Source organism: Canis lupus, chromosome 7, assembly GCF_003254725.2.
Source record: "Canis lupus dingo isolate Sandy chromosome 7, ASM325472v2, whole genome shotgun sequence".
NCBI classification, from domain to species: domain Eukaryota; kingdom Metazoa; phylum Chordata; class Mammalia; order Carnivora; family Canidae; genus Canis; species Canis lupus.
The window spans coordinates 48,591,061-48,735,239 of record NC_064249.1 but is presented as its reverse complement, the minus strand read 5'-3'; the positions used below and the strand labels follow the sequence as shown (position 1 = coordinate 48,735,239).

Here is a 144,179-nt window from a genome sequence, read left to right as displayed (position 1 = left end):
TAAAGTGAGGTAACAAAGGATAAAGGAAACTAAACAGCTAGTAAATTGAGTAATTAGAACCAGGACCTGTGCCTTTGACTTTGATTGACTACTCTTCTACAAAGCCAGATGTTCTTCCTTCAGGATATCTCTCAGACGCTTCCCTTTATTCCTGTTTCTTCCACATAACCTTGATTTTGACCCCTGATATTCTTTCTTAGGTTATAGCAATTTTCTACTCAATGGTTACTCTGCCTCTATTTCTCCTTATTGCATACCTGTGTGCCCCTGCAAGATTACATAGTCCCTACATCACCTCCGATTCTCTTCCCTGTGATCTGAGTCCTGCAGACATTTCTAGTTTTTGCTTGTTTTGTTTGTTTAAAGTAGGCTCCATGCCCAACGTGGAGCCCAGTGCAGGGCTTGAACCCACAACCCTGAGATCAAGACCTGAGCTGAGATCATGAGTCAGACGTTCAACCAACTAGGCCACCCAGGCATCCCCAGATATTTCTAGTTTTAACTCTTATTCTTTCCTTCAATCTAATTCTAGGGTTTATCTGTTACTGAATCACAGCATAGCTATGCTTAATAGTACAGCAATGGGTACTTTGCAGTGGGGTGCTGCTGTAACAAACACATGAAATGTTTCCCACTGACACAGGAACCAAGCAATGAGAGACAATAAAACTGATGTAAGAGGTTGGAAAGATTGCTGTGCATGTATGCACTGAAAGAAGTACTAAAGTTCTTAGCAGAACTGCTGCCTGCTACATAGCTAGGAAGGCAGACCACATGCCTAATGAGCTTATTGCACTAGAGGAAGAGGTTGGAAAACTTTAAGTCAATAGTGTATGCTGGAAAGGTGATTTGTTTCTAGTCTAGTGGGTTGGCCATAGAAGTGATGACACCACCGCCAGGTCTACACATGAAATCCACTCTATGCAATCCTGCAGCGCTCTCTCCCTCCACAGGGACCTTGGAAGCCTTATGTAGAAGTTGGCAAAATCTTGAGATGGAAAGAGCTTAGGCCCCAACAAGTGATGGAAGATCTGTCTCCAAGTAAAGCTGCCAGGACCTGAATTGGACTCAAATGAAAGGTAAATAACTGGTGACTGTATTAAACCCTGAGATGCTGCAGTTTGTTCTGATACCAAAGCATGTCCTAGGGCATCCTGTTTGAGAGCCCACTGCCTACATCTTCTATTCCAGCACCAAGCAGAGTGCTATGGATAGAGCTAAATGTTCAGTGCTTCTTCAATTAAATAGAAACAAAAGCTCGTATTATAAACTGATTTTAATGAATCAAAAGTATACAGTCATTAATGGATACTCGTGCACAATAACTACATAATATAAGAAATAAACATCAAGGAAGAAAATGGTGATTATGTTTAATATCTCAAAATAATTATTCTTAACAGCTATGAGTCATACTATTCAATTATAACAAAGTGAACAGAAAACAATAATTAGTTGAGACATTTTCAGAAAATACTCATCATAATCCCCCAAATTGTTTTTATTTATGTAAATCATTAAGTAAATGGGTGAAATTTACAAGCTGCACTCTTTATAACATATTTATTATTTTCTTAGTTAATACAATAAAAATATCCTAGTGGTGATATATTCCCTTAAAGGGGCAGAAAATATTAGTCAACAATTTCAGCAAATAGCTCAGAGCATGGGAATTCAGGCTTGTTGGAGTGTGTGACATCCACAGTACTCAAGACTGTGTTCACAAAACCACTTCTTCAATGACTCTGGTTTGTGGTGTCTGCTTCTGGTGGCCCTATCCTGCTGCATCAGTCAAGGTGAGTTCCCTAAACATGACGAAACCTGACACAGTGACATATAACAAGCCAGCAGATACTACAGTTCACAAACGATTAGAATGACTTTCAGAGACACAGCCTTTCCTACCCTACTAGCCTCCACAACTGCCAGTTTGGTCTCAGCACAATGAACGTATCAGCCTCCTCTGAGTCCCATGGCTGGGAACTCAAGGATCTATTGTAGTAAACCCAACCTAACTCATTCCAGTTCACTATCATTTAATATCCTTCCACTCCTACACTCTGAGTGCCTTTTTCTCGTTCTACCCATACCCCAATGTCTGGTTCATTAATAACCATGTAATGAGATAATGGCTTTTAGTCATTAGGGATCTTTCCAGCTTCTCTTCAAGTTTTGCTGCTCCACTTCCCACACTTCTTGCTAGAGTCCACCCTCGCCTTGCTTCCACTCAACCCAGCTCTCCAATGTACCTTTCCTCTGATCAGTACTGCAGCTCTCCCTGCACTGAGCTGTCTGATACCAGCCTGGGCTCCACAACACTGGCTCTGCCTCTGTCCAGACCTCCATTTCATCCCCTAACATTAGAACTCTTCCCAGGCACACACCTGCACCTCACACTAGCTTCTTCTGGATATAGTTAAAGCACATCCTTAAAACGTGGACTGGCAAAGCTAGTCAAGAACATTAAAACTGATGGGTATACTCTTGGGCTGTCCTTCTCACTGTCCCAAAGCATGGTCACTATGGTATACAGAGTCTCTGATGCTCACCTAAGACACTCATGTTTGACCAAACTCAGGAAACCATAACTTTAAAAACCTTTCCTGTATGACCCCCACATAACCCCCAACCCCAACTCCTGTCCCACAAGAGACTTGGTGGATCTCATGCAAATGCCATGAAATAGATCACAAGGCAGAAACTATCCCAAGATTGACTACTGGTAATATTAACATACACATGAATATTGGCATAGAGATAATGAATGATGGTATGCCAATTGCAATGTGAAGCATTATTTATTTCAAGAACTATAGGGGATAAAGAAGTAACTGTTTTCCAGAATTTCTGGGAAAATATCTCCATGAACAGTGGGGCATCTTGAGTTTGGGCAATTTGCCTAAGGAATTAGTGTCAATGGGAATACATTCCTAAAACTTCAAGATGGTCTCAGGTATGTTTAATTGTGTTTCCCACCTGTAAAAAGTTTTAAAGCACTTACCTCTTTTATATTTATAAATCATATCTATATACTATTGTATGAATGTATCACATATGTTATAAAAAAAACCTTCGAGGGATCTCTGGGTGGCGCAGCGGTTTGGCGCCTGCCTTTGGCCCAGGGCGCTATCCTGGAAACCCGGGATCGAGTCCCACGTTGGGCTCCCGGTGCATGGAGCCTGCTTCTCCCTCTGCCTGTGTCTCTGCCTCTCTCTCTCTCTCTCTCTGTGTGACTATCATAAATAAATAAAAATTAAAAAAAAATAAATAAAAATAAAAATAAAAAAAACCTTCGATACAAAATTTAAAAGATGAGATGGGAGAGAGACAAAAAGAAGGAAAAACTAAATAAGCTCTCATATTTTCCCCACTCCCAGTGAACTGTCTTATATACTCCCTGATGAACAGGAATATCATTTTGGTGATGGCTATTCCAACAAAAGTACAGTGAGCCATAAATGCGACATTAAAAGAGTCAGTGATATGATCAACATCATTCAGCAAGGAACAGACACAGGTGGACAGGACTTTAAAATCCTATTTCTAAATTCCTGCTTTCAGCTCAGAGTACAAGTTTTATCTGCAGCTGGAACATGCCTATTTGTCTCCCTTCTATTGATAGAAATTGTACTATATGTGTTATGGATGCCATGGGTAAATCTCTCACCATCTCATCATAAAGAAACCTATGGGATATTCAACATTTCCCAGTCATCTTTGTTGCCTGGTTCTTTTGCCCAGATTTCCAATTTGGATTGTTTCCTTGGGGATTCATGTATCCCATTCTTTGCAAGACTTCTTTCTTGTACATCCATCTACTGGATCCTTCTATGGGAGATGTGAAGATGCTGGTGGGGAAAGAGGATCCAGATGCCTTGGCATTTTTGTTTCCATATAACAGGCACCCACTAAAACCAGCTAAAGGGCATCGTGAGCTGTCCTTGACTCTCCAGAGCACAAATAGCATTTATCTCTGGGCAGCGGGCAGCTCCAACGCGGGTTTTTGTCAACCTGTCAATTTTTTTTTTCTTAAACAGAAAGCAGAGTTCAGTAAATAAAGATAAATGATTGTGCTCCTTCTCTGCAGACCCTGGAGCTAAACTGAACAGGCCTCTTATGGTTTGGCCCTGCTTCATTGACTGTTCAGACAGCCCAGTAATACGACAGATGTACCCAGCCGTTCCCTCTTCCCCGCTGTCCATTAGATTATGTTCATTTTGTCTGAGATGCCATTAGAAGTCTCAAGGTCAAAGAAGTCACAGGGAAGAAAAGAGGATGACTAATTTTTCCTGCAGTCCTTCATTGCCCAAAGAGCCTCCAGACAGGTGGGCTCTTGCTTTGTGAGGGGCACAAATGGTGGGGAGGGGGCTCCATGCAATTTACTTGAAATAAAATGCAGGTGTGCAATTAACTCAGACACTTCTGGCAACCAGCACAGCCCAGCACTGGAAGTTTTATTTCAATCAGGAGAGAATACCATTTGGGATATTCTTCCTAAATGACAAATGAATGATTTGCCTGCAACAACATGTTAAGGAAGAGCCTAGGGAGCAGAGAGAGCTTACATTTCTTTCTCTCTTTCTTTTTAAGAAATAAAGGTAATTTTGTTTTGGGGTCCCAAACAGTGTTTCCCTTGGGATTTCTTGAAGCTATCATGCAAATAGGGAATTTGTCCATGCTTAGCAACTGTGATTATGCACGTAATGTTCCTTGAATTTATATAGTGTTACTCCTGAGCTCAAAGCACTTAACGCACATGGCCACATCATTAACACTTAGAATCATAGAATGTGAAACCTGGAAAAGACTAAGAATCACCTGCTTCAATTCCTCCACAGACAGAAAAACAGGCAGTGCCATCATATGGGGTCCTTTACTTGCTTCATCCATATAAGGGAGATTATCTTTCTAAACAATGGCAGGGGGTACATTTTCTTCATCTCTAAAAGTCCCCACAGCATCTAACATAAGCCTGGATACAAGAGAAACACAGACGAGTCATACCATTGACTGATAGAATTATAGAGTCAATAGTTGAAAACTAAAAGACCACATAATCTCTCTCAAATTCCAGGAGTTCTGCCCAAATATTCAGAAAGGGAACGTACAAAGAGGAAATTACACGGAGGGCTGCAGGTCCCATCACTATTTCAACCAAATCCACTCTCACTTAAGTTTTAAATATTTTGCAAGATTATATGATACAATATTATTGTTTGAAGAAAAGTTCTCCACTTGTTTAAAAAAAAAAAACTTAAAGAAATCCTCATATAGCATCTCAGAGAGAGTATCATCTAACTTTCCCTTGATAAAGTATGGGAAAAACAACAGAATTTAAATCCCATTCCATAACACCTTGCTGAGTTGGGGCTATATGAGGCAAAGGAAAAGTGTAAAAAAAAAAATGTACAGTCATCATATGCATGTTTCTGATGCTTTTTCCTATCCAACTGCATTCAGCAAGTATGTATTGAGCATCTTGTGACTACCACTGCAGTAGAATGAAGGTTGTGTGGAATACCAGAAAATAAACTCCTTATGAGCTTTGAATGTATTGGGGCAGAGAACATTTTTTACATATGTAAATAACTACACATTTAAGAATATAAGCACCAATGTGCATAGTTCAAAACATAAGAGAATAAACAAAAGATAAATTAGGTCAAAAGAGGGGAAAGTGGAAGTGTGTTTTACTTAGGATCTTAGATACCATTTCTTTATCTGATGGGTAAGCAGGGTATGAAATAACATGATATGCTCAAGATTACTCAACCTAGAAGAAACACAACTGATGGCTGCTCCTCACATCTCCTTGCCTCCAGTTTAGTGTCCTTTTGTAGACTGTGCTGTCTTCTTTAGACTGAAGAACTAGACTAAGAAGAAAGCAAGGTTTAAACCAGGAAGGGAGACAGGAGGGTTCTTTCAGTGAAGGAGGAACAGAGGCAGGGCTCAGTGGGCCACAGTCAACTCGCCTAGTAAAGGAAGTTAGATCATCACAGAAAACTACATTTGGTAGTCAAGTCTAATCTCTCTGGAAGGCACTGTTCAAAATTCTGTGGGTGTATCCCCCCCAAAAAAGTGATGTAGTTTCTGCCTCAAGGAACCCTCTTTATTGTAAGGGGATAAGAAATATTCACAGACGTCTATAATTCAAACTAAGGTGAGGGCCATACTAGAGGGGCAATCAGTGCTTGGCAGACTGAGAGTAACTACATACTAATGACTGTCAAATCGCATCCAGATTTAGCTTCTGCATTTCAGACTCATACATCCAGCTGCCTACTCGCATATCCACCTAGATGTCTTATGCTCTCCTGAACTTCAAAAGTCCCAAAATGAACTCATCACTGCCTCCTCCTTCCTACATTTCCACCCCCAATCCTCCTTTCAAGTTCCTTGTCTCAGTCACACACCTCAGTAGCCCATGTTAATCAGGTGAAATACCACTCCACCCCACCCCATCTCTACTATTACTTAAGCCAGAAACCCAGGAGTCAGCCTTGACCCTTCTCTCTCCTTCACTTTAAAAATATTTATTTATTTATTTATTTATTTATTTATTTATTTATTTATTATTTATTTATTTATGAGAGAGAGAGAGAGAGAGAGAGAGAATGACCAAGGGCTGGGGATGGTTGGTGGGGGGGAGAGGGATGAGGGGAAAGAAACTCAAGCAGACACTCTGCACTGAGCATAGAGCCTAATGCAGGGCTGAATCCCACAACCCTGGGATCATGACCTAAGCCAAAACTAAGAATCAGAGGCTCAACTGACAAAGTCATCCAGGCACCCCTCTCCTTCCCTTCTTATATGCTATCAACTCCTGGTGGTTTTGTCCCTGAAATAGCTCTAAATATTGTCTATTTTTCCCTAGACTCACTGCCAGTAGTGAGTCTTATCTTAGTCTAAGATGTCATTATCTCTTGAACCTGAACTGTGGTTTCCCTGCTTCCTAGCTTTTCCCCTCCAATCCAAGATGCACATTTGAAGCTAAATGATCATCTTAAATTCACATCTAATTGTATCCTTCCTCTTACCACTACTCTTAGGAATTAAGCACAAAACTGCTTAACATGTTATAAAGTTTTCCCTATTCCCCCTCACTCATCTCCCCAACCTCATTTCCCATGAACTTCCTACCCTCTTATACTCTCCCATCTTAATTTTCCATTAATAGGCTCTGCTGGATTCCTTGATATTGTCCTTATTGTCATATTTTATTCCCTTTGCTCATGTTGTTTCCCTGTTTGAATCCCTGTTGTATCCTCCCACACAAAAACACACAGCCACATGCACATAGACAATAAAGACACATGCACACTTCACATAGTTGGCTGCAATTCATTTTCACAGCTCAGTTCCAATTTCACTTACTCCAAAATTTCCCTGGCCTAGACTAAGTTCAGACCTTGTCTCCATAGCATCTTATTTGCTCAGACACTGTTTCCATAGCATCTTACTGCTCTATCATAATATGCACACCATGTAGAAATTTTTTTAAATGTCTATCTTCCTTGTAGAACTGTAAAGTCTGACAAGTGCCCTGCTTCATCCTTAGTGCTTAGAACAACAAATACACATAGTGCTTAATAAATACTGAATGAATGAATGATTACTCTGTGATATACGGAGCATTTAATCTCAGGTAAGCAAGTCTCCAAAGGTTTAAAGGAGGACACTCTTTAAGTGAAAATTAGGTATATTAGAAACAATTTAAAAGGTTCTTATCCCAGCAGGCTGGTGCTATGCCTGGATCAGACCACAGCTGAGATTGTCATTTTACTGAGCATTAAATTCATTCACAAATGTTAATGGGTCTGAAAAAAAAAATAATTACAATGGTAACAAATTAGGGGCCTGTTACACTAACTAACTTTTCTCTATTAACACAGAATTTACTTTGAAGAGCAGAAAGAGCCAAGTGAGCAGATTTCATAATTGCAGAACTTTATTTTCACTTTGCTCTAACTTTCCCAGTGAAACAGAACATAAAGAAAGCCTTTTGCAAATGGATAATTACACACTACATCTCAGGATTATGAGATACTGTGTAACCTTTTCTCCTCCTTTTCTAATGTGACTGAGCACCATCATTGAGCTATTCTTGCCCTTATGGGAAAAAGAAGCACTTCAAGTCACTCTTCATATCTAATAGCATGATTTCATGTTTATTAACATATACCCATAAAATGTATAATTTTTCAGCACCTGAAGGGACCATACGGATCAGCTAACCCAAACTTCTATTTAAAAAGCTGAAACTAAGGTCAAGAAAAGTTAAATGATTCCTTCTAACACAAAAATTCTGGAATAAGAAACTTCTATCAAATGAAAAGTAATGGCTGCCTTTTTGGAAAAGCAAAGTGGAGGGTCATCCTTAGATATAGGAAAAGAAGATGGAATGGAAACAGATGTCAAATTAAAGGTAAGTCAAAATTTGATTCACAGGTCTGTTTGCTTAGCTCAGATGGTTTAAGATAAATTATTTATTTGACATTTATCCCCTGCACATATAAGACAGTAAAATATTATAAGGTTAGGAGCACAGAATACTGAATCACACGGACTTACCTCCAAACCAAAATGAATCCCACTTCAACCACTTACAGTCTTTCTTTGATGGATGTTCCAGTTGTTCATCACATGAAGTTTCACCTATACATTATATTTGGCTAACTCTGGCAACTCTCTCTATTGTCATAATCAAAATGTCCAGAATTAATTACATGTGTGGGCAAATTCCCAGAAATCTCTGTAATAATGATCTTTCAGATGGTTTCTCCCTCTCTTACTTAAGTGTTAGGACAAATTTGATCAACTTCAAATTTTTAGATTTGATTAACTTCAAATTTTTAGATTTTTAACACCTAAGTGTTAAGACAAAACTTTATTGACTTCAAATTTTTAGATTGAAGGCCTGTCTTTCAGTCCTTCAATTTTTATCTGTGTGACGCCTATCTGCATGCCTATTGTGGATAACCCTACAGTTCCATCAGTTGTTTGGAGTAACAAAGACCAAGTAACAGGTTGAGTGCATCTCATCTTTTTAATACATTGTATTTGACTTTCTCCATTTGAGAAATCTTCCATAGTCAAGTACATTAGTTTGTTTTTTCTTATTAAACACAAAAACTTTTTAAAAAAAATAAATTTATTTTTTATTGGTGTTCAATTTACCAACATACAGAATAACACCCAGTGCTCATCCCGTCAAGTGCCCTCCTCAGTGCCCGTCACCCATTCACCGCCACCCGCCACTCTCCTCCCCTTCCACCACCCCTAGTTCGTTTCCCAGAGTTAGGAGTCTTTATGTTCTGTCTCCCTTTCTGATATTTCCCACACATTTCTTCTCCCTTCCCTTATATTCCCTCTCACTATTATTTATATTCCCCAAATGAATGAGAACATATAATGTTTGTCCTTCTCCGATTGACTTATTTCACTCAGCATTAATACCCTCCAGTTCCATCCACGTTGAAGCAAATGATGGGTATTCATCGTTTCTAATGGCTGAGTAATATTCCATTGTATACATAAATCACATCTTCTTTATCCATTCATCTTTCGATGGACACCGAGGCTCCTTCCACAGTTTAGCTATTGTGGACACTGCTGCTAGAAACATCGGGGTGCAGGTGTCCCGGTGTTTCATTGCATCTGTATCTTTGGGGTAAATCCCAAACACAAAAACTTAAATCCCTTAAAAAGAATCAAAGTATCAGAAGACCCACCAGTAGAATTTAAGGAACAAAAGATTCGTAAGATGTCTTATTCCCTAAGAAAGCAACATTTTTATCTTCACATATAAGAATTCAACTTTGAAAACCTTTGATAAATTCACCAAAACAACTCTTGTTAAAGTCAATGATGACCTTTAGTTGTAAAATCCAATGATTAAACTTTAAGTTTTCATGTGGCCTCTGCCAGTGGCAGTATTTGACATAACTAATTACTCCCTCTTCCTTGAAGTACTTCCTTCTTTTGGCCTTTGGGTCACTGTTCTCATTTAATCTCCTAGACTCCTGCTTCTCAAGAGTCCTTTTCTACTTTCTCCTCATTTTACCAAACTCTAAATGCTGGGCTGCACCAGGGGTAAAGTTTAGATATTTCCTTTATATACACACATATATCCAAGCTTGAGGCTTTAAATGTTATCTATGTTCTATTAGCTCTCAACCCAGACCTCTTCTCTAAAATGCTTTCAACATTACCTACTGGGTGTCTGACAGGCATTAGACTTTAACCTGTATAAATTAATACTCCTGGTTTTAAACCTGCTTCTCCTGCTGCCTTCTCCATCTTTATAAACTGTAGTTCTATTTTCCCATGTGTTCAGGTCTAACATCTTGATTTTTCTGTTTAACTCAAAACTTACTTCTAACCCCAAAATAAATTCCATTGGCTCTACTTTCAAAATCAAAACAGAGTATAACCATCTTTCTACCACCGACACTTAGTACAAGCTACCATCATTTCTTAGCAAAAACAATGCAATAGCTTTTTAATTGGTCTCCCTATTTTTTGTACAGAAATTTGAATAATTATTTTACAACGTAAGTCTGGAGCACAATGCTTTTCTACTCAAGTTCTTCCACTTTCCACTTCACTGGTGTAGGAGGCAAGTCCTCCCAGGGCCTACTGGGTTCTATATAACTGAGATTTCACTACATCACTGGACACATCTCCTAACTTCTATTTATTTTTTACTGTGTTCTAGCCATACTAGTTTTTCTACTATTTTCCAAATGTGCTAAGTCATTTCTGTCTTTAAACCTTTTTCTCTTGTTACTTCCCTGGCTAAGACTCTGCTCCCAGATATATAAATGATTTGCCCCTTCTTTCCTTCATTTCTTCACTTATCTCCCCAAAATAATATCTCCCTAATCTGGCTTCTTCCTATGCTCATTTTTCTGCTACATTTATCTCCATTGCATTTGTCATCATCTTATTTGCTGTCTATTTACTTTTATTATCTATCTTTCCCCACCAACTCCACCAGATGGTATGTTCTATATAAGCAGGAAATTTATTTTGTTTGTTGCTAATTCTCAATACCTAAAATAGTACCTGGCACATAGTAAGTGTGCAATAAAAACTGTCATGTTTGAATGAATGAATAAATGAACATTAATTGTATTAAATAAGTCTTAATTTGAGCCTAAAAAGAACATGGCTTTTTTTTTTTTTACTGTAAATGCTGCAAAGAGCCACGAAAATTGGGGCTCAAATTATTAGTCAAGATATCAGTCATGCAAAAAAAAAAAAAAAAAAAAAAAGATCAGAGGTGCCTGGGTGGCTTAGTCAGTTAAGTATCTGACTCTTGATCATAGCTCAGGTCTTTATCTCAGTTCAAGCCTTCATGCCCAGTGTGGCTTAAAAACAACAAAACAAACAAAAATAGGTTATCAGTGGTATAATTTGAGAACTGGACAAGTTCTCCTGCCCAAGAACCCTTAAGTTGAATGGCATTGAGGCTTAAATTTCATCTCTAAATATTAAAAAACCCAGGTAAAAAACCATGTCACTCATAGAGTCACTTATAAAAAAATTAAAAAGCCATCTAGTTATGGTCTGAAAGAAATCTTTAACATTTCCTGTAAACATGACTTTAGCAAAAAAGAAAAGAAAAGAAAAGAAAAGAAAAGAAAGAAAGAAAGAAAGAAAGAAAGAAAGAAAGAAAGAAAGAAAGAAAGAAAGAAAAGTACTGTTTTTCCTACACCGATGTGTAAAGACAAGTCATGATCTTTGTGAATATGATAATTATGTGAGATAATTGTCTTCACCATCATTCCAAGGGAAAAGTGATGGTCCTGGTTAATTCTGCATATTGTTTTTATCTTTGAAATGCCTGTATTTTTTCCTTAGTTTAGTGAGCCAGTTCTGAAGTCTGGCTCTCTCTGCAAAAATACTTCCTCTCCTCTGAGGCATCTTATGACTACACATAGGTGACTGATGGAATCATCATCAATTACTCCTCTGAATCCCTTAGCACTCTTGCCAGTAATATACAATTAGCAGTGCTAATTTTAATAACCAATGATATTCTCTCTGATAGCATTTATTATAATTTCATGTATTTTCATCATAGTGATTAGCACATTGCCCTTCTCATACTACCTACACAATACATATTTGTTAATTTATACACTATGATAATCATTTAAAAGATCCAGGTTTGAAAGTTAAAGGAACTCTGTTCATACAGGGTGTGCTGCTTATTAGCTGGAAAATCTTAGGCAGCTTAATCTCTCTACACTGAGAATTTCTCATTATCATTGAGATAATGATGTCTATCTCCATTCACAAGACTGCAGTGAGAAATATAAGAGGTCATTCAAGTGAAGCTCCTAGCACTACACCTTGTACATTATAGATATCTCTGCAGTTGGTTGAATCCAAGTTAATCTCTCCAGTGATTGCAGCCTCTCGAGCCTGAATTCTCAACCCTGGCCATGTTGAAGAACCTCTGAATAAATTTTATAAAGCCCTGATCCTCTGGCCTCACCCAAGACTAATTAGATTCTGAGAAAATAATGTGATCATAGGTAACTTTTCAAATGTGCCCAGGTGATTCTGACATACAAACAAGGGTGAGAACTACATGCTGAAGTCAATCTGCCTACGTTCACATCCCAGCTCCACCACTTAATTGTCATGTGACTTTGGTCAAATAAATGAATCCCTCTAGGTTTTATCCTCCAAATCTGCAAAATGGGATTAATAATGGTACTTTCTTCCCAGAGTTGGTATGAGGATTAAAAGAGACAATTCATAGAAAGTGCTTAAAATACTACCTGGTACACACTTTTCAGCTCAATAAGTGAAAGCTAACATTATTAATAAAAATGATCTCTTTTCATTCCTCTCAAGGACAGAGACTACAGTGTGTTCATTTCTCATTACAAAGTGAGATAATATAACTAATGCATGTTCCATTTGTGATTATAGGCCAGTTAGGGCCTTCTTCTGGGTATGCTACAATGCATAACCCTATAGAATAGAATCTCAGTGTAAACCATTATCTACTCACAGCTCAAAGATCATCAACTGGGAACTACTTAGGGTAAGACATTCACCTGGGAAATAAATGAGAAGAGAACTATCACAAAGAGAAATGAGATATCATGCAAGCTCACAAAGTTGTCCTTGAATGGCCTTAGTGGGGAGCAAATGGGAAAGGAAAGGAAGGTTTCAACATATTTAAATTATGAGAAAAAATAAACTGGAGGAATCCCAGTCTTCGAGACAAGGGCAATACTGACTAGGGTGGGAAATCCCTGGAAGCTAACTTCTTTGACATGAAGATTGAACATCCTATTTTTACATAAGTAAAACATTAACAAGAAGATATTAAAAACCTAGTGGTGATCTATGTTTCAATCTTCAGAGCAAAACTTATCAAGAAGGACACACTGTATAATGGCTAAATATGTTTTCTTCATTATATTGGCACTTTACAAATTCAGAAAGGAACACTTAGCTCACACCATTTGTTTTCCTCAGACAGTTCCAAGAAGAAAAATGCTAAATAATTATATTCTTGTTACTCTCCAGAATTTTCATTTGATATTCAATATGAAGAATAATATGAGGAGGTGGGACATAATTTTTCTTCACCTATGTGATACACTACTTTTATTATCCAAGCTTTTTACTGAAAATTTAATAGACTGCTTATAGCTTACCATTTAATCTCTGAACTTTGCATTCTGTTAATTCCCAAACTGACTACATAATATAGGGAGAGTTTTTCAAAAAATGAGTTTGTAGTAACAGTAACTAAGTTGACATACGGTGAATTGTTCTATTTTCTGGCATTTTTTATTGAAAAAACATGATGCTTGCTACATTATAGTAATGGTGATGATTATTTCCAACATATTTAATAAAGTGCTTTAGATTTGACTATTTCTATTAAATTAACCAGATGGTGATAGCACATAATTTCACCCAGAAATGTACATTAATTATTAACAATAAATGTAGGGCAAAACAACAGACTTCAGCAATATAACTGCACATCTGCAAAGGAGATTGTTGGCGATTTGAAAATGCTAATTCTGTGATTAATCTTCCATTTGGCTACTGAGCAGCAGAAGTCATGCAAAGAAGAATGCTAAGATGAATGATGGAGCATGCAGACTTCAAATCAGATTCTGATCTCAGACAGCAGGAGACTTTGGTATGAGTAGGAACTTCTCACCAAAAATATTTTTATAACAGAACTATTTAGAGGAAGATGTGTTCTGTTGCCTTTAGTTGAGGCATCTGTCCTTGGGATAACACAGGAAACTCTTTCTTCCTTCTTTTCCAAAGATTTCAAATCCACCATCCTGTAGCCTCTCACTTCACAGAATTATCATTTTCACATAGCCTGAAATCTCCTTTCCAGCACACAAGGAAGATTATCCTCTATTGTTACAAAATCATGATGCCTTAACATCTGAAATACAGCAAGCAATTCTGAGTACTTCACCTCAAAGGAAACAGAACAACAATGGAAAAGTTCTAAATAATCAAGTGGACTGATTAAGGACTTTCTGTGGGAGGACAGACTGCCAGAAAAGGAACCTTCAATCCAGGAACAAAGACAGAAGGGAAAGACAACCAAAGTCTTTAACACTACAAATGATGAATAATAGGTCAATTCCACTTGGATGGGCAAAGCTCAGATGGTAAGAACAGAAATTGTTGGCTTTTTGGGACATAACATATTTTATTTTATTTTTTTAATTTTTATTTATTTGTGATAGTCACAGAGAGAGAGAGAGAATGAGGCAGAGACACAGGCAGAGGGAGAAGCAGGCTCCATGCACTGGGAGCCCGACGTGGGATTCGATCCCGGGTCTCCAGAATCGCGCCCTGGGCCAAAGGCAGGCGCCAAACCGCTGCGCCACCCAGGGATCCCGACATAACATATTTTATAATTTAAAAGAGCAGATAGGGGGAAAATTAAGGAAGTCTTCTTTACAATCTCCTGATCTCTGAAACCAGAAGAAACAAACCAAAGTATAATTTTAGAAATTTTTCTTCTTTAGGTTTTTATTTGAATTCTAATTCGTTAACATACAGTATAATATTAGTTTCAGGTATGCAATATCGTGATTCTACACATCCATGTATCACCTGGTGCTCATTACAACAAGTACAAAGTTTTCATCTTAATTCATAGAGAATATATTCAAAATGGATTATAAAGATATTCTGGGAAAATAATTAGCCAAAGATAATTAATTTCTTTTTATAAGGCAATGTGTGAACATCTTAGTTCTGACAATTTGTCAGAAAGGATAGTTAGCAAAGTCTCTGTATCTCCTACTCAGGACTAATAATAATCACAAGCAACAAAATTGGTAAAACTTTGGATAGACTGGATAGATTTAAAAAAAAAGACTAAAATTACCAGATTCAGGAATAAAAGATAAGACATTACTACCAGTCTATAAAAAGGATTATATTACTATAAAAAAGATAAGGGCATATGATATGCAATTTTTTTGCGAACAAATTAGTGAACCTAGATAAAACAGACAAATTCTTAGAAAGAAACTATTAAAACTGATATAAGAAACAGAAACTCTGACTAGAACCTGTTATGGTTCTATAACCTTGTTATAGTAAAGAGACTGACACAGCAATCAAAAAACTTCCCATAAAGAAAAGCCCAAGACCAGATGGTTTCACATGTGAATTCTATCAAACATTAAGAAACAGAAATTTTTTCACAAATTCTTACAAAGAAGAATTTCCCCTCTCAAAAAAAGGAGAGAAAACTCTATGAAGCCAATATCCTATGAAGCCAATATCTCATGAAGCCAGTATTACTCTGACAAAGGCTTCACAAGGAAACTATAAACCAGTATCCATTATAAACACAGATGCAAAAATTCTCAACAAAATACTAGCAAACCAAATCTAGCAACATACAAAAATTCTTTTTTTTCTTTTTTTTCAAAAATTCTTATATACCATGACCAAATGGCATTAATCCCCAAAATATCATTCACCACATGAAAACCAATTAATACTACCATACTAATACATATTAATAGAATATAAAACAAAAAACAAATGATAATCTCAGTAGATGCAGAAAAAGGATTTGATAAAATCCAATCCTCTTCATGATAAAAGCACTCAACAAAATCAGAATAGAAGGAAACTTCCTCAGCCTAAAAAGAGTGTCCACAAAAAAATTCACAATCAACATCATACTGTAAAACACTCACAGCTTATCCCTTAAGATAAAGATGCCCCTTCTTACCATTCTGTTCAACATTGTATTGGAGCTACTAGCCATAAAATTAGACAAAAAAAGAAATAAAAGGCATCCAGATTGGAAAGAAAAAAAATTAAACAAGTCTCCATTTGCAGATGATATGATTTTGTATAAAATATTCAGGAGTTCACCAAAAAGCTCTTAGATCAATAAAAAAGTTCAACAAGGTTGCAAGATACAAGATCAATATACAAAAATCAATTGTACATTACAATACAATAGCAATGAATAATCCTAAAAGGAAACTGAGAGAACACTTCCATTTATAATTGCACCAAAGAATAAAATATTCAGTAATAAATGTAACAAAAGTAGTGCAAGACTTCTATGCTGAAAACTATAAAACATTCTTGGAATAAATTAGTCTTAAATAAAAGGGAAGACATCCTGTGTTCATGGATTGGAAAAACTCAATATTGTTAAAATGACAATGTTCCCCAAATTGAGCTACGGGTTCAATGTTCCATCACAGTTCCAGCTAACTTCTTTGCCAAAATTAACAAACTGACCTTAAAAATCACATAGAAATTCAGGGACCCAGAATGGCCCAAACGATTTTGATAAAGAAGAATAAAGCTGGAGGATTCACATTTGAATATTTCAATTTACTACAAAGCTAAGATAATTAAGACAGGTTTGTACCAGTATAAAAGGTAGACACATCAATGTGTCAACATAACAGGAAAGAATTAGAGTTTAGAAATAAACTTTTACATTTATGGTCAATGGTTTTCAACAAGGGTATCAAGACAATTCAATGGGAGAAAGAATAGTGTTTTCAACCAACAAAATGAACTTGGACCCCCACCCCCACCTCACAATATATACAAAATTAACTCACAATGAATCATCAACCTAAATGTAAGAGCTAAAACTATAAAATCTAGAAAAGAAAACACAGGAGTAATATTTATGACCTCAGATTAGGAAATGGGTTTCTTATGTAGGACATCAAAACCACAGGCAACAAAACAAAATATAAATTGCACGTCATAGAAATAAAAAATTTTTATGTTTCAAGGGACACCATCAGCAAAGTAAAGAAACCATAAGAATCAGAGAAAATATTTGCTAAGCATATATCTATCTGATAATGTTCTAATATCCAGAAGATATAAAGAACATTTAAAATTCTTAAAATAGTAAAAGAAAAGAAGAAGAAGAAGAAGAAGAAGAAGAAGAAGAAGAAGAAGAAGAAGAAAGAAAGAAAGAAAGAAAGAAAGAAAGAAAGAAAGAAAGAAGAAAGAAAGAAAGAAAGAAAGAGGGATCCCTGGGTGGCGCAGCAGTTTGGCGCCTGCCTTTGGCCCAGGGCGCGATCCTGGAGACCCGGGATCGAATCCCATGTCGGGCTCCCGGTGCATGGAGCCTGCTTCTCCCTCTGCCTATGTCTCTGCCTCTCTCTCTCTGTGACTATCATAAATAAATAAAAATAAAAAAAAAAGATTTAAAAAAAAAAGATTTTAAAAAAAAAGAAAGAAAGAAAGAGAAGAAAGAAAGAAAGAAAAGAAAGAAAGAAAGAAAGAAGACAAATAACCCAATCAAAAATTTGGCAGCATATCCGAAAATATTTTTTTCCAAACAAGATATATAAATGGCAAATAAGCACTTGAAAAGATGTTAAATGTCATTAGTCATTAGGGAAATAAAAACCAAAAGCATAATAAAATACTTCTTCACTAGGATGGCAATAACCAAAAAGATAGAATAAATAGTGGATGTAAAAAAGTTGGAACATTTGTTCACTGATGGAGGAAATGTAAGTACAGCCACCTTGAAAATGGTTTGTCAGTTATTTAAAAAGAAGAAATATAAAGTTAGTATCTGATCCAGGAATTCCACTCCTAGATATATATTCAAGAAATTTAAAAGCATGTGTACACAAAAAATGTACACAAACACTCATAATAGCATTATTCATAATAGCCATAAGATACTGAAGTATCTTATCAACTAATGAACAGATAAACAAAATGTGGTATATTCATATAATGGAATATTTGTTAATAAAAATGAACTAAATACTGATACAATATGGATGAACCTTGAAAGCATTATGCTAAGTTAAAAAAGGGTTAGCATAAAAGTATATATAATGTATGATTCCATTTATATGAAATGTTTAAAATAGGCAAATCCACAGAAAGAAAACAAATTGGTGGTCATCAGGTGCTCTGGGGAGGGGACAAGGTGAGTAACTGCTAATGAATACAGGATTTCTTTTTTAAGGCTATGAAAATGTTCTATAATTACAGAGCTCTGCACAAATTATGAATATATTAAAAACCACTGAATCACACACTTTAAATGAGAGACTTTTATACTATATAAATTATATCTCAATAAAAAAATCACATATTACTTATGCTGGTTTCTAAGTTTACTACTTCATAGGTACAATCAGATGTGGAACTCCTTTCAGACCATCTAACACTATCATCCCCTTTCTAAGCAACTGGGTAAAAGAAGTGTCTCATCCAAGGTAAAGCTCTCTGACATGGCCTATCTATTAAGATATCTTACTATAACCAAAAAGAGTGACAATAATTACACCTAAACACAACTGTTCTTTTTACATGAAGAATATTGAATAATAAAATCCCTCTATTATTGATTGCAAAATAGTAAATAAGAAGAATGTTATGACATGGTTCAAGACATAAAGGTTTCAGAATATCCTATGCTCTACGTCCCTTCCCTTCTTACAACTTTTAAGTATTCTAAGGGGACTATTGTGTTGTTCTGTGCTGTCATAGCATAGTTTATCAAGTCCATTTGCTCACATATTAAAATATAGTTGCTCCTGTGGCCTGCTTTTCAAGGTCTTAGGGGACATGAGCTGTTCAAAAGTACTATGTGCCTTAACAATGGTCATTTCTTAAAAAACAAACAAACACAAACGTTTCTCTAATCAAGATAATCATGAATTGTCTCTATTGATAGCGTTCTGTAGTTGAAGACAGAGGCCTTAACCTCCAGAAAATCCCCAAAATGTGTCATAATCTACAATGTCTCAGGACAATGAATATCAGGAACACTGCAGGCAAAGGAGCAGCACGGGGTCATGGGGGAATTAATTAATTGGAAGTTCTGATCTTTCTGAGAAGAGTCAGAAGTCCAAAGGGCTGTGCTCTAAAGGGAAAGTAAATTATGGAATGGGTTTGCTCAGGAATCATTCTATTTCTATTCTATCCCTGTATCCATCCACACATCTCTTTGTTCAGTATAGATACTAAACCAGGAATGAAGCATTCAATAGCTAAGAGGCCAGAGTTGAAGGAGGAAAATAGTAGACATTATGGCAAGAATCCAAGTAATTTAGAAACCAGGGACATAAGGCTCCAAATAATAAATCTATTACTGCAAGACCATGTCAGTAACAGAACACCAAAAGATGCCAAACTCTTTACCTGCTCCTTTTTGTCTATCAACCCATTTAACCCTTACAGAATATGAGATGAGTATTGTATTTTACAAATAAGGAATATAATGATCAAGGAAGTTAAATAACTTGCCCAAGGTGATTTAACTTGTAATGGTGGATTCTGACTCCAAAAGCCCATGACTGTCCTATTATGCTACACTGCATACAAGATTTCCCTATGCAGCAGGGCAAACCCTAAACAAGCTGTAGTTCAAAAAAGAGTTACAGTCCCAGAAGGGAAAATGATTACTATGTTTAAAAAAAAAATTAAAAAGAAGGTCATCAACCTACAGGTTATCTAGCATATCAAAACACTAGAAATTAGGAGCCACAAATCAGTCGCTAAAGTCACTGGTATCTGCTGCTCCAGACAATCTCAGGAACTAAGTAAAAGTAATATCTATGAGAGAAAGACATCATCAATTCCACTGAGGGAGAAAAACATGGTGGTTCATTAGGAACAAAGCCTAAGATACATTTCATTCTGAGTACTTGTAGCAAGGCCCATATCCTTACATTCTCACCAAAAGTTGAGATTTTCTTCTTTAAAAAAAAAAAAAAAAGATTTTATTTTTCTATGAGAGAGAGAGAGAGAGAGAGAAAGAGGCAGAGACACAGGCAGAGGGAAAAGCAGGCTCCATGCAGGGAGCCCCATTCAGAACTCGATCCCAGGACTCCAGGATCATGCCCTGAGCCAAAGGCAGATGCTCAACCGTTGAGTTACCCAGGCATCCCAAAAGTTGAGATTTTCTTATCTGAAATGTCTTTCTTTAGTATTAAAGGGGATATTTACCTTTCTTCCTCAAATATAGAAACAATGTTTCTTCAAGCTGGCAATTAAAGAGTAAATACCTATTTAACTTATCTGCTGGTTGCAATGAACATTACTTTGATTTGATAACTCTTAATGAGGACAGCAGACATCAGTGCTACAGACAAACCATGGGCTGAAAACAGAAATATCAACATAGGCACAATGTCCTAATTTTCTCATCTTTGGTGTACATTAGTTGGTTAATGGACTTGAGCCAGGGTATCTACACAGACAAAACAAAGTGGATAATTGAGCAATTATTTGAGGAATTTAAGCACTAAAGAACATGACTCTGAATAATTAAGATTTTGTTCTAAAATGTTGGACATCTTTCTTTGAGGAAAAAAATCATAGAGACATGGGCAGAAGTAGGTATGCCTATTTGTTTTTTCCCATTGCATTCTAGAGGAGCCTTCGCAGGGCTGGAGAAGGGACCCAAACTTTGGACTGCTTTCTATAAACTACATGATTATGCCTCTCTGCTGCCATCATTGAAAGCCAGAACACAAATAGAAATAAGACACGGCAGGATCTTAACTTCAGCCCTTTTCTAAAAGCTTAGTGCTTATGATTTGACAGAAAACAAGCTCCCTTCCCCTGAAGTGGTGGTCAGGGGCCCAAGTCTTGTAGTTGCAATGATCTCATTTACCCATAAAAAAAAAAATTCCCATAAAAGTGAAAATGAAATATATAATTATGTAATTTATTATCTCTCTTGGGTATTTTCACTGTTAATATGGGATAAAGCAATTAGCTCAGTATACTGCAATAGACATTCCCTAATTATATCACTGAGTATCCAGGCATGACTGGCCCATTGGACCAAAATGGCACAGGCTGCTAAACAATGTAGCAGAAACTGTCCCTCAGAACTTAAAATGAAAAGAATTAAAACCAGATACATAGGGAATGGGATATGTAACAATTATCTGAATTATTCAAGTAAATAAAATCATACCTACACACTAATTCAGATATTCCAAGCAGGTCAAAATATAAACTTTAACCATATTTTCATGGATTGAAATAGACTGAATACTGAAAATTCTACATGGTCAAACCTTAATACAAAAAATTAAACTTTCCATTAACCAAGCAGTTTACAATCAAGTTCAACTAACAAAAACAGATATGTATGTTTTGTTTAAATCTAAACAGAAACAGATATTCATGATGTTGTGTTTCTTCAGACATCTGAAAAAGAACATCAGATGAAAAGTTACATCTTCAGTAACTACTTAGCATGAAACCATACAGCAAAAGCTGGAGAGGGGAGTGGTTAGGGATAAATATCAATTTTGATAAAAAGCATACTAGCTTCTAGGATTTCGAAAGAGTAAAAGCAGCTCAAAATGGTGCATGTATATGTCTAGCACCAAGTATAACAAATATCTAAGTGCAAAATAGTTTGTTTTAAATTGAGAAAAGGGGAATTTTGAATGATTATATTAATTCAAGTCTTTTTGTGAAGGGGGAATGTTGTACAACTTCTACATTATGATCTGTTTTCTAAGGACAGCTCAGAAGTTGTCTTTTGGAAAATTATGACCAATGAATTTTAAAAAATTAAAACATCCCAACTTGAAAAGCAAAGAAAGAAATGAATCACACATAAATTTCAAGAATGAGAGGGAATTATATGTCATATGTAATATCAAGTGGCAATACCAGGACACTAGACTGGACAAGAATTACTATGAAAAATTGTCTGGTTTAAATAGCAATTAAGGATTTAATGGGGGAAAGTAATCAAGAATATGGGTGATCTAGCCAGTAAAAGAGCATTAAATGAGTGATACAGTACTCAAAATATGCCCTGTGAAAATTCATGAGGTGATCTTATTTTGACTTATCTACATGGTGACATTTTCCAGTAGGAAAACATTTGACTAAAAGAAAATAGCTCCTGAGCTTCTGAATATTATCAAATTTATATTGTAAAGGAAGTAAAATTAAGCACTATGAGTAAATGATGGGCACCTGGATAAAATGTTACAGAATAAGGATGGTGTGATTTAAAATGGTGATTTACCACTTCAGAAAACTCTAGGTGGTTTAATATGTTCATCCCAAAAAACAGGAAACACATAAAAAGTGGTTTGTTTAAAAGGACAGAAATATCTTCCTGGCCTACCTCTCAAATATTTTTGCATATGCTTGTTCACTTAGATAATTGCTTTCATTAAAAATGGAAAAGGGTTATAAAGAAGTTTCAGATAAGAAAAGAAAGTTGATGTCCAAATTAAGTAAAGTGTGCCCTTTTGCTCTTATGAAGTTACCCGGAGGGAAACAATAAGAGCAACAGAAGTGGCAACAAAAGTCCACTTGGGGAATAAACGATCAACTCAAGAAAATGACATAATTTCAGAGCCCTCAGTGGATATGGAAATCAAGAGAACTAAAATATGTGTGTGCAAGTTAAATGTTGGCTGCACTTAACTCATGCAAAAGAACCTGCTGAGAAAATGCATCAAGTTTGACCTGAATTAGCCAGACAGGCTGTCTAATGCTGTGTCTGCATTATCAACAAATGGTGTAAGAAGACTAAATAAATATATATGCAGTTTGTTGCCATAGAACTTCCTTGTGAACATACTGTCAACACTATTTTCTTTTTATATCCTGGTCCAAAACATGACAAACATAGTGGTTTTCCCAGATAGATTTGTTTTTCTTTAGAAAATAGCTGACCAAAAAAAAAAAAAGAAAGTAGCTGACCATAGTTTCTGGAAACGCAGGAGATGTACCTCTTCTTTGGGTGGTGTTCACAAGCCCACCATCTTTTTCTGAAGCGTGCCATCTTATAGTGGTGCTAATGACCACTCCTAGCCAACTTTCCTTTCTCTTTTTGGCATCACAATCACGAACACATTCAGCAGTCAAGATTTAAACAAAGGAACACTTTTCTGGCAACTTAATAGAAAGGAAAATCTTGATCATAGCCAAAAAATCCCGAGCCCTTCAGCCTCAAAAATAAAGTCCAACTTTTTTCCATTCATATTAATTGGATTTAGGGTTCAGTCCAACTTCTGTGCAATGCCATAGAAAAGGAAAATGCACATTCCTGCCCTGCACCCAACAACTTTTATACACAAGTCTGAGATTTACAGATCTCTCAAGTTAATGGGAAGATGAATTTCACTTAAAGGTATTGAAACTTAACAAGAACTCCAAACATTCTGCCTTTCCATCAAAAGTAAAATTCTTGGTCGGTTTGCTTCCTGGGGGAAAAAAAAAGTACATGATCACTAGGGAGATGGATATTTATAATTAATACACCCTGTGAATGTCAGCTTCAGCATAACTTTTCCCTCCACACTTGTCATGGTGTCGCATTCATCCTTGAGGGATCCATCAATTCACACAGTAGCATCAGGAGGCCAGAAGGAAAGTTTGTCTTCATTTCTACCTTCTTTCCAAGGTTAACTACCTTCAGATCACATTCAGACTAAAATAAGGAACTCAGGGCTTTTTTTCAGGGTTTTAGTTCTTAAATGGAAAAAGAAAAGAAAAGAAAAAAAAGCCTAAAATGAGTGTGATACATATCCATGAGGGTCAAAGCCATACTCTAGTCATTGTAGTTTTGGTGACCTTCAGCTATGTCAATTTACTGACCTTTATCTGTTAAGGATCTGAAGAAATGTACACCACAGATACTAAATACCTGCAGATATAATGATATATCCATATATTTCCACTAGTAAAAAACCTGTAAATACAGAATCATAAAATGGTAAAGGTGTTGATTACAACAAAGCAATACCAATGACTCCTTTCACTATAATGAAGACTTGAGCCTAAAGGATGAAGCATCATTTTCACTGGTCCAAAAATGTAAAAGTGAAAGAGAAGCAGAGCCAAACTTGTCTTCTTTCTGTTATCTACTACCTTTATGTTCTTGTCCCCAAGCATTCATTATACACTAGCTCTTTTCTTATCCTTGATTTGTATATAGCACTAAAAATTCTCAGTACTACTTTTTTTTTTTGTTTTCAAGTATTATTTCTGTGAGCCTCAGTTTAGCTGGGACTGAGATATCTTCAATTTTTTTTTTATAGTTTCGTGGTTCTCTTTAGCATTTCCTCTTAGTCATGTATTCCTTCTTTCTTTTGTCCGTTTAATCTTCGACTTCATCTGATTTTAAAACCAGCATAGTCAAATTTTCTCTAAATGAGTTTTCATGCTCTGAATATATAATCTGAACTTTATTTTTCAACTCTCCTATCCCCTCTTTAGCCACAAGACTGCCTCAATACCAATCTAATGGTGTTTAAACTCATAACGTGAAGAGACTCTTCTAGCTTCTTCTCTACCTTACAGATTTCTTCCTTTCCCTTTCTTCCTTCTTTCTTTTCCTTTCTTTCTTTCTTTCTTTTCTTTCTTTCTCTTCTTTCTTTCTTTCTTTCTTTCTTTCTTTCTTTCTTTCTTTCTTTCTTCTCTTTCTTTCTTTCTTTCTTCTTTTCTTCCTTTCTTTCCTTTCTTTTTCTTTTTCTTTCTTTTCTTTCTTTTTCTTTCTCTTTCCTGATATTTTTTCTCTCTGACTCTGCTTCCTCTATGTCTTGATACTCCACCACCTGCAACAACTATAGCTCTTCTTCCTATATCTCTCTTTGTCCTTGATCTCTTCCTTGGCAATATTATCCAATGCCATATCTGACTGGCTGTTCCACCAGCAACTCAAAATCCACATGTTCAAAACCTAGTTAATCAATCCTCTGCCCAAATGAGTTCCCCTTCTACAGAGGGTCACATTGCTCTTATAACTAGCATAAACAATAAACAGTTCCACAAAGTCAGGTTACAAATATGATCAAACAGAGAGAGACTCAACCACACCTGTAGAACAAGAAATCCAGTATTTTAGTCTTCAGATTTCCTTCTTTTCCACCACAGTTAAAACTAAAAGCCCAGTGGTATCAACAGTCCCAAAAGTGAGTTGTCCAAACTTTCACTCCCAATCACTATCTAACAAGTCTCTTTTTTTATTTATTTTTTAAAATTTTTTTTTCTAACAAGTCTCTTGCTGACACTGTTGCTTTTTTTTTTTTTTTTTTAAGGGGTAGGGGATTGTCACAGGGGGAATCTATAAGTGGGATGCTTTGGGTAAGTACTTTGTGTGTATTGTGTATAGTGTGTGTACTGTGAGTCCGGTCAGTGACAGAGGAAGATCTGGCACTGTGGATTCTCTAAGAACAATTAACCCTACCTTCATGGTCCTTCCCTGACCCTCTGACACTCTATAGAGATTCAGATACATAATCAGTTATGGGTGAGGAACATACGTGTGGTTTAGAATGACATCCAGAAGATTCTGGTACACCTTCACCTTCTTGCTCTACACTATACTGAGCACTTCTAGTTCAGTATTATCTTTTCTTACTCTTTAATATGAATTCCAGAATGCTATGCTCACTTTGTCCCAAGGTTCTTATCACTTTTTAAAAATAAAAAATAGTCCAGAATATCACTTTCCTTCAGTATTTGATAAAAATCACACGGACATTTTAGCAAAATTACTAATGTTAAGTATGTAGCTTTTACTTTTAGTAAAATAACTTCTTCTTCATCACTTCCCATCCCTAATATAGACATTCTGTGATCTGTATTTGAAAAGCATTGTCCACATCTTCCCTCTGCATGAGTTCTGCAGCATACACCTGCTACATCACTGATTGTCTAATTCCTCTTATCTGAGTTCAAATGCTTCCCACCATATGCACTACCCCATTTTCATTGATTTTTCACAGTTACAGACATTTTGAAGCTGTAAAACTTTTTCTCTTCTCTACCTATTAAACTATCTAAAAAACAAATTATGTCCTTCCATTCATAAATCTTGCTCTGCCAAGTCTCAATAGAGACTTCGGCAATTACATTTTGTGTATGTGTGTTTAAATATCATTATCTTTGTTCTCTTCCACTCAAAGCAATTTCTTTACTTTGAATTCCCTACATTGTCTCAGATTTATCTTATCTCTTATTTCCCTTGTCAGTTACTTTTTAAAATACAGTTTTCAAAAAAAAAAAATAAAAATAAAATAAAATAAAATAAAATAAAATAAAATAAAATAAAATACAGTTTTCATGATGCTTCCATTCTCTCTACTACTATACTGGAATACAGAAAGCTAGTCTTCAAGTCCTTTTAATGTTTCTATTAGCAAAGGCCACAATTTCACTCATAGCAGATCAAACTTGGGGTAAAACAGACATCTAATATATCATTATACATTCTTACAATGGTGCTTGTGGTTTCCAATTTTTATTTAAGTGTCAGAAGAATTATATATCCTCATTAGCACTCCTGCAAACACCATCTATAAATTTCCGTAGAAATTCTCCTATTTCTGGAGTTTGGGGAGGTAGATTTCAGAGAACAGAAGGAGGGAGTTGTTCAATAAATGAAATTTCTGGCTCCCTTTCCTCCTTTTAGGCTGAGATAACTTAGTTTACCAGACACTCAGGGCAGGGTGTTTAGTCAAAGTATTTATTTCAAGTTGTCAGAAGCAAGAGGCTAGGAAGAGATTAAATTTACTGCACAAAGACATGGTTTTACATAATCTAACTAGAAATTTCTTGAAAGCAGACACATGCTGTTAAAACACACACACACCACCACCACCACCACCACCAAAAATACTCAACCAGGGCAGCCTGGGTGGCTCAACAGTTTAGTGCCACCTTTAGCCCAGGGCCTGATCCTGATCCTGAAAACCCAGGACTGAGTCCCATGTCAGGCTCCCTGCATGGAGCCTACTTCTCCTTCTGCCTGTGTCTCTGTCTCTGTCTCTCATGAATAAATAAATAAAATCTTTAAAAAAAAAAAAACTCAACCAGGAAACAGAGTCCTTCTCCCACTACTTACTACTGCAGTTTCTCAAAGTGAATAGACTTGGGGCAAACCTGCAGCTAGGCATTTGAGATATGTCATAAGCAAAAGTCTGGAAGCCAAAATTCATATCTTCAATGGTGTAAAGGAATAACCAAGCCTATGGTCAAACTAAATGCATATTTTGAATTCAGGAAATCCAGCAAGCAAGAGATGGACTCTAATCAGCACAAGCAAGAGTGAAGTCTAATCCTAAGGCAAGGATGATTTTCCCTTTGGTATCTGGTGATTGTCATATATGTTCTCTGCCTACTTACAGATGACTCAGGACCTGAACAAACTATATACCTACCTGGGGATCACAGCACCATTGCAAGCATATTCAGATTAGAGCTAAGGTGAGGGCAGGAATTTTGTATCCTCAGAAATTTTGTATATAATGACTCCTTGTCATAGAGCAAGATAAATGTCATCAGTTAATAAAGTAAAGTAGCACACATGTAAAATGTAATTGCTACTAAAGTGCTGGCTTTGAGAACAGAGAAGAATGTGATGAAGATGGTCTGACATAAGTACTGTAACAATAATATTTACTGATTTATTATTACTATAATTACTATTCACTTAGTACTTTCTACATGCCAGACTTTTGTTCCAAGTGCCTTATCTCATTTAATCCTCATATGATGCCTGGGAGATAGACACTATGCTTACTTTCATTTTTAGATCAGGAGAGCAGGTTGGAAGAGGCAAGTAAAGTTAGACAGTAAGGTCTGGCACAGAGACTACAACCCAGAATGGTTAGACCCTTCAACCTAAACTGTCATAGGAATCCTCAGTAGGATCCTGAAGAGTAGAAAGGACTGGAAAGGCAAATGGAAAAATAATTAACCATGCAAGATTAACTGGATGGGCTCGGAATACTTCTACTTGGAAAAGGGGAGATACACTACATAGGTAGGGTAGGGCCAGATTCTAGAAGGAAGTCAAGGTAGTCCTACAAATGTGTAACTTCATGGATTTTGGGTTTCTCCAAAGTCTCAGCCTCAGGAATTGCTAGAATTCTTTTATTAACCCAACAGGTATTTATTATCGGTCAAACATGAATTTAGTTCTGGACTTCATACATGAGGAATAATACTTTGACAGGTCACTTAACTGTTCCAAGTCTGTGTTCACATCTGTCACACGGGGATAACAACAGTGCATATGTCACAGGGCTACTGTGAGAATTAAATGAGATAATTCCCAAAACATATTCAGCCCCATGTCTAACATATAGCAATCAGCCAATAAATATTAGTTCTTATCACTACTCTGCAAAGCACTGTTCTAAAAATAAAAAGAAACATCAAGTATTGTGTCAACCCCTAAATTGCTTAAGTTCAAAAAAGGAATATTGATATAGTTGCTATTCTGCAGATAAAATGACACAGGAGTCTTTTCCATGAAGAGTTCCAGGAGTTGTAATCAAGCAAGAGTTACTCTTCTGCTCAGCTTGTACCCTCATAGGCCTCAGTGTGCACCAAACATGTTGGTATGTCACGTCCGCAAAATAACAGACATCTGGTAAGAAGGAGGCCTACGTCCTCTCTGTGTGATTGGCTGTGGAACACAGGAAACAGAGTTTGAAAGAAAAGCAGGGTTAATGCTGAACAAAGTGGCTGAGTGATATGTGTTATCAAGCTGGTAATATTCTCCAGGGACTGGCACACAAGGGAGAAAGAACAAGGTTAATTCGTTGGATCAATTAAATTAGGGTATCCTGAATGTCTATATTCCTCTTCCAAATTTAATTCCTCTTCAATTTAAAAAGCTGGTTTGGGGGGGGACTCCTGTGTCCCTCCATAGCTCTCCCATCATCTAGTGAACTCATCACCATGCTTTTCCAGGGACTCAAATATACTCATAGTCCTTTTTGTAAAGAACAGTCCTTTGACCAGGTTTATCTTCCTCAGACTTACTTACTCAAAAGTCATGTTTTGCTTTCTTCCTAAGTTACTTTTTCCCTATCCTACACTATTAATTGCACTCCTTAGTGTATCTCTTCTCTGCTGTATGTCAGGAGGGAGGCAATGTAGTTAAACTTATCTACAGTGAGAATACTGATACCTTTTTGATCTTACCAGCGTCATACACACTTTGAATGTTTACAGTATACATATTGACTGACAGTATGTTTAGAATCTAAATTCAGCTCTAATCAGAAGAAATCAAGCTTCTTTATACACTGAAGGGAAAAAAGAAGGCAATACAGGAGAGAGTTGGTGGGGGGTTTGCAGCAATGTGGACAAGTATCCTTTCTTGTGGCATGTCTGACCCTAAGTTTCCCTGTTATATTGGAAAATCCTCTCTCATAGACTACTGTTAATGTGACACATGTATTTAGAACCAGAAGGAATTCTAATTTGAGAATATATGCCAGTGGTACTGAATTATGCTTTCTGGGAAGATGGTGATGATTCCAACAAAATTTCAGCAACAAAGCAGCATAAGGACCAATGACATTCAAATTGGTTTGACATAAAGATAACCAGGTAGACAGAAACATTCTAACTTTTCATCTCAGCTTGGGACTTACAGGCCCCCTGATGAAAGGGACTCAAGCCACAGCACTGAGGACCACTCGATAAAGATGTTTTCCCAGTATGTGGCAGCAGTTAAAAAGCAAATAGGTTTCCGGGATATAACAAAAAGGGCTGGAAGATACAGCAGCACAATGAACAATGAGGCTTTTTTCTTCAGAGGGACTGGACGCCTGCCATCTTACCACCTGAAAGCTACAGGGCAGGTTGAAAGAATCCCAAGCAATGCGTCTGAGACAGCTCGAAGTGAGGATGATCTATTCTGAATGTCTGGGAAGGCGAATTACTGGCAGTCAGATGGAAGGATTCACAATTATGAAAGGCATGGCGAAAGCTGATCAGATTCTCCTTTCTACTAGGCTTCATGCTTCAAAACAACCAGAACCTCATTTTATTAAAATGCTCATTGCTGTCAGTTAAGGAGACGGGAGTCTGCTTGACAGCATTGCCTAAAAGGCATTGTTAGGGATGCTGGCAGGGCTCTCAGGCCACCTGACCTAGACAGGGCTCTTGCTTATGCATCCTCATAGCACAGTCCTGGAAGCTAAAATACATTGCGAAGACAAGTCAGGCTGATTTCTAGATTAAATTCCCCTGTCCACTGCTGTGTGCTTCACCGAATGTGGTAAGCTAAGCGTGAACTTCAGTAAAAGGGCTGTTGAGCAAATAAAGGCAGATAAAGAATGTTAAAGGACAAAAAAAAAAAAAAAATTATAAATTGCAAACTGTCAGACCTTCCATAGCCCCAGCCAAGTCCAAATGGCTTCATTTTCCTTTTCCAGCCAGGCCAGTCCGCTTCAGTTTCTCCCACTGGTATTTTTGGGATACAGTCCAGGCCATTATGAATAGATCCAACAATGTGCAGTGATCTTGAAGCTTGCAGAAAAGTTTGGGACTACTTAAATTACACCCCATTTATCTTTACCAGGGGATTGTATAGATCTGTCAAAAGTATCCTTGGTTCCCCGGTGAGCTAACTTGCAGTAATTCTGCCATTTGGGAAAGATTTAGAGGTACAGTTCATAATAAATGCTCAGGATTCAGTATTTCCTTTTAGTTGAATCTTCGGTCTCCTTCCATTTCAACAACTATAACCTCTTTCCCTTTGTAACATATAGCTATTCACCCTGGGTGTCTTTTCAGTTAGATATAGAATGATGTTCCTTTGTCAACCTTAACCTTCACCCAGACACGGAAGGCTGTTTCCATACTTAATCAAGCCATTTGTGAAATGTTTATTTGCCTGGGGTACAGCTGGTTCAACCTCCTGTGTGTTCCCGAATGTGATGTTTTTCCTTTTCAGAATGGCACTTAACTAAAATGATACTATAGGGTAACTGCTGGAGTTTACAAGGATCCAGGTGCCAGAGTATGTGGTCTTGCAGCAAGAGTCTATGTGTTAGAGTCAGAGGAGCTGAAATGGATACCAGGTTCCACCCCTGATAATTTGGCCATTTTTAAAGAGTTCATCTGGCTCAGCCTTGGTTTCCTCATCTGTGAAATAAGAACAGTGTCTGACCTCAGATATTAATAGTTACCTGATGTGATATATGCAAGGGCTATTTCACATAATGCCCTGCCTTGACTCATTGATCCTTTTCTGCTTCTCCTCTTTTGCTTTACTCCTTACCTACTTTTTCTCCTCTCTCCTTCTCATCTTCTTTCCTTCTGCCTGTTTTCTGTATCTTATTCTGTCTGTAATATTTTCCAGCTACCACTTCTACTCTTGCCAGAAAAGTCTATTAACAGACCTAATACATGCAGCACTCACTCCTGTAGACTTTTTGCTTATGTGGCCCATTGATCATGTCTGCAACTGTCTCTCCATGCCCCAAGCATTATTCAAATACTGCTCTCTGCCTTTAAGATTCTGCTTTAGCCTCACCTTCCCTGTGTACCCTTGTCTGATGATTCTACCCAACACTCAGCTCTTTTTCCATCTCAATCCTTATTATACTCACTGTGTGTCTTTTAAGAGTCGGTCATTCTTCTGCATGCTTCTATTTGTTTATGTTTTATCTACATAGTCAGACGCTAAGCTCACTAAGGTCAAACTTGTATATGACTTGCATTCCCTGAAGCACCTATCCTATCTGTAGACACATTATAGGTCTTAACATATGTTAAATGATGAGTGACTAAATATTAGTCCAATTTTCCACTGTGGTCTTAACTATTTCATTATTTATATCTCTTGGTGAGAGAATTCCCGCATTCTCCTAGAAGGTTCTTACTTCATAGGCCTATTATTGCCCTGTTTCTAGTTCACAATTAGATATTTAACGAAACATATTTTTTTAAAGAATAATTTCAAAAGAAAAAAACTTCTGAATAAAATTTTGACTACTGCCTATGGCTTTAATGTTAGGGTACTATAGTATCCAGTGATGCTCTGGTAAATGGTTAATAACCATCTTTGTAGAAAAAGGAAAAACAAACAAAAAAAAAAACCCTGATCTGTACTGTTTGTCAGTTTCCATGGTGTAAAAAATCCCATCATGGCTGACTTCAAGCTTCTAAAAGTGATGTCTCAGAGTACAAAGTCACACACATTCAAAAATGTGCATGCACGTTCAGCCTCGTGAGTCATAACATGCCATCTCCAGCTCACCACTGAATAGCTCACCATCTTTAAAATAGGTGATTTTCTCTGTTTTAGAATATCTTAGGATTTCATCTCTCCATACAGCTCTAAAATACACTGATTCTGTAAATACCATTCCCATAGACAAAAGCAAAAACAAAACAAAACAAAACAAACGCCCCTCCCGCCAAACCCAAAAGCTGTCCAGAGATGGATCTGAACTTTCCACTTTAGGAAATTTTTCTCAGAATTTCTTCCTAGACTGCTCTAATAAAGACTGACATGTTTATCCTTTGACATGAAGAACTTATATCACTTCTCTTCATCTCCAGAGTGAGAGTTCACATGTATAATATTAACACTGCTTTATCCATCTCTAATAGATGGTGCTATTTCTATGAGCATATGTTAGAGGAGTAGAATTCACTAAGCGTTTCTTTCATTTTAAATAAGCTGTTGGCATTAGTTTGGTACACTTACATACCAGCAAGTGGTATGTAAGTCATTCCAGGCATTGGTCTTAATTACTGAAAGCTCTTCCTTTCCTAAATATACCTCCAATCAACAACATTCTGATAAATGTTTTATCTCCAGGGTGGTAGATTCTACCATTTCTCACCATGGCTGATTTTAAGCTTCCAACATAACATCAATAAGTTGACAAAACTCCTAAAAATATATTAGTCAACTCTAGTGAGCTTAGACTCTAAGACAAACAGTCCAGCTTCAACATGCCTCTGCCCCACATGTACCTCTGGTGGTACCTTATGCTACTAATGCAAAGTGGGTGAGGCATCTTTTTTATTTCTCATATTTAACACCATAATTCTAAGGGTTGTCTAATTCAGAAAGTATACTTGAATCATGTTCAAAGGACCAAAATTCTACTCTGGATCTTCCATAATTAACTATGAGACTTTATGTCCATCCCTTAACCTTCTTTGGTCATAGCTTCTCCATGTAAGGAAGAAAGACTACAACATATGTAAAACATCTTTCCAGCTCCAACATCCATCTTTCCAATCTAAGTGTAGTATTGCAAATGGGCTTTGCAATAATAAGCAAGTACCTGTCCTTGACATCTGTATCAAGTATTACACATCTATGGATGTTACATCTAGAATATCTTTAAAGTTTCAAATAGTTGGAAAGTTTCAAAACTTCAAATAGTTTGGAACTTACCAAAAGATGCAACTGAAGCATAAATTGTCAATGTGTATTGATTTATCAATTTCTTCTGCAGAAAACATCTCTGACATTTTACCTTTTCTGCTTACTTCTGAAGTCATCTCTGGAACTCTTTCCCCATCAGGACTATTGCTATATTTCTCCTCTGTTTTGTTTTGTTGTTGTTGTTTTGTTTTTCTTGCTTTGACACAACAGTGAGAAAGCACCAAGACCTGAGAAATAGGTTTGATTAACTTAAAAAATTCATGCTATTAGCCATCTCTTGCCTAGCAGATGGACCACATGCATCACAAAACATTTGGATCATTGTCTCTGTCCTAACATTATAATTCTTATATATCTGGCTCTCCTTTGTTAGGCCATTCTATTATTTAACATAATGTATACTCACAGCTTTACACACTAAAGGTTGAAATACTGGCTGTCTCTAGAGAATGTAGAAAAATAATATACTTGTTTTCAGCAGAGTTAACAGTACTTTTATGACCTCTGTATTTGCAACATAGCAAACAGCTACTCTAAACTAGTTCAAATCAAAAATTCAGCTCAGGCATCTAACCTCATACTGTTCACATGTCAAATGTGAGCTCGAGCAGCAGGAAACTGGCCTGCTCTTTCTAATTACAATTATGATAAGAGTTTAGCACAAGTCTACTTAAAATCATAAAACCTTTCAGTGCAAGATTGGTGTTTTATCTCATTGTATATTCATATGATTAGGTTTATTTGACTGCTCAGAGGAAAAAATGACTCTCATTGTCCAACATATTCTTATTTAGGATGCTATGAGGAGTAAACCATGTGCAATCACACATTGTCTAGTTTTCATGCAAATAGCACAAGCATGAAAAACAAGATGATGGGAAAGGCTTTTCCTCTCCTCCCTAAAACTAATCTCTCCCTTCCAGGGAGACCACAAATCTCAGGTTCAAATAAAAAAGTCTTTAATTGGGTGGAATTTCTATGCAAAAAACTAATGCTATTTGGACCAGCAGGCAAGTGCAATTCTCCATCTCGCTGGGGAACCACATTTTCCCTACTAAGCTGGGTCCTTCTTTCCCAGCACTTGGAAAGGCAGAAAGTGTTCCAATTAGTGAAGCTGATTTCTCTCCTATCACTCTTCTCTCGTGTGCCAGTGTGGGGTAAAAAAGGGTAGGCACAGGAAATTGCTTTAAGTCATTGATGGAAGAACCAACTGATTGATTGATATTGGGCTGAAGCAATCTTCCTGTTCATCCATTGGTTTGCCACTCATTGGGAAGCCAAGAGCACTGAAAGTGAGCCAAGCCTGTCAAATGTGCCACTGAGAACACTGTTCTTTGCAGAATATTTTTGGATGCCAGATGCCAATCACTCATGGGACTTTGCTGCTCAATAAGAATTTCAGATGTGGACTTTAATTATAGTCTAGCAGAAAAGGGATGATGTAGGGAGCAGAAGCAGCTTTATTTTTAGCAAACCAAGCTCTTAGCCACCACAAACCCTGTAAATCTATTTTGGGGGCTTGTCATTGTTGTTTGATAGCTTTCATCAATATTGCTAAAAAGTACCAGGTTGACAGTTTGGGAAGTCAAAGGTCTTTATCCTAGAGAAGTGGAGAGACAACAATGACCACATTTGGGAGGAGCTAAGCCCTAATGCTCTAATACTAACTTAGTGAACTTGCTGAACCATTTCTAAGAGATGTAGAAAAGTTTGAATTTTAAGAATAATCAGTTGTCTTTAATGTCTGCCTCAAAATGCTTTAGGGAGGGAAGGCAAGCTTGTCAATGAGTCTACAACCAAATAAGAGAATGAAGTAGAGATTAAAGGAGAGAAGAGTTCTGATTTTATTAACACTTTAGTCTCTATACAGACTTTCATGGAACACACAGATTCTGGTGAAACAGTCATGAGTGGCTGAAGCAATCAGTAAGGTATTGACATTTATTGAGCACAAACTTCATCTTAGATAAGAAGAAAGAGCACAATGAGTCTCTCCTCATGACTTCCACATATGTAATTGGAGAACATGTCAACAGGTAGAAATGCATAACATCCACAACAGTGTTACAGAAATGATGCCTGGGTTCACAGAAATGACAACAAATTTAGTGGTGATATTTAGGAAGTTGGCTTTAAAAAAGATGGCTCTGGCATATTCCGCCCTGACCCTGCACATACATACACCCTAGCTAGGAGCAGACATAAACTCTCTTTTTATACCATTAGTATAAAAAGTAAATACTTGATATTTGTGAATTGGCAACATACTGCCAAGAGGGCGCCTCAGCCCATTACCATTTTCTGAGCTCTGCATCTCACGTTTTGGGGCTTAATGTTAAAGGGCAATGAGCCCAAGCCATCCCACTTGGAGGCTGCTGTTTTATTATTTATTTATTATATTCAAGTGCTGTCTTTGCATACTCTTCACCTTAAAAACCATGGTCATTACAGGCCATCAATATTTATTAAACAAATAAGTCTTGAATGATACTGCTTTGGAATTAAGGAAATTATATCCTGAATAGATGGAGAGCCCTGGAAGAGCTTGCAATCAAATGAGAGGAGTCAAATGATTCGGCACAGGCTTCAAAACAGATGTAAGGAGTCACGCACGGTTTACCATTCATTTTCATTCAAAAACTATATATTGAACACTTACTGTATTTGGTCTCTGATTTGATATAGGTGATTCTGAAAATATAAAATAGACACAAAATGCAGTACTTGCCATCTACTATAGCATACAAGTTAAAAATGTACTGCAACTGCAATTATATGAAATAAAATGCCAAAATGTGAGACTTCAGTAATACGGGTTACCTAAGATCAAATCAGAAGGATATCAGTATGGGCTGAAGTATTTAGTAAAGATTTCAAAAACTCCATAGGGATAAGGCAGTTATCTAGATAACAGCACAATAATAAATAAATTGAAAATTTTAACCTAAATAATGGGTAACTTTAGACTTTTTGGCCTGAATTATCCACTTCATGATTCTGGATGATCAGAAAAATGAAATATTTGTATACAGATTTTGGGTAGTCACAAAAACATTGTTAATTAGATGGGTTTAAGTTTAAAAATATTTCATCATATTATAATGGTAATGGGCTAAATAAAAAGACCTCTTACTAGCTAGCATGCCTTTTCAGTGCTATGAAAGTAACACATGCAGTTCCTTTTTGTGAACAGACCGCTGTGATCTGAGGTGACCATAATGCAGAGTCCAAGTTCCACTGGCTAGCCTCCTAGCGGTGTCTGGAATAGTTCCTGTTCTCATACTATGTCCATATGAAGTGGGCAAAACTACCACCATCTGTTCAAAGCAGCAAGGGATAGCCCATAGCAGCAAGTCCTAATGACCTGTCTCGATCAATTCATCACAAGTATTCACTGAATTCTTGAGATGTTCAAGACAATCATATGTGGAATACAGAAGATTCCTGCCCTCCAAGAGCTTACAGTAAAGTAGGGAATCAAGATATGCACATACAAAAAATAACTAATTATATACAATGTAATGAATAATAAGTCAAATGAATAGAATCAGATATGGTAAAGGGTACTGGTTTGAGAGAAAGGGAGAATATTTCTCCTTTTCCTAGTTTTTTAAAATTACCATCACATCTTCCCTTCTCCACATAGCAGTCAGGCAAACACCAGCTACAGACAGAAATCCATTTTCTGGCCATCACCCAGGTCTGCTTTCAGACTTGCTTGCCTCCTTAACCCTACACTTTGTCTATCAATTTCTAGTTCTAGAGCTCCTCAGTTTGGCAACTTATTGAAACTCTCCTTTCTGGTTTAGTAAAGCTGTTTCTTTCTTGATTTTCCACTCTTCACCCTTCCCTGAATTCCATATCATCCATAAATTCAGGAAAGAGACTATCATTCCTCAATCTAACAGAAGACTAAAAACCAGGCCAGCTCTTAGCCACTCCTGTCAAACAAAAGTAGTGTCAGAGTAAAGAGAAAAGGACAATTAAAACATGCATAATATGTCAAGGCACAGGAAGAATAACATAAAATCAATGCCAAGCAGTCAAAAATTCAGAGTCAGAGAAGGAAAGGATGATGTTCTCCAACTTGACCATCTCCCAAAACAGCCAGTGAAAAGCAGCTTTAAGCCACTATCTTGAAATCTTGTAAGCACTTAATGTTGAACCATGACCATTTGTTGGGTTAGTGCTCAGAGCTTGGTCACTTATCCAATTGTGCTTCATTTTGTTCTATAGCCTGACTGGCATGTGTTAACAGCCACTGTGTCTATGGTCATTAACCTGTTGCATTCTCTATCTTTAGGATTTTGACTCAGATTTATTGATTCCCATTCAAGACAAAAAGAAGTGACTTCTAGAGCACAGAGTTCTTAAGCATTGCAGATACTCAACTTCTCAGCTAGGATGCAGCTTCTAATGAAAAAGACTATGCCTATGGTTCTAAGTCTTGAAAATAAAAGTGAAACAAGAATATTTACTCTTTTATCTTCCATACTTACCTTCTTCCTATGACCAAGCTCTTCCATTCCTAACCTTCAGACACTTTGAAGAATTGCTAAGAAAATTCACAGAAGAAAGGAATAGGAAAGCAAGGTTGAAAAGTGGGTTGTTTGAACTTGCTTTCAGGAGAACAGAATCAACACTTCCCTGACTCTCTACATCTTAAGAAAATGTGGCAGCTCAGTTATGGGTGATAGCTAAAGGACTCACTCTATGACTCTTTTATGACCACTCAGAATGTAACTCAGGTGCTCAAAGACCAAGAAGACAGATGCTGTAAGCAATTCTAATGTGTCTGGGGACAGCCGTGGTGGCCAAGCTGTCAGCAAGGTTGATATGCTGACACAGTGCCTTAGAGTAACACCAATAGCCCTGTCTCCTAGAAGCAGAGCCTCTACAACAATTACTGGGTTATTATGCCATAACATATAGATTCTTAAGGAAAAATCAAATACGTGAACCATTATCACTTCCTATTATTCTTGTTTCAATGGTTCCCAAGGTGTCCTTAGCCTATTAAAAAAAAAAAAATGGACTCTAGAGCTAGACAATCTGAATTTGCTTCTGTATATGACATTTGGAAAAAACTTAATCTCTCTGTATTTTGATTCCCTCATCTAAAATGGGGATAATAATAATATCTATTTCACAAAGTTGTTATAAGGATTAAATGAAATGGATTCTGTAGGACCTGGAACATGGTAAGTGCTATTAAGTGTCAACTACGTATGTTGTTAATTACTTGCTGAGTGCTTATAGACCAATACCCCACTCAAAAAGCATAAACAATATTTCCATTGTCTTCTAGAAAATTCCCAACTCCTTAGATGAAAATGCCACTCAAGTCAACAAACAATTTTGTTCAAAGAAAAAGGATTCAAAGAATTAAACACAACTGATTCTGAGTTGCATACTCCAGGGAAGTTTCTAGTAGAGTTCCACAGGAGCCACAATGCTAACCACATGTGAAATCTGTTACCAGCTCAAACCCTCAGCTATGAATTATTCTTTTTTACAAAAAGGCAAATATCAACACTCCTCCTCTTCATTTCCACACATGAACAGATTATATGGGTTTTTGCCTAAAGAATCCAAGGCATCCAGAACCAAAGAACCCTACAAACAAAAGACACATTCTAATGTCAAGCATTTGTACAACACATCTCAAAGTAACCAAGCCCTTTAAGTCTCCAGAAGACTCCCCACCAAACACGGAGCTTGACATAGACATAAACATAGACATAGACATAGACATAGACATAGACATAGACATAGACATAGACATAGACATAGGGCTCAATCTCACAATCCTAAAATCATGACCTGAGTTGGAATCAGGAGTCAGATGCTTAACCAAGTGAGCCACCCAGGCAATATTTTTTAAAGGTAAGTTGGTTTTTCCCCCATTCTGCCATGTGTCACAATTTCTGAGATTTGGAATGTGATCTGATAGTCCTCATCACTTATTGCAATTTTATCTCTCTGATTAAGACTCAATTCCTACCTTTACACAGCATCATCCTTGATCATCCCAGACTAAAGAGGCACGTCCTTCTATTTTATACTTGTGAGCCTGTTAAGAGGAGTCACTATTGGTTTATCTTTCCCCTTTCCCCACTAAATCTTACATATGGTATTTGTTAAACAAATTTTATCCCTTAAAAATGCTACTATATTGTGATTATTTCCTTATCCCATTTATGTTGCCTCTAGATATATGTATAAAAACCAACTGTATTACAGTTTCAGATGAGTAAGCTAGAAAGTAGGGAAAAAAATGGAAAAGGCATCAGGACCATGCTAGTACATAAAGAAGTCCTTGCTTTTGAACAAGGCCTTGGCTTTCACTTCATGAACTTTACCAACAGCCAGCGTTTTGTTGTTTTCTTTTCTTTTAATGATGTTATTTTTAATTAAGTAAAAGAGTAACAAAGCTAATCTTTCACAAATGGAGGGAAAAGAAGGACTCCTTCACTTTACGAATGAAATCTTGTTTCATTTCCCCTTTGATGTCTGCATTTAGGTTGTTTGTGACCTTGGCGAGTAAATTCTACCACTGTGCGGCTGAGGTTATGACACAGAAGGGCCTGGCCTTCTCCAAGCAGCATTTGCTCACCCCACAGAACTTATCTGGTGATTCCAAGGAACAAATGGCTTTTGCTAGGCTCTTCAATAATATGATTTGCATGCTTGAAATGAGATCGCCAAAGTAATTGTAGAATATTGCTTGCCATTACCATCATTAAAAACAGGCAGATGTAGGAGCACTCCCAGGGAAAATCTTCCTGCTGGGTTTTCATGGAGATAAGTGCACAAAATCCACTTTTGAAAAGATGTTGAATGGAATGAATTTGCCATTCACTAGCTGTCTGATGATGATTTGCTTGTTAATTGGAAGTTTAGGCTTTAGAGAAGCCTTAACAAATTTGATTGCTAAATTCAGGAGGTTTACTCCCTCCTTATAAGCCATATTCAGAGGCATAAATCCTACTTTTTGCATGTGTGTCTATGTGCTCATTTACAATCTCTGTGAGAAGAAACCGAACCCTGACCCTCTTGTCCGTTCCACTTTCTGGAGTGACTTTACCAACAAATAAGGACAAAACATTTTGTCCCTTAGTGTCTCTGGGGCCCAAATATTCACTAAGAGGAGAAGGGAGAGAACCATGAGATAAGTTTAAAAATGTTCTTAGGTTATTTTCCAATGTATATGTCTGTTGATTGTCCCATACTATGTTTCCAATAACTGGGAGGCTGGACCCCACTTCTGGGTACCATTTTGTTTACTTTGCTAATCAGCTCCACTGCTGCTAATAAACTCAAATAAAACTTTAAAAAAAAATGTGGAGGCAGTGGAGAGAGCCAGAGAGCAAACATTTGTTTGGAAATCCTGCTGCTTTTCTTCTCTGTTCAGACACAGGCTGAGTGTCCTCTGATCCAAACAATGTCAACTAGCTGGCAAGGTTAGCAGCCCCCTGAGAAGGGTCTGCTTTATTTTTAATGACCACAGTTGTACATCTACAAAATGACTTTATTCATCCCTGTCATTACCTATCCAGATTAGTTTCCTTTAAGTAATGATAAGTTTATTGCCAGCCAAGGAGAATGACAACTGCCATGTGGAGCTACATGAGCAGTTAGGTAAACAATCTAGACAAGAGCTCCTATATAGTGTCATACAGCATTTCCAAGATTGAATAGTTCTAGGAAAGAATGGCTAAATATCCTTTATTTTTCCATCCCTCCCAAGGATTTAATAGTGTATATGTACATCCATCTAATAAGCCTGCACTGAGCATTATTTATATAGCAAATGATATTGGCATACAATTATATATAACATAGATACAGACTGGAATCAGTTCCAAGCAGAGGCCTATGAATAACAATTATTTTAAATATTTAGTAAATTAAAAGCCTCTCCATGATCCTTAGTCCTTGGAGTCTTTGTAATTACAACAACACACCTAGGCACTCCTAAACTACAATAGCCAGGAGGAGGTAAACCTGTTCCTCTAAAAGGTTTAAACTCCAGGCTCACATCCTTATGCAGCTTGTAAGACAGAGATCACTGTGGTTGCACTGATTTACTCCAAAGTTTTTAATAGGTGGTGTCTATGTGCCACAGTCTGTGTAGGTGCTGGCAATATAATGGTGAGGATGGTCTCCTCTTTCAAGGAATATATAATCTAGAGGGGATGAAATGAAACTGAACAGCTGTAGTGGTAAAGCTTAACAAGAATTACTTATGAGGGAGGAGCAGCCAACTTGGTCTCAGAGATCTAGGGAAAGTTTCCTGGAAAAGGTGACCATTAACTGGACATCTTAGTTGTCCATCCAGAATGACTGGATTCCTAGTCATTCCTAGATGGTTTTGATGGAGAAACATCATGTACAGACTCAGCTACAGGAGACTGAAACATGCTCAAAGGCTGGGTGATGTTCAAGAGAGCTGGTAGGAAGTGTGAGCAAGGAAAATGGTAGTGCTGCTGAGAATGGGGATCCTGGGGCTGCGAAGTAGACAGGCAAGGTCATGAAGGCTTTTGTATCACTGGCTCCTGGCCCAGTGATTGCTCAATAAATATGCAGAACGAATGTATGCATGAATGAATGAAAAGTCGGGGACATACATGAAATCCTAGCACTAATGAGGACCAAGAAGAAACATTCACTTGCTCAGTTTAGGGACATAACTGGCTCCCTTTCATACCATTCCTGTGACTCTAAAAAGGGACCAAAACAAACAACTGTGAAGCAAAGCATATTAATGCCAAAGCTTTGCTGAAATCATAGAGAAGTCACCTCAACAGAATGGAACCCCAAAGGCTTTGCCTCTGACTTCCCCTTAGAGCATCTTAGAGCTGGGGTCCTTCTGGTGAGGATCTGCCTATTTCCTCAAGGGTCGACCAGACATTTCATTTCTGGTTACCATGTGGAAAGTAGAAACTGATAACATTTCTCTCAATGATGTGTAGAAATTAAGTGAATTTTCGAAAATAATTTAGAAGAAGAGACCATTTTCCCAGGAGACTTCAGGATAGGAGAGGGGAACCACACCAGTAGAGAAAGGAGACAAAAGGGAAAGATGTACTCTCTTCCTCAAGCTGCCCCTCACTATCCCTCCAAATGACCCTTTCTCCCAGCAGCTCTCTGAATAATGCTTGAGTCCTAAACAAGGAACTTACTCACCTCTGGAGTTTCAGCCACACCCCAGAGGCACAAGAATGCATCCTATAACAGACACATGCTGCTGCCTGCCTGATAATGAAACAACAGATCACTGATGGGGTTTGATATGAAAATTATGCTAAGGAGACCCTTGGCTGGCAAAGCAGTGACTGCAAGGGGGGGAAGAGTTCAGAGAGGACGGGGTCTCTTGCCACTTGAAAGCAAAGCAGGCCTCTGTCCCATTACAGTAAATGAAGTCAGTCACAATATGTAATTTATTTTGAATTGCAAATTGTAGGAAAGCAGTACATGAGATTTTTGTTTGTCAGAAAGAGGCATAGTGTTACAAAGGCTGAGAAACCACACACAAACCCTGCGACAGAGCCTGCTATCTTTCTGGGTTTCTTTTTACTCAAGATTTTTAACATCAGTGGTTCTTCACACAACACACACACACACACACACACACACACACACACACACAGTACAATAATGCCATTTATTTAGGTAGTGTTTGCCCTGTATAATGCTAGGACAAAGTAGTCTATTCTCCTTTAATCTATACTGAATAACTGCTCTCCTACATCCTATGAACTTATGATAAAACACAGTGTTTATTTACCAACGTTGAGGGGAATTAAACGGAGCAAGCAGGGATAGTAAAGAGTTACCAAGTTTTACCCAAGGTCAGCTTTGCTGTTAGTAGTCGAGCTGGAAATAAAAGTCAGGACTCCCCCTTCTTTTTCCTGTCCTGTGCCCATTGGACCAAACTGCTCTCAATCAATAGGCAGCCAGTTATGACGGATTCACATTCTACCCAGTGTCAATAAAAACAAAAATCAAGTTTTAATCAAAACACATAACCAAGATCTACATTTTTCTTGGCCACAATAAATCTTCCCCAAAGGAAGCGGGCTAAAATTCTTTACATTTAAAAAATGAGCTCCGCTGGGACTCCAAATTCCAGTTCGATTTTTGAGCCAAGGCATTTTTTTTCTTTATCATGCACTTAGTGCTGTAGTGTGATAAGGGCCCCATGCAGACCATAAAACTAATTTATCATCTGTAAGGTGTACAAAGAAAATGGTAGCTGCCTACTTGTCTGCTTGACATATGAGGTCATTTTTGCCGCTAGCTTTCTAATACTGAGCAATTTTATCAGCTATTTATATACATTAATTGTGGGTACCCATATGTTCAATGTTGTATTTAATAATGCATTGCATTGAATATGCATTCCTTAAGTTTTAGCATGCAGCAAGCATCTTGCATTTAACTATTTGGTTTGCCTATTAAAGTCCATAATTCAGCTATGCCATGTTACCTACTCTCTCAACTGAATTTATGTTTCTTTAAATCTGGCTCACCCTGCCGAAACCCATTGAACTGGACAAGGCCACCTCACATGTCCCAAGGGCTCCAAGCAAAAACAAGCAGAGGAAGTGCCATGGTCTACTTAATAATACTCAAGCAAAAGGATTATTTGATGAATCCCTTTCCCCAAAGGACAACGGCATATTCACGCTTCACAGTGTAAATATAAATACAGTTCTCAGGCAACAGAGACACGGGACGCTAGATAAAGTGTGAAAAATACCACGGCAAACGGCTATGCCAGAGTGATTTCTTAACTATCAAGAGGGAATCAGTTCAAACATCCTAAGCAATCCCAACCCCCTACTCCCCAAGGCTTCCCTAATTTATCCCTCAGAAAAGAAAACAAAGTCAGTTTAGCTGGTTCCTTGGCCGACTGATTGCTCTAGCCATTTCTCCATGCTAGAAAACTCACTTCCTGATAAAGAGAAGCCCAGCTCATCACACACCCTAGGCGATATCTCCCCACAAGTTCACATGTCACAAGTTTTAACACTTGCATCATAAAATTAACTGCTGTAGGACAAAAACTTAAATGGCCTTGATCAAAGACAAACAATTTCTATGGGTATAATAATCTATAAAGTATTATTCCTTGAATGCCTTGGCTCAGAATACATTTTCAGAGGAGCTTTTGTTACCCAGCAGAACAAAAGAATAGTAGATTTTTGATCCCAGGGAAAAAAAATCAAGGCAGTCAGGCCCAAGTAAAACACAGCAAATGGCAGATCAGTATAGGCAAACCCAGCCTAATAGCCCAGGTGGTAAGGTGGGCAGATGACCAAAGACAAAGGAAGGTGCTGAGCTGCTAGTCCGGGAAGGAAGATAATCATGTGTCTTTTTCTTGCTGGAGTCTATGATCTACATGATTTGGGTCACATAATCTGGCATTTAATTGTGTTCAAAAGTCTTGCTACAATTGGTCAACTTGAAATGATACAGAAAATAAACATGGTACCCCCCAAATTCCTGACTGGTTCAAGGTATGTATCCTGACTATTTGCCTGATGCAGCTGCTGTCTGTATGAATGGAAAAATCCATATATAAATGCTGACATTTCCTTGGTTTTTCTGTAGAACTCTGAACCTTTAGCTTCTGTGTAGGGTAAGCAAGATGTAAAAAGTAAGCTGTGATGAATACCCCCATGAATCTTTCCAGTTATCCAGCCACCAAGCAAAGATATCTGAGTTTTGCTCAGCTTTACCAGACATTCCAAAGCTAAATCTTTCTATTTGACTGAATAATTAGTTAAAGTCTCTTTGACCTAGACCCTATGACATCAGTCAAGGCAGCCTGGGTCAAAAGACTCGGTGTCATTGCACCTGACCCTTTCAGTGTCTCCTCCTTCCATCTCTAAACTCTTATACCACACAGCCTTCTACCATAATTGTTTCTTTCTCTTCAAGAGAACCACTTAGAGCCATTAGTCCCATGTCTGTGCAGTCCTTTGTCCCCTGGTCCCAGGAAGCACTTGCTCTCTCTCCTTATAAAATTTCCCTGAAAACCCAGATATGCCTGGATTAGCACTAGTAACAGATAAGGCCCCACTATGTAAATATTCTCTAGCATTGACATTTAATAATGTTCTGTAAGAGAGCCATCTCCTTAATCAATCTGAAATGGCTCCAGGCTAAGTAACCTGACCATACAATCATGTATAGTTTGGAACTCCTATCCTAGCCCCTTTCCCAGTATGTTAGAATCATTGCCAAATTTACCAGGAGGAAAAACAATGTTGGCTATTATAGGAGTTTAATTAGTGCATTTAAAATTAATGTAAGGCAGTCGCACAGACTCTGGTAAAAATACATAACCAAGCAGGTAACTATTCCAGAAAGAAAATTCCTCAATAATTTCAGGAGCTCTGTCTACTAACTCAAAAATAAAAATAAAAATAAAAAGACTACTAAAAATAAGAAAATATTTCCTAAAAAAAAAAAAAAAAAAAAAAAAATTTCCTTAGGCCTAACATAAACTCTCTTTTGCCCCCAAGTTATGCCTATTTAACTTTGATACTTTTATGAGCTTTTACAATTTTATACTCTGCTTCATTTTTCATAATTTTTAAACTACAGGATGCCAAATTTGGTAATAAGTTCATGAAATCACTGAGGTCAGGAAAATGCTTTAGATCACTTAGAAGTAACTAAATAGATGAGAAAGGATTCCAGAATGTGGTTAGGTGAGCCTAAGGAGGAGACTGGGAAGGAACAGCTAAAGATATAGGAAGAAATCAGAGAATGTAGTTTCTAAGGAGCCAAAGAGTATTGTAAGACATTATAACCAACATCTTGATAGAGTTTTTCTTCTTATTCATTACACCTCCAAGTTTACTCCTCCTTAACTCATTGCTCCCTGGCTCTCTCACCCTTACCACTCACTACAACTAATCTTGTCAAAGGTACAATCTTCAGTTATAAGATAGATAAGTACTAGGATTGTGATGTACAACATGATGACTATAGCTAACACTGCCATATGAGATTTACTCTCTAACTTTCCTATATGAGTTCTCATTACAAGGAGAATATTTTTTCTTCCTCTGCTTTTTTTTTTAAACTGTATTTATATGAGAAGATGGATGTTAACTGAACTATTGTTGTAGTCATTTCACAACATATCTAAATCAAACCACAATGTTGTACACCTTAACTTACCAGTGATGAATATCAATTATTTTTCAATAAAACTGAAAAAAAATCTTTCTGTTTCTAAATTTAGGAGATACTGCCCTTGCCTGTCTTAATCAGCAGCATTTGAGAGCATCAACTACTTCTCAAGTCTTAGAATATTCTTTAGCTCCTTAGAAACTGCATTATAATGGGCATAAGTAAAAAAAAAAAAAATGGAAGCTTTTTTTTTTTAAGATAAACAATATATAATCTCAAGGAATCCTGAAGAGCCAAAATAATCCTGAAAAAGAAAAAAAAATGGAAGTCTCTCCATATCTGACCTTAAAACTTATAACAAAGCTATAGTAATCAAAACAGTGTGGTACTGGGATGCCTGGATAGCCCAGTGCATCCAGTTGATGGTTGAGTGTCTACCTTCCACTCAGGGCATGATCCTGGGTCCGGGATCAAGTCCTGCATTGGGTCCATGACAGGAGCCTGCTTCTCCTTCTATGTCTCTGCCTCTCTCTCTTTGTGTCTCTCAGGAATAAATAAATAAAATCTTAAAAAACAACAACAACAACAGTGTGGTACTATCATAAAGACAGACACACAGACCAATGATACATACAGAAAGCCCAGAATTAAACCCATGCGTATATGGTCAAATAATTTTCAACAAGGTTGCCAAGACATTACAATGGGAAAAGGACAGTCTTTTCAACAATGGTGCTGGGAAAAGTGGATATCCATATGCAAAAGATTGAAACTGGATCCCTATAATGTTTGTCCTTCTCCGATTGACTTACTTCCCTCAGCATAATACCCTCCAGTTCCATCCACTTTGAAGCAAATGGTGGGTACTTGTCATTTCTAATGGCTGAGTAATATTCCATTGTATATATATATAGACCACATCTTCTTTATCCATTCATCTTTCCATGGACACCAAAGCTCCTTCCACAGTTTGGCTATTGTGGACACTGCTGCTATAAACATTGGGGTGCAGGTGTCCTGGTGTTTCACTGCATCTGTATCTTTGGGGTAAATCCCCAGCAGTGCAATTGCTGGGTCATACATCAGATCTATTTTTAACTCTTTGAAGAACCTGCACACAGTTTTCCAGAGTGGCTATACCAGTTCACATTCCCAACAGTGCAAGAGGGTTCCCCTTTCTCCACATCCTCTCCAACACTTGTTGTTTCCTGTCTTGTTAACTTTCCCCATTCTCACTGGTGTGAGGTGGTATCTCATTGTGATTTTGATTTGTATTTCCCTGATGGCAAGTGATGCAGAGCATTTTCTCATGTGCTTTTTGGCCATGTCTATGTCATCCTTTGTGAAATTCCTGTTCATGTCTTTTGCCCATTTCACAATTGGATTGTTTGTTTCTTTACTGTTGAGTTTAATAAGTTCTTTATAGATCTTGGATACCAGCCCTTTATCTGATAGGTCATTTGCAAATATCTTCTCCCATTCTGTAGGTTGTCTTTTAGTTTGTTGACTGTTCCTTTTGCTGTGCAGAAGCTTTTTATCTTGATTAAATCCCAATAATTTATTTTTGCTTTTGTTTCCCTTGCCTTCATGGATGTATCCTGCAAGAAGTTGCTGTGGCCAAGTTCAAAAAGGGTGTTGCCTGTGTTCTCCTCTAGATTTTGATGGATTCTTGTCTCACATTTAGATCTTTCATCCATTTTGAGTTTATCTTTGTGTATGATGTAAGAGAATGGTCTAGTTTCATTCTTCTGCATGTGACTGTCCAATTTTCCCAGCACCATTTATTGAAGAGACTGTCTTTTCTCCAGTGGATAGTCTTTCCTGCTTTGTCGAATATTAGTTGACCATAGAGTTGAGGGCCCATTTCTTGTTTCTCTATTCTGTTCCATTGATCTATGTGTCTGTTTTTGTGCCAGTACCACACTGTTTTGATGATCACAGCTTTGTAGTACAACCTAGAAATGAACAAGGAGTAGTGGAAAGGGAGGTGGGCAGGGGATTGGGGTGACTGGGTGATGGGCACTGAGGGAGGCACTTGATGGGATGAGCACTGGGTGACATGCTATATGTTGGTAAATTGAGCTCCAATTAACAAAAAAAAAATCCACACAGTGGAGGAGAGGGAAGAAAGGTACTTGATGCAATGAGCACTGGGTGTTAAATGCAACTGGTTAATCACTAAATTCTACTCCTGATACTAACAATACACTGTATGTTAACTAAATCGAATTTAAATTTAAAAAAATTTTAATAAAATATTTTTAAAATATAAAAAAAAACTGAATCCCTCTTTATAGTACATACCAAAATTAGCTAAAAATGGATTAAAGACATAAAGGTAAGAGATAAAACTATAAACCCTTAGAAGAAAACATATGGGGAAATTTTAATGACACTGGATTCGGCAATGATTTCTGAGATAGGACACCAATGATTTGGGGGATAGGCAACAAAAGAAAAAAATAGATAAACTGGATGTCAACAAAATTTTAAAACTTTGTGCAAAGGACATTTTCAACAGAGTGAAAGGCAACTGACAGAATGGAAGAAAATATGTGCAAATCAAATATCTAATAAGCCATTAATAACCAGAATTTATAAAGAACTCCTACAACTCAGTAACAACAACAGAAAATGAACCACTTTAAAAATGGACAAAGGATTTAGAAGACATACAGATGGCTAAAAAAAGATGCTCAACATCACTAATTATCAGGGAAATGAAAATCAAAACGAGAATGAGATACCACCTTCCACCTGTCAGAATGGATAGAATCCAAAAAGACAAGAAATAAGAAGTGTTTGTGAGGATGTAGGAAAAAAAAAAAAAAAACCCTCGTGCACTGTTGGTAAGAATGTAAAATGGTGCAGCCCCTGTGGAAAACAGTATGGCAGTTCCTTAAGCATAGAATTACTGTATGATCCAGCAATTCTACTATTGGGTATGTATATGCCCCAAAGAACTGAAAGAACAGATTCAGAGAGACTTTTGTACATCCAAGTTCACTGCAGCATTATTCACAACAATGAAGAAGTGGAAGCAACCAAGTGTCCATCAACAAATGAACAGATAAACAAAATGTGATATGTTCCTATCATGGAGTGTTATCTAAGTTTTTTAAAGGAAGGAAATCTGACATATACTATAACATAGATGAGCCTAAAGGCATTATGTTATGTGAAATAAGTCAAACACACACATACAAAATACTGTATAATTCCACTTATATGAGGTACCTAGAGCAGTCAAATCCGTAGATACAGAAAAAAAGAATGGTGGTTGCCAGGAGACAGGAAAAGAAAGAAATGAGGAGTTAGTGTTTAATGAATAAGAGCTTCAGTTTGGAAAGATAAAAAAATTTCTGGAGATGAATGGTGGTGATAGTTGCAGAACAATGTAAGTTTACTTAATACCATAGAACTGTACATTAAAAAATGGTTAAAATGGTATATTTCATATTATGTATATTTTACCACAAAAACAAAAAAAAAATATGAGGGAGATCATTTAGGAAGGAGACTCAGAACACACTCCAGCTATGAATCAATTCCTGTATCTCAACAGGGAGTGTAAAGATAAAAATAATCAGGGGCACTTGGGTGGCTTAGTTAGGTGTTAGAGTCTTGACCAGCTCGGATCATAATCTCAAAGTTGTGCAATTGATCGAGCTCCAGGTCGGGCTTTGCATGGAGTGTGCAGCCTGCTTGAAATTCTCTCCTCCCTCTGTCCCTCCTTCTACCCCCCCCACCCCTACTCACACATTCTCTCTTAAAAAATCTTTTTTAAATAAATAAATAAATAAATAAATAAATAAATAAATAGCAATCATTTACAAAGTGAATAGTGCATCATTTCCTTGTGATTAGCAGGTACTCTAAGTCCCATTTTTCAGATAAAAATACTGAATCACAGACAGGCTAAGTAACATGTCCAAGGTTTTCTATAGTTTGCAAATTCCTACGCCAGCACCTTTCTCAGGAAACCTTTAGAACCACGGCCAAGGATACAGTGCACACATTCCAGTTTTCCTTGTGTGTCTCACCACAAAACCTTCCACAATGGTCTCATCCCTTCCTAACTCCAACATCTGATTTCTTCCTCCCTTCCCTCTCTTCTACTGAGCAAATCCACTCAGATGTGTAATCCCCTGTCTAATTGGCTTGCCTTTGCCCCATCGCTCTCTTTAGACTTAATTGGAGAACTGCGCCTTCAGGGCTGTTTTATGTGATTATGGTATCTATGGGCTGAGGAGAATTGTTGCTCTATGAATGCCTGTGATTGAGTTGACTCTGATCCATGGTGCCCTCAGCCAATGCGCTCCTGGAAGGGATGGAGAAATAGATGTACACTTGCCTTAGAAATGCAATCCCATTCTCCAGCTTGTTGCCATTACATCCAGCCAGTGCCATGCAGAGCCCTAAGTGGAGCCTGAGGTAAAACTAAAAATCAGTAATACTAATCCTGTCTTTTTAAAAAATTTTGATATTTTGCCCATCATGAATTTTTGCACTGATTTTAATGTTTTTAACATTACATTATTACTTAATTACTGAGTTCTTTGGTGTCCCCTTAAGTGTGCCTGAGGCAAATGCCCCTCACTCATGTCACCGTAGTTCCAACCTGAATAATATCTACCTCCATAACAAAAAAAGAAAGGAGAAAAAAAGGGAAAACAGAAAACAGCCTTCCCTGAATCACTTACTAAAACAAAATAGTGAAGTCAGGTGCCAGTCAAGTGTTCTGGGGATAAAAGACGTGAGAAGGATCAGCTATAACCTTAAGTAGAAAAGAGCCCAGCGTAAATGTCTTTCATGTACCTTTTTGACAAGATCGTTTCAACCTAAAATCAAAAGCTTATATTTAAACACCATAAATTGCATATCTATGAAAAATGAAGTCCCTACAGGCTAACTTTCTGCATTTTTGTTCTCTTTAAAGAAGGTATTAGAGCAATTTGGACTGTCTTCTTAAAAGATTTTTATTGTTTTGTGATAGGTAGCAGGAAGCTATCAACTGAATATGTAGCCAACAGGTCAGAAAGAAAGCAATGTGGCTTGACTGCTAAGTATGTCAGTTCTGTCTTCAACTGACCGGAGGCCCTTGCTTGTGTGTGTGGGTATGTGTGTACACACACCCACATTTTGCATTTCTCACCTCAGGCCTTGTTTATCAGCTCACAGCCAAGCAACCTGAAATAGCTTTGTTTTCTAAGCACTACAGACCTTTTCTCTTTGACTAAGAAATCTGTCAGGAGACTTGGCAGAACATTCTCCCACTCAGTGACAATGGGGATGAGCAAGTCTTCTCTCCCCTTTCCAGGGAACGCATTTGGAATCAGCTTGAGAATGCTCTGGTCAGATCTCAATGTGCAGGATTGTTGAGAGAGGAAAAACTGTCTCTTCGTTCCTCAGGCAAGGCAAATGCCATCACATTGCAGGCTCTGTGGGAGAGTGGAGATAACGAGGTATTTTGAAACAGCGGACATTGTCAGAAAGTACAGAAATTGGGAAAAGGGCTGAGGTGGTGAGTGATTATTTCTCAAAGGAGCAATGGAACACAAAATGGGTCTCAGTTTGGGTTAAGCAAGGGAGATGAGAAAAGGAAGTGTGTTATGAATTATTTACCACTGAATACAGTTTAGCTTTGATCTTAGTCCTAATTGTGCTTTGTCTTGGTGTGTATGAACTGAGATGAGTTGCCAACTCCTCTGACTGTGTATTCCCATGGACACACACATGCTCCAATGTTCCTTAAGGGATATACCTAGGCCAAGTTTAGATTCACTTATGAAGTATAAAATTCAACAGGTACTAGGAATGTGATCTACCAATAAATATCTTCCTCATCATGGGCTGAAGTGTCTAAAATTCTATCATTAGAGATGCATTTATACAGGTTAGTCATTATTTTCTCACTTGATCTTTTTATTTATAAGTAAAATGTGCCTAAAGAAAGAGGTGGCATTTATTAAGTACACAATGAAGTATCTCCAAAAGCCTAATATATTGTTTTTAATACTTAAGATGACTGTATATCTCATCTGCCCAAGACAGCCTTGGATTATGCCTACTGTCCTGAAATAATAATTAGCAACCCCTTTCATATTAAAAGTCATATTAAATAACAAATTATACACTTATCCTACAAACACCATACTTTCAGTCAGTCTATTAGTTTGCTGTCCTCAGAAAAAAACCCCTAGAGGAACATGATGATAATGAGTCTTCGGTTACACTGATGTGCTAGTAAGAGGGAAGTATTGAGCACTGAAGATAAATGTCATCTATTTCATGATTTTGCTTCAGCCCTGGACTCATCTGGGACATCTATTCTGTCCATATCTTGTTTCTAGCACTTCCCTCATGTAACAATGTAACACAGGACCTCTCATACTTGATTACAACTACTCTATCAATTAAAATCAACCAAGAAAAGCAGACAACAACTAAATCATACATTTGCAGGAGATCATGCATATAATCTGCTAAGTAGAAAGGGTACCAAGGTAGACGGGTACCAAGGCCAAAATGGCCACCACTGCTGCTGGCAGAGGAAGAATTAGAGAGGAAAATGGGGAAACCTAAATAACTCACAAACTCAGTAACAGTCTCACAAGGAATAGAAAGTTGCTGTGGCAGATAATGAGGTACACTCAGGCAGCATTAACTGAGTAGATCTGAGAGCAAATTTAGCTTCCTCCAGACACTCCACTTGCCCTTTTGACTAGGTCAGATACCTCTGTGAAATTTTCCATAAATACTCCAGATTTCCTTTCTCATAACCCTTGCCACACTTTCCTGTTATTATTTTTAAGTTATCCACCCTTTAGCTAGAATATAAACCCCATAATCATAAAAATAATTAACATATTTTGTCAGGCAGTGGTCAAAGCACTGCATGAATTCAATGAATCCTCAAGGTCTCCCCACCAATAAGATTCCTCTTACTTATGATTCAAAAATAAATGAAACTGAGACACAAGTAGATTTCTCCAGCTCATACATTTTCTGAGAGGTAGAACTAGTACAGTATTCAAATTCAGATTGTTTCAACCAATATGCTATGTTGCCTGCTTTAGATAGCAGACACTAGGCTGTCATGTTCTTTATGGCTGTTCCCCCAAGCCTGAACCATAATTAAGGCTCAAAAGTATTTATAAAATAGATGAATAAGTACCTTTCATATGCTGGCCACCATGGAAAGTACTATTCCAAAGAGACAAATAAGTCATAGCTCCTGCCTTTGAGGAGCTCACACTCCATCAAATCCCAATGAAACAAGCAAAACCTAGTCAGTCAATGAGATGAAGACAGGTAGATGATTAAAGCTTTGACCTTGTTCCACATATTTTAAAATCAACAGCCTTGTTGTTTAAAGTATGTTGCTTTGATTGAGCTTAAATTTAAAGAGGTGTTTTGCAAAAGTAACATAACAGAGGGAAATAAAGGAGAATCTTAAACAATGTGGTAAACTCAAAAGTACTCTCTCACTGATGTCACAACAGAAACACTGAAGAACTATAACGCTGTTTTCCCTTTCCTCTTGAAGGTGCTGCATTGTCCTTCAGTAGCAGGTCAGTAAACGGGGACACTGTGGACAATGGCTGAGGACAGCTCTGGAGAGAACTTACAATGTTAAATAGCTAGGAATAAATGATATACCATGATAGGACATGCTGTGAAATTTCAGCTTTGTATACCATGATCTAAAACACATGGTATAGGTTGTTGTTGTTTTAACTCTAAATTATAATGAATTACCAGAAGGGAGTTGTAAGAACATTTCAAAAACCAAATAAATCACATATAAGACACAATGACCATCAGTCTGGGGAACTTTGAAGAGAAAGGGCTGGCTATAGTCAATAGTCAAGAGTTGTGGGGGATACAAGAAAAGGGTAGGACAATAACTCTGGGATTAAATGAATTAGAAATAAAAAGGCTCCATTAGAGTTTGTCTGTGAGAAAGTGTTTGCTATTATGGTAAATGGTTATTCTTCCAACATTAATGTAGGAACTTTCTCAGCCATATATGTGCCTAGGATTATGTACTATGCCTTAAATCCTTTCTTGCTTGCCCACACTCTGAGATGAATTCTCAACATTTAAAGAGACCTTTTAGTTCCCCCAATCCACAGTTACACATCAACTCCAATCTCTACCGCACTGACACCATGATGACTGACATTGGTTTTGATTTGACATTTCAACCGTTGAAATGCACAGGCACACTCATTCGCACTTACATACATAGAGCCTTCAACTTGAAATTTGATTGGCATCAGTCATTTTATAACCTGTCTCTTGGGGATCAGACCAATGGACCTTTTTAAAGCTTGCCTTATTGAACTAACCCTTCTGATCTGGACGCATGATTCATACTTGCTAATCTTCTTGGGAACCTTCCTTATTCTTAACAAGCCTGTCATTTCTTTCCTTCTCTGAAATATTCTTCTCTAGGTACAGGATGATTTAAAATGTAGTTTTTTATGTCTCTTCTCAACTTTTGTGAGGAAAAAAAATGTAAATGCATGAAAGAAGCATCTATTCCACCAGATTAGTGCATTTCCCCAAAGGAATAGATATCACCATAGCTGTAGATTACATTTTAAAGGCACATAGGCTTCAATTCAACTCAACAAACATAACACCATGAAATGTTAGATCTGGAATGTTCCTTAGAGTTTTTAGTACAACCTTCAACCCAGTAAAAGAATCTCTATGTCACCTCTCTCAGATAATTATAGCCTGTGTTTGAACATATTCTGTTATTAAAAGTTATTTTGAAAGCAAATCTCATTTGAGGTTCTTCTACCTCTTAAAAGTTCTTACTTACTTAACACTGAAATCAAGCTCCTTTAACTCCATTCTAAGTGCTATTTTTGTCATCTGGAGACCTTCCACAAGACAGGGCTTGAAGACAGGGCTTCCACAAAGAAGGGAGACTCTCATCTCCCTTCCACAAGACACCTCAGGGCTGAACTAAGCTGGATGTGTACATTTCTATTATTTTTTTTATTTATTTATGATAGTCACAGAGAGAGAGAGAGAGAGAGAGAGAGAGAGGCAGAGACATAGGCAGAGGGAGAAGCAGGCTCCATGCACCGGGAGCCCGACGTGGGATTCGATCCCGGGTCTCCAGGATTGCGCCCTGGGCCAAAGGCAGGCGCTAAACCGCTGCGCCACCCAGGGATCCCCATTTCTAAAGATCTGTATCTTTCTTGCACTCAACCTCAGGACAATCTCTCCCCACTGCCATCCTTTAGTGCCTGTCACATACTCTGCAGGCACCCAAAGATCCACATTGTAAGAGGTTCTGTGATCATGCTTACAGGTTCTCTTAGAATATAGTTCACCTTTTGCTATTTTCCTAGCCCACCTCCTCTTCATCACAATGTGGTCTTCTTTTTTCCAGCATGAAAATCATTCTTATACATGGAGGCAAAACATTCCTTGGACAGAAAAGAGAACTGTCATTTATTGAGGGCCTGATATGTGTCAGGCACTGAACTAAATGCAAAGATGGGAATGATAAAAAGATGAGATAAATACAATACTTCCAAGAATTTTATAGTCTACTGGAGGGAAAGAGACACAGTTAAATATATATTGTGAAAAATAATGTGATACGTGCTATTCTTTTTCCTCATTTTTAAGTTTTTTTTTATTTTAATTCCAGTATAGTTAACATATAGTGTTATATTAGTTTCAGGTGCACAATATAGTGATTCAAGAATTCTATATGTTACTCAGTGCTCATCATGATAGGTGCTATCCTTTCAAATGACTCAAGCAATTTATAATAATACAGGAGAACTATATGATTTCTGTCTGATGGAGGAGAGTAAAGGGAGGGCAATATCCTCTACCCTGGGAAGGCAAAAGGCAACATATAAAAAGCCACAACATGAGGAAATATAAATCACATTTTATATAATAGCTATACTATCTATACATCTTTGATGTAGAAGTGATCTGTTCCTCTATGGTTTCAAAAGTCTACCCTTCTCAGGATAAACTTTATCCCATAAAACTCTCATTGGGTGTTTCCTGCACACAATACTCCCAGTTTTCATTACCTGAGAGATAAAACACAATCATATTCAGTTCCATACTATCTATACCCTTAATTGATACCATTTCTCTATTTAAGTTCTTCATTTCAGTATCCTCAAGAAGATTACAATTTCATAATTATAATCTTCGTAATTATTCTTATTTTAGCTTTCATCCTTTTAATCTGGGTGTGCTAACATTTCCAAATTACTGTCTCTCCTACCACAGACACCTTCTTCTTATGGAAGTTACCATACCTTCAGACTCTGAAAAGGGAGCTCGTGGCTGAATATCCACTCCACACTAGATAATAAAACAACATCTTGTCAGGATTTAGACAACAATCAACTGGATGACCATTAGTTCTTATACTGTATTGTCAGAGCTAGAGTAACCATCAAGGCAAATGGATGGTAAGGGCAGAGAAAAATTAAGATGAATAAATAGGCATGAGTCAGCAATAACAGAGAAAAGTTAAGATGAATAAATAGGCCATAAGTTAGCATATAAGCCAACTGAGAGAAAGAAAGAATGGCTCAAGCATGTAAGAGTCACAGAAGCAAAAGACCATGTGCCTCAGGAGTGGCCGATGGAGGTGCTTCTGTTCACAATGTGCCCATTCCAGTCCTTTCATGGGTGTCTGAACAGGGTTTAGTTTTATAAACTTAACTAACTGCAATAGCACCTATTATGTTCTTTCAATAAAATTCCTTTCTACTTGAACCTAAGTTTGTGGGCTTCTGTTCTTTCCAGCAAAGTAATCCTTAACTAAGACACACCTATAGGCTCTACCCATATTTCTTAAACCCCAATTTGTTCTTGGCCACTCTATACCAGCACAGCTTCCAATACTGTGTGCAGGAAAAATAATATAAAATTACAATTAAACAAATGGTAATATGTTTTTTAAATTTTTATTATACCTTAAAGTTAAATGAGCAAGGGAAAAGCATTTCATGTTATTTCCTTTTGTGTAATAAGAAAATGGAAGTGTTTAAAACAAGAGTTTGATGAAAAGAGGGAGAAAATGAAGTGGAAGGATTTGTGTACTTGATCTCCGAAATTTAAAAAGCAAAATCATGTTTGAATGTTTTGATATGGAGTAGCATAAAGATGAATCCCAGAGCTGCAAAAAAGAAGTCTTAAGGTACTCCATACCTAATTGAAAAAATAACTAATCCAAGTGGACAAAAACAATAAAATATGTACTTTAACTTTATATTTTTAAGTAGTAAAATAATATACAAGAATTCTAAGCAGTCCGTTCTTTTTCTAGTTGACTATACTGTTCTCTTACTGCAAACTTCCCATTAGATTGCCACGTTGAAAGTTGTCATGAGCCAGATGAGAGGACACAAGTGGGACAAGTAGAGAAAATACAGGACTTTTCCACAACACACCAGAAAATAAAAGCTTATTAAGATCCTCTGATTAATTTGTCCACATGTCTGTCTTTTCAAGCAAAACTCCATATACTTACATATACTCATCAGGAAGAAATGATTCTAATTAAAATTAGCATTAAGAGTCAGAGTTCAAAGTAGTCTCACTCCCCACCTGTTAGAAATTGAGAAAAACACCTATGTGGCCTCTACTCATGGGCTGAAATGAGAATCAAATGTATGAATGAATTTTGCAAAATTAAAAAAGGCTCTATGAATGTAAGATACTGTTAAATGTTGGTTACATATTTATCTTTTTTTGCAAATCTGGAAGGACTAGGGAATAAAATAATATGCTTCTCTTATCCTTTCCTTCCTCTACTTCCTTTAAAAGTTTGAAAACTAGTAATTAAAACTTCAGATAAATCCAAAGTTTTCTCATCCATAATGTCTTCATTGTTTCCTGGCTCTTTGAATGTCAATGAGTATATAGCTCAAAATTACTCCTGTCAATTATGAAGGTCCTTATCTTGGCATTGATTTTTACATGCACAGATCAATAGCAGGATATGGCCCAATAATTAATATTGGGAAACTGAATTGCTTTTTTTCCCAGGCATTTAGCTTTAGCAACAGAAGTATTTCTCTTTTATAAATACTGTGTTTTTATACTTATCCCATTTTGTTTGTTTCTAAGGCAAATTCTCCCATTATTTTTAACTCATCAAACAGAACTCTGTATCTGCCACATATGTTTTAAAGGCTAATGACTGAGTAGTCATATACAAAATATTTCATGCACAAATACTTTAAACACAGATTAAATTCTTTAGTCCATACTTTTCCTATATAGTCTTCCCCATGTATTCTCTAACACTGTTGTAATTTCACTGAAAGTCTTGTTTTTTTCAACAAACATTACTATGTGCCCAGCATTGTGTGAGGCACTGGGGAACACAAAAACAAACAACACATTTTCCCTTTAACTTCACAACCCATTAAATGGAAAACGACGTCATAATGAACATACAGTGACCTGTACAACAACAGATGTAAGCAGAATATGCAGTAGTAGTTACAAGTGCTCTTTCAACATGTGATGTAGCTGGCCCATACTGACTTGAGATAGTTGATTGTACACCTCTTTTCCCAACTGAATTCAGTGACTTCACAATGGGATTTCAAAATCAACTATGGTGGGAATATTTATATCATGGGACCAGGAAAATACATAAATTAGAACTCCCACCCTTTCCCCAACCCAGACAATCTTTTGTTAAATGTTTACTCACATCACTGTCTTTAACCTTTCCTGGGAGATTATGGAATGGTAAAGGCTAAACCAGAGATGCTGACCTTCAAATCCCTTTATTATCCTATCTAACATAACACAAGTGAAAAAGGCTTTTATAAATTGTACTTGTGTTTTTGCATAATCATTTAACAATTGCAGTATAAGGAAGAATGTTTTGTTGTTTTGAAGAATGGAATTGTGTTAACTTTTAATTCTTTGGACAGTTGATCCAACTAGCCAAGAAGTAGTGTGAACTGGTCATTTAAGTGAACAAACAAATACAAACAGTACATACCAACAAGGTAATTTTTGTCACTGAATTAATTAGTATTACAGCATTTTCAAAAGATGAGAATAGTATCTCCTAATGCTTTTAAGGTTTTAGGCTATCAGAGAAGTTTAAAATGTATAGAGAACTGTCACAAAATAAACCCTACTGATGTTACTTTGTCTTTGAATAGGCATGGACAAGTAGTTAAATAACTGACTGATTGTTCAAATTCAGATGAAGTCCTCATTAGGATAGAAAATCAAATACAGGTCAATATATGATAAACCTCTGAGTTCACTATAGGTCAAAAGTCACTAGAGTTTCTTGTATATAACAACCTGAATGAAAAGATTTACTATGGAGATTTTGTTCTCTCTCCTCAAGGAGATTCAGGCTGGGAAGTTATCTGTGCCACCAAGTTCTTCTTGGGTTTTTGGGGTTTTTTTTGCGTGTTTTTTTAAAAATTATTATTATCATAGAATAAAGTGTCAGTAAAGAAAAGAGATAGGTCAAAGAAACAAATAAAAGTATAAGCCTGCCATTCACAGATAATCCCTACTCAAGTTATAATGCACTTCCATTCATGTATATTTATATATACATACATACACACATTTATATTTTATAGACAGAGACAAGAGAGTTAGATTTGAAATTGCTTTGGTATATTGTATATATATTTCTGTATTATTATACACCATTATTACACAATTAAAATGTCAATGATGTATTTCCTTACTAGGTTCATTATTATCTTATCTGGTTAAATAATCCCTTATATGTAAGTTGTTTCCATTTTTTTCCCTGTAAATAATACAGTGATGACCATTCATGAAGTTAATCCTCACATATGTATTTATAATTAATTCCTTAGAATAAATACTTTAACATGGTAGTTGGGATCAAAGAGTAAAACAATTCTAAGAGTTTAGAAGTTGTTCTTCCACAGAAGTTGTACTAATTTTTACTTTTCCTACAATGTACAAGTAACATTTCTCTATATCTTCATCAACACCACATTTTAATTTTTTTCCAATGATAATTAAAAATCCCTTTCTTTCGTTTATAGTCTTTTGGGCATAAATTAAGTTAAATAAGTTTTTATAAGTTCATAAATTCCTAAGTTTATCAGTCACTTGAACTTCTTTGTGAATTTCCTATCCATGTCCTTCATCTAATCTTTTTGTGACAAAATGGAAGCTTTTTTATGCAGTAAGTATAAGAATTATTGTGTCTGTATGTAATAACTATTTCCTCAATGTCACATGCTAATGAATTCCAGGGTCAATATGCTTCAATGTTACTTTCCTTATAACATTTATCTATTGTAAAACAAATCCATTTGCTCTATCACCTACAGAATAAATCACCTCCTCAACTTATAAATGTTATTAACCAAATGTTATTAACCATAATTATAATGGTGATGATCATTAAATAACTTATATTTGTACAACATATAGTTTTTTGTACATTTATAAAGTGCATTTATGAAGTACAAGTATAAAGCACATAGCAGTGTTGAGTTCCCTAAGTAAATTGCTATATAAGAGTTATCCAAAACCAAATTTCATTATACTTAAGAAAAAAATAAAATTATCTTATAATATTAATGCATGCTACAGATGAAGAAATTGAGAAACTGAAAAACTATATGACTTGTTCTAATCACAGAAAATGATTAAAATATTATCTTCTGACTCCAATTCAACATTATTTTATCCTTTCACAAAACAGTCAACCAACTGGTCCAATCTATATTCTCAGTATTGTCTCTAATTTCTTCCAATTAACAAGGCTGATCTCCCATCAGTATGCCTAATATTCAAAAGCCACTGTCATTTCCAGCAACCTGAACTAGCTCAGGTAACAGCCAACATAGCAGCCACACCCTTTCACTACCTCTCCACACATACATGTAGCATTTTCCAAGATCAACTTAAGTCCAACTGGTTTCATAAAATCTTCCCCTATTTCTTAGCTCCAGAATGACCTAAAACATCTTTTTCAATTCTACTTCATATATATTTAATAACAATAATAGCTAATATGCATTGACCATTTTCAAGTGAAGAAACTGAAGCACACCACATACCATATGGTGATTTTAGGCTCTGTATGTTCACTGCTGTAAATCTGTCTTCCATATTAGCTTGCAGAGACATATCTTAACTCATTTATATTTCTCTCAGTAACAAGCACAGTATTGTACATACCCCAGACACCTTATAAATGCTCACTGAGCAAACACTGTCTATGCTGTTACCAGATTATTCATTTAGCAGCTCTTTTACCTGCATAAATAGTATATACATTATGAATCAGTTAATGATTATAATGTATCTTAGGTAATAATAGTTAAGAATCCTTTGCTAACCACTTATTACCAGATTAGATTTAACTGTCTTTAAGACTGGGACAATTTACTTATATGACTAGCATAAATTCTATTCACCTCTGCCCTTGCTAGAACTACACCATGAAAATTGATCACTATAAGCAATTGTTTGCACACATTTGTTTTTGTGACTCAGGAGCAAGATATTTCCCTTAGCTGATGATAACACATCATAACTGCCCCAGATATGTTGTTCAACGTAAGTTATATCAGTTTAAGTTTCCACAGAGGATACGCTAATCATATAAATAAATTATACATGGGTACAGGAAATTGCATTATAGCAAATTGGACAAATTGAGTTTAAGAGAAGAAAACATAATTGTGTAATTTTAGTAAGGAATAAATATTGACCAAAATGTACATTTTTACAAGGAATGTTATCTCTGATCAGCAACAAACATGTTTCTTGATCAATATTTGTAGTTTGATTCATTTCCTGCCATACAGAACTTGATGGGCTCGTCAATATATACAAAGGTTAAAAAAAAAAAAAAGAGGGAAGGTTGTTTTTAAAATGAGCTTTTCTAAAAGTTCTTTTTGCTTTGTTTCCTAAGTTTCCTAAATGTCTATAGGAACAATAGTGCAAAGGAAAGTTGGATCTGCTAAAAGAGAAGAATTTGATGATGAGCTTGAGAAATTACTGATCCAAGAGGTACAGCAGGAAGTGATAATGGAGGAAGGGGTCATGTCTTTAAGAGCCTTGAATGCAATACTCTGGTGATAAAACCTTATTTTTTATGAATTAGACAATAAAAAAAAAGTGAGCAGTGGATCACTGACATCACAACAATCTGTGTGGAATACCAATTTGTTTTTGTCTACAAATGTGAAAAGTACAGTATAGACAGGAAACAAGTCAAAGGACAGCAAAAGAATGAAAATTAGAGGTGTCTGGACCAATACTTGTCTAAAACACAATGATTCTTAGTGATCTTTTCAGAATCCAGAATTTCAGTGTTGAAGATGAAGATGATGACAAATTGCAAACTTAATTAAGAAGCAATGACTTTCAGAAGCTATCTTCAAGCATTGAACCAGCACCCACTGAAAGTACTATCATCTCCACCTATAAGCTAAGATTAGAGTTGCTTTGATAGTAGAGATTCCATGATCAATACAATGTCTCTTCAAGAATGGTCCTCAGGGCCAACTAACTGTATTCAAGGAGAGATTGACCACTAGTGCCATCAACATTCATGTGGTGACCTCTGGATCCCACAACTGCAGACATTTCTGCTCACAACAAGGGATAAGAGTGGAGACACACTTAGAGTCAGACTGTAAAAAAAACCATATCAATTCCTATAGGGATACACAAGTCAACATCAGCAGAGACTATACAAAGAAGAAAATAGAATTATACAGAAACATTCTTTTTTAAAACAGTCTCAATAAACCAAACTCCAGTAAGGTAGTCTCCAAGCATAAGTGATGAACTCTAGAGGCAGAGTAAGTGAACAGTGGATTGAAGACTGATAAAGCCATGAGAGAGAATTCTATAGCATCAGTCCACATCCAACTGAGTATGAACCCAAACCTGATTTGAGCAGCTGAAGAACTGCTCACTATATAGGACACTGTTTGCTGCAGCAACATGTGTCTCATGACAGGATTATTGAAAATATCAGATATGTAGGTGCCCAATAGGGCAGCCCTGAAAGACAGATGTGAGAGGAAAGAATGAGAGGAAAAAGAAGACTTAACAGAGCATTTACTTGAGGATTCTTGGCACATAAATATTGTCAAAATGAATGTTCTTTCTGTTGAGATGTGTTGGCTTTTCAGATTGCAAAAGCAATTACATGCATAAAAATTTGCAAGACACAAAAAATTATGAGGATAACTGAGAAAATGGCCTATGATTTCATCACCTAGAAATAATCAAGGTTAATTTTTGGGATGTTCTTTTCCATTCTTTCAGTGATACAAATATCTACAATTTCTAGAAGATTTGGAAACATGGCTGTTGTTTGTTCATTTTTGTTCATTTAAAAATACGGTATTTTCCTACATCATTAAATAAACTTCAAAACATGAAAATAAAAATACAGCTACATCTAGGCTCATCAATTGTAACAAATGTATCCCTTTGGTGGAGTTGTTGATAGTGGGGAGGCTATGCATACATTGCAGGGACAGGGATACTGCAATGTGTACTTTCCCTCATTTTTGCTGTTACCCTAAAACCACTCTAAAAAAGTTTTAATTTTAAAAAATTAACACAAAAATGGGGAGAAATTTGCCCTATCAACTATCAAGACATAGCTTCTACTGTAATTAAAACATTGTGGCAGGCAGCCTGGGTTGCTCAGTGGTTTAGCGCCGCCTTCAGCCCAGGTCCTGATCCTGGAGACCAGGATGGAGTCCCACCTTGAGCTCGCTGCATGGAGCTTGCTTCACCCTCTGCCTCCTCCTCTCTCTGGTCTCTTATGAATAAATAAATAAAATCTTAAAAAAAAAAAAACATTGTGGAAATATGAAATACATAGAATAGTTGAAAAAAACAGACCCATGCACCTATTTGGAAACTTGATTTATGACACAGTAGACATTATAAATCAATGGGAAAGGATGAACCCTTTAATGCCTTTTCTAGGAATACTGGTTACCCAAGTGAAATCAAATATTTACCTCACAGCATATACAAAAATGAATTCCAGATGTGTTAAAAATGTATACATAAGTGGCAAAACTATAAATCTTAGAAGATGATGTAGGAAATTATCTGTAATACTTCTAGCTTGGGAAGAATTTCTTAAACAAGATGCCAAAAGCAAAGCCAAAAAAAAGATTATAAATTTGACTCTATTAAAACTAGGCATATATCTTTATTGAAAGACAATAGGAATACATACACATATGTATATACATATTTATAGATATATACAAAATAAATGTAGATCATATATTAAATACATGCAGATACATATTACATGCATGCATTAACAGATTTTTAAATAAATAAATGACTGAGCTCACTTTAGCACACCATAACTGCTCTACCTCAAATGTCTTTTCCTCCTTAAGCTAGTCTGATAAATTCCTATAGTACCTTTAATACACCATGAACCTTTTAATTCTGAGGACACTTGCCTGACAGCCACTCTCCACTTCACTTGGCTAAGCAGTCATTCATCTATCCTTTGTGCCATTTCTGTACTTTGCACGTTCCAACAATTAGAGCATCTCCTTCATGAGTCAGGTACTGTGAGAAGAGCTTTCTTAACATCTGCTACCTCATTTCTTCCTCACAACAATATTTGTGTTGTGATGCATCAGTCGCTCAATTTTATAGATGGAGACAGTGAAAATCAGTACATTCACCTAATAGAGTCTCATACATCTAAGAGACAGAGCTATAATCTGAACTCTAGTCTAGATTGCTGCTAAGGCTCTATTGTTCAGCACTGCTATGCAATAGTGTACATATTAAACAGTATGGCTTACATCAAAAAAAATTTTTAAGCTATCTGGTTATCTATTGCACATAACAAAGTACCCTGAAACTTAATGGTTAAAAAAACCATATTTTATATATTTCATGACTTTGTGGGTCTGGAATTCAGGAAGATCTCAGCTGAATTATTCTCCTATTCCACATTGTGTTGACTGAACCCACTTGATAGCACTCAACAGAATACTCAGCTAAGACAGTGTCACTAAAACATCTAGTGCCTAGGCAAAGATGACTAATAGGCTGAACTCAGCTGAGACTACTGACCAGAGCACCTCTCTAGTTTGTGCCTCTCTAGCTTGGCAGTTTCAGACTGATCAGATGTCTTACATAGACTCAGAATTGCCAGAAAGAGTGCTCCACGAGACAGAAATTAGAAATTGACAGTTTATTAAGTCTTTCACATAGAAATTCGTACAATGTCACTTCTATCCTATTCTATTGGTCAAAAGAGTCCCAGATTCAAAGGGAGGAGATAGACTATATGTCTTATTAAGAGAAGTATGAAAGAATGTGCAGCTATCTTTAATCTGCCATATCACAGAAAATGTTGATGACAGATTTGAAGAAAATATTAGTCATATCTAAAACCAACAAGAAACTAGAACAGCTCTGTCCTAAACAACTTTCTATGATAATGGAAATATTCTCTGCATAATCCAATATGGGAGCCATATGGTAGAAACATGTGGTTATTAAACATTTGAAATGTAGCTAGTGTGACCAAGGCACTGAATTTTAATTTTATATAATTTTCAATTAATTTAAATTCAAATATTCAAAAGTGGTTAGTTGCTACTATAATGGACAGCATAGCTCTACAATATAAAAGAGATTCCTGCAAACCAAGAAGAAAAAGACAGCAAATGAAAACTAAAATGGCCAAAAGATACAAACATGACTCTCAAGTGCATGGAAAGGTATTCAAGCTCAATAATAATCAGAGAAATAGAAATTAAATTGATGATATACATTACATCTATCTGAATGACAAAAATTATAACCCTGGAAATGTAAAATGTTGCTTGGAATAGAGAAAAAGAATCACCCTCTTCCACTACTAGTAGGAAGAGACTGGAATAGCTATTTCTAAGAACAATCTAGAGACACTTGGTCCAATTAAGTAATCATATACTTTATCATTCAGAGCAAATTCTACAGCGACTTGTACAAGAATTTTCATTGTAGCAGGGAGGGGGAGATAAGTTAGGTGTCCATAACCAGAGGAAGGGAGAAAGTAAAATGTGGTCAATGAATACTGTGGAATATTACTGTCATTAGAAGCAATGGTTGCAACAAAAGTACATAAAGCAAAATGGATGGATCCATAAAAATACAACATTGAGTCTCAAAATTAAGAAACATGTTATCACCCTCATAGCACAATGTTTTTGAAAAATAAAACTGCATACAAAGCAACAATATGTTTATGTAAAGATACATATAACTTTAGGAACACTTAAACACGTTAGTTTGCAAACTTAGGAACTTTGAGGGTCAAATCAAAAACTGCCCCCATACACAGAATGCAAGGAGAGATTGAAGAAAGAGGCCACTCCAGATTAGTAGGTGACAGTTTTCATAAGCAGAGGAATTTATCTATGAGGCTTTTCCTGGGGCAGAAGCAAGATGAGTGGATCTCCCCACCCACTCACCTCAATCTGAAGAGTTTATAGAAAGGCCTTAAATGGGCTCAGTCACATATATTATCCAGATGATCTCAATGACACATTGCTCTCTAAGGGTTGGCAAGAAATGGCTTTGGCTAAGGGAACAGTAGGCAGAATGTACATCCCAGGTAAGGAGAAAGTGAGGAGCCTCTCATTGGCCAGGGCTAGCTTTTATGTCAACCTGCATCCAAGACCTCTCAGTGATCTTCTCCAAGGAGGGAGAAGGATGTTATGTATGTATGCCTAGCTTCCAGAATTGTGAAAAAAAAAAAAAATAAGCTTGTACTGTTTTAGCCACCAAGTTCATGCTAATTTGTGACAGCAGCCACAGAATACTAATAATTAACCACTAAAGGGGAAGTGAAAGATACTAAGAGATTAATGGATTTGCTAAAGTCCAACTACACCTACCTCAGACTATCCCAAGGCTTCAGTTTATTAGGCAGGGTGGCATTCCCGAGTGAGTATGAACAGTGAAGAGATATCACCCAGTGACCAGATTAGAAATTTGAGACATCCAGTGGTTTGATACCAGAACATTCTTAGATATCTTCACCCATCTCACTCTGGACCAAGAGAAAGAGTCCCCTCTCCCATTTCTACAGTCTCTCCCTTCCCAGTTCCTGATTACAGTCTAAAGTCTGATTCTTTTGCCAGACCTGAAGCATAAGAATTGCACCACCTTTTAATGACTGTGCAGCCTCTCCACATAATTTCCTTTATCCCTCATAGACATCCAAAAGCATGACATTAAATGCAAAATAATAACACTATCACAGAGAGTTACAGAAGAGTTGCTCTTTCCCAAACTCTGCTTTTCTCTGGGCTCCAAGGTCTTCAACCTTGGCTCAACAGAATCACCTGGGGTTTTCTAAAGTTTACTGATATGTTAGTTCATCCTCCAAGATTCTAATTTAGTGGGCCTGGGGTGCATCATGGGAACAAGGAGTTTTAAACAATCCCTAGGTGATTCTCACTTGCAGCCAAGGTTGAAGACTTGCTGGTCTAGCCCATCTTTTCTTTTTAACCTGCTCTAGGGAAAAGAAGGAATAAGATTTCAATTCAGTACACCTAAAAGTAGAAATAAATCATCATATTTATTTTTCTGTAAATTTTGATGATTTAAATCTAACTCTTATTTGTGAGGTGAACATCAGTGAGTATTATCAAAGGATACATAAGCACTGAATAGATACAAGAAGGCAGGGCCATCCTCAAGCCTCCTGGCCGTGCCATTACTGGGAAGAAGCCAGGCTTCACCCACAGTTGCCTTTACCTGCAACACACATCAATGATGCTGAAAGCCTAAAACCCAACTTTTGGATCCAGTTGAGGTCACTTACTAACAGGAAGCCAAGCTCCCTTTCTCTTCCAAGCCAATCCCAGTCTTGGCACTGCAGCATGAAATTTTTGAAAACAGCTTGCTATTCATTTTGCAGCTCCAATGACTTAAGTGCATTTATAAGTGTTGGGAGCTTAACATCCACATATTTACTCCTATGTTCTAATTTCCTGCTTCTCCATACTATTTATGTTCACCCTTTACCCAATTAGCACCCCAGTAAGCTGAACTCCTGTAGTTGTTTTACCCTAGCAATTAACCCTCTCTCTAGCACCCCCCTCTGCAAAGAGCTTCTGATTAAAATAAACTGCTCAATTATTCACCTAACGACAGGAAGCATGCCACAGTAGACAAGAAAAACAATTTATTTTTCTCCTAGATCTCTAAATGTGTCCAGTATTGGCAGAGAAGAAAGATTTTCCTGAAATAATCTAGAGGACTTGGTCGAGGTTTATGGTAAGGGCACAAATTTATAAAATGTCAGCACCTCCAGTCTGAAGAAAATGCTAAGATGAAGAAGAAAATTCAGTTGCTTTCTTTTTTTTTTTTTTTCTTTTTATCCTATAAATTGCTGACATGAATTTCTTATTAATGAAGCACAGTAACATACAGGAAAGATGTAAAGAGAAGGGGGTAAGAAATGAAAGAGAGGAAAATAGAAGGAAAGGATTACTTAAATACTAAGCTACCCAACACCTTGAAGGAATGGGACATTCTGTTTAAGCAGTATTTCTTTATGACTGAGAAGTATTGTGCACACATCACATAGTTTTCCTATTATTAAGAATATAACATTTTAACACTGAAACTCCAATAAAACATAACTTTTTCTGGAAAATTTTGAAAGAACCTCAGAATTTTGAGAGCCTAAGATAATCTCCATGAACCACAACTTTGCAAGGCAATAAAGTGGGGGGGTAATATCAAGTTGATAATACCAATATATTTCTGAAGTTCAAATTGGTAAAATTTACAATTAACAGTGAATCAGAGATGTGACAACACAATTTTCCAAGAGGGTACACACTGTTATGCAAATATCAAAGTGGGTCATAAACTGTATTTGTACATGTTATACAGAACTGCATATAACTGCCTACATATCCCATTTGTAATATTTTAAGGGAAAATCTCTTTTTAATCTAGTCTACAATTTATTGATCACCTTCTGTTCTATTTCTCTCTACCCACACATCATTCATAAGGCAATTAACCTACAATCAAAAAGGAAGAAGGCACATACAACCAACAGAAAGCCCACATGTGTAACTAGCCAGAGAACAATCAAGAAAATGACTCTAGTTTTATCTGGAAAGAAATATATTAAAAGTTACAGATTTTAATACAAGATTGTCTGCTAGGCAACTGAGGCAGAAGCTATTTCCAAGAATCTCACTCTGAAAATTCATCAAATGGTCCTCTGCTTTTACATGAGTTTCCTGAAATCTTTCCACTGCAGAAAACAGAAAAAGCCAGGCATTTAAGACTGCTGCGGTCTGTTTTCTCTACCATGGATAGAGTCTCCCTTTTCCAGAAGCTTTCATTAACTGAAATACTAATCCTACCTAAACTTGGATGGAAAAAAAAGAACCTCTTGCATACTAAACTATGTAAACCTACAACAACTGTTTGCAAGCAAGAAGTGGCCTCTCATAGCTGTGACTTTTCCTGCTCTGAAAGAAAGCAGCTTACCAGCTGCGGTGTCCAGAAGCAGAGAAGAGCACAGTCACCGCTCCCTATGAAATTTTAACAATTCATTAACAGGAAAAGGCTGCATAAAGGGATGCAGGATCAGAGGCAGCTTGGCAGCATCAAATTCTGAAAGAATGAAGGATGGAGAAAGGGGAGATGTGGAAATTCAGGCTGAGAAGGAAAGGAAAAAGAGGAGGGAGATTTGATAGAAATAGGAACAAAGAGAGACAAGAAGCTAAAAGAGTAGGAGAGATTAGAGGACAAGGGAAAGGAAAGGGAAGAAGGGATTTGAATAAAATTCAAATCTCTAATCTGGTTCTACTTTTAATCTTCTTGGGGGTGGGGAGAGGCTGAATGTATGATGCTGACTGTTCCGCATTTTTTCTGAGCCACCCCTAACTGACCAAACCATGTGTTAAAAACAGTTTCCCTCCTGGAAGGGATTATGCCCTTTGACTTTCAAAGACATCTCTCCCCTTCCCAACATCAATAAGGCTAGATGTGGTGTGTGCGCTGGTGTGGAGCACAGCGGGGCGTCTGCAGAGCGAGGAAATTTCACAGAAGTCAGCCAGCCTGGCGCAGGGGACGCATTGTTTCTTAAACACCCTTATCTCGGACAGTGTAGGCATATTTGTAAATATACATGTTATGTATGTTCCCATGTAAATAAATAAGTTTAAATATAATTTCCAAATGAACAACATGAAAAAAATTGTCAATTTTTGAGTGTGTCAAATAATGACTGCAAACAAAGTGTTTTGCAGCCGCCGGCAGCGCAGCCCATCCCTGAGGCCACCCTGCCATCTAGTGGGACTCTGCCAGAACTCCTCCTGCAGCCACAGGCGGCCTCATTTACCCTCACAGCTGGAGACAGGGAAGTGTATTCTCCTAAATGTGTTAACTTAGCAGTGCTATACACTAGAAACAAATTAATATATAATTCTTCTGTGTCTTAAGGTCATTACTGTCGAGGCATAAATTAATAGAGCTATTCCAGTTAATTCTTTTTGGCATTTGCTTCTGCATGTCTGAGCGCATATGTGAAAATAGGCCTCCCCTCAGTGCCGTGGAGGGGGGCGGAGGAAGGAGGGGTGGAGAAGAAAGGAGGTCTAAAAGTAGCTTAGCCAGATGAGCGGACTCTCTGACCTAAAAGCATGGCAAGGGTGATACCTTCCAGATGCAGCTGCTTTACCTTTCTCACTACTCTGATTCCCATTTAACAAAATTCTTACAACAACCAAGCTGAAATAGGAGACAGTAGATGGGCAGGAAAGTGGGTAGTACCTGGGGGGCATCATCATCGGAAGGCAGCTGAAACATATCTGGTTCAGCTTTCTATGAGACACATGTCCTGTCACAAGCAAACATGGGCTCCTCCTTAAGAAGAGGAAGGAAGTGGCATGCTCATGTCCAGTCTGACCACCCTGGCCACTGAAGAAGCTATCAGGATGGTCACCTGTCCTTACCCCAGAGGTAGCTGTATCTTTCTCAGTGAGTTTCCAGGTCATATATAGTCTACAGCATGGCTCCTACTGTGGAAAAAACCCACAACAATAGAAAGTGAAGACCAATGCGAGAGGGAGATGAAATATTCCCCACCTGATTTCAACTCTTCCCAGAAGGCCTAGGGGCATGGGCATTTAACAAACTAGGCTTTGGTCTGTTTGGATATTCTGATGAGAATCTGGAGTTCCACCCTCTTCTCAAGTGAATACCATAGTAGCCAGGGTAAATGCATATTGGAATATCAGATCATCCCCAATTTTTATTTTTATTGGGGTTACTGTCATTCACATAAATTCTGCACTCTAAAAAAAAAAAAAAAATCTAAAAATGCCTTCAGGCTTCTGTTCCTGGAAAAATAAACAGTGTTCTCTTGAATGTCCTATTAAAGATCCCTGAGGCAGAGGGGGGTCTTTGCATGTCCATTGTGACCAAAATCATTTAACAACTGCCCTGGACAAGCAGGTCTGGAATCAGAACCATGTCTTCTCCCAAGAACCACGTCTTCTCCCAACATCTCTGCAAAATAAATTAACCAAAGCAATATACTCTATACTACTGGCAATGCAAATGCCTTAAGATAAAATACTCCAAAGAAACTTCAGCACATAATAATTTAGTTATAAAGAAAAGATTAACTCAAAACAAAAGTAAGTGATGCAAAACATACTGAGTCGAAATTTGTGAACTTTTATGCCTCTGAATCACCTGCAGAGCTTTATACAAATGCAGAGAATCAGGCCATCCAAAGTTCTAAACTCTGGGTACAGCCTTTTTGCTGTGCCATTGATAGTTCCATTGATAATCCTGTTGCGGAGCCAAGTGAAAGCCAATGATTCAATATTTAAAAAGAAGAAAAAAGAAAGCAATCCTTGCATGGGTAATTCTGTTGAGCAACCAGAAATGAGAACAAACATATGAAATGCAATTCTAGATGATACAGCATGGACTTTAGCTACTATAGGTGTTTGAGAGGTTAAACCAATGAGAGTGAGGATTAGTTATAAACACAGAAGGTGGGTGTCCTGGAGAGGGCAAACGTTCAAGAATGGGTAGAAGATAAACAGAGCAAGAATGAAAGAGCAGGTATTCCAGGTGAGTACATCAACACTCCTACAGGAAAACAGACTGTAAATTCTAAGGATCACAGAGAGCTGCCCGGGGAAACAGCATGTTTGAGAGCAGTGAGCCCAATCCACTTCTGGGGCAGAAAATGGCCGAAGTACTGCCATCAGAGTGGCAGTAAGAAGAGAACAGTACAAAGTACTGAACAGTCCAAAATATGGTTCATACTCCATCTTAACAAGGGCATACATCTCACTTTTATCCAAGGCCTTCCTGACTGCCTCATTTCGGGTGTTTTGAATCCCTTAGAAGTAAATGCTTGGTTTCTCCCATTGTGCTGCTACCTGGAAGCTAAAGATTTCCACTTCTGGTAAGATAATGCACTCAGCTGCATTAAGCAGACAATTAATTTATCCCGTTGGCTGCCCACTACCCATCCTTAATGTACTTAAAAAAGGAAATAATGCTTACCTAGCTTTAACTTGCACAGTTTCTGAAGTAAGGGGGAATGCAGAACATGATACTAAAATCACTGCACTGAGAACCACTCTGATCCTCACTGGATCAGCATGTCATACATAACTTCATAATATTGTTACAGAGACATCAGAGCAGATGGGTAAGAAGGATCTTCATGTGAGGAAGTGGAATATTATTACTTCATTTCATTTGTATATATCACAATTATAAAAGTGCTGAAATCCAGCAGGGTGACCAGTATATCAATTTCTGACAATACCAGGCTATCGAGTATCTAAGGTAATCAAAGATATCCCATAAATGTGTCTGAAATGAACAAGACTAGTCTCTGATTTGTGAAAATCTGATTTGTCTGACTTGCACTGCCAAAAGAGCCAATATCTTAATTGAAAAAACACAGTGATCTCTACTAGTCTAGGGAGTGAGAATGTTCCAGAAGTACTTCCTATCTGGGCTGATGTAATATTTTGTTATATGAGAACATGGGCTAGAAATTGATGGTCTCAGAAGATTCCTGCCGGTTGTCAGATACATAATTCTGAAGCATTTAATTTTACTTTACTCAAAAAACTTTCAGTGGACTCCTATGGCCTTTTTGGCTTAAATTCCTTAACAGCCTACTCAAACTTCACTAAACCTAGTCAAAGGTTCTCATACGGTCTTCCCATATACATTCTGTCCTAGTTGTGTTGATCTGAACAATGTCCTCTGGATATACCTTCCTTAAACTTGCCGCCATACACTACCACATTGTTCCCTACTTGCCAGCCACTAAAAACTTCTCTCCACCAATCAAAATCTCCTCCTAAACCCCAATCAGTCCCTTCCTCTCTTCCTTGAGAGTCTCAAAATGAAATATCTTTGTCTGAGTATTGGTAGTGCTTGATATCTCCACCACCATATCACAAATTACGGTATATGGGGGAATCCCTGGGGGGCTCAGCAGTTTAGTGCCTGCCTTCGGCCCAGGGCGTGATCCTGGAGTCCTGGGATCAAGTCCCATGTCAGACTCCCTGCATGGAGCCTGCTTCTCCCTCTGCCTGTGTCTCTGCCCCTCTCTGTCTCTCAAGAATAAATAAATAAAATCTTTAAAAAAACAAAAACAAATTACAGGATTTGATCAATTACCTATTTACATATATAAGCCTAATCTCCCTTTCTAAATATAAACTCCTTGAGATCAAGATCTGTTTTAAATATTCTGTCCTCTTTACCTAAGCTAGTATAGTACCTGCCCTAGACTTTGTGTACAGTGAGGTCCAGAATCAATCATTTGTTCACCATTATATTTCTAGAATTTAGCAAAGAGCCTGGGAAGCTACCCAATGAGAATGACACTTTTCCTTTTGGTCTCTCAAAAAACAATACCCCTGCTCTTACCTACCCTGTAGAATTACAGACCACATTACACAAATGCCAGAAAAACTGAAGTGCCTACAAGATATTTTCAGTATGTTAAAAAGGAAAACTTCATTCATCCTTTAAAGATAAAAAATATATATACACTCTCTTAAAGTGAATTCCTATTTGGGCAATAATGTCCAGTGCAATATGGAAATGAAAATGTTATAGGAACACAAAATTAAAAAATAGTTCAAGTTATAGGATTCAGTCACTAATTATTTTTTATCTTGGATGATTATTTAAAAAGTAAAAAGAAACAGTAGTTCATGCCCATCAAAAATTACTTCATCAACAAATATTTGTTTATGGGATCTGCTCTATACCAGGGGATGATTAAAAAAAAAAATCCTTATTCTTTGTAAGGTACACTGGGAATAAAAAACAGGAGACAAAGATTTTCTAGGAAAAAGTTGAAGAGAATTCTATGAAATTAGACTCAATCTTGGCCCAGTTACTGGTCATGATGGATATCTACACATTTCTTATAAAGCATTATCATAGTTGCATCACTAGTAACCATGTAAATGGGAAATTTTATGTAACCCACAATAAAAACAAAGTCATGGCATGGTAATGTGCTTTTTATGGAATCCATGGACACCTTTCATTGCTAGAAATTTCACATAGAAGGCATACACGTGATCAGCAGGTCTATAAAGTAAGGGCAGCAAAGCACTACAGGTGCCAACAATGCTAAAATTCAAAATTGAGAGGTTCCCATTATATTTTGGATTTCCAAAACCAAAAGAGAACACTTGCCTTTTACCCCCTCTTCCTACCACTCTCTTCCAGCCTCTGCACATGGATAAAGAATTTGCAATGTTGCCAACCTTGCCACTTAATGATCTGGATGCATCTACATAATGGCCTCCCGATACTGGCCATTATGGATGAGATTCACGTTATTTATAAATTAGCTCTCTTATTCCTGCATATTCCTGAGTTTATCATCATTAAGGAAAAGAAATATTTCTCAACAAAAGGCCCGGGTACTATGGTGATAGACACAATAGTAACTGTGTATCTACACAGATAGGTATGTTTCCATTTTGGTCTTTTGTATCCATCTTCACTTGTCCCAGATATGCCATTTTCTGATTCTCAGGGTGAAGAATGTTTTGAAATACATTTGCGTATTCATGGATTGTTGGCTGTATTCACATTTTTATATTCAGCTAATATTTAAATGTATTTAGGAAACAGGCCTCAATATAGATTTGCAATGTGGTATGAAATATCATAAAGGGAAATCACTTTCAGGCTGTTAGATCTGGTGCAGCTGGGGAGACAGAGAGGTTCAAAACATCTGTCAGCCCACGTTTTCACAAACCTTTTCCACACTCAACAATACCGAGTGATGTGGCTGCTAACCCAGAAAATGTAAATACCTGTAGAAATATGAGAGCAAGGGAATAAACCTAATTTTCAAATATTTTATTTCGATTCTTACCAGTTCACAGGCTGAATTCCTTCGGGCAGACTAATATCTTCCAGATGTGGGCCTGTGTCTATGCCAATTTTAAGACTGGTTTAGCGTATGGCTAGAACAGACAAGGAAGGACTTTCCATTAGGAGAAAAAATATATGAAAAAAAGGTTTTGAGGGAAGCAACTGTTTTGAGAAGACATCAGTGCCTTCATCTGCACCTAATACATTACCTCTCAGTTCCATATTTGCCTGTAGGCAATTAGCCCTGTGGATTCTGTACTGAGTGTATGAGATCTAACCCATATAAAAGTATAGGTCCTAACTTTACACATGTTATATCCTGTGGCCTCAGGCTAAGCTCCGTATCCCAGTTAGTCATCTTACAAAGTTACCTGGGCAAGAGCACAATCTGATTCTACTGCCTGACAGAACAGATCATTGATATGGATATAATGGTGGCATCTCCTGTCCATGAAGGATTCTAAATGCATCGCTTTTGTAGTGAATGAAATAGCCAAACACAGAATCCAACTTACGGGCAGTACTTCATAAGGTTTTGATAGTAAGGTTGATGATGTCATGAGGACAGGGTGATGACAGCAACATTAACAAAGATGATGATGATGGAGAACCAAGATTTCTACCAGCAAAGGACAAGTAATTTTCTTGTGCCTCACCCCAAAATAAAGAAATAAATAAAACAAGCAATACACAAATCAAAAACAAAAAGAAAACTCATTTTATGCTGTCTATATTGTTGATTGTGTGTGTATGTGCACACGCACACATGAGTGCATGCATGTGCACCTAACTGACAAAGAAATAAGCCAAAATTAATAGCTAAGGCTGGTATAAGATCCAGATTCCAGTTGTGACCTGAGATAAATGGCACCCTATGGTAGTATGTCCTTCTTTCCAGATATAGCACTGGCTCAAAGTCAGACAATGAAGAAGTCACGGCCTGTCTCTGGCAAAATTTACATTGACTAGAGAAAAGATCACTCAGCAAACATCCCTGGCCTATTCACATGATCCTGGAGACACATAATCTATATTCATAAAGCATTTTAGGATAATTAAATATCAGGTTCTAGGACAGTACAAGATACAATTAATCATTGAGACAAACAAAGAATCTCCATTCAGCTAAATGCACTTCACAGATGGGGGGGAGAAGGGGGCTTAGGAAGATTTTCTTTACAAATCCACTCAGAATAGTGGGTTTGCAGCACTCGAATTTGCAATGTAATTTCTCTTCTACAAGCAGCAGTTTAGAACCTACTAACAGATTACAAACTGAGAACAATGAGACAACCTTGTAATAATTTCAACACGGAAGAGTCTAGATTATACTCAGTGGAAGCCAGAATAGTGTTACAAGTATCTATATTTATCCAATATGATTGTAAAGTAATTCAATAATTAGTCATCTTTCTTTGACTATGGTATTTATTTCCTTACTCAGTGTGTAAGACCTTCAGATGGAGGATTGTGCGATTTATTTCTTTTGCATTCTCATCAACATTTGGCATACTACCTTGCAATGAGTAGATAACCAATAAATAACCATTGATTGATGACTGAATTAATATCTCTGACACAAAAATGTGGTTATAATATTACCTTCATAGGCAAAAAATTGTGAAGTGCTCCTTGTTGGCTATAAAGTACAAAGCTTATAGCTTTTAAGTCACTCCATACCTTATAACTAAAGTCCCAAATGACGTTTCCAACTTTAATTTCCCCCTACTGCCCTCACAGAGCTCAGTTTCCTATTTATGTGCCACATTTCCTTCAATTTCCTGGTTCAATTTGTTTCTTTCATACGAAACATTCATTTTCTTATCATCTCATAACTTTCCTGGTCAAACGTTACCTCCTCATGTGCCTTTCCTAATTCTCCCTGAAATTCTCAACTCAAGTGATCATTGCTTTCTTTGAACCCTCACAGATTAAACATACCTCTTTCATGGCTTCCTGTGTTCTGCAGTGTCATTCTTCTGTATGCCACATTTGCTCTGTCATTGTGTGTATTCCGAAGGCAGCATCTGCCCCAAAACTTTGATTCATCTTTGAAAAATCCCAAATCTTTTTTAATAAAGATTTTATTTTTATTATTTGAGAGAAAGAGAGTGAGGAAGAGAGAGCACAAACATAGCAGGGGGAGGGGGAGGGGGAGGGGGAGGGAGAAGCAGACTTCCCAGTAAGCAGGGTACTCACTCAGGGCTGATCCCAGAATCCTGAGATCATGACCTGAACCAAAGGCAGAGACTTAACCGACTGAGCCCCCCAGGTGCCCTGGAAAAACCTCATATCTTATTATCTTTGAACCCCAAACCTCTTACACAGAGAACTTTTCACTAAATATATGTTGATTTAACTTGCTATTGATTAATCTATTTATGGTAGAGATGAAAATCTGGGTAAAAACTCAGACAAAGCAACTGAAAATATTTTCCTTTTGGCACAGATATTATCATAATCTGAGTTCTTCTGAATGGTGCGATTTGGCTCAGGAAGCATTTACTAAATGTCATGTTTGGTAACTTTTAAGAGTCACCCCATCCATAGCAGATTCATCGATATCTTAATACATGTTCCTCTCCTTAATTTCCTAAACTCTCTATCTCGCCTGCTACTCTAAGATTTTTCCTTCCTTACTCCACTCATCCATATCCCTTCCTAGCCAACTTTCTACTTATTCCATCCTTGCGTTCTTGCCTTGCCCATGTAATTAGGTTGCTCCTAACCATCTCTAGCTTTCTGGCACAGTTTTGTCTCTACAGTACAACCCAACACAGTGACTGTTTAACCTCCAAAGAATATAATAAAAATCTGGGTTCCCTCCCTAGGTGCATGAATTATCAGTATTTTGCTTCCAGGAGAGAAAGAGACAATAAATACAAATACATACAATCACTTTTACATTTGATGAAGGAAAGTCTATTCCTCTAAAACAATACACATATTCTGCTTAAAAGATATCTACATAGGGATCCCTGGGTGGCTCAGCAGGGGATCCCCTGGGTGGCTCAGTGGTTTGGCCCCTGCCTTTGGCCCAGGGCGCGATCCTGGAGTCCTGGGATCGAGTCCCACATCAGGCTCTTGGCATGGAGCCTGCTTCTCCTTCCTCCTGTGTCTCTGCCTCCCTCTCTCTCTCTATCATAAATAAATAAATAAAAATAAATATTAAAAAAAAGATATCTACATAGCCTAGCAAATTTCTGGACTTTTCTTAGAAAATATATGAATTTTTCCAGGAAGACCTCCAAGAAAGTACCAGACTCTGACATTCTCAGGAGGATGACTATGCATTATTCATTGCCACATCCTAAGTATCTAGTGCAGTGCCTGTGATACAGTGGACCCTCTGCAAATAAGTGATGAATAAATAAACTTATATACTAATAAGTGAGTGGATTTCCTCCGTGGTCCCTCACTTCAAAGAAGGTGGTCCATATTGTCCTCATTTTCTTCTCCTGATGAGCATGTCATGTGTAAGAGCTTGGCTATCTATCTGCCAAACACTAACTCCTCAAATCAGATAACTGTAGTCTTTAGATAAAGGGAAAAAATATGGAAAGCAGGAGAAAGGGCATAAGACTAATGGGCTTAGAAAAGAGTCTGGGAATAAAAAGGGAATTTATACAATTATATAAATGCCTTTATTTGCACAGTAGTTTACTATATTTTCCAATGTGCTTTTGAATGTATTCTCTCTACTGAGTCTCATGATGATTGCACAGCAGCCAGATAGGCATTATTCCTTTTGCACAGCTGTAGCTCCACAGATACATTACACATTATATTAAAGATGAGAGAGCTGACATCTCCAAAGTAGATTCAGCTATGGGTTACAGAACTCCTAATTCCTGAATCCAACTCAATTTTTGTAATGACTATTTTTCAGCTGTTATCTGACCTCAATTTGTTGTGCTAAACAGATACTATGAAGAATGCTCTTGGTTTGTTTCTTGCCAGCTCCCCTTCTATCTCCCCAATCCCTGGTCTCTTCTTTATTTTCACTTTATTTGGAATAAAGGATCCAAAAAAGGGCCACTCATCACTCCCTGAAATACTCGTTTTTCATTATATTCAAGAAAGCTTTCATGCTATTTTCTTGCCTGTCAGTGCTGAGGTGATAACCTCCACTTCTATTCCCTGTACTCCCACTTACTCAGCTCCTTTCTTGGGAATGAATAATTGATTTCAATTACTACATCCATGGTTAAGCAAGTTCTGAAAAATCCCGGTGAAGCGGAGGTGGCGGTACCCTTAAGACGAAGATGCTGTAGCCTAGCATTCGTGTCCTGTCTTTAGCACGATGTGACTGAGAAGTGTTTGGTTAAATCAGGCACAGAAAATGCCTGGTCTCCACAAGATTGCTACATGGATCCCTGGGTGGCGCAGCGGTTTAGCGCCTGCCTTTGGCCCAGGGCACGATTCTGGAGACCCGGGATCAAATCCCACATCAGGCTCCTGGTGCATGGAGCCTGCTTCTCCCTCTGCCTATGTCTCTGCCTCTCTCTCTGTGTGTGTGTGACTATCATAAATAAATAATTAAAAAAAAAAAAAAGAAATTTCTGAGGTTGTCCTCTCAAACCATTGTGAAAAGAAAAGCTTACCACTTTTTTTTTTTTTTTTTTTGCATTTCATCCTTTTTGCAATTATAATACATAGTGCTATCTAGTGGACAGCAGCAGGTAGAAGAAACCCATGAAGTCAGTCTAAAAATCAAGGGTCTTGCGCCCCCACTCTTATGTACTAGGAAATCCTTATTGTCAGATAAGTTACCGGAGTTCAAGGTGCAACATCTGATCAGGTAAGCCTAAATGACCTTTCTGCTAAGAAAAAGGTCCTTCTCCCTCTAGAACTATAGCCCACCTCAGAGAGCTGAGAGTGGTTTCAACTCAGCCTCATTTAGCTTGTTGCCAAGCATTTTCTCAAGGCACACATGATCCCACCATAATAGGTGGTCTTGCCTGGTTGTTCTTTGTTAACCTGACCTCTTACACATTCAGGCACACAGGAGGCTCTAAGGAGCCTCCAGCATTATGACATTAACGTGAGAAAATTCCTCCTGATCTCTTCTTTCTCCTCCTGGCCCCCTCTTCTCTGAGCAGCATGCTCCAAACATCCTCGGCTTTGCTCTTCCTCAACTCATTTGCCCCATTTGGACTTGGCATCCAAAAGGATACTATTCAAGACTGCTCATGTTTACCCTAATTCCCAGGCTCTGTAATATATAGCACTGCTCTTCTCTCTAACAGCTGAAGATTCATCCTACCAATGCTCAGACCACTGACCTGATCTGGAAAATGGGCATATACTGCAGAGAGGTTACTGATGATGATAAATGGTCAGATAGTAGCTCTGAGTTATTTTGGCAAATATATAAAACAGTGTTATACCAATGCAGTGCCTGGCATTCCAGGCAGATAGATGTCTAGAAAAGATAGGAAAACAGATGCCTAATTGCAGTTGCATGCTTCTATGATGGGGAGGCAGGAGCACCCAGATAGCTGCTGACCTCCTCACACCCATTTCCTCACCTGGATAGTAAAACAGGCAAAGTTTATGTTCTTTCCATTTCTTTCTGTAAAATTCCCAAGGAAAGTTCTTGGCAGAAAAAGAAAGAGAAATGAAATCAAACCTCATTTTTCCCCTCTTTCCTTTCAGATGCCTGATTTATTCACTCCACGAGATGAGTGGCATTTGGAATTAAAACCTCAAAACCCAGAGGAAAAGACTCAGAAGATGAGAAGATAAGCTAACCAAAATATAGTAAGTTAGAAAAGGCAAAAGAGGGGGAAGCAAGCGCAGAAAGAGAAGAGAAAATGAATGAGGTGAGAGGAGGAGGGGAGTTGGGATCTAGGGCAAGAGAGAGGGGAAGGGATAGGGGATAGGGGAGAAGGTAAGAGGAAAGAAAACAGGAGAGTGAAACGGCAAGAGGGAAGGAGGGAGAAAGAGAAAATATACGTTGGGTGACTAATGCTTAATTTTGATACAAAGGTAAATTGTCATTTAAAGCACCAGATGTCTTCATTTGCCACAACTAAGATTTAGAAGACAGAAACTCAATTCAGTTGCTCTTTTCTCTAATACAAAATATGTTTTATCCCAATGGAAAAACGTGTTTCTTTCTGCCAATAAGTGTCAGCAGCTAATCTGAAGCCTTCAATGAAACAATGCCATTAAATAATTTAACCTGGAAAAAAGCCACTGATGTCTGTGAAATAATGTATAGATTTCAGATGGATCAAACTCGAAAACTGAAAAAAAAAAAGTGTAAGAAATGGGCTTTCGGAAACAAAGGGGCATCTACCATTAAACAGAAAGGAAATACATTAGGCTTAGGGAATTAAGAATAGCCACAGCAAACATCTACGCTGACACCATGTTGTGTTTAAGGACATAATAGGCTTCTCTCACTGATAGGAGAAAATTGTTCGGAACAGAGCTCCTACAAAATGAAATTTCGGGACCAAATCAGATCAATTATTCTTACCCCAAGAATATAAATCTATGCATTCCATGAAATCTCCCAGGGATGTTCATCAAGCATGATTTCTCCACTAGGGTGTTTTCCAGGATCTCCAGAATAAGAAAGAATCTGGACTAAGTCTTAGCAGATCAAAATTCTAATTCAAGTTTTGCCACACACTAGAATTACAGTCTCTTTAATGTATTTATCCCAAAAGATCTTACCTTTTTCACTGGTAAATTTGGATGATTATACTTAAAAAACTATAAGAGCATCATGGAAACACACAATGAAGTTACCCTCTACATATAACTTCCCTCTCGTTAGTCATTTGCTTATCCTTTCACTCATCAGTGTCTAATCAAAAGCCAGGCAATTTTCTCTATGAATTCTAAAGAGACCCACTTCTTTCAACACCCTCATAAAATAGTCCATAGACCAAAGAGTTTGAGGACCACTCACTCTGGGGCTTTCTCTTCCTTCTCCTCCATTAGTGCCTCTATTAATCATCTAGGCCAGTAGTTTTCTACTCAAGCTGAGCATTAGAATCACCTGGGGAGCTAAAAAACAAAACAAAACACAACAAACCATATTAAATACTGATGCCTGGACTCCACTCTACACCATTTAAATCAGAATATCTGGAGGCTGGTGCAAGCTCTCGTTATGTTTTCAGGTTTCTGAGGTGATTCTAACGTGTGTGTGTGGAGAACCACTGTTCCAGACACATCATGGAACTTCACTGATAGAAATACATTTGACCAGTCCCTTTCAAGCAAGACCCATATCAAAAGCTCTTGATGGAGACTCTCATCAAGAACAAAAACAGTATTTTCAAGATGAAGCAGCTAGAAACAGAGGACAAAGAGAGATTAAGGTTATTAAAAACCTAATCATTATCTTCTGCCTAATAATTGAAGCAAGGCTTATCTCATTGGTAGCTGCAATTTTTGCAACTCTTAGAGTTGGTCCTTTATATTCTGACTCCAGGTAATCAGTAGCCAATGTTGAGTTAGAGTAAGAAAAATTATCCCTGAATTCATAATTATAGTTTTAAACCAGATGGGATCTGAGAAATAGATAACTGCAAACTCCCTTAAAAGGCACAGGGAAGGGCAGCCCAGGTGGCTCAGCGGTTTAACTCCACCTTCAGCCCAGGGCATGATCCTGGAGACCTGGGATCCAGACTCATGTCAGGCTTCTGGCATGGAGCCTGCTTCTCCCTCTGCCTGTGTCTCTGCCTCTCTCTGTTTCTCGAATAAATAAATAAAATCTTAAAAAAAAAAAAAGGGCACAGGGAAGTCAGCACAAACAAACCAAAAACCAAAAAGAATTAGCGTTCAATTCATTCTGCCACCTTCCAGCCATATGCCCTTGACCAACTCACTTTACTTTTATCTGAGCTTCAGTTTCCTTATTTATAAAACAGGAATAACAACTACTTTGAAGTATCATGAAAATGAGAATTACAAATAAAAAGACCTCACATGCAGGGGGCACAATAAATGTTGACAATGAGGAAGATGATCATGATCATGATCGTGAGGTAAAGCAGAAAACTGCTGGGAAGACAGTATGCTGGAAAACTGGTTATTAGCATTTTGGAAGAAATCTTGTATTTGGCATTGCAGTTGTTTACAAATAAAATAGGGAGAAATATGAATAATATTTATAAAGCTATTAGAAATGATGACTCTTACATGAAAGTTGAAAAATCCAGCAGCTTCCTACATAATATTAGTACCTGGACTATAGACATATGATTTCACTCATATGTGGAATTTAAGAAACAAAATGGGTGAACATAGGGGAACGGGGAAAAAAGAGAAGTAAACCATAAGAGACTCATAACTATAGAGAACAAACTTGAGGGTTGTTGGAGGGGAGGTGGGCAGGGGGTGGGCTAAATGGCTGATGGGTATTAAGGAGGGCACTTGCGATGAGCACCGGGTATTGTATGTAAGTGATGAATACCTGAATTCTACTCCTGAAACCAATATTACACTATATGTTAACTAACTAGAATTTAAATAAAATCCCAAAACAAACAAACAAAAAATCTGGACATTGAGAGCCACCAAAGGCTTTTTGTAGGTCTTTTCATATTTAGAAGATACAACAGGTTTTTAATCACTAAATACCCAGATGATCATGATAGGTGTTTATGGCAATGAAAAACTATTCCCATATCTCTTCTTCATTTCTGCACCTCACCGAATTGCCTGAAAAGCAAAGAACCACCCTTCTCAGCTTTCTCTTTGACTTAGAGAGTCTGTGTGATCCAATTTAGGCCTTCGTTTTCTCTTTTCTTTCTGTCTTGATTGTGCATGTAATGGCTAGAGCCATCTTCAGACAATAAGGGAAAAGCCACGAGACAGAGAATTAGGCCCTGACATCACCAAACCACAGATCCAACCTGGTAACTGCTGACCTTGAAATCCTTTGTTATGTGCGAAAACTACGACTTTGTTTGCATAATAAGAATCTGAAATCAAGGGACCTGCGTGGCTCAGTCAGTTGAGCATCTGACTCTTGGTTTCAGCTCAGTTCATGATCTCCCGGTGAGGAGATCAAGTCCCTCATGGAGCCCCAGCTGACACTGGGCTTCTCGCTCAGCAGGGAGTCTACTCCTCTCCCTCTCCCCATCTCATGTTCTCCCTCTCTCTCTTTCTCTCTGAAATAAATAAATAAACCTTTAAAAAAAAAAGGAATCTGTAATCAGGTTGTAATCAGGTTTGTATTACTTGCAGGTGAATACAATCTTCATTGATAACAATAAAATTAACTAGATCTTAAAAATTCACAATAATATGAAGTCTAAACAGCCATCACTTACTGATCTCAAAATCAATATAATGGTAATCTATACACCCAAAAAATGTACTTTTTTCTATACCCAGAAATGAATTAAAAACTGCTTGTAAAATGCAAAGCAAACTACTAAGAGAGAAATACAGGCTCTATAGCTCCTGACCTACTATCAAATCGTAGGCTCCTTTTATCCTGTTTGCTTATGATGCCACATTTTCTCCTGACATTTAAGTACTTTCTTTCCTCATCAGAACCTATTTACTCTATTTTGATAGACGCAAAGTTTCTTAACTGTCGTCTATACATGCCATGACTTTCCATGCCTTTGGGTGTGTCCTCATCTTTCTCACCAGGAGGAATGCTCCACCTCATACCTCTCCATGTATTCCAAATTGTCCATATTCTTCTTATGTTCCATCTCCTCTCTGAAAATAGCTCTCATATCTCAAGTCCATACTGTCTCATTAGTTTTTAAGTTACCTAATTAAAAAAAGTTACCGAATTAAGATAGCTAACTAAAAAAAAGTTCCCATATACATGCATGCGTGTACACACAGACATCTACCACATTTGTCCTATGTCTATGTTTGCCTTCCTCTGCCTATAACTCTGCAAAGGCAGGTCAACGAACAGCCCTTGTTGTGCCAGGCTTATTATTGGAGCTGCACTTGAGTATTGACAGAAAAATTCTGTGTATTATCAGATAGTCTGAATTTTTGTGGACTTTTCAATAGATATGGCTCCTGCCTTCATCTAATACCTCTGTTCAGAGAATCAGTCTTCCAGGAGGCCATAGGAAAACATCTTTAAAAGGCAGAATTTGCCTGAAAACTCTCACTCACATCTTACCCTGCAGAACCCAGACACTATAAAAAGTGGTGCTATCTATGTGTGGCACATTGTGCTGTGTATGACACACTGGCTGCCACTTTGTGGCCCAGAGAGGTCCCATGGCCCCAGGAAGGTTCAGAAGCTCCTCCTGAAGAAAATTTTGCTTTTCATCCCTCTCTGCAACTCTTGTATCCATCCTCCTTTTTGCTGACTTGTTCTCTTTCTCAATGCATCTTCCATTTCCTTCTCTATTTCCCCAGCACTTCCCATTCTGCCTCTCCTTTTGCTTTTTCTCTGTGGACTTCCAATCATTGATCATGGCCTTGCCTGTAATTTTCTCACTCCGTGTCTTACCCATTCATTGTTCTCCAAGTCTGATTTTTCAATCTCCTTTCTACCTGGTAGGTAGGTGGCTTAGGAACAAAACCAGTTTTGTATTGTTTTCAGGATAAAGAGAACTAAGGTCCTAGCAGAAAAGGTATTTGTTCAAGGGCACAGTAAGTTAGTACCAATGAGGATGGAGGACACTCAGACCCCATGAAGACCATGTCACTGACTGGTCCCATGCACCAGGTCAGATGTAAAAATCAATTCCCTGGCAGCAACCAGGCACCACAAATTTCAGAACAGTGACAGCCAATCAGATTAATTGATTCTACAGAGAAATGACAATAAGAAGAGAAGAAAGAGAGTTAAGAAACTTAGAAAGAATACAGAAATGAAGAACAAGTCCCTCCTTTCTTAAAAATGGTGTTAGCAGGGTATTAGATTTACTAGTGAATTTGAACGCCCTTTTCCACCCTACCCTACCATGCCTCTCTTTTAGCTGTGGATTTATTTCAAGGCCTTACCAATCATATGCTAAAGCTGGTACATCACTAAAACATCTTCTGGGAGGACAGGGAGAAATCCAATCTAGGATTGAAAGCTGCAACTGTCATAGATAAAAAATACTCTTCCAAAGGCTGCTATTGAGTTAGACAGTTGGAAGAATTATTGCAAAGATGCCTGAGCTTCATGTAAGTTACTGGCTAGTGTTCTGCCCAATGCCAGGGATACCCATTCTTAGGGACCCCAAAGAGGAATGAATGCAATCAGACTCCTCCTATAACCACTCCCCTGTGACTCAATACTGCTATTAGCAGAGAAGAAACTAAATGATTTCTACCAGAAAAGACAGAGCTTTAAAAGCCAGATTTCTTTACTCTGAATTGTACCTTAACTGAACTCTGAGCACTATTGAGAGAAGCTCTAGCCAGACAAAAAATATTTTTGAAGAAGAAAGCTATTCTGTACTCTGTCATGAAAAGGTGTGTACTGAATGTGTGACACCACTGTCATCAATAAGCTGTTATAAAAGCCCATGGTTCAATACATGCATTTGTACATTTATGTCCTACCCACAAAAACTCCTAGTTTTTAGTCAGAAAATCTCAACTTTTCTAATTAAAATTCTATATGCCAACTGATACCCCAATGCTACCAGTACTACCCTGAGTCCTCAGCCTTATAATCTATCTCATTCACATACGTACATGCAAATACATAAGTACATATGCACACACTCACCCCACAAGCGTATAAAGACATAATTCTACTTTTATGGGCTATATCAAATTATCCAGGCCTAGCTGTTGCCTATGATCACAGATTATTCAAAATTTGTGTCATTAATTTATGTAGCACAGGCTTATTTTTTGTCAGTAAAAATCATAATTTTATAAATTAAACAAGAAGACTAAATGGATCTTCACTTCCTGGGATAGCTGTGTAGTGAGTCAGACTGCTCATTCAGGGACACAGTCTTTGGATCAAATGATCCAATATGTAATTACAAAACCCCTCTTTTGGGAATTCCATTTTAAAAGGACAACTCACTGGGAATAAAGACTCCTCCATATGCCTTCTTTCACAACCAGGATTATAGTTTTTATTGCAAATAGGAAAAGCAAAGTGGCCTGCCTTTTTCAAGTAAGGGGTGGTTTAACCAATTATTAGAAAGGAAGCAGTGTTTTGCTATCTTTAAAACCTGAAGGAATATGCAATGGACTACATTTAAGACTTTAAACTGACAGCTTCAACTTGAAATTTTAGCATGCCCCCAAGATGTTAAATACAAAAGGACCTTTATGTACTTTCAACTGCAAAGTCTTTCTCAACATACCTATATACCTTAACTTCCTCCCTCTTTTTACTAACCTACAAATGCCACAACCTTTCCTTTTCCTGTATAAAAGGATATCAAACAAATTGCACTTCTTGATATATGTCGGTCCCTTCACTCAGGAAAAACGACATGGCTATTTTATTAGACGGGAGGTCTCAAGAGCTCCTGAACCCCACAGACAGTCTCGTAAATTACCAAGAGCCACACCACTGTAACAACAATAAACTGAAATGGGTTAAGTGGTTTTGTTTCTGGCTCTCCTCCACATCTCTTCATAGATGATCCTGGAACCATACAGCTCCCTAGATATGTAATCACTGATACTTGGGTACCTCTGGTCCAAACGCAACAACACTATTACACCTGACCTTGACTTATAATCAGCAAACTGAGTGCATCTCTGGATAACATTCTCTAGAAGGAGTTGATATTAACTATCTAAGGGTTTATATATCTCTAAACATATGTCACTCTTTGAAATTCTTCATATTTTCCAGCTCTGCAATGATGTAATTGTTTCTAAAAAATCTGTAAATTCTCCATTTTTATGTGTAATAATGTTTCTTTTATTTGACCTAAACTTGCAGCTTTAAGGAATGACCTCTGATATGAGCATTCTGTATTGATCTAGCTGGGATCGATCAAGAAGACAGCTAGAATCAGATCAGCCCAGTGTGCCTGCTGGGTAAAACTGCAGCTCCAGCTTAAAGAGCAAGCAGAGGATTTTAAGAAGAATAGCTCATCTGTGAATGCCGAGGACTTCTAGCTCCTCTCCTTGGTTCACCACCTGAGGCTGAGAGATGTCACTGTATTCAGACTTTAACTGCACACATAGCATAAGTCAGGCTATTGGTCTAGGAAATAGGCAGCAATAATCTATAATCTGAAGAATAATCTAGTTCTCAAATCTGTGGCTCTCTCTATTGCTTTAACATGTCTTCAGAAACGTACAGGAGTCTGACTCCCTGTGCAAAGCCACAGGTAAACACAGGAACGGCAATCCCATTCCCATCCTCTGCAATCAAAGGCCCTTCCCTGTGCATCAGGTGCTACCCTACCTGCAGTACTCTCTCTCCCTGCATCCATCCTCCTGTAAGAAACTGGAAAACACACCCATTTGTGTCTCCAGATCCTTATAATTATGGTCACCTACATCACATTACAGACTTCTTAGCTATGGTGCTTGAGCATTGCTTCCATGTTTAGACGATAAACTTCACAGATATTTTGCTTTTTGCGGGGGAAAAATATACACGTATAATGACTAAGATACCAGGTCTTGAAATAACCCTGCCTGGGTTCCCGGTCAGCCTCCAACAATACCTTTTTTATAACTTTGGCAAGTCTTAGCTCTCTAGGGCCTCAGTTTTCACATCTGTAAAATGGGAATGATAGAACAGGACCTGCTTTAGAGAGGTGTCATGAGATTCTATACATAAAAAGCTTAGCACAGTACTGGGCATATATTAACTGCTCAAAAAATGTAGAAGTTTACTATTATTCATTGTAGAATTAGTTATCATATGGCAAGTGCTGGGAATAACATGAGAAAGAAAAACACATGTCTTCTCTCAACAAAGAGCTTATATATACCCTATTTTAATTTGCTAATAGCTCACCACTTGTCTATACCACAAAGGCTAGGAAACCCAAAACTGGAAAATGTACACATGCCCAGTTGTGTTCAAAATCTCAAACACCATACATTTTGTTAAGTATTTATATAAAACTTACCAAATCAATTTCATCCTCAGGTTTCACTCTCACAGGAAGAGATACAAAATTCCAGCTTATGTCAAATTAATGAATCCATTAATCTGTTTCTGATTTTGGGTTTGGTAAGCCTGAATGTTGAGGGAAAATCAATAATTATAACTATATTCAAGTTGGGATTTAGGAAAACAGACAAGAGTGAGGAGGGAGCTATGAGGCGGTCAAGAACCTAATGAGGAGCAAATTCCAAATAACAGTCACAGAATACAAAGGAAATGGTCTTTTATGGATACCACAAAGGAATCATTTGGGTTTGAAATATCTTTTTTTAAATGCAATAATTTGGTGAAGATGAAGTCACAGGGCTTCGAGAGGAGCACGAGGTTGCCTGCAGGAAGGCACAGATGGCTGGAAGCAAACTAAGCAAAGACCCAGCCCCATGCAGCCACTTCTCTGAAAGGCTGTGATCGCCTGGCACAAAGGCCGACCAGACATGTCAGGGAAGAGAGCAGGAGGCAGCTGGAGGAGCTGAGATTAATGAGGAAGCGCAAAATGAGAAAGAGCAACAACTGGAAACCCTTGTGGTGACATCAGGAACAGAGCCAGAGAAGACAACCTTGTTATCACATCTGTTCCATCATTATAATTAAATGGTAATGCGTGTCTCTTGTTGGGTTACCAGGGTGGAATTCCAAGTGGGGGAGCCCCTCACCACTCACTCAGGCCCCCAGCCTCTGCCCTTCTTGTTGAAGCTGAGGAATCGTTCCGGGTGCTAATAGGCTGGGTGTCTGGAGCAAGTGTTAATTTTGGATTACATCTGAGTGGAAATAAGATGAAGGTCTGGGGAATGCTTTGCCTTCACTCAGATGTTTCATTTCCAATTACTAGCACTGCAGAATACCCAGGGAGATGTTTTCATTCCAATTTGGAAGATTTCATAAACTTCCAAACTTTGAGGTATCGATCCAAACTCTTGAGCTTTGGAAGCATGCACACGCACTCTGTGGGGAGGAGCTGAAAGCTCCCGAGGAGGGAGGGTAGAGGGAGAGAGAAGATGGTATAAGTCCCACCTGAGGAGATATGCCCATTCTCAGATGGGCATACATCTCTGCTCTTGCCAAAACTGGCTCTGCTCAACCCTGAGGCCCATTAGAGGCACTCAGAACCATTAGCTCTGACTGGTTCTGTGCTAAGTAAATACTCTAGTGTCCAACTAGAAACTAGGGCAGCTGCCTGGGTTTGCTTTTTTTTCCTTTCTTTCAAAATCAGCAACACAAAGTTCTCAACCCCAAATGGCTCAAATGCACCTCTTAATAAGTATACCGTTTTATATATTCTGCTAGTGGAGGTCAGCATTAATTTGAATTTTGCTAGACTCTAAGTGTTTTCTTGCTTGGTTTTCAATATCTCCGATTTTTGTTTGATTTTAGACAGGGTCATTTGCAGGGAGGGTCCAATAATCAGATTCCACCATCAGAAGGTAAGCTATCTATACCTGCAGGGAAAGGCCTCTGTCTATCATCTTTGGAATCTAGGAGCTAAATAGCAGTTGTTTGTGAAGCCTCCCAAAGGAGGTTTTTAAAAACAAAGCACTTCACTCAATGGAGTGGGGAGGGTAAGACATGATCCCGTGCTAATACATTATTCAGCTCAGCTTCAACCAGTGAGTATCTGGTTATCATAATGTCCTAATACCTGGACACTATGTGGCTATGTTGCAGGACAAGACATAGCTACAGCTGAGCCTAAAAGGATTTCATTTATAAATAATATTTGTCTCTTACATTTCCGGTTAATAGCCAAATGAATTAAAGAATAAAGAATCAGTGGAGAAATTTCCCTTGTGATAAAAAAATATATATATTATCCTAACACCTTGGTAAGATTTATTTCTACACCCAAAAACAACAGAACACCAAGTGGCATAATCATGAAGTGCCTTCCATGTTTAGTCTCTAGCTGACATTTAGAGATGCTATACTAGAAGCGACTCAGTAAAATCAAAGCGACCTAGACAAAAGTTAGGAAAAAAAGTAAATACCCAATAAATGTTAGTTGTATTGAACTGTGGGTCATTCTGATTTAGGTTCTTTTTATCTGGTCAACACTTCTCACTCTTTTTTTCTAATGCTGCCTTCTTCAGAAATGACCTAGGGCGAAACTACTTTTTAAAAAGTAAAGAAACAATTATATCACTAGCAGACACCATTCTAGATGCTCACCAAATGCATTTCCCTCTTTCTGGATACATAGCAAAACTACATTTCCCTGCTTCCTGTGTCTCAATGGAGCCAAATGAATGTAAGGAAAACTGGTGACTTACACAGACTGTGATGGCTAAGAGCAGGTGGGTCTTCTCTCCTCTTTCAGTGGTAAGCATCGTGAACACAGTGAGCATGAAAAGCTACATGTTGATGATGACAGTAACTAAAGATGGAAGGACCTTGAGTGCTTGACTAACCATGTGGAGCAGAGCCCCGTATCTCGGCTTCCCCTGCCAATCAGAGTAAAGAATAAATGTTTAATGTGTTAATCCACCAAAAATTGGAGAGGTTTGTTTGTTTTGGTTTTTCTTCCCCCCCACAATAGGTAGCACTAGTTATTCTAGTATGGAAATGGACACTTTGAAATGGAATGCTATTATAACAAAGACCAAAAATGCATTGTACTGAGTGAGAAGTCAGGTGGAGACGATATTAGAGTCTAGAAAGATGATGATTTGCGTTATGCAAAGGCCACATGTGCAACAACCTGACAAGAAGATTTCACACCTACTGAGCCTGTCACTAGGTAAAGCAGTTTGAAGGAGAGTAGGGTGTTAGTATGTGTTTACAATTATTGCTGAATTTGGTTAGAAATTATAATAAAGTGAAATTATAATAAAGTTCAGGAGAAAATTGATCAGCTTGAGAAAAGAAAAAGGAATAGAGAGAGTCCAGTAATATGGGACCTTGGATTACAAATATTGACTGCTTCTTGGGTTTTAAGGAGCAGGAAAAAAAAGATCAAATAAGGCTTTGAGCAACAGAACCCCACTAGGACCAAGCTTTCTGGAAAAAAATCAGATTAAAGATAACCAGATAACCCAACTGCCTCAAGGTAGCCGCCATTAAGCTGAAAGAGGAAAACACTGAGTGAGAGAAAGCAAAGAAATAATGTAGATCTGGACTCTTTCTAGGGAAAGAAACTGGGGTGCCTCAGTTACTAACATGTGAGATTGACTTTAAGCAAACAGATCAGCAGCCTACCTAGTTTTTCAAGGGAAGTGTGTTACTAGATAAACCATAACCAAGAAGAGTACAACCCCTCTACCATTCAGGACTTTTTAAAAAACCCTTGTGACCTCAGCCTTCTAAATGGGCTCTGACAACTCCACAGCCCCAAGAAGGGCACATATCCCAGTGCCTACAGTGATAGTTAATTTTATCTGTCAATTTGATTGAATCAGGAAATGCCCAGATATGATTATACATGATTTCTGGGCTGTCTGTTAAGGGTGTTTCTGGAAGAGATTTAGCATTTGAATTAGAGGATTCAGTAAAGCTGATTGCCCTCCCCAATGTGGGTTAGCATCATCTAATCTGCTAAGGGCCTAAACAGAACAAAAAGGCTGAAGCAGGAAGAATTTTTGCTCTTTGTTCTGCCTTATTGCTTAGGCTGAGACATACTGCCCCTCAAAATGGAATTTACATCATCAACACCCCTGATTCTCAGGCCTAAAGGCTCCAACTGAAATGCATCACCAGCTTGTCTGGATTTCCAGGTTGCAGGAGTCCATGATCTGTTGATCATGGGACTTCTCAGCTTCGTAACTGCATCCTTCAATCAATCCCTAATAATAAATCTCCATTATATGTCCTACAGGTTCTGCTTTTCTGACGAACTCTGACCATCCCAAATGTTGCAGGGAGGATAGTGAGCAGAAAGAAACCCTTCCCTCATGGAGTGGTGCAAATAGCCAAAGAGATAAAAGGAAACACTCTCAGATGATAAACCAGTCTCATCAGGAATTTCCCCACTCAACTTCACAACACTTGACCTAGACATTTCAATTTACTATGGATCAATGATATTTATATGTTTTTCTATCCTTCTTTTCCCAAATGGGAGTTTTAATTCGCATACTCCTGTCCTTACCAACTACTGTGTATCAATTTGATATAGGAAGGGACACTGATAGCTGTTTTTTCTCATGCAAAGCCAAGAAAGAGTCACATCAACACTCAATGGGCATAACTGAGCAGTCAGTTCTGTCCGCAGTGACTGAACAGGATTTTGAATTGCTTGTTTTAAGAAGAGATGTCATGCAAAAAAGACACATGCCCAAGCAGTTGTCAGAGCTGCACCCTCAAACAGTACGAATTGGCAAAAGCTCCCAGAGACAGTCAGCAGTAGGTATATAGGTCCCCTGTGGACCATTCATTATAAGACAGAGCACAGGGATCTAGCAGAACCATAAACCAGACCATGGGAAACACAAGATCTTCCCCCAGCACATTTTGGGGACAGTAAATAATTATAAAATGACATAGTAGAAACTTGTCCCCCCTTTCCTGCTGGCCCTTTCACAGTTTAGGAAACTCTAGTCCCTACCTTGGGTTTGTAGTTCTGAGTTCTAAGCCTTAGAATTTACCAAAACTACACTAGTTAAGCCTTTATAGACACTAGGTCTATAAAGATTTGCAAAAGTCCAACTCTTTTGGGGGGGGGGGGGGAGAAGGTCAATGTTATAGGTTGAAATGTGTCCCCCAAAACTATATGTTCAGGTCCTAATCCCTAATAGCTGTAAATGTAACCTTTTCCCAAAATATAGTCTTTGTAGGTGTAATTAGTTAAAGTAAGTTTATACTAGAATAGGAGAGGTGCTAATCCAATTACTGATGCCCTTATAAGAGAGGGGAATTTGGACACAGACAGAGAGACACAAGGCACAGAGGAGAAGGCATGTACAAATGGAGGAAGATTAAAATGATGCATCTACAAGCTAGGTGATGCCAACGATGATCAACAATCATCAGAAGCTGGAAAAGAGCAGAAATATTTTTCCCTAAAACCTTCAGAGGGAGCACAGTCCTACCAATGACTTGATTTTGGACTTCTGGCCTCCAAACTATAAGAAAAATATCTCTTATTTAAGGCTGTACCAGTTTTCAGTTCTTTCTTACAGAAGATACAGTCAGCTAGCAGCAGATTATTTAGTCTTAGGCAGATTAGCCCTACCCCTTAAGACAAAGGTATGTTTGAGTATAGGAAAAAAAAAAATGAGACATGTGGGCAGGCTGGTTACCACAAGGCCAGTCTCTGTCATGGACATGGACTTCTACACACACTGGAAGACTACATTTCCCAATCTTCCCTGCAGTTACATGGTTATGTGACTGAGTGTAGTCAAAGGAAAATGGGAGAAGTACTGTTGCCACTTCTAGGTTTCACAGCCAAAAGTGCCATGATCCTCTCTCTCTTGTCCTTTGTTATGCAGCCACATGCCAACAGCCTGCATGACCTAAGGAGCAACACAATGAACACAGCAGAGCCTCTGTCAACAGGAACCCTCAAATGATTGTGAGCAGCACAGCCTCACATTGCACCCCCACTGATCATACTGAATTGACACAAAAGTGAGAAATAAACATTACTGGCTTAAGCCCAACAATGTCTTGGAGACAGCTCATACCAGCTCTGAAAGGCCAATAGCATTTCTTCCCAACTCTGTATGTAATGATGTATCTTTGTAACTTAAATATTAACATCAGCTGTGGTGAGTATACTCATCCCATGAAAATAGCAAATGCCACAAATCAAGGATTTTTTTTCCCTTTTGTTTGGATAGTCAGTTATTAAATTTTACTACCACACCACTAGTTAAGCCTCTAAGGAATGAAGGCGGTTGTTACAGCAGCTAGAATTAATCACACTTACTAATAAAAATCTGTACTTTCAGTTCTGGCAGGTGATTGATACCAGAAAAAATCAGAGTGGAATTCTAAAATCTTGGACATGAACATCCGTGGAGATTATCTGGGTGAATTTACTTATTTTACAGATGAAAAAAGGTAACATTCAGTTCAGGGAAGTACCTCCAACTAGAATCCAGATCTCCAAGAGTAAAAGGCACCTAAAGGCAGGTCTTCAGCAAGGAAATGACAAAGTTTGACTTAAATTTAAAAGGAACACTGTGACTACTGGTGGAGAATATATTGGAGAGAAATGAAGTACAGGTGAGAGACCAGCTGGGAGGCTACTGGAGAAGTGGAGATGTGCGGTGATGGTGATCTGACCTTAGATGAGACAGTGGAGAAAGAAGATTTTGAAGTTATAATAAATGCTGATAAACCTGTTCCTTTACTTGCTTATAATTCTGTTTGCTCCTGGAGAGTAACTTTTGGGATGCAAGGACCATAGTAGTAGGACTTAACAGGCATCCTTAGTGTCTGGCATGAGAATTACTACAATAAAGAATCAAAATTATACCTACCAAGGGGCTATTTTTTTGTGTGTCTGCTATATTCTAGGCATTTTAAATATATTACTTCTCTTTTGAAGACCCCAAAGATAGGTATTAATATTTCCATACTTGAGATGAGAAAACTGAGACTCAGAGAACCTAATTTGTTCAAGGCTACACAGCTAAAAAGTAGTAGAACTAAGATTCAACCCAGGTCCATTTAACCCAAAAATTTCTTTATACTCTTGTACCTCCTTCTTTACAGTGAATTCTCATGTGGTTTAAGACTGGAAGGGGACAAACCAATCCTGGTAAGAAAAGTTTATCAAGAAACTTCCTATGTCAATATCAGAAAAGGAGACAGAACATAAAGACTCCTAATTCTGGGAAACGAACTAGGGGTGGTAGAAGGGGAGGAGGACGGGGGGTGGGAGTGAATGGGTGACGGGCACTGGGGGTTATTCTGTATGTTGGTAAATTGAACACCAATAAAAAATAAATTTAAAAAATTAAAAAAAAAAGAAACTTCCTATGTCAAACAGTGGCAGAATAATAACTAACATTATCAACATGAGCTTATAAATACACCTTCAAGAAGATTTCATTAAAAAAAAGATTTCATTAATGCTTCTGATTTCTTTCACAATAAACATAATACATCTAAAGCATTCTGTAAGTGTTGGCCATTATTTTATCACAATTCTATCAATATAAAAATTAGGAAATACTAACTGGAAATACTGATCGTTCAAGATGTTTAACAATTAACAACACACCTCCCTTTCTTCTTTCCTCATTCCACTCAAAAACATATCATCCAAAAAAATGTACCTGTCTAGGCAGTCTGTTGGGGGAGGTCCAGATTCATTAGCAGATGCACATGTATGCAGTAGCCTCTCACCCTGAAGTAATGAGCCATGTAGTATCTAGATGTAAATGTAAACACATCTGTGACTATCCAACCTGTGAATTGTCCAGTGCAGCTCTAGCTCCATTTCTTAGCTTTGATGCTTTTCTTCTCCTAGCAGAGCAAGGATGTAGCAGACAGACTGGCTTAACACTGAATTAAAATCTAAGATTCCTCAAAACTTTGAGCAATTTTTCTTTCTTTTCCAAAGTTCTGAGAGCTACAGATCACCTTCTGAGTGTCCATACATACAGTGTTGGAAATGTATACATGGTTTGGCAAAGCAGAACTCTCCAGGGCTTTGGAGAACTGATGCCAGATAATTTTTTGAGTATTCACAACAAGCTAGACACTCTTTTAAGTGGTCGTTGGAATGTTTCATCTAATTATCAACTTAACTCAGTGGGAATTTTACAAAGGAAGAAACTGAGGCTTAGACAGATGGGTCACTTTTCCAAGGCTCTGCAGCTAGTGACAAATGAAGACAGGATTAGGGTCCAGGCATTCAGACTCCAGAGCCGGAGGTTTCATCCTGTGCTCTCCTTCATAGCGCTATGGCCTCACTGGGGAGAGGGGGCGAGTAGGGGGAACCAAAACCTCCCTCAGCTTAAACCTAGCTAGCCCAGGCTCCATTCCCTCCCTGTCATATTCCCACCTCTGCAGCTTATTTATCAAGAGGCTAACCAATGGATGCACCATGTCACCCATAATCCCCCTCCTCATATTGGCCTTAGAAGTTCCATGTATTCCATCTCCTACTTCCTTTCTCCTCCTCAGGGCTACACCCATCTCCAGTGTCTAGAAGTTTCTGACTTTTTGAAGGCTAAAATTTAGCCTAAAAAATGATTTTAGTGCCATGTCTAGATTTCTATATATAAGTAGGCTTTATCAGCCCTCCCTTTGGCTAACTCAGCATACATTTCTAGCTGAGAATCCTTTTTAGAAGGATAGCAATAGTATGCACTGCTCACCAAGTTAATCATAAACGCATAATGTTAGCATCAATCAGGCAGTGTTTACTATACATAACCCATGTCAAACTCCACCTATAGAAATGGACAAAATTTACAAGGAAAATAAAACAAACATCAAAACACAAAGTACCATACATAAAAACACAAATAGTGATAGGAAACAATACATAATCAGGTTTATGTTTAACAGTGTTTTGAGATATTAGCATTCTACACAAATACTTTGAAAAATATATAATAAGTAAGCATTAATAATAAATTCAAGAGGATGGGGCTTAAGGTTAGGGAATGAAAGGTGGAAAGAATATGTAGTCAGTCAAAAGCACTTTCTAGACCTTCTTCAAGTCATACCACAAACACAGTATGTCTTTTCAAATGTACAGCAGTACTCACTCTTTACTATATTGAAGAAGATAATTGGATACAGTTTCAAGCTACCCTAAAATTTATTATTTATTTTAATCCCAGGTGTCTTTGAAGAACAACCAGGTAAAGAAGGATTTTATGTGTAGTTACTCACAAAATACCTTTGATGATTCCTTCCAAAAGCAAGATATTTTCTAAAACATCTTCAAACCCAAACATGTCCCAGTTTCCTAAATTACCCAGGAATGATTCTTTTGTTGGCTCTTTCTTGATCATGTGCATTAAAGGCAAAAAGATAAAACATGCTCTCAAGCATTGCATAGTGGATAATTATATTTTTAAGGAGCTTCAGTTACATTATTTTAGCATCTGTGTAATTAAACCAAAGTGCGATTCTCAATTAGCAGGTTTTCCTTTTGTCTCTGGGATATAATATCTTCATGGATAGGAAAGTGTTTCCCCTCTTTGAGTAGCTATATTTATGTCCATTAAACCAAGAGAAGTGTGGTACAGGCTTTAATGAAGAAGTCTATCCATAAGGCAGTGAAGCTGAGGGGAAACGTCAGGGTTGCCCATCAACCCCTGTTGAGCACTGCAAAGTAATAACGCTTTTTGCAGAGAGACTGACAGCAAATAGCAAAGGTGTGAAATGAGAGATGAGATTTTCTTTGGAGCTTGTCCAGATTGTGATAGTTTTCTAACCTGCCTCTCCCCCACCCCCCACTAGCTTTTCCCCATCTGTAGACACTGGCCTGCCAGCCATCAGTGTTATTCCCCAAGAGCATCCCTGATGATTAAACACCTGTGGCAAGCAGAGCCTCCTGGGTTTCTGTCACATTTGGCTGAAATTTCCTTTTGGTCATGGCAGAAAATTAAAGTCTAAATTTCAATACTAACCAAATAATCCGCCATGATTATGGAAAACATAACATTATATTTACATCAGCTTGCATCCATTCAGTCTGATACCTGTGGTTTTTATTGGGAAATTATTGTATTCAGGATACACCTCTTCACTAATAAATGGTTTTGAAGCAGCTGAAAAACTTGTTGGAGATATGGCTTATGAGAAATGTCACAGCATAGATTTCAGGGAGTTATTGTCCCCAGCCTTATCAATAACTAAACTAGTCATTATTTGAGGCAGGTGATTCTATTGCAGAATTTCTTGTACACACCTGTATTTTTTTCTTGTTTTGGTGAAGGGGAAGTAGTGCTCAACATTCCTGTAGCTTGAGATGAATAATGCTGTGTGAATTCCAAAATGGAAAAAAATGAATCAGAAAATTATTCCATTTCAGCTTGTTTTCAGATTGAAGTTTATACCCCTCACTCTGTGAATGAGCTCAGAAAGGTGACTTATTACAAATTTTTCCAAAGAATTCTACATAGAATGTTAATATTTCAAAACATTCTTTAAAAAAACAAAGTTCAAAAAAAAAAAAGTTCCATGAGAAAATAGCACATGGGCTTTTGTATATTAAAGACAGAAAACTGAGAAGTCCAATGTGCTTAACTGTGTTTAAGCCATGCTTTTCAAACTTATTTGGACTTCAGAAAAAAATACATGCACGCATATTTTTTAAATTATTGACTGAAAAATACGTTTGGTGAATCTTATCGTGAATTCTATAAGACATGAGATTCTTGGTATCAGAACTTGTTTCCTGGTAAAGCCAAGTATCCATAAAAAATTAAACCATTTACATTCGATTATTAGCACTTCCATGGCAATTATTTCTTTAAATTCTCTCTACAAGAGACCTGAGTTCATGGGACATGAGAAGGTGAGTGTGGAGTGAGGTGTGCAATTCCTTTCTGAATTGCAAACACAAGGAATTAGAGCCAGGGTCTGGCAGAGATATGGAATAAAAATGGCAGCAATAAAAAATTTACTCCCTTCTCTTTCCAACTCCCATGTGGAAGTGTATGTGGAAAAAGAAGAGGCAGAAATACAAATAAAATGTTCTCCATTAGCCTGTCAACTTCCATCCACCTGGCTTACCCTTTGTAATTATTGAACACCTACCATATTCTAGACATTTTGCTTGGCACTTGAATGTAAAAGCAAATTAAGATAAGACCTCTTCCCTTAGTCAAGAAAGAAAATAATTAAAATTTATAACTAAACTCTAGTCCATGTTTTCTAGGATTCTCTCACCTTCCACAAAATAAAATACCAATAGAGTGACATTAATAAACATTTCTTCTCTCTGTTTCTGTTTCTGATCCTACCATCTATTTCAGAATCTCTAATTTTCTTTTATTCATTCCTTCAAAAAAAGATTAAAAATGATTTCTCACAACAACTGAGCATAAATCTGTTGAATTATGCACCATATTAAAAGGACACTAAGCATTATCCCCATGACTATAGAAGATCTGAAGGAGACTAAGCAAATTGGGCAAGAATGCTGAATTTGTTTATCAATTCATAAATGCATTTATTTATTAAAAAGCTATTCATGAAGTTCCACTTTGTGTAACCATGAGCACCCTGTGTTCTCAGTACTAAGGAAGACCGCACAGTTAGCTTCACCATTAGCTGGTCCTGAAGAGGCTTATAGTTGAGAATCATAGATAGATGGGCAGGTGAGCTTAGTCAAAAGTGTTCTTCCTATGAACCCTACCTAGTTCACTTGATCTAAACTGTCAGCTCAAGTTTGTTCAAGCAGTAACATAATGAATTTTAAACCATTTGTTAGCTTAATGTGGGTAGAATCCCCTAACAGGCAAAACATACAAGAAGAGTCCAAAAAGTAAACAGACACAGTCATGTAAACTGTGTAGACTTGGAGGTCACCTTTAGTAAATTTTTACCTTTAGCAAAAATTAGCAAACAGACAATTACTATTTCAAATCTTACCCTTTGCAATGTGCCATGCAGGAATCATGAGTGATCTCAAAAAGTATAACTCTGAATTCCCAAAATTAAATTTTAGTTGCAGGGCTAAGAAAATAAGCACAGATACAGAAACAAGCAAACAAATGCCCTAGTTCAGCACTCAAAGTACAGACCTGGAGTCAGGTTAACCACAACCATCGGAATCAAAAGGAGGAAGAGACTTCTGGGAGCTAGAGACATCAGAAATAGTGGTGGTGGGTTGTAAGCTGGAACTTGAAAAATGAAGCCTACATAGAAAGAAAATTGCAGCATTTGATTAAGAATATTTGACCAGCCATAACAAAATTGCCATATTCAAGGTGATTTGCATTTCTTGACTGTAAATCACTGTGGGACTTCCAAGGGGCATTGAGAAAAACTTGGGACCTTCTTCATAGCCACCCATTACCCTCATTCCAGAAGCAGCCAAGTGAATCTCCAGGGAAAAGACTTTAATTTGGTCCCTGTATCAATCAAGACTGGTCATGCTGGGAATAAAACCAGGGTGACCTCATCCTCCACTTCCTTCCAGTCCCCACTAAAGTACTTGACCAGGTGTCTAGCAACAGCAAAAGGGTAGAGAGAGAAAAGACAGGACAGTGAATCCAGTCCCCTTACCTCCTTCTCCTCTGTTCAGTGTCAGCATTTTTTATCTCCAAAGGAACTTTATTCCTTTTTAAGAGTAGCCTCAAAATCACTGCTAATTTCCTACAAGGAAACTGTTCTTTGAAATACATCATATACCATTTTCTACCCTCCTCCCCACTTCCCCATTTTTGTAATGCTGGCAATGCATTGGCTGTGAACATTTAAGTGTAGTTGCTTTTGAATGCTGCAAGGTAAATGCAGAAAATGACAGCTTAAATGGAATCATTAAAGCAGATGTAGGTAATATCTGAATGCTACCAAGCCTTCTTTGCAAGGCAATAAAGTCTTTATTTTCGGTTCTGATGCCTTGCACCTTTTCAAGGCAGCTGACAACCTATCATTTCTTACTTTTTTCCCCCCATTTCCAGCATGAACTCAGGGGCCTCATTTCTATCTTGAGTTACAACCTGTTGATTGGTGGAAAAGGGAAGAAATGTATACAGTTCCACCCCAAGCAGTTATTTCTGGCAGTGCAGCACTGAGCCCTGTCAGCTCAGTCAAAGACATTAGTGTGAGAAAGTCACAACAAAATTGCTACCTGTCCACGTACTGGGTGCACCACCAAGTGCAAGTTTCAGAGTAGCGCTAGGACAGACCCAAGACACCACATCCTGGTTTTGAAGAGGCCAGACTTGCATAGGACTATTTAGCATTTCTTTAAGTTTATATTTCTCCACATAGTTTTCATCGTACTTTCCTAGTCTTCTTATGAAGAAAGCAGCTGGATGTTGCTATCTGCAATAAGGACAGGGAAATGCAAACTTACACTGACTTTTAGAAATACAGTAACAATGGTTTACTGCAATGTTAGGTATCCAGAACATGGTACTGGAGTTTGGTTTTGCTTTTGTTTACATTTTTTTATTTTTCTAAACATTTATATAGCACTTTGTACCAGGCACTTTCTAAGTTCCTTTTGGATATTAACTCATTTAACTCTTTTAACAACTCCCTAAGATTAATACTATTAATATCCCCTATTTTATAAATGAGGAAACTTGAGGCACAATGTCACAGGGGTAGACGTAATGGTGGAGTTAAAACCCAAATCAGGCCTTATGTCTCCAGAGTCCAAGCTCTCAACTCCTTCACTATGTGTCTTTCAGCACACCAGGAACTTATACTACAAAAGAATGAGAAATAAACCTAGCACTTTGATTCTGGGGCTGCTGACTCACCCACTCACCCAACCGGTCACTGAACAAACCTTACTGAGCAATCAGTACCAGCATAGGGCTATATTCAGTGTTTGGGGCATCCAAAGAAATATGACAAATACAATCAATCTTCATTATTCATGGATTCCACATTTGCAAATTCACCTACTGCTAAAATTGATTTGTAATCCCAAAATCAATACTCCCTAGCTTTTGGGTAATTTGCGGACATGCATGGACATGCCCAGGGCAGTGAAAAATTCAAGACTCCAATCTGCATTTCCCAGCTGAGGTCAAATAAAACAAAGCTCTGCCATCTTGTCCCAGCTCTCATACAGAAATGACCAGAGGATGGAGACAGTAGGAAGCAACACAGTGTAGTGCAAGAAGCTTCAGCTCTGGAGCCAGTGGATGGAGTTTGAATCACAACTCTGGCACCTATTAATAGTGGTCTTAAACAAGTCTTTTAACATTTCTGATCAATTTCCCCTAGGAACTGTGGTTCAATATTTGCTAAATCACAGTTTGGGTGACTTTATGAAATAAAAAGAATCATAATAATCTCCTGCATTCAAGTGCTTACATCCTAAGTGAGAGGAAAAAGGCAAAGATATATCAGAAATTATTTAGGTAACCAGAAATATGTGCAGTATGTAAAAGGGCAAAATCACTGAGTGGCAGTACATTCTTTTAAAGCCTAAAGTAGGCAAGATGAAATGGTCAGTGTGGCTGTCAGGGAGAAGATGGAATTTGGGACCTGCAGTAACAAAAACACAGACAGAAAAAAATATCTCTGGCCTTGGATTTTTTCCATGATTTTGGCTTTTATTAACTATATAATAAGACCCCTTTAGATGCTGGCTACTATCCTATTGACTAAATTAATTGAAGACTTAGTTGCAGAAATTTCAGATTTTCTCTCATATCTTTATAATGAAGTAAGGTGACCTTGAATCCTTAATTAAAATGATTCAATTGTCAAAGAAGTGAACCACTGGGCACATCTGCTGGTAACTTGTAAAAATCACAGCTATACCCTCAAAAACCTTCATGAAAAGGCAGATGCTGTATCTCCTCTTTAGGTCATCTTGACAAAGTTATATCTATGGGCTTGACAATCGCATTCATGGGGACACACAAGGAGAAATGCTGCCTGCCCCCTGCCCACAGGAAGATGAATCATAGTCTTGAGAGAATCTGGAGAGGGCAGGAGAGGCCCTTGGTCCCTATGCTTTGTTTTAGCTGGTTACAACTACCATCAGATAGGGTTGAAATTGTAAAGTGTGTCTTTCAACTAGGTTCCTCCCTTCTCTCATCTACTTAGCTTAGAGACAGTGGAAATGTTTAAAATGTGTACTTTTAACACAAAAATAAAATGTTATGCAATATTTGGTTGTCCTTGTTGCTAGGTATAAACAATCATAAAAGAGACACATGGGAGAACTGCCACTGGATCAATAAGCTATGGTTTTAGTAAACCAATAGTCTTTGGGCATTGTATACATAGAAAAGTAGGCAGGGACTAGATTGGAGGACTAGCCTGAGTAGGCACGGAAGAACCAGCATATTGGAAACAAGTGTGATGTAACTAGATAAACCTGAAATTAACATGTCATGTTCTGAGCTTGATGAGATGAGGAATAATGTAAAGTGGGGATGAGCTTAGAGTATAAAGTTAAAAGGCTTTGTGAAAAGTGTATAGGACCTGTACCAATTCTGAAGATGAATGTAATTATTGTACCAAGTTGAAAATGCACTGCCAGGTTACTATAGGTGTCCCTTTCTTTCTTTGACCTTTCTAATCTGCTCCACATAGGACATTTACTTATAAGATATTAACTTCTCTGTCCAGAAAAATTTATTATGCTTTATTTTTCTTTCCAAAACATATGAAATACTTGGGTGTGACTATTCCACTGAAGAAAGAGTCATCATACTGGCTCATGATATTGATAACTCAAAGTACTCCCTAAATCACTTTGACCATAATGTGATGAATATTTCAAGCAAGAAGCATACACACACACACACACACACACACACACACACGTACACACAAAAAGAAGGAAAAAGAGTGAGATGGGGTATGTGTGCTCACACTTGCACATGCATGCATGGAGGTCATCTAATTGTTTTAATTCTTTAGTCAGTTGGTTAACATCGATTTTTTTTTTAATATACTGCTATCGAGTACATAAAATAACATATGTGCACAGGGATATGATTCTGACAGAGTAACCATAATAGAAAATGAGGAGACCTACTGGTAAAACATTATGTCCAAAACAACAAATCAGAGTCAGAATGCAATTACTGTTTCCACACCATGTACAGTGGGCCCATTCTCCAGCAGCCAACCAAAAGCACCACATCATTATCTCCCCTGCTCACTTAGACACCAGGTATTAGCATCACACCTTACAATTCTGGAGAGTAAACCAATTAAGGTACAATTTTAAAAAGGTATTCATAAATATTGTACCAGGGTGGTAGTGACACATCTAAATATTTAAAAAAATAGGATATGGATTCCAAAAACAGGTAATCCATCTTAGGAGAAGAGGTTCCATGGAGCGACTTCTGCATTATGAATAAATACGCATAATCAAAACAGTAGCCCAGCTCAAATCTCTCTCCTACTCATTTGATATACCTCTCCATGTCATAACCATTTTCATATAAACAACACAACAGTATAACATCTGCATTGCTAAATAACACTACTATGTTCTAATTTCTTTGGAATGGCATGAATAAAATCTTTCTACTCCTGTTTATTAGAATTTATTGATGACAATCCTTTGTAAAGTAGCAGAAGGTATAATTAATCCTGGTACAACCCTAAGTTGGATATACAAACTCAATAGGGTTTACTTTTGACTTCAAATGATCTATCACTTGACAATGTGGAAGGGAGGCAGCAGGAGGAGGATATGAGCCTCCATAACTTCACTCTAAACTGCTGCGGTGCTACCCCACTCAGTTAATGTCATACACACACACTGTCAGCTATATAATACAATTGTACTTTTCTTTATTTCATGTAGATGTTTGGATACAATTTTCTGTAGGGGGGGAAAAACAGTGTTTCAAGGTTTGGGCAGGAATTTTACTAAAACCAATATTTAGAAATCTCTCTAACTCATCATAGGGATCCCACCATTACTCCTACTACATTCAATTCTCTTTGCTCAGGACATCTGCTAGGTTGGAATATGGATGATTTCACAGTTATAGGAAATGAAAATTAATGCAGCATTTCGGTAATTCCCCCACATAGGCTGCTTATATATGCACAAATCTCATCAACAAAAGAAATTATATAATTATGTTAAAGGTACAGTATGTGATACACCTGTAGCTTGTCTTACTGAGGAATGTGGTTGCTCTGAAGAAGGAAGAAGCAAAGAGGGAAGTTGTCATTCTAGGTTTAATTCTGATCAATAAAAAAAATAAACTAATAGTTTAGAAATAAAGCAGGAGAGAAAGTGATCGTGTCAACCTGGATTTCATGACATTAAAGAGAGGAGCACTTAGATATGTATATTTGAAAAGAAAATGTAATGTCAAGGAAAATAGAGATAAGGTGCCCTAGTGAGTGCTTTTTAAAGGGAGTAAGACTCACAAGAGGTGGAAGTGTCTTTAAATTGCAATTTATTATGTCTTTGAAAATTATCTCAATTTTCAAGGCAGGCAAGACGTAACATGCAGGAAAAAGGTGTAGCAGTAATGATGCCTCTGATAAGAGCAGATTACAAAGATAGAAGGAGGGGTACATTTCAACTCGCTAAAAACTGAGCTATCAAAGAATAAAATGGGCTGTCTCAGAAAGTGCAGAGGGAAGAAAAGAGAAGTGGTCTATATTATCTGTAAGCAGTTTCTCTCCACTCGAAAACTCTATTATTCTGTGTTATGGAAATAGATTTTCATTCATTAAAAAAGTGTTTTTAGACAGTGATGATAAACAATAATAATTTACATATGGGAATAGTGCCTTGGGATTTACAAAGTGCTATGATGTGCATATCAATTCTCACCATAGTCACCAGAGATCACCACCTCCAGATTATAAATAGCTGATTGAGCCCAATAGAGATTAATCTGTGGTCTTAGGATATCACATTTGCAGGACTCAGGGCAAGAGTGCAACTGAAGGCCCACATACCTTATGCCCAAATAATATTTAAAAGTTATAAACCAAGCAATACACAGTTAAAGCTCTGTATTCAACTCCCTTGGAAAATGTATATTCAAGCCACAATGTCAAAAACATATATACTTTTTTATGACTAAAATTTGGCAAAATATAAAAGATGGCTGAATTTAATTATTATGAATAATTACAATTACAGATCTGAATGTTCTATGGATGGCCCTGTGGATATTTTAAAATATGTTACTAATTCATAAGTTATATATTTATTCCATCCAATGTATTTTCTTGACTTCATTTTAATAAAATTACAAATTATGCTATTACCAATATTTTCACATAATTTGGATTTTGAACATAATGATCTATATATTTTAAATGTAATTACAATCAAAGTATATACATTTTAATGTACTTTGACAAAATGTAAATACAACATAAAAATATTTTTAAAAGTTTTCTCCTAAAGTATTAAAAGTTAAAAGGTACAATATCAATAATAATTAATGAATAAATTTTTGGAACTATTCTCTTCATAAATTGAATGATTTAATAATTTGAAAATATAGTAAGGTATAGTAAAGATTATTTAAAAATTGAAAATACTCACTATACTAGCTTTCAATGTCCATCTAATTATCAAGGTAAAGAATCAGTATTACTCTTCATGCATGGTACATACAGCTAAAACTGTATATACTAATTTGAAAATAATATATTTAATATTGCAACATTTCCCTAGCCACTATGGCACTTTTTATGTGCCTCCAGAATCATGACAGAGAATCTGAAGAGCCATAAGAAATGGACTCCAGCTCTACTGCAGAAATTGATTATCTCCATGCCTTCTGAGAGAAGACTTGACAAGCTAAGTATAATGACTTTTACTTTAACTATATGCTTTCTCTGCTCAAATCCTTCCCATACTCCAAAGCACTGTTTTCTCCTGCTTCCACAGTGTTCAACACAAGCCTCCACAACACTTAGATACAAGTGCTTGGTATTTTGAGGACTTAGAGAAAGAGATGAGGAGAAGACTTCCCTGGGGCTTGAATGGTGTTAGTTGTGAGAGCAGATATTTAGAGTCATGGGTCATGCTGCATCAGACCCCAAGAGATAGAGGCAAACACTTTTAAAGCAATTGATCAATTTTGCATGTATCTGTGATTCGTAGGGCCCTCTCACCACATGGCCTAGGCCAGAAAACTCTGTTTCCCCAAAAGTCATGGAAACCGGGTAAGCCACAAATTAATCTGTGCAAATGTATTGTTAATGAACCAGTGCAACCTTCAGAGGTGGTGAGATCCCCGTGACACATGAAAAAATGCTCAACATCACTTGGCATCAGGGAAATATAAATCAAAAGCACAATGAGATACCACCTCACACCAGTCAGAATGGTTAAAATTAACAAGTCAGGAAATGAAAGATGTTGGTGAGAATGCAAACTGGTACAGCCACTCTGGAAAACAGTATGGAGGTTTCTCAAAAAGTTAAAAATAGAACTACCCTATGACCTAGCAATTGCATTTGTAGGTATGTCCAAAGGATACAAAAACAGTGATTTGAAGGGGCATATGCACTCTATGTTTATAGCAATAATGTCCACAATAGCCAAAATATGGAAAGAGCCCAGATGTCCATCAACAGATGAATGGATAAAGAAAATGTGGCACATATATACAATGGAATATTACTCAGCCATCAAAAAGAATGAAATCTTGCCATTTGCAATGATGTGGATTGAACTAAAGAGTACACGCTAAGTGAAATAAGTCGGTCAGAGAAAGACAAATACCATACTATTTTATTCATATGTGGAAATTAAGAAACAAAAGATGAGCAAAGGGGAAAGGAAGGAAAAACAAAAATAAAAACAGAGAGGGGGGGCAAACCATAAGAGACTCTTAACTACAGGAAACAAAGGGTGGCTGGAGGTGAGGGGGGATGGGGGTAATTGAGAGGTGGGTGTTAAAGAGGACACTTGAGTAATGAGCACTGGGTGTTATATGCAACTGATGAATCACTAAACTACTACCCCTGAAACTCGTAACACACTATGTGTTAACTAAATTGAATTTAAATATTTTTTTCTAAAAATGCACAGAGGTTTTTAACTAAGGTTGAAATACAGGATGTCAAAGGTACCCTGGAGTACTATAATCAAGGAATTGTTTTTTAAAAATTTTTTTCTGGGGATCCCTGGGTGGCTCAGCAGTTTAGAGCCTGGCTTTGGCCCAGGGCTTAATCCTGAAGTCCCAGGATCGAGTCCTGCATCGGGCTCCCGGGATGGAGCCTGCTTCTCCCTCCTCCTATGTCTCTGCCTCTCTCTCTCTCTCTCTCTCTCTCTCTCTCTATGTCTATCATAAATGAATAAATAAATCTTTAAAAAAAATTTTTTTCTATCCCCTCATTGGAGTATATACACTTATTTAATCCATATTGAAACATAATTTGGAGTAAAAGTTCTATTAAATCAACTCCATGGACAATTATAAACTAGCTTAACAGTCAAAATAAGGAAATCTATTATTTTAGTGTACCAGTGAAGTTTGTACATGGAAATGAGGAATTAATTTTCAAGGTCAGATGGCTACATTAGGTTCAGTTTTATGGAGAGGTTCTTCTAATCTATACTTTCTCCATCTACATAGAAATTCCTCTGAACTAAAAGTGAAGTTTCAGAATAAACCTATGTACCTACAGGACCCTTACTTACACAGATAAAAAATAGTTTACAGAAAACTTAACTCTTTAGAGCAGGAAGTCAACCAGGTCATTTTAGAAAGATTTTCAAGAATTGTTAAAGCGAGAAAGTTTTATTATTCTTAGTTGCCCAGAATATGTCACCAAATAAAATCTCTTATTTCCTAAGTTCTAGTGTGACCCAGAGAATAAAAGAAGCAGTACAATAAGGGAAGCAGGGAGACTCTGGAGCCAGATTGCCCGAGTCTGAACCCCAGCATACACTACCCACAGCAGTGTGAGGCTGCACATTACTAAACTTCTCTGCTTCTCCATTTCCTCATCTTTAAAACTGAGGTGATAATAGTGCCAGAAGAGCAGCCACTACACAGATCTAAGAATACTGCTCACATGGCATATATGTTAATGGTACCCTGAAGAAGTGCAGTGCATGTACAGATAAGTTCTACTCAGCTGCCTTGGATAGCTCCTATCTTGCAGGGCTGGAGTGAGAATTACATGAGTTGATCTGCATAAGGCTCTCCAACCAGAGCCTTGTACCTGTGAAATACTCAATGTGCAAAAATTATCGTTACAACATATTTGGCAAAAGAGTGGTGATGAGGAGGAAACAGAGAAAGCAAGAAAAATAAACAAGCAAAAACAGCCTCTTTTCAGACTCAATATCTAGAAGAAAGCTGCTAATTGCTTTTCTAATCTGATGAGTGTCAATTCATGATAAGCATAGAAAAGAATATGTGTTCCATCATGAATGATTCACATTTTCCTCTCAGAATACAGAAATGTAAATCAGTAGGAATCAGAGTGAAAAATCAAATGACCACGTAGTGAAAGGTTTTTTTAAAGCCTAAGTGCAGGATATGGCCCATCTGGAACTCCACAACTTGGGGAGGTGAGTTTGACCGTGACAGCTAATGAGGAAGGATTTATGATCAGTGCCCATCGCCAGCATATTATTCACCAACTGGTGACAGGCCCAACCCTTGACAGTGAAATGAGTGGGGATGATATCAGTCACTCTCTGTCACTCGAGTTGCAAATCTTCTAGTCAGCAGGAGAAACCTAGAAGCTGAAAGGGGAAGGGAAAAGTCGACAGGTTCAGCTGTGGCTGGAGGTGCCTCTGATAGGAGGTCAGAAAAGTGAAATAAAGACAGCCACATTAATTGAGCCAGCAGTGAATGTACGAATCAGTAGAGCCTGTGAACTCTACCACAGGACCTGAAGGGCAACACCAGGAGAAAAGCAAGGGCTGGAGTGTCAGAGAAAACTGGTTTCAAATCCCAGCTCTACCACTTAATAAATGGCCTTGGGCAAGCTACTTAATATCTCTAACCCACCATTTACCCATCCATAAAATAAAGATAATAAAATCCACCTCACAGGGCAGGGTGTAGAGATTTATTAAGATAATGGATAGGACACATCTGGCACAATGTCTGGCAAGTTGAAGGTATTCCGTGAACCTTAATCCCCATTCCAGGAGCTGCCCTAGCGAGCTCACAGCCAAGGGAAGCTGGAGTTGGGGGTATAAAATTAAGTAAGCAGTTACAAGCTAGAGATGAGAATAGTACCTCAGAAGGACACAGTGGAAGTTCCGTAACCCAGCCTGGAGAAGTCAGGTAACAGCAGAAAAAGAGATGCTCAGGGAAGACTCAAGAGGGAAATGTAAGCTATTCAGTTCAAGCTAGCTAGCAGGAGGGACAAAGAACATAAGGCAAATGGCATATGCCAAGGCCTGTATATAAGAGAAATCAATGAGTGGCTGTCCTGGATCTCAGACCTGCCTCAAATTCTTGAAGTCACAGCTCCAAATCCACATAGCCATCTCTTCTTGACTTTTATCTGGCTGATTTCTTTAGTCACTGTTTAATCCACTGTTGAAGAATAATATCCACCTATAATAGAGTATTACAATGACACATATAAGCAAGGCTTAGCCTTCTGGGCTTTGCTAAAGAACAGCAGACTAGGATGACCTGTCTATTGCCGAACAGGAAAATCCCCAAGGTTGCAGCACACTGTGCTGCTACACTTGAAGGATCAGTGCATACCTGCTGCTCTCTTCATTCCCCTACTCAAAAAGCAAACAGATATAAACAAATAAATGCAGCTTGCTCTACAAGTTAACAGAGAAAAGGCGGATATCCTTTAAAGTGCCCAACTTTTGAAGACTCTCCAGCAAGCATAGAGAGAACACTGGGAATTAGTGCTTACTGTAAAGGAACTTTCTCTCAGGCCTCTTCCCATCATCCTCAGTAATTTCTAACAAGGAAGAGCAGCTCTCAATTTGACTGCTAAGAGTCTGAAACATAAAGCCATTCTTTTTCTCACTAAGTGATCAAGGTCACTGTGTGTTACACGTCAATGCCCAAGTATGGGGACAGAGCTCTCACGTGCTAAACCTCAAGGGCAGGGTCTGTTTCTTTGGACCTACTCAGCCATCCTGCATCTTATCAACCTTTCTTACTCTCTACATTGTTAATATGCTAAGCAGGAGTATTTAGGGCCTGCTTCCTAGAAACAGTCCTTCTAGTCTTCTCTAACTTCCTTCATTGCATCTGCTACAACCGGGGCAAGGAAGGAACAGATTGGGAAACATTCTGCATCCAAGTCCACTTGGCAATGCCTGACTATCTGAGATTCAGAGGAGATGATGGAAGCAGCAAAGACTTCCCTGGTCCAAGTCATGTGCAGCTTTCCTGAGCACTGAACTGGAAATTTGGAAATAGTAACACAGGTATCAGCAGAATATATTTTGTCTTGCATTTTTACCATGGTTACTTGTATATATCTATCTTATGCAGTAATTCCAGAGAAAGGAGAGTTTAGAGGTTTAATGAGGCACAAACTGCCCCCATCTCTAACAATGATAAAGACTGAAATGAGATTTATAAAACACAAGATCAAAGTTAAAAACATAGAAATGGAGAAAGTGAAATATAAGGCACCTATTTAAGGAGATTATTTGAAACCCAGAAAGAGGCATGATGACAAACAATATTTTTATGATAAATAATGGGTAGGATATATTAATTTTATGGGTAGTCAGTACATGTATCTTAAAAAATTATGATATCTGGGAATATTCAAAGATTATGCAAAAAATCAATGGGTTAATTAATCAATATCTATTTGGGGATGGCACTATTTTGATACTACTGGGATACTGGAGAATGCAGAAGTAGTTACAATAATGTTTGGATACTTCCTGAATAAAGGTGCTATGCTAGATGTAAGTAATTCAAAAGAAAAAGTCTATGTCCTCAGGTAACATGGTTGGAAACAAATCTGTTTAGAAACAAGAGCATTTCCTCTGAAGTCAATAAACCCTAGTTCAAGTCCAAACAGCAATATCTAAATGTTTCAAATCCTACTGAACTTTAGTTTTCTCAACTTAGAAAGGGGATAATGAAACCTACCTTACTGGGATGCTGTTTCCATTAAAGGAGATAACTTAGGTATGTGACCATTTCTGACACTGCCTGGCTTACAACAAAGGTTCAAAACCATGAGAAATCTCCCCTTTATTTCCTAGGTAGATTGAACTTTATCCATGAAGAAGCTAATGGATAACAGTATGGAACATGGTGAGAACCAGATAAGCAAGCAGCATATTCAGGGCTGTGGATTTTGAGAAGGCCAGTCCATTTGTAGCAGTAAGGAAAAATAATGCAAAATGGTAGAAAGTGATCTAGGATTAAATCAGGAGGGTGTGAAACTCCTGCCCTTTGATCCCAATCTTCCTGTGGGAAGGGAACTAATACCATAGCTCTTAGGGAATGTTGACTCGATTTCAAACTTTTAGAAGGAAGAAATCCACATAATTCACCAGACCTTATGAGCTGAAGAGAGTAATCAGCAAGCATGTAATATCTGCCTGCTTTGTGCTGTGGCAAAGAAGGAAGAAGAGGAAGACAGAAAAGAGAAAGAAGGAAGAAGAGGATAAAGAGGGGAAAGAAAAAGAAGTATACAGGAGGAAGGGGAAAGAATGGAAGGGGAAGATGATTAGTGTCACAGACATCACAGCTGCAGTTTGAAAGGGCACATCTGAAATGGGCCTGTTAAATTCAATAGTTTTATAATCATTGCCACAAGATTGAGCTGCTCTGAGAAACACTTTGCTATGATATACGAGCTGGGTGAGGCTGATTAGCTAAGCCTAGATTACACAGCGATTGAGAACTCAACAAAGGTTTAGTCTTTTAAAAGGACAACATTGAGTTTTGGCCAAGGATTTTAAAAATGAATATTCCATGTGGGGAAAAAAATGTTAAATACGATAATGACAGAAGAAAATCTTGCTGTAATTATTCCTCCATATGTTACCACCTTCAAGGGAAAATATATACATATAAAGTGAGAATAATCCCCCATATGGATTTTCAGATCCATTTTTTTAAAAGTGAGCAATCCTAGGTTCAGAGTGAAGGAGCATTATTAAATGATTGTCAACTGCAAGCCTTGCAGGGGAACAGCCACAGCTCTAGTGTAACACAGAGAAGACCAGGGAAAGGTGATCAGCTTTCCAGATTTATGGCTCATGAAGAGCTGGAAAGCATCATGGATTGCTCAAACTGGATGGGACATTCAGAGGTTATTAGGCCCATTACCCTTCCCCTAGGCCACTTCACTTGCTCTTTCATGACAAAATAACATTTTACATGCAAGGTAGAGCTGGAGGCAGAATGAGTATTATTAATAGGTGATGGGAGCAAGGGGAAATGTGGATGCTTCTTCCACTTAGAATCATGAAAAGTCCAAAATGCATTCTGTCTAGGACATTTCTTCCTCCCCAATAAGTAGGATAGTACCTGATGCATCACAGATACTCAGTGAAGATTTTGTGACAGGAATGAATGAATGAATCCCATGCTGCCTGGAATTTCTCTTCAATATTGTTCTTTGAACTCTCCCAGGAAATTTAGGATTCAACCACCATCATACTGGACCAGAGTTCTAGCCACAGTTTCTTGATCTCCTTCTTTATAATCCAGATTGTCTAATATCTCTTTTGTAAAAAGAGGATTTGTGTGAAATTGTCAATTACTCCAAAGACCAGCTGAAAACAGCTTACTCTGTTACAACTCACAGATAAATTTTAAATCAAAACACTAGCTGAGGGCAGCCCAGGTGGCTCAGTGGTTTAGCGCCTGCCTTCAGCCCAGGGCATGATCCTGGAGACCCGGGATCGAGTCTCACATCAGGTTCCCTGCATGGAGCCTGCTTCTCCCTCTGCCTGTGTCTCTGCCTCTCTCTCTGTCTTTCATGAATAAATAAATAAATAAATAAATAAATAAATAAATAAATAAATTTTTTTGAAAAAAAGAGACTTGTTAAAAAAAAAAACACTAGCTGAACAATAATTCTCTTTGTGGTAAATACAGAGCATAAATATAAAAGCTGCCTATAAGTAATTAATAATTTTACCTCTTCCAATAAACCTTCTTTTATAACACTCACCCACGTAAATTCCTATTAATTCCTAAACTTCTAGAGCAAGTTTTGTCTGTAACATCTATGGAGTAGTTGGATAATTAGTGTCCTGTAATTTTTCTAAATGTTTACAGAGATTTATTTTGATTCCTTGAAAGCATGGGAGCCCTGAAAGAAGGACTACATACTAAGCCTCATTTAAGCCACACAAAATTCTTTGTGTATTTTTGGCAAAGTATGTCATACTTGTCTGTTTGGATGTCATCAATACATTCATATAAAACTTTTGAAAATCAGTCATCCAGACAATCCAATGCCACTTGTTGCTAAACATTTGAGTAACACCGAAGGAGTACCTAGACTGCCTTCAGCAGGCCAGAGTGTGCAGGCTGCTCAGAGCCATTGAAAGGTGAGCAGAATTCTGAAGGCCAAGGACAAAAGAGCCAGAGAAAGGCGAGGAAGTAGACACAGAAGCAGAAGTAGAAGGTGCGACATTCTCAGAAACCCAGAGTTTGGGTTGGGGGGCAAGGTGAAGTGCAACAGAAGAGAAAACAAGAACCTATCATGAAAGACCTAAAAATAAACTAGATTAAACCAATTAGTTGTCTATAATTTAGAAAGATGGAGGCTAAAAGGAGTGAAAACTCAAATCTGCTGTTAAACTACATGCAATATAAACTGATAAAATATTATTTGATATGAAATTCTTAAGCAAATACAGAAAACTCAATGGCATCTCTGACAGATTTTTACCCAAATTTTTGAGCACTAGGGGGAAGCTCACCAACTCCATGTCAACTTGCACCATTTTAGTTGGCAGACATTTTTTTTTCTTATTTTGAAATAAAACTGCTTCCTTGGCCAGACTGTTCCCATTTCTGTCTTCAGGGATAGCTAAACATAAATTCACAAAGTAAAAATTACCATGAGCCTTGTGTAAGAAAGATTGTCTCTATCTCTCCATTAGAACTGGAGGTGCTTCTATGGTGAGGCAGGATGCTACCATTTTAACCCCATCGTTTGACTCCACACATAATGCCTTTCATCTACCATGGACTTTTGTTCCAATAGTAAATACTAAAAAAAAAAAAAAAAAAAAAAAAAAATCAACAAAGTTAAAATTGAAGAAGGCTAACACTTCACACAATAAAATTAAAAGAAAATCAACTGAAAACCCCATCCTGTTAATAAGTTCCAAACTGCTAAAATTGACCAAGAAAAATTAGACTTAGTAGAAACAATCACCACAAAATAAAATTGACAATGGCCATAAATGCATTATGGAAAAGTGTATTATTGACTAAAAATTGACAGAAGAATCTAATTTTCTTTCCCAAATTTTTATCTGGAGAATATAATCTAGGAAAATTGGATATGGTAGAAATAATTGCCATAAAAGAAAATTCAGACTGGCAGAACCATTATTGCAAGATTTTTTATAGATGACTGAGGAGTTAAATCATTATTATATGCATGGAGAATTGTTCCTGAAGAAAAAAAATTTTTAAATAGAATTAGAAAAATAAGGTAAAAGTAAATGGCTTAACTGTACTCTACAGAAAACTGACCAAGGCATTAAACTGGTTTTGAGTTCAGTCTCATAAATCTTTCTCAGTGAAAATCTGTTGATTAGAATATATCACTTGGTATAATTCTGATTTACTTACAGAGTTCAAATATCATCACTGCCTAAATGTTGGGGTAAAAATAGCACTGGGTTAATCTACATTGTTTTCCAAACAATAAACTCTACAAATCCTTACCTTTATAGATAGGCTTCTGGCAAAGTTCAGACTATTAAGTGATAAATCCAAAATCTATGTTAAGGTACTATTAGGGTCTTTGTAATCAAATTCTTGTTCAGAAACAAAAAAAAACTGTATTAAAAGGGCATTAATATTGCTTCAAGGTGGCCTCTCTAATGTTCTTATATTTGAGTACCACATATTCAATAAACAAATATTTCCTGTGCTTCTACTTCATGTCAGATCCTGTATTAAATACTAAGGATACAGACTGAGCCAGGCAGACTTGCTCCTGTTCTTGGAGTTGATACATAAGTCTGGTCCACAGAGAAACTCAAAGAGATAACTCTAGGATCATCCAAACTCAGAGTTGTCCTTAAAAGGTTACTGTGAGCTCCCTCCCACCAACTCTTTTGTAAGAACAAAAACTTGAGTGAATGAACATATAAAAAAATCTTGACAAATGAGACTGACATTTGACAGACACTACTTGGGTCAGGCCAGATTTACTTAATGTGATGGTTAATTTTATGTGTCAATTTGACTGAGTTAAGGGATGCCTAGATAGCTGGTAAAACATTTTTTCTGGGTGTGTTTGTGAGAGTGTTTCCAGGAGAAATTAGCACTTAAACGGGTAGGCTTAGTAAAGAAGATAACCCTCACAAGTGCAAGGCCTGGATAAAACAAAAAGGCAGAGTAAAGGCAAATTTTGTTCTGTGCTTGAGCTGAGCTATCTATCTTTTCCTGCCTTTGCACATCTGTACTCATGGCTCTTGGGGGCCTCTAAGCTCAGACCAGGACTTACACCATTGGCTTTCCTAGTTCTAAGTCCTCTAGGTTTGGACTGGAACTAGATCACTCACTTTCTTGAGCCTCAAGCTTGCAGAAGTCAATGAGACTTCCCTTCATCTCTCTCTATACATCTATCTATGCATCTAATCTCTTTCTATGTATCTATATAGATATCCCATTGGTTCTGTTTCTCTGGAGAACCCTGAGTAATACACTTACCCCAAGGACAGAGGAGGAAGTAATCATGTTCAGGACCCAGAGCAGAAAGCTCAGCAACAGACATGAAATATAAGGTTTCAGACCCTCAACTAACAGGGTACACAATCATGAGTAGTGATACCTGAGTCAGTGAGAGTCCCATCAGACTCCCAGTTGGAGCAGATGGATACAAAAAAGACCACATGTGGGTCAGATATACACTCAGCAATCATGGATCATGACTACACACCATGACTACAGGGTTCAATGTAGGACAATAGAGACACTCAAGCACAGTTTTTTATATATTCCTCTCAGCCTCTAGAATAGTATTGGCTATTCCAAGTACATTTTGAATTCAAAATGGAACTTGAACCATGGAACCAGAACAAGGACCAGTTGTACAAGTATCTCTATTATGCTAACAGGCTGCTACATGGCCTATCCTCAGAAACTGTCAGTGACATAAAGAAATAGGGATCCCTGGGTGGCGCAGTGGTTTGGCGCCTGTCTTTGGCCCAGGGCGCGATCCTGGAGACCCGGGATCAAATCCCACATCGGGCTCCCGGTGCATGGAGCCTGCTTCTCCCTCTGCCTGTGTCTCTGCCTCTCTCTCTCTCACTGTGTGCCTATCATAAATAAATTAAAAAAAAAATTAAAAAAAAAAAAAAAGAAATACCCATAACTCTTATTTAATAGAGTCTCATGGGGAAGACTGCCAATCACCTCTCACTATCTATTCTCTCCTTCTTATATGACAGTTGAATTTTCAGCAGGGCAACTGGCCATCTAGCTAGGACTACCTTTCCCAAACATATGGCAAAGTTCTCATCAATGGAATATTAATTCAATTGATGCTGGTAACTTCTGGGTTGTGCCCTCAAGAAAAGGGTAAAGTCCCTTCCTGTGGAAGTAATGAAAATACAGACAGCTGGCTTGAAATATGTGGATGAGGAAGACATGCTGTAGGTGAGAGAGGCAAAGAATCTTCCCCAATAATATTGCTCAATCATATGGACTTTTCCTTTCTAGGCATCTTATAGTTTTATGAGCATTTAAAACTTTCAGACCAGCTTGATCCTTTATGCACAGGATAAACTGTTTTCTACATATTTTTAAAAATTTTATTTGGGGCCATTGTTAGAACCCAATTTATATCAAAACAAATTAAGCCACATGTATTTTTTTTTTAACAGCAATGGTTATTATACAGGAAGATGGTCTCTGTGTAAGAAAGAACATGGTACAAAATGTCCATATTTGTTATATATTGTAGGTACATCATCTAATAGAGGATCCCAAATGCAGCTTTAGAATTTAACAAACTTCATTGTTTGCATAATTTGCTTGGAATGGACTGTTTTAGTTCATCAGACTTTGATTAACTGAATTATTTTGTGCTTCATAGGGATTACAAATCTTCAGAAAAATAATACATTTTGACCCAGAGATTTTGCTGGATATAATTTAATCTTTAACAAATCAGATAATACTTCACAGCCTTGTTATATCACAGGGCCATGATTTTAAATACCAATACTTGTTATGCTATAATTAGTAGGGTTCAATTTTTTTAAACAATGGAAGAATGATGGAGAACAGAGTTGATCCTACAGGAAGCTTTTACTAAAACTGGTAGTTCATCAAGTACTTATTGAGCAGATATCTGCTGGGTCCCCTATCTAGTTTTACCACTTAATTCCTATACAAACTTGTGCACCCTGTTCACTTTTTTTTTGAACTTCTGATTTTTCAGAACTTCTCCTCCTCCCCAGGTGGAGATTTCTGGACAATAGCCACTCTGGCTTGGAAAGGCTGTGATTCTAAGAATGTGGGGCTGAGGCCACAGAACAATGGATCCTGTCACTGCCTTAACTCACTGCTCTTCCATGGGCACTCATTCTGGAACCAGATGTCTGCAGTTGGAGATATTTCCCCAGAAGCAACATCCTATAGCTGCTCCTCCACAGCTTCTTTCACAAGCTGAGTTGACAGCAGTAATGTTGCCTCAGGGCCCTTCCCATGCTAAGGCTATAAATGGGGTATCTGAACCATCAGCCCTGACTGGACATTATTACCTCCTTGTAATATGTGCACTCTTAGAATAGAGAAACTTTTGAATTCCAAATTCCCTCCCTCTGTTAGAGAAATTGCTTGCCATTAATTCTGCTGACCTCCAAAACAAGTCCTTTCCAGGGTGCCCTGTTTCTTTCCCCACATTCTAAGAGGCCAGAGGTGGTCCTCTGCTCACCCAAGGCTGTGTTCATCTGGCCACAGTAAGAAGACTAAGCAGATTAATTAGATGCTTCAGAAGGGGTGAGAATCCTGCTGCTCAAGATGAAGCAGATTTGTGGGTGAGTTAACCAGACTCCTCTGTTCAGGTTTACGATTAACTTCAGAACTGAATAATGCACATGTTGACATACTGGATCCATCCAGGCCAGAACTCTGCCTTCAAGGGCAGCACTGTGGGGCATGTGGAGGGGCAGTATAACAGTTACATAGTGTAAGAGCATAGTCTGAAGATCAACATTCCTGTGATAATAGTTTACAGAGCTGTAATTCATGAATTAACCCATTCTAGTAAATACATTTACAGTTTTGGAGAATATCATATTGGAATCTCACTCCACAACTTATTAGCTAGGAAAATTTAGGCTAGCTGCTTAATTTCTGGTTCTGCATCTACAAATAAAGATAATGATACTCTCACTAGTTATCTTATAAAAATTGACTGAGTTATTGTATGTAAGAAACTTACAATAGTGTGTTTAGTAGGTATTCATATCGTTTTCATTTTTATAGATAGGAGATAACAATTTCTGAGTCCATGAGCAGGAGAGGCAATATTTAATATAGTGGGCTTTGGAGTCAGAAATGACTTGGAGTTTTACCTCTGATATTTTCTCACTATGAAACTTAAGTCACATTACTTAACCGTCAGAGCCTTAATCACTGGAACTGAAAATGAGGATATTAATGGCAACTTTAGAAAGCTGGTGGAGGTATAAGTGAAACATAAGGCATGTACTAAGAGATCCATAGCTATGATTACCACTTAGCCTTCTACCTTCCCTCAGGAGAAGCAGTCTGAGCCTCACTATGGAGTAAGTGTGACTCATGAAGGTGGAACTCTTTCCCATACATGCAAGGACAAAAACACTGCTCAGAAGATGTTTGTTAAGATGACATTCACATTCAACAAAGCAGAGTTCTTTTTTCCCTGACTGAAAACAATTTTACAGGTTCGAGTTGTAAAGAGATTTTAGCCATTATTAGAGAATTTTTGTGATTCTCTCAAGGGCTTATTAATGTCAACAAAAAAACTGAAAGGATAACTCAGAACAGTGAAATGGGACTACAGAATAGAAATTAGGGCATTCTATTTCTAGCACAAAGTAGGTAAAAGATAATTCAAACCTAAAGCATATGGTTGATGGGCACAGGTATTACAGTTGTACTAGTGAGTGTCTTCCTTATTCAGATACAATTTCTCTTCCAGCCAGGTTCTTATAAATACCTGCGTATTCTACAAACTGCTGGTTACCGGAGGGGATGAAGGTGGGGGGATATGTAAAATAGGTTATGGAGATTAAGAAATGTACTTGCTGTGATGAGCACCAGGTGATGTATGGAAGTGTTGGATCACTACACTGAACACCTGAAACTAATATTACATTGTATGTCAATTCACTGGAACTTAAAAACTTTAAAATACTATACAGGACTCCAGATTGATATGGAAATACATCTAAGCTATTGTAGCAGATGATTTGTTTTGTTGTTTTTCCTACGTGAAGATAAGAACATCTCGACCCCTCATGCTTTTCTCACAATGTAACTCTACCTTTCTACCTAGAAATGAGGCTATGTTCCCCTCTCTTTGAATTTGGGTAGAATTATGAACTACAGTTTTGAGTGGAAGGGATGCAGTGTGACTTCCCAGGTAAGGTCATAAAAAAAGATATAGCATCCTCCCGGCTCTCTCTGCTTTGGAGTACACTTATTGTGGAGGAAGCCAATGCCAGTCTGTGGGGGAACCTAAACTATACTACACAGAGAGATCAGATGGAGAAGCCCACGTGGAGGGGAACAAAGGCCCCCAACCAATAGCCACATCAACCTTCAGACACAAGACTGAATAAACCTTCATATGATTCCATCTTCCAACTTTCAAGTCCTCTATGCCTCAGACATTGGGAAGTAGAGACCTATCTTCCACACTGCGTTCTTTCTAAATTTCTGACCAATAGAATACATGAACATAATAAATGGTTGTTTTATGCTACTACATTCTGGGGTGATTTATTATGGAACTAAATAGCTGGAACAGATACTTTACATGAAAGATATCAGGTTTCATGGCAATATATACAGTATAATACCATTTATGGAAAAATATCAACCCAAATTATAAATTTATGTGTGAATGTAGAAATATACATGCAGATTACTATAAATATGTATTATGCATTTGTTTTTGTACATGCCTAAGTATAAAGACAATTGTCTAGAGAGACACACAGTACATTGCAAATGTTGCCTCAAAAGATGGGGAAAAGAATGGGACAAAGAGATAAAAAGACTTGAAATTTGCTCTCTATATTTCCAGACTGTTTGAATTTTGTGCCATTAGCATATAATTTAAAGGGAAGAAGGAGGATGAAAGGAAGAAAGTACTAAAAGGAGGAAGGGTACACAAATATCTTTGTCCAGGAACTGAAAATCTAGCTGAATCTGTGAATAAATAAAATATAGATAAGATTTTGGAAAAAAGACTGAGCCTTGATAGAGAATTGGAATCCTGACACCACCACTTATAAGCTATATAAATTTGGACAATTCACTCAATCCTTTCTAAGCCTCAAATTTCCAGACTATAAAATGAGGATAATACTGTATTTTTTTAAGGGTTGTTGAAAGGATAAAATAAGTTGAAGAATGTAAAGCCCCAAATATAATGCCTAAAATATACCATGTTTTCAATAAAGGAGAAAGTTTTCTTCACTGTTCTGCTTGAAAAAACACTCAAGTGAGCAAAAATATAGAAGAGGCAATTCAGGTGACCGAGACAATGTACAAGCTAAATAAAACCTGAGACTAATTTAAGGTGTAGTCAGAGGTTATAAAGTAAAATTCTGAACTGATCATATGCAAATATGTACATATCATTGTAACTGAACCTTTGTTCCCATGCAGCTCAGATACATTCAACCATGGTACCCAGTTGTGCTATGCAAGATGCAATTGTTAGTGCTGCAGGGTGTTGGGCACATGGCTTTCCTGATTAAAAAGAAAATCTAATTTCTTCTCTTCTTATATACAAATCAGTACTTATGGCATCCCTTGGTTTCTGACCACCTAGTGATAATACAGCAAATTTCAAATCTAGGTGTTCTGAAAGAGACATAGTCCAAGGGGAGAAGAATGCACTTGAAAACCCATTAGAAACACGTGCAGAGTGTCCTTTGAAGGCTCAGCTCCCCCACCCCCTATTCTGCCCTGAGTGTAAGACCTTATTCCAAAAGGTTGAACAAAAAGGGAAGATAGACTAATGATTAAAAAAAAAAAAATCAGATACAGCCTTGCCCCGATAGCCCACCCATCATACTTTCAAATAAGCTGATCACTTACAGTAGAGGTTATTTAGAACAAAGTGGAGCCCAGAGTCCATTTATTTGAATGTATTTCCATTTCAATCACCCTGCTTCAGAAGTCGCCTCTCCTTCCCGTCACATAAGGTGAACAGATGTGATTTTAAGGACTTACTTCACGAACTCCTGCTCTGAAAAAAAAAAAAAAAAACACAGAGCTGTCTGGATAGAGAATTTCTTTTTTTACCCCATTAGGAGCATAGGATTCAAAAATTAGTTCATTTCTGATCCTACCCTTGTGAGGATTGAAGTTTCCTTTCAATACCCTTAGTCATAAGTTCTTAGATAAGTGAGTTTTCTTCCACTCTGGGCATAAATAGATTAAAGCGATCTGTTCAGGTGAGGAAGCAGAGATCAAGAAGACTTTCTGAAACTTTTCATTTCATTTGGCATAATCATTGGTATACAAAGGCATATCTCTAATATGAGTGGAACATCAATTGATGTTCTTTTTCCAGAAGACTGGAAACGATGGATGGATCTGAAGAGAACCAACTATACAGTTTCTTGTGCAATAGGCGCTTTTGTGACAAACAGCCTTTTATTTCAAATGATTGGCCAAGACCAGGTTGGTGTCTCCCTAAGACTAAATCTGGATAAAGATATGGTACATTATGAACATTTAGCCATGTATTTATTATTTCTAGTGTATCATGAAAACAATAGAAACATTGAAAAGCAAGATATCATACAAGAAATGTACCATAAATGTTTACCTTTTCTATGACTAAGGAAAAATAATGGCATTATCAACCAACATGCCATTTTTGGGCACTAAACTCATCCTGGACACTCTGAGAGAAGACAAGACTCCTACCCTCCCTAATAAGAAGATGAAAGTTACACACTGACAAAAAGCTATAAAAATATAAGAATGTTCTGAATAAATGAAAAATAAATGGCATGCATGTGTGAAGGAAGGGGTATATGGGAATTCTCTGTACCTTCCATTCAATTTTGCTGTGAACCTAAAATTGCTGTAAAAAAAAAAGTTCATTTAATTGATAAAGAGACAGAGGATGGATGGATAGATGGATGGATAGATAGATAGAGGAGGTCATCTAAAATGATCTGTCAAAAACAGGCAGTCACAGAATGCTTCTTAGAAGAGGTGGACCTTGGGGCACCTGGGTGGCTCAGCTGGTTAAGTGTCAGACTCTTGGTTTCAGCTCAGATCATGGTCTCATGGGTTATGAATTAGAGCCCCCACCACAGGCTCTCCACTCAGTGGGGAATCTGCCTGAAGATTCTCTCTGCCTCTTCCCCTACCAGCACGTGCATGCACCCCCTCTCTCAAATAAATTAATAAATCTTGAAAAGAAAAGAAAAAGAGGTGGACCTTGATTTGGAACTTGAGAGAGGGTGGAATTGGGATAAACTTAGTGAAAACAGAGAACTACAATGAACAAAGGCCAGGAGCCCAAAATGTTTGGACTTCACAGAAATTATCCTCATTTTATCAAAAGGAATATGTTGGAAAGTACTTGGAAATAAATCTGAAGACTTTAGAAATAAATCTAGAAGGTAAGGTCCTTGCTTTAAAATCGTAACATCAATCATTCTTACTAATTTATGCTATAACCATGCCTACTCAATAGGGTCAAAATACAGAACTAATTAATGATTAAGGTTGAACTCTTAGAGCCAAGGCATATGATTTCAGAAAATTTGGTAGTGGCCTTGCATGTTCACCTTTGACATGAGGTGCCCTGGCCAGCCTGAGAAATCTCTAGCACAAAAAAGCTGGAAATATTCAACAATCCAACTTCTGTTCAGCCAGACTAAGAAAACAAGGTAGTTTCTCAGGAAAAAAAAAAATTCTGAATACTGCAGAAATCTTTCTCAAAGGAAGGAGTTCAAGGGGAGAGGTGCCAAGAGCAACTGAAGCAAATAGAAAAAAAATAAATAAATAACCTCATGTAATGGTAATTTGAAGGGTAGGAGGGAGGTTTGTGAATTTAATTATGGTAACACCAGTTTGTCAGGAAAGCTAAACTCAACAAGAAAGTCCTTAATCATTAACACTGTCATCCCAGAAAAGTGCCTTCTCGCAACTGCCTGTTTGATAGATTCTGGATGACAAAGAGAGCCTGCAGACAAGTACCTGTCAATCCTGCTGCATTGAACATCAGAGAATCCCCCTGAATGTGGGGTGTGTGTATGTGTATGTGATGTGTTTTCAGGGTGTGTATTTGTTTCCCCTTTTGCTTTTCACACTTTGTCCTTGAAAATTCTTCCCTCTTGTTCTTTAAAACAAATTGGCAATGCCTATTTTGCTCTTTTGCACTCTTTTCTCCTATACCTTCTGCTTGCTTTTTTCCCTGAAGGTTTTACTCATCTTCACTGCCTGCTTCCAAAAGGAGCCATGTTACTGAAAACCATTCTCAAGCCACAGTGTCCTTCCAGGATGCCCCTCCACCCACCTTTGTCTAATCTCAGAATAGAAGCTCCTAAACCAGCTGCATAGTTTGAGAGGTAGTTAGAGGCCACCTCCTGGCCCAGATACATGCAGCCAGGACCTGCACCGATGAAGAGGTCAGACTTTAATTGGTCTCTTGTTGACTACTGCCACTTCTCCCCTCCTCACCAGCCAAGGAACGTGGCAGGTAGCTCACCAAAACACACAGTCATTCATACCTCTACAGGCTTGCAATCGGCTCCACTAAATCAACAGCCTTTTCTTGTTCCCTCCTCACTTCTCCCAGCACACAGTCTTTAAAAATAACCTAGTGATTTAGCATTTAAATTGGGGACATTTTTACTAATATCAGAGCTGAGTTATCTAGATGGGGTGATAGGGCTGGGGAGGGAACTGGGCAAATGTTGAAAGATCACAAATCCCAAAAGAGGTGAAAAATAGTTCTATGTCACTCAAGATGGTATTAGAAAAACAAAATGAGATTTAAAGAAAGTAAATGTATGCTCTACTGCAAGGGAAGAGCTCCTAACCAAGAGGTGATGAGATGGCAGGATGGCTTCTGTGGGGAATGGCAAGAGAGGTAGCAATGGGGTCATTGAAGATAAACCCACAAACTGCCTGAAATAAACTGGAAGTAACATTCTATTCAAATGACTCAATCTGGTCAGGACCCAATATGGTCAGTACATGGTAATAGCAGATTTCCCAATTTGGACATCTGTCATTCTCAGACTTTGAGCAGGGGGAAAGTTGCTATTCACTTTTTTGTACATTTTTTTTGTTGCCAATTTTAAATACAGTTATATTTAAGACATTGCATTTTCCACTTACAATACAGTGGTTATAAAGAATGTACAAGATGAAGAATTCCTAAAACTCACAAGGGGTAATATGTGGCTTGCTGTCATCTTCCAAAAATACATTTCTATAATAGACTCTTCATTTATTATATAATCACAGGTCTTTGCTCTTTGTTTTATTTGAACTCCTAAGACAACTGAAGTTAATCATTATCATGTTTTGTACCATCTTTTGCATGACATACACCCCATTTTTATTTTAATAATTTGTATTTTTTTAAGATTTTATTTATTTAAGAGAGAGAGAGAAAAAAAAAACAGAAGTGGGGGAGGGGCCGAGGAAGCAGACTCCCCATTGAGCAGGGAGCCTGACATTGGGCTTGATCCCAAGACACCGGGATCATGCCCTGAGCTGAAGGCAGATGCTTAACTGACTGAGCCACCCAAGCACCCCTAACAATGAGTATTTCTTACTTCCCTCGCTAGGTAGCTAGTTCTTTGAGGACAGAGGATACTTTATTCCTCAAAATTACTAGCACTCGACCTTCTACATAGTAGCCAATCATGAATATGTCCAAAAATCACTATCATTAAATGTTATCATAAACGGAAAGGAGTACACTATGCACTGTGTATCAGGGAATGTGTTAAGAAATTGGGACTAATCTTCAGAGCAATGTAATACATATTATTTCCCCCATTTTACAAAAGAGGCTGAGATTTAGAGAAATAAGGTTTAAAAACTTACCTAGAGTCTCCCAGTTAGCAAGTCACTGAGCTAGAATTAAAATCCATTTAATGTCAGAATTAATCCATTTAATCCATTAATGTCAGTGTTCCAGCTCCAAAAGTCAGAATCCAAAAAAACTTTATTATTCTTTAGCACATAGTAATAGCTAACATTTTTGGATGTCATGCTATAGGCATTGGGTTAAGTGCTTCACATATATTAGTTAGCTTATGATGCAAGCACTATTAATACATGAACTACAGCCATTTACAGATGAGGAAACCAAGACACAGACACATTAAAGAACAAGGCCACAGAGCTAGTAAGGAGCAGAGCTAGGATTTGCATCCCACTGGTCTCATTCATGGGCACCAGTTTGAAATACTACCATTCACATAAAAGAACTGAAAATTCAAGAAGAAAATCTAGGTCATCAAGCATCTAGCCCCACGTCATTTCTACCACAGCATAATTTGTTGATTCAATAATTGCGTAAAAGTGATTGTCCACTGTTTCATTTAATGTCCGTCCCTGAGTCCATAAAAGCTTTACCCAACCTCATCAAAATAGTTAACACTGCCTCTGTACGTTGTTTAAATTCCAACATACCAACACTAAAAGTGATCTTTGGCGAGGAAAAGAAGTAACAGTACTGCCTAAGCATCCCTTATAGGAATTGGTGGTAAGAGCAAAGCTATCCCTGAAGTCTAGGGCGGGACATTCGCACTGCAGAATGGAGAATATGCAAACTGAAGTGTATGAAGGTTCTCGTCACAAGCTAAATCCATGGTTCAAAAAAAAGCCCACTTTCTGATGGAGTGTTTTTTCCATTTATTGATCTATATCAGTAATTAGTACTGAATTGTACTGAATTGTACTGAATTGTAATAAGAGAAACTTTAAAGATAATATATTGCAGAAAGATAATATACTGAGGCAACACTCAAGCCACACACTACTTTTTAACAATTTTTTTTATTAATTTTATTTATTTATTCATGAGAGACCCAGAGAGAGAGGCAGAGACATAGGCAGAGGGAGAAGCAGGTTCCCCAAAGGGAGCCCAAAGTGGGACTCAATCCCCGGACCACCATCATGCCCTGAGCCGAAGGCAGATGCTCAACCGCTGAGCTACCTGGGTGTCCCAAGCCACACACTCCTTGAAGGCAAGCATCCTATCTTCTGGCTCTCTTCCATGTGCATCAGAGCCTTGGCACAATACTAAACACATGGGAAGTATCTGATCACTGAAAGCTGAATTTAACTGAATCTCTCTGGAGTCTTACCCTGACTGCAACACTACCTAACCAGGCAACAAGTCACTCAGGAGACTTAGCAGAGGTGACAGGCCTAGAGGCCTGGGATATGGGAAGACACTTCTTTAAGTTATGCAAGGAGATCGCAAACCTACTGGGTACCAGCATTGGCTATAGCCTGAATAAACAATATAGCTTATATATACACTTTTATGATAATTTTTCTTCAACATAATATACATGCAAAGGTGAATAAGATTTAACTAAATTCATAGTTGCTTCTTATAATTATGAATTTTTTCATCACAGAGCACAAGTATTACGTGGAGAATCTAGGAAATTTTCTAGTATTTTTTTTAAAAGATTTCATTTATTTATTCATGAGAGACACAGAGCGTGCAAGAGAGGCAGAGACACAGGCAGAGGGAGAAGCAGGCTCCATGCAGGGAGCCCGACGCAAGACTCGATCCCGGGTCTCCAGGATCACAACCCGAGCCAAAGGTGGCACTAAAGCACCGAACCACTTGGGCTGCCCTGAAGTTTTCTAGTATTTTTAAGGGATCCTTACCAAAAAAAAATGTCTAGATATATTGGATCAGAGGCCAATTATGGTTGCTTTCTATTCCAAGCTTTTTTTTTTTTTTTAAGTAGCCTCTACACCCAACATGGGGTTTGAACTCATGACCCCAAGATCAAGAGTCGCATGCTACTGATTTGAGCCAGCCAGGTGACCCTCTATTCTAAGATTTTATGATTCTTTGGCTTGAAGCAGAGACAGAGAATTTGACAATGCTTATCAAAAGGTGTGTGCTTCATTCTTAGAGATTGCTTTTGGTGATTACTATTCTCATAGTTCACCACTGAAAAGTCAGGAATTATCATATTACATATACAGTTCTATAATGTTTTCTGAACATTTTCTGAAAAGATAATTATCATCTTTAGTTGAGTGTCCTTGCCTTCATCTAAGAAGGATGCAATAAGCTTTTCAATGGTGAGTGTAGATTTCTCAGTTCCATCTCTCCTTATATTCCTGTACATATTATTTGCTTTTCATACAAACCATCGTTATTGTTCTTGTTTCCTGAACTTGCCACACACCACATTTATCCCATTCCATTAGATGGGGGAGCCCTTTCACCAGTCCTTAAGACATATCCAGCTTCCCTTGAGCCTTTTCATCTTAGACCAGCACTATTAGCTACTCCTTCCTACCATACAGTGGTGTGTGCCTAATCCAGGCATTTTACTCTGTCTGATGTTAGAGCTCATTGTTTGTATGCTCTGCACTCTCATGGCCTGGAAGCTACTTGAGTTAATTGTGACTATCCCTCATTCATCTTCTTTCACCTAGACAACCTAGCTAAGGTGATCTCTAACTGTTCATTAAATGCCCTGAATGAATGAAATGATAGATGAAGTAACCATAGAAGGCAAATAACTTGATTATAAAAACTGTACTTCAATTCAAAAAGTTTAAGCTGGTTTCCAACTTGTATCTGACATGGTTTAAAATGAGTTTAGATTTTTAAAAATCTTACCCTCCTACTCCTAATTACCTGATGTTCTTCACACTTTATCAAAAAGCAAGTGAAAGGAAATAAATTCTTTCAGCAGAGCTTCCTGGCCCTGCTTCTATGCTCTACAGAAAGAATTAATAAAACAACATTATTCCTGCAACTGAGTTGATATAAATTGATGGTTCTAGTGCCCAAACCAAGATATGGTGGTAGGATAAGACTCTGAGAGCATAAATTTTTGTTAACGGGAGAAACACATTAATTCTATCACCACATATAACAAACCTAAAATTAAAAAAGAATAGAAAGGAGAAAATTACAACATTTCCTTTGTGGAGGTGAGTACAGACAAAGAAGGAAAAAAATACTTTTGCTCTTTTATTTCTAAACCAAGTGGAAGGAATTAGAATGTACATGTAAGAATGAAGACATAATCAAAAACAGGGAATATTACATAGTTTGCTCTCGGAGCAAAATTGTTTCTTCTATAAACTGCAGAAGGACAGTATACCATTAAGTGCAGGACCCAGGACAAAGAGCTGACAACTGCTAACATGAACAGATTACTTCATCCTGGTCAGGTACTGTGCTAAGCTCTTTACTTGCTTATAATATTTTATTCTTACAATAGCCCTCTGAACTGTGAATTGAGTGCTGTTATTATCTCCATTTTTCAGATGAGGTTTAATAAGATTAGGCTGCCCAAGATGATGGAGTTAGTAAGCAGTGAGACCAGGATTCAGACCTAGGTAGTATGATTTCAAAGTCTTAACCATTTCCTATTCCTAGTATGGCTTGAGAATAGGAAATCTGGAATATAATCTGAATTCTATATTTGAGCTAGATTTGGAACATCGGCAGAATTTCAACAAACCCAGGCTGAGGATAAGATTTTTCAGTTTGAGAGACCAACATCAACAAAGACATGGAAGTAAGAAAATAAGAAGTATCCCCAGGAAACCCAGTGAGATAAGAGTACAATATCTATGGAGACAGTGGGGATGATAAAGTTAGGTCCCGCAGGGGGGACAAATCTGATCTACCATATGTTTTTGTAGAGACTAAGGAATGGTTTTTACATTTGTAAGTGATGGAAAAAATTGTCTAAAAGAGTATTTCAGTATAAGTGAAAATGAAATGAAATGTATAAACTTTAAATAAAATTTCAGTGTTTATTAATAAAGTTTTACTGGATCACAGTCCTGCTCAATAATTTTTTTAAAAAGATTTATTTATTTATTCATGAGAGACACACACACAGAGAGAAAGAGAGGCAAAGACAAAGGCAGAGGGAGAAGCAGGCTCCATGCAGGGCGCCTGATGCGGGACTCGATCCCGGGACTCCAGGATCACGCCCTGAGCTGAAGGCAGGAGTTAAACCGCTGAGCCACCCAAGGATCCCCTTGTATTGTCTATAGCCACTTTCAGAAATGAGTAGTTACAATATAGACTGTGGGGTCTGAGAAGCCTAAATTGTTTATTAACGTGCCTTTTACAGAAAAAGCTTACTGAGTCCTGATCTAGAAAAGCAGTAGAGGAATGTTTAGAAGGGTATGTGACAGGCAGTTTTCAAAACAGGCTGATCATAATTTGAAAGTTACTAGATCCAAAATTCTTAAGGATTTTGAGACACAAAGTGACATAATCAGGACCTTCTAAGTGTTTAAGATTTAAGACATTTTAAGATGTCTTCTGTAACAATCCTATAAGATCACAAAGAGAAGCAGGACAGCAAGGCAATTGTCTCAGGAGTAGTATAGTCATTCTGTGTCCTAGAGCTTCCAACTTCCAAGGAAAACAGCTCATCTACTCCAGGACCTGCCATGACCTCAAGCAAGCCACCAGCCCTGTGTGCTCACAGCATTCATTTTCCCAAGAAAAGCTATCTGGTTGGATTGATGCCTTATTCCATGAAGTACAGTGACTAGCTTCCTGTATGTTTAGCTTTTCCATGGCTGCCCTTGACTGAAACCATTCCTTGGCCCAGACAAAAGCAGGAGAGCAGTTTCTCAGGTGTTCAAAACTCAGAGCAGCAATTACAGAAGGACTATCCTAAAAGCATGGTTCATTTTATCTACTGTTTTAACCATTTATCTTTCTTGCATCATTCTCTTTTACTGCAATTACTTTTACTCTTTTCCAAAAGGAGGAGGAAAGGAGGAAGGCAGGAGAGGGAGGAACCAAGAGGAACTGAAAAGGAGAGAAGGAAGGAGAGAGGGGAGGAAGGAAAGGAAGGAGGGAGGGAGGAAACAGAGAAATGTCCTTAAGAGTATATCTCTCCATTAGTGATGACAAGTCACTTCATTTAACCTCTTGTGAAGATTTTTATTTGTGTCATACATAGTTTGAATAAAATAGCAAGATTACCTATATAACTTAGCTTATATATAGCTTAGCAAATCTTAACAGTTTTCAAATCTGAGTTCTTAAAAGGCTTTTGTCCTCTCTTCTGAAGCATTTAAACTATCTGAACATGGGATCCCTGGGTGGCAGCAGTGGTTTGGCGCCTGCCTTTGGCCCAGGGCGCGATCCTGGAGACCCGGGATCGAATCCCATGTCGGGCTCCCGGTGCATGGAGCCTGCTTCTCCCTCTGCCTGTGTCTCTGCCTCTCTCTCTCTCTCTCTCTCTCTCTGTGACTATCATAAATAAATAAAAATTAAAAAAAAATTATAAAAAAAATAAAAATAAAAAAAATAAACTATCTGAACAGAATAGCCAAAACCCAGTTTTGCTGGAAACTGTATGGATGAGAGAACCTGAGTTCTAATCTTTACTCTGTCACTCACCAGCTATGAGATCTTTTTTTTTTTAATAAATTTATTTTTTATTGGTGTTCAATTTACCAACATACAGAATAACCCCCAGTGCCCATCACCCATTCACTCCCACCCCCCGCTCTCCTCCCCTTCCACCACCCCTAGTTCATTTCCCAGAGTTAGGAGTCTTTATGTTCTGTCTCCCTTTCTGATATTTCCCACACATTTCTTCTCCCTTCTATTATATTCCCTTTCACTACTATTTATATTCCCCAAATGAATGAGAACATATAATGTTTGTCCTTCTCCAATTGACTTACTTCACTCAGCATAATACCCTCCAGTTCCATCCACATTGAAGCAAATGGTGGGTATTTGTCAGTTTCTAATAGCTGAGTAATATCCCATTGTATACATAAACCACATCTTCTTTATCCATTCATCTTTCAATGGACACCGAGGCTCCTTCCACAGTTTGGCTATTGTGGACATTGCTGCTATAAACATTGGGATGCAGGTGTCCCGGATCGGGGTGCAGGTGTCCCGGCCAGCTATGAGATCTTAAGGAAGCCAAAACATATGGAAAAAAACTGGAGCTACATATTGGTCATATATAAAATACAAATAATGATACTTCTGTGACATATGTCACAGCTGGCTCAAGTGATCAAATGAGAAGATAAAACATTGCAAGCTTGAGAAACTGTCAAATATAGGATACATATGAATAAAGGATATAAACATTAGTGTGCAGAATAAACATTACAGAGCTACAGAACAATGAGCCACCATGCCAGGCCAGATAGACAAGGGGTTGCTTTGAGAATGATTTAGAATTCCATCAGGATCTTAAAGAAAGAGAAAACATTTCAGGCTAGAAGAATGGTATGAAAAAAAAACCCAGAAGCCAAAAAGCTTGGGGTGTGTTTAAGGAACATGCTTAGGGGCAGCCCCGGTGGTCTGGTGGTTTAGCGCTGCCTTCAGCCCGAGGTGTGATCCTGGAGACCCAGGATCAAGTCCCACGTCAGGCTCCCTGCATGGAGCCTGCTTCTCCCTCTGCCTGTGTCTCTGCCTCTCTCTCTCAATCAGTGCCTGTCATGAATAAATAAATAAATAATATTTTTTTAAAAAAGGAACATGCTTAGGATGGCAGGAGGAAGCTAAGTATGTTAGCAAAGTCCTCTCAATTAAAAAAAAATAAAATAAAAATAAAAAGGGCTCAGTCAGTTAAGTATCCAACTCTATTTTGGCTCAGCTCATGATCTCAGGGTTGTGAGATTGAGTCCTGAGTTGATTTGGGCTTTGAGCTGAGCATGGAATCTGCTTGGGATTCCCTGTCTCCCTCTCCCTTTGCCCTTCCCCCTCCCTCTAAAAAAAAGTATGTTAGCTAAGTCAAGGGAAATGAATGTGGAAACAGTAAACTGAAGCCAAACTGTTAGAGTCCTTGAATGCCAAGGTTAGAAGTTTGGAGTTTATTCAGGAGACAAGGAGAGATATTTTTAGACTAATGATTTGACAATAGCCTGCAGGATAGATGGGAGAGAGAATCTTAGAAGCTGTTGCTCTCCCCCACCCAGAAATGAAGTAAGAGCCTACTAAAGCTATGGCCGTGTTGGCTGCCATAAAGGACTTATCAAATGATGAGGATGCTATTGTTGGAAATGGTGAAGTCATAAGTGAGAGCCATCATAGAAGAAGAAATTAACTTACTTTCAGCCCGTTTTTGAAGGGATGACATTTGGGGCTTGAAAAGATTCTAATATATCACATAGAAAGGCTTTCAGGAAGGAATGAGCATGAAAGGGGCTTGGAGCTCCAGAGAAAGACAAGAGGCAGCCATTTCCCCAAACTTATCAATTGACCAGGTTCTCCAAAAAAGGCATGAGGGAGGCTTACAGCAATTCAGCCAGAAGGGAGGCAGCTCCCCAGGGAACCTGAATAATGGAGAAAGAAATATAGAACTGTCATATGGGAGCCCTTGATGGTCTAAACCTGACCTCCTCTAGAGATCTCCCACATAGAGGGAAACTGCAACTCAAGCCAAATGTTTTTGAACCAGGAAAATGGGGAGCCAAACACCAAGGAGAGCTGATTTATATTTAAATACAATATTTTTATTACTTTTTGGGAAATTTGACACCAATCCTCATTTTAAACCAGACAAAGCAGCATAATTTTTTTTCTTTCAAAATGATTGACACTCAAAAGGTAATACCCTTTAAATTCCTCCAATTAAAGCAAATTTAATTTTAAGTTTAATTAAAGGAAACTTTAATTAGAAAGAAGATTAAATTTTAATTAAATTTCTCTAAAATCTTCATACCGGCCTTTACAGCTAATATTTCTGTCAGAAACCAAATCCCTTCTTAATATTCTTAAATTCTATTCTAGCATTTTCCTTCGTATTAAAACAGCATCTCACCAGCTGAACCTGCCACTGTGAAAATTATTCCCATCTTAAAATACTGGAAATGCAACTGAGGAACCAAAGTCTCCCTGGGCAGAGAAGGGAAAACAACAGATTCTATTATTGATGAGATTTTTATTTTCAATCTCTTCCAGTCCTTTCTGAGGCGATTAGGTATGGTGGGCCTGCTGTGAGCCAGTTGTACTGAGTCCACAACATCAACAAATATTTATGGAACACCTACTGTGTGCGTGGCCCTGCACTAAGTTTGCTGTCTAACGGAAATATTGTTAAAATACTAGCTCAGGCAGAGGTCCCAGTCAACAAAGCCTGGACTAGCTTTGCCTCCTAGATTCTTTGGCTGCTTCTCCATCCCCAGAGACAGGAAGAGAAACATCATCCAACACCTGTCAGGTGCAGAATCTTTGCACTGCCCCACCTTGCTCCAAGCCTGCCACAGCTCATTAGCAGGAAGAACCCTGGATTGAGAAACAAAAATCAGATTCTAGACCCACCCTGCTACTAGACTCCTATATCATCTTTAGGGAAAATCTAACTCTCCATTCTCACGTTCCTCATCTATAAAATGGGGTAATAAAACTTAACATGCCTACTTCTCAAAGATGTCAAAAGGATCAAACAAAACACTGTAGACAGAAAAAAAAAAAGCTTCTGAAAACTACTAAGTGCTGCATATTCCTACCAAATATGTACCTCCTATTGCCCCACTGCACATCCTCATTACATTCTTCCCAGGACTCGTGCCCTGCTCTCTATCAATCCATATCGAAGCTCCACTCCTTTTTATCTCCCCCCAGAAGCCAGCACTGAACAAAGCCCCTGAAAAGAAACATTCTTTTGCGTATTCATTTATATGAGCCCTTGCCTAGACTACTTTAGATTTAAAGATACTGTTATATAGCAGAGCCCTCCCTCTGTCTTGACATACATGAAACAAGCTTCAAGATCCCAGGCATTAGACTGTAGTTAAAATAAAATGAGAATAAGCAATTTCATTAAGAGAAGGTTAACTTTAGTTTGTCTGACAGGAAGCAAATCTCCTCTTTGCAGGTTACTAGATTAAGTTTCCAACCACGGTGAACAGGGCTGCGCTGAGCTCTGCACCCGCTGCTACATGTATCTGTCACACACCCCATTTCCTTGAATAGCTAACATGTTCAAGGGCCTATGCTGCATGCTACAGAAAGACTTAATTGTCTGTTATGCTCCTCTAACAACCCATCACCCTGGCCTCCCAGGGACCTTTTGGCCCTGGACCTGGAAAGCCTCTCCTAAATCTACTTAGTCTCTAAAACTGCCACCAAACCCAAGCTCCTCCAAGAAGCCTGACTCCCCAGATCCCCAGACCTTCCTTCTGAATTCTTGGATCCCTAGGATTCGGTAATACACAATAAAGCCTTTGATGCAGGGCCTGGCTCCTTGCTGTACCCTGAATCTCAGTCCTCTCCCTTCACCATCCTAAAGCTTCTACAAGGTTGGATCTGTGTTTTATGCTTAAATTCAATTTAAGCTTAAAAGGTGCTCCTTTGGTAGCACCTGCAGTGCTTGGGCCACTGCTGCAAACATATGAGATAACTAAGAAAGATCTACTCATTAACTGTTTTCTAAAAAGGAACAGAAGCCCTATTCTAATTCTTAAGGTACAGGGTAAACCAGAGATATAATAATTCTCATGAAGCAACAGAGACAATGATTATCCGAAAAGCAAGCAAGAGAGGGACGATCAAAAATGGAAGATGGAAGAAAGGAGCATACATTAGTGGGTTTGGCACAGGGTAAAGATGAGAATGTGGAGGTGGCTTTTCCTAGTAGGTTGAGAGGCCCTCAACATGAGAGAGCAGTCAAGGACAAAGGACTCCTAGAGGACTGCATTTCCATGGCCAGCTCTAGGCCTGGGGTGATCCATTATTCAACTGTAAAATGGGTACAGCATAATTCTCATGTTCCTACTTTGAGGACTTTTGTGAGATCTAATTATTTATTGTTTATAAAGGGCTTTGAACTCTCCAGATGAAAGACACCATGAGCAGTTCAAAGGATAACTCTAGACCATTATTAACTGTAGTTAGCCTCAAAGTGAGAGGAATGACATGACCATTTTCAGCGCACCTGTCAGCTCAGGCTTTTTTATCATTTGTAGGATTTTCGTGGCTAAATTAGAATTGCTCTTCATTACTTTTTCCCTGGCAATTAAAAAAAGATCAAAATGGGACTTGTAACAAGGAGACTGAATGCTAATTTTTGCTCTCTATAGAAAGGCAAAACATACATCTCAGGAATCCTTTCCTCTTTACATTTACAGTCTGCAAGACTTTCAGGGGAAATGTGACTTTCCTCTTCTGCCTTAGAAAAACTAGGGCTAAAATAACTGAGGGGAGAATGTAAAACACCACTTTTAAGAATTGATTTTTCTTTCTTTATACTAGTAACCAAACTTCTCTACCACCAAATGACAGAACACCTTCTTTGTGAAGTTGAACCTCTGAACAGAATCATCACTGTCATTATTAAAATGCTGCCAATAATGAATTCTAAAATTTTCTCTCTTCTTCCTCCTTCCCACTTCCCCCTACTTAAATAGTGATACCTTCATAAGAGAAGTTTCTCAAGGATCCAATGGGACGTGGTAATGTTCTTTTCCTGTCCTGGCAGAAGATTTTCTTGGGGTCCCTTCTCCAACCAAGGCTACTGCCTATAGGTCATGTTCACCTCATTCTGGATCCATATGCCTCTCGTTTTCTTTCTTGCCTTTTCCTTGAACTTTTTGCTTCCAGAAATACTTCTCTAAGAATTGGTTTGCTCCAATCTTTTTTTCTTTCTAGCGTTACTGAAGTATACTTAATAGATAAAAATTATATATATTTACACAGGTGTAGAATATGATTTCATATATATTTGTATTCATTGTGAAATGAGCATCATGATCAAGCTAATTAATATATCCATTATTTGAAAGTTATGATTTTTGTTTGTGCATAATGAGAACATTTCTTAGCAAATTTTAAGTATATAATGCAGTATTAACTACAGCCATCATGCTATATACTAGATCTCCAGAATTGACTCATCTTACATAACTGAACCTTTATACCCTTTGACCTACATATCCCCATCTCCCCGATCTTCCACATATAAAAGCAAGACCATGCAATAACTATCTTCCTGTGTCTGGTTTAATTCACTGAGCATCATGTCCTCCAGGTTCATCAATGTTTTCATAAATAGCAGGATTTCCTTCCTTTTCAAGACTGAATATTTAAGAAGAGACAAAGTGTACGTGTGTGTGTACATATCACATTTTCTTTATCCATATATCCCTCAACAGACACTTAGGTCATTTCTGTATCATGGCAATTATAAATAATGCTGCAATGTACATGGGAGTGCAGATGTCTCTTCAACATAGTACCTCATTTCCTTTGTATATATACTGAGAAGTGGTACCTCAGGATCATATGTTTGCTCTTTTTTTCTTTTCTTTTTTTTTTTTTTTTGGTCAGTCTATTTTTTAACCTTTTAAAAAACCTTCATATTATTGTCCTATGATCTTAGGAAATTAGGGCTCACCATACTCATTGTTCTTTTTTTTTTCTAGTACTTCCCCTTTCTCTCTTACATACAGAAATCAATTCACCGAAATGGATATGCATGTTGGAGTTACTGGCTGAGATTAGGAAAAAGCACAGGTGTCAATTATTCCTTCTCCATCTTAGATTAATCTTCACAGGTAGTCTCAGAATCTAGATTTTTAAATAATGCTTCAAGATGACAAGTCTAACCTAGAACAAGGAGTTGAGGAATGAGTTGGCTGGAAAATAAACATTTGAATCAAAATGCTTTGTTTTTCCTGCCAAAGCTGGGATATGAGAAGACTAGAGCGTTCTACATAACATACCTCCATTAACAGCCACTAACAACAAAAGGAGGTGAGGTAACTCATCCAGGTGAGCTGGCAGGGCAAAAGTCCACTTTGCCCCAATCCACGAGAATCCTAGGATCCCAAAAGGATATGTGCTGTGGGCATATCAGAAACTTTTCTGGTCCCTCTACAAAAGTCTTGTCTCCATATTCAGGGTATTCACAAGTATTTTGTAAGGGACTTTTCATCCCATAGCAATACTTCTGTACCATAGGACCACTCAATCTAAAATATCTTGAATGTGTGTAATGAGTCTACTCTTTTCGTGAACTGTTACTCCAGGGGGTGCCTGCTCTCATACCCCCCACCGCTATCATACCTTATGTATATGTAAACGTGGTACTTCTCATTAGCTTCATTTCCAAGACTGCTCATTATTTTCAAATGTCCTCAGGCTTCTTTTGTTCCCTACAAAACCCCATATCCATCTCTGACTTATCATCCATCACCAAATATTTGAATAAAAACATGAAAAAAATTACTCAATCATCATATCAAGCATTGGGGTAAGAGAAAGGTGACCTATATTCTGATCTCAGCTTTGCAAATAATTAGTTTTGTGACCCTGAATAAATCACTTACTCTAAGTCTAATTCTTTATCAGTAACATAAGGAATATAACTATCCTTCCTATTTTACAAGGTTGTTATGAGAAATAATTGAGAACTGAATATACACCTGAAGTCAAATTATTATTGCCCATATCTACCTTATATCGCATCCTTGTCTCTGGCATCCTCTCTGAGAGCTGTCTTTTATAATCACCATACCACCTTTTTAAAATTTATCCTTTCATTCATTCAGAATACATTTATGATATAACAAGTATATGCCAGGCCTCAGGAGCTCACACACTCATGGAGAAGGCGGAGATCTTGGCAGAACTGCACCCTCATGTGAGAGGTACCCAACATGCTGAGGAACACCTCACTCCATCTGTGAAAGCATAGAAAGACTTGAGGCAGTTCTGTGTATATGTACAGTGGACACATGTCTTATTTTGTTTTTCCATCTCACTCAGAATTCATTACTTTTTTCTAACAGCATCTTCTTTTGAGAAATCAAGGGGCCACGGAGCAGATTCAACATTATGCTAATTGGGTACTCCTTCCCTGACACATGAAACTTGTTCATGGTGACAGAAGAGATTTTAAATAGTAAGAATTCACTGATTAGCCACAGCCCCTGACCCAGCTCTCTCTGCTAGGAGACTGTTTCAGCCATTACTGTTTCTCCTTCTCCAGAGCTGGCTCCGTTCCTATCTTCTTCCAAGCCTAGTTCTTGGCCATCTCTGTAAGTTCGCTGTATCCTTCCATTAAATTTCATTCTTGCTTTAGTTAGCCAGAGTTGCCGAACAATGAAAACCGAATTTAAAAATAAATTAATAAGTAATAATAACATGTCTATATGCTATACACAGTGTATCTTTGTGAAGTGTCTGAAATATACAGGCCTACCTAAGGGCTCAATCCATATTCATTTATTCAACCAACAAATACTCATTGAACATAAACTGTGTCAGGCACTGCATCCTCACACAACTCACAGTAGGGCAAGGCAGACAGTTAATAGGTAATTAGAAGGATAACATGTAGCAAAGGAAGCCAGGGCCCTTCTAAAGAGTGTGGAAGGCAGCCTGGAACTCAGAGGGTGCTAAGATCATATTTTACCTTAAATACAGGAATGAGGAGGAATCTGCTAGGTAGATTGAGGTGATGGAGTTCCACAGAGAGGGAATCATATGTTGCCTTGGTAGAAGACCACGTACACAGGCCACTGTCTCTCTATTTCATGAGTTACCAGGGTACAAGGTAACAGGCTATAAAGGAACCAGGAAGCTGAGTGCTAACTCTGGTCCTACAGCTAACTCACTGTGAACTTTAAAAGGGATTTCCTTTTCTTAAATACCTGTTTCCTCATATGTGAAATGAGCATAGATGGATATATAATATGGGGGCGCCTGAATGGCTCAGTTGGTTAAGCACCTGCCTTCAGCTCAGATCATGGACCTGAGACTGAGCCTGCATTGGGTTCCCTACTCCGTGGGGAGTCTACTTCTCCCTCTCTCTGCTCTTCCCTCCACTCGTGTGCATGCTCTCTCTTTCTTAAATAAATAAATCTTTTTAAAAAATAGATAGCATGGAAAGTTTCTAATAATTTATGATTTTATGTATATTTTGCATATCTATGATAATAGATGAACATGAACCTCATCTAAAAGGACCACCTATCCTATCTCTTCACAGTCTTCTCTCGGCTGCTCTCACCACAGGATGGGGCAATGTGGATGCAGACAACTTTGGGAGGTAATAAAAGGGCACAAAGGCTCAAGTGGATGAGCTGGGGCCAGGATGGGGTGTAGAAGGCAAAAAGTTGCCAAAAATGCAACTAATTTTTATTCTGTCAAAAACTAAGTCTACACTGTATCCGTTTTCTTCTTTCCTGCTATTTAAGACAGCACCTCCAATTTAGTGTGATGTTGACCACATTGTAGAGTCTGTGTGTTTCTCTTCTGCTTCTCTCACTACTGGTTTTAATAACAGAAAACAAATATAAGACCCCGTCCAAAAATTGTCAGAGTCAGTGATTCAGCATAAATGCTGTGATCCCACTGGATAAATTGCTTACCAAAAATCCCACCTACCTGTTTGGAGAGGAATTCCCTGGGAAGCAGGTGCTATGAGCCAAGGAAGCTACCAGTGGAGACGTGCATCTTCTCCGTTCACGCTCTAGGCAAATCTGGATTCCCAACATTTACAAGACATGAGAAATCTTTGCAAACATTTCCCCGGTGATGGAATTTAAGCACAAGCTGTGAGCAGCTTCTGTCTCCTATATAAAATTTACTAACAAACATGAAGAAAGTTTTGTTGCTAGCCGGTGGGTCCACAACCTCAGGAGGTCCAGGGTGCGGTTCAAAACGGACCTGGTACACAGAGGGCGGGAGGGTGAGGAGGGACTGGAGAGAGGCTGGCCCCGCAGACCGGCGGTTTCAGGAGCCGAGAACTCACCCAGGAGGCTGGCTGGTCGAGGACCTGCAGAGCAACGCATCTCCACGGGGCGGGGTCCGGGAGGCCGGAAGTGGGCGCTGCTGCGCATGCGCCCAGGGGGCCTTAGCGTCAGGTGCGGCTCGCGGCTGCACGCTGGAAGATGGCTCCCACGGAGGTCAGAGGGCGTCTGAGGAGCCGCCATGCCCCCCGCCTAGTCGACTCGCAGGTGAGTCCACTGTCCCATCCTCTCACAGCCTCTTTTAGCACTAGCTGTCGTGTCCCTGAGCGTGAGAAGAAAAACAGCTCAAATCCAAGGTGAGTTGGGTCCCTAAAAGGAGGTTATGGAAACCTCAGCCCTGCTAAGGAAACGCCTCTGGTGAAACCATGCGGGGAGCCAAGCTTCCCCGGGTCCAGCGGCGGTGCCTCCCTCCCTGTCTAGGGCACAGAGCGCCCTCAGGGCTGGGGGGTGGGGGGGCGGGCAGGATCTAGGGTGTGTGGTTGCAGCGTTATTCCCAGGGCTTTAGTCTCCTGATTGCTTTACTAATGCAAAACCTACATGGCCGTCGTCAAGTCTTCGCGCGCTCTGTTGCTGTGTCCAGGAACTCCTCTTCTCTCCGCCCGTCTACATCCTGCCGTAGGGAGGGGCCAGGTAAAGTTTGTCCAGTAACCACTGGGCAGCCGTCGCAATTCAAACAAACCCAAAGTGACATGTTTTCATCTCAATTCCTATAGCAACCACTGCATGAATCACTCACTCCTAAGGCGCCAAGGTATCCTTATATCATTATTTTGAAGTAAATCAGATAATGGATATGAAAATCCATTAAAAGCCAAATAGCATTTTCAACGCATATTTCACGATGTAATACATGTGTAATATTAATAAGTAAATTAAATAAATAAAAATAAATAATATATATTATAATAATATAATATAATTATAATAATATAATTTTATATAATAATAATTAATTAATTTAAAAAGGACTGTCTAGTAAGTGTGAAGAACAAGC

General features: G+C 37.9%; 1 long non-coding RNA gene across 16 annotated transcripts; it reads right to left on the bottom strand.

The window, feature by feature from the left end:
• Positions 1-25,034: 25,034 nt before the first annotated feature.
• On the bottom strand, positions 25,035-143,444 carry LOC112647822 (uncharacterized). 16 transcript variants are annotated; one of them, XR_004817059.2, is made up of 16 exons: positions 142,821-143,444; positions 138,845-141,112; positions 124,328-124,478; positions 116,883-117,035; positions 103,048-103,244; positions 101,996-102,109; positions 100,156-100,225; positions 97,562-97,656; positions 92,609-92,779; positions 90,307-90,416; positions 85,949-86,054; positions 83,226-83,323; positions 76,302-76,392; positions 56,194-56,289; positions 54,015-54,125; positions 51,804-52,278 (listed from the first exon to the last, which is right to left on the bottom strand). It is a non-coding gene; the product is annotated as an uncharacterized LOC112647822 (long non-coding RNA). The 16 variants fall into 16 exon arrangements; XR_004817050.2 differs by lacking the exon at positions 85,949-86,054 and having other exon boundaries at positions 138,845-140,584; positions 140,886-141,112; XR_004817051.2 differs by lacking the exon at positions 85,949-86,054 and having other exon boundaries at positions 142,821-143,102; positions 143,188-143,444.
• Positions 143,445-144,179: the final 735 nt, after the last annotated feature.